Source organism: Phalacrocorax carbo, chromosome 2, assembly GCF_963921805.1.
Source record: "Phalacrocorax carbo chromosome 2, bPhaCar2.1, whole genome shotgun sequence".
Taxonomy (NCBI): Eukaryota; Metazoa; Chordata; class Aves; order Suliformes; family Phalacrocoracidae; genus Phalacrocorax; species Phalacrocorax carbo.
Genome location: NC_087514.1, coordinates 34,652,326 through 34,796,504, shown reverse-complemented (window position 1 = coordinate 34,796,504; position 144,179 = coordinate 34,652,326). Strand labels below are relative to the sequence as shown.

General features: G+C 38.7%; 1 protein-coding gene across 3 annotated transcripts; it reads left to right on the top strand.

Moving 5' to 3' along the window:
- The first annotated feature begins 54,856 nt into the window (after positions 1-54,856).
- HNF4G (hepatocyte nuclear factor 4 gamma) lies at positions 54,857-118,651 on the top strand. Of its 3 annotated transcripts, XM_064442516.1 has the most exons (11): positions 54,858-55,064; positions 81,869-81,974; positions 99,331-99,499; positions 101,095-101,189; positions 104,800-104,906; positions 108,948-109,103; positions 111,295-111,382; positions 114,037-114,189; positions 114,371-114,607; positions 115,084-115,206; positions 115,602-118,651. In XM_064442516.1, the coding sequence occupies exons 3-11, from the start codon at positions 99,354-99,356 to the stop codon at positions 115,718-115,720; spliced, it is 1,224 nt and encodes a 407-aa protein (XP_064298586.1). In that variant the 5' UTR covers positions 54,858-55,064; positions 81,869-81,974; positions 99,331-99,353; the 3' UTR covers positions 115,721-118,651. The 3 variants fall into 3 exon arrangements, with proteins under 3 accessions (XP_064298587.1, XP_064298586.1, XP_009500887.2); XM_064442517.1 differs by lacking the exon at positions 81,869-81,974 and having other exon boundaries at positions 54,857-55,064; XM_009502592.2 differs by lacking the exons at positions 54,858-55,064; positions 81,869-81,974 and adding an exon at positions 96,179-96,350.
- Positions 118,652-144,179: the final 25,528 nt, after the last annotated feature.

Here is a 144,179-nt window from a genome sequence, read left to right as displayed (position 1 = left end):
TGCTGCCCATCAGTTTTACAAAGGGGAATGGTAGATAAGAGTTCAAAAGTGACTGGAAATGCCAAGGTGTCAGTAAAATTTTCATATGTAGAAAGATACAAACTCATTCTCCTCTCATTCCATTTAGCATATCTGTGCAACTTCTTTGGGGAGTCTGTCATATTCAATAGACAGAAATGTTAGAGATAATTGTGACATTCAGCTCTACATCACTTTTTCATTCAGTAAGCTAACTTTGTACTTACTGTCATCCAATAAAACAAATTGCAATAAACTACCCCTCTACAGCTGTCTGGGAACCTAAGAGGGATTAGTGCTGTGACTAGGAACAGCTGGCTGAAGAAACTTGGGCACAATAAAAGCCATATTGATAGGCAGAGGAAAACATTTTGGACAAGTAACCAACACTATAATAAAACTTTTGCTTGAGGTATGGCTCCTCATATTTCTCATTTCTTAAGATGGCAGACAGCCTCAGCATCTTTCTGCATTTCTCATTACACCATATGACAAAAACAGCCAAAAACGTCTTTAATTTATGGCTAGCCATGAGATTGTACCTTTTCCTCACAGAATCTGACCTGGCCACAGTTACTAAAACTTCTGTGGCTCGGTTTGCGATGACTTGAATTTGAATTCACTGCACTGAAGCGAAGGTGCTGGGCCTCGGACAGTAGCATTATCCACAAGAAAAGATCTGTATGAAATCACAGCGACCCACAGATTTAGAATCATGGAATCACAGAATCATTCATGTGGGAAAACATCTTTGAGATCATCAAGTCCAACTGTTAACCTAACACTGCCAAGTCCACCACTAAACCATGTCCCTCAGCACCACATCCACAAATCTCTTAAATACCTACATGGATGGTGACTCAACCACCTCCCTGGGCAGCCTGTTCCAATGCTTGATAACCCTTTTGGTGAAGAAATTCTTCCTAAGATCCAATCTAAACCTCCCCTGGTGCAACTTGAGGCCATTTCATCTCATCCTATCGCTTGTTTCTGGGGAGGAGAGACCAACACCCACATCGCTACAACCTCCTTTCAGGTAGTTAGAGAGAGCAAGAAGGTCTCCCCTCAGCCTCCTTTACCCCAAGATAAACAACCCCAGCTCCCTCAGCCACCTCTCATATGACTTGCACCCTCGACCATTCACCAGTTTCGTTGCCCTTCTTTGGACATGCTTCAGCACCTCGATGTTTTTCTTGTAGTGAGGGGCCCAAAAATGAACACACTATTCGAAGTGCAGCCTCACCGGTGCCGAGTACAGGGGCACGATCACTGCCCTGCTCCTGCTGGCCACACTATTCCCCACACAAGCCCGGATGCTGTTGGCCTTCTTGGCCACCTGGGCGCACTGCTGGCTCCTATTCAGCTGGCTGTCAGCCAACACCACCAGGTCCTTCTCTGCCAGGTAGCTTTCCAGATACTCTTCTTCAAGCCTGCAGCACTGCATGGGGTTGTCATGAGCCAAGTGCAGGACCCAACATTTAGTCTCATACAGTTGGACTCAGCCCATCAGTCCAACCTGTCCAGATCCCTCTGGAGAGCCTCTCTACCCTCCAGCACATCAACACTCCTGCCCAGTTTAGTTTCATCTGCAAATATACTGAGGGTACACTTGGTCCCCTCCTCCAGATCATTGATAAAAGAATCTGCCAACTGGATTATAACTCCATTCACCACAACTCTTTGGGCCCACCATCCAGCTAGCTTTTTGTCAATGAAGGGTTTGCCTGTCCAAGCCATGAGCAGCCAGTTTCTCCAGGAGAAGGCTGTAGGAAATGGTGTCAAAGGCTTTATTAGAGTCCCGGTAGACAACACCCACAGCTTTTCCCTCATCCACTGAGTGGGTCACCTTGTCATAGAAAGAGATCGGGTTAGTCCAGCAGGACCTGCCTTTCATAAATCCATGCTGTCTGGGCTTGAGCCCCTGGTTGTCCTGTACATGTCACGTGATGACACTCAGGATGATCTGCTCCATCACCTTTCCCAGCACCGAGGTCAGCTTGACAGGCCTGTAGTTCCTTGGATCCTCCTTCCAGCCTTTCTTGTAGATGGCTGTCACATTTGCTAACTTCCAGTCAACGGGGACCTCTCTGGTTAGCCAGGACTGCTGATGAAGGATTGAAAGTGGCTTGGTGAGCACTTCTGCCAGCTTCCTCAATAGTACCCTTGGGTGGATCCCATCCAGCCCCATAGAGCTGTGTATGTCTGAGTGATGTAACAGGTCACCCACCATTTCCCCTTGGATTATGGGGGCTGTATTCTGCTTGCCATCCCCACCTTCCAGCTCAGGGGGCTGGGTACCTGGACAACAATTGGTCACACTATTAAAGGCTGAGGCAAAGAAGGCTTTAAAGACCTCCGCCTTTTCCTCAGCCTTTGTCATATGTTTCCCCCTGTACCCAATGTGTGATGGAGATTCTCCTTAAACACACCTCCGCCCCCTTTTTTGCTAATGTATTTACAGAAACATTTTTTATTGTCTTTTATGACAGTAGCCCTCCTAATTTTCTCCCTTCATAACCTGTGTATTGCTGTAAATGCATTTCATTTGGGCTATTGATTCTACCACCTTTATGGGAGGTAAGCCCTAACTCTTACACGACAACTCACGGCACTTCTGTGGTTTCTAACAAATCAAAAACCTTGTGTTTTTGCTGCCACATGGATCTCCATCCCTTACCTCCACTGATATGGCAGACTGAAGGACCTCACTAGCACACTATCCCTCAAACATTGGCATCCTGTCCCCAGGCTTACCTCTAGTGAGCCTGGTTTTGTGTCATTCCCCCATAAATCTAGTTTAAAGCCCTTTTAATGAGCCCTGCTAAGTCCTGTGCAAAGATTTTTTTCTCCCTTTGAGACACCATCTGTCATCACCAGGCCTGTTGTTTAGTAGACTGACTCATGATCAAAAAACCCAAAATTCTGCTGCTGACACCAGAAGCCTGGAACTCACTGAGACCAATCAGTGTTTTTTTTGTTTCATGAAACTGTGCCAATGCTTTTTCATCCCATCACAACCTTTAGCATCCATATAATGCCTTATGGCAAGGAGTTACACAGTTTAAACAAGTTTTATCTGAAGAAGTCTTACCATTTTACTTTTTTTGTACGTCTTGTATTGTATATTTTTATGCTCCTAATTTTTGTACTGTAAGACAGTGATCTGTCACCCTCTATTCACTTTTTCAATGCCCTTCATGATTTTACAGAACTTCATGAGTTCTCCCTCTTGTCTTTTCAGGCTGGAGAGGTGAGGTATGTTTGTTGACCTTTTTTATGAAAATCATTACACAATTTTGATTATCCTTGTTACCTGTTTTCTGTACCTGTTCCAGTTCTACTATACTCTTTTTGCAACGGGTTGACCAGAATTATACCTGTTATTCAAGACGGGAGCTCCCAATGGATTTGTAGAGTGTTTCAATAATGTTCTCTGTTTTATTCTGTATTCCTTCTCTAATAATTTTCCACACTCAATTTGCTTCTTCACAGCTTCTTAGCACTGAACTGATGTTTTCCTAGAAATATCTATTATAACCACAAGGTCTCTTTCCTAAATGGTAATGATCAGTGAAGAGCATATCAAAGGAATTTCTTTTATTTCAGTGAACTAAAGTTTTTATTCCATATTTTACATACTGAGAACAGCTGGGCTGGTGATATTCATTTTTAAATTCTATTTTTCAAGTGAAAATATCTTTGGCTTTGATTTAGTGGAAATACCCAAGATTTCCAAACCTCCTTTAAAAAAATCAACAATCATTCATGGTCAAATATAAAAAATGAAAGCATGCAAGAGCTGCGAATGCAATTTCTTCTTAGTTCAGTGGCTGTATTTCAGAATAGTAGACACAAGGACAGTGGATTTCCAACCACCCATAGAGACAATCTAAGTGTGTAGGTTGGGTGGGTCATAACAGCTCTCCAGCCTTTCCTTGCTGTTTCTTGTGAAGCCTACATTATAAAAAAGAAGTAGAAGAAGAAACAGAAGTTCAGTAGATCAAGTCTTAGCATCTACCACTGACCTGCTCTTTAGAAGTAAAACTTGACCAATCTCTAAACAAAACCTCTGACTTTGGCACCACAAGACTTTCTTGAAGGAAGAGAGGCCATCTCATTAACTCACAGAGATTTTCTCCTACTTTCAGCACTCTATTCACAGAAAGTGTCATTAATCAGCTTTCCATTAATATGGGCGGCTGTATCTTGGCAGCAACATTCAAATTACTCAGGGCTTACAATTTAGAAATATCCTTACCAGTATATTGAATGGTGATTTATCATTACTGCAAGGAGATGTTAATTAGTGCAGAACTATAGGTCTCACAATATAATCATATTTTAATGGGTTTTTAAATCCTTCTAAAAATATTTCCAAAAAATGATTGGTGACAGACTGATGTAATTAAACTGATGCTTCAGTTTTTTAAACTTTGAAAGGTAGCCATTTAAAGCAATGTTTCAAACCCAAATCTTATTTTATAACACTACATACCGTAATTATGGATGAATAATGGAAATCAATACAAAGGCAGGAACAGAAGCTGTAGAAAATTATTCTGGTTAAATCATTCATTAGTATAATCTTTTATGTAGAATGCAAAAATGAGCAACAGCTAAGATTTCTTTTGCCCATATTTTCTTAAAACCTTTAATGAAGCTGCAACCAGGAACGTATTTTCATAACTGTGACCTGAGATATTGTATTTCTTTAAGTACATATCAATTTCAAACCCAAGCCTGCTCAGCAGGATGAATAGAGCTCTCCTAATAAATCATCCATCCTTTCCACTCATGCATGAAATCATTGTAACATGCATGACAAAAGATAACAGATTATTACACCAAATCAAAAAAGAATAACGTATGCCTATATTTTTCAGGAAATATGTTCAAGTAGGATTGCTGTGTCTGCTTAACTCTTCTGCTTCGTGCCTGATGCTGAAAGTTTTATGGAACAAAATACAGTTTGAGTGAAAGGAAAATCTTAGTTGTGTTAACATGGCATTTGCTCTGACATCATAGCTGGCATAGAGAAAATGCCATGCTTGCCAGGTTGCTTGACTACCAAATTCTGAAAATTAAAAAGGGGGGAAATGGAAAAAGGAAAATAGTTTTTGTAAAAAATACCATACTTACATTAGAAAGGAAAGGGAACACATGTTAAAGTTTTTTTTTTCTACTGATGCAGTCGTCACTGCGTCACCTAATTGCTATCTGTGGCACTACGCTGACACCTAGTGGTGCTCGTCGGGCTGCAGTGGTACCCTTGGGTGGACCACTAGGTGCTGGTTATGTCCCCAGGAAGCCAGCAGCTATATTTCTTTGAAGACTCTGCTTCAAAAGCTGCATGAAATACTCTTGGGATGGATGCGGTCACCACCTCCAGTCACCCACTGGCTTGTTTTCATGCAGAACACGAGGATACATTTGCATATTGAGGAAAATACTCCTGGAACTGAAGAGAGCTGAGGAAGCTCACCTGGAGAGATGCAGCAATGCAGAAGGGACTACAAGCCAACAAGGAAGGCCATCAGTAAAACACAAAATGTCCTCTTTCAGAAGGGAACTTATTTACGCATGCAGAGCAAATAGCCTGAGCTCATCACCCTAGGACAAAATTCAGCTTCTCCCCATGGTTGCTACAGCATAGTCCAATGTTATGTCTAATGAAATTAAGGAAAAACTCCTGACCCAACCCACATATATCTAATCTAATTTGAGAACACTCTCAGATACTTCAGTGTGGTCAATGCAAATAAATTACGACTCTTCAGTTTTACAAGGCTGCAGAACTTTTTACAGTGAAATGTATCCAGAGGTTTAAATCTGGAGGCTTTAGTGACAGATGCATTACATTCAGGACTGCTATGTATGAAAAGTTTAATAGTGTCAGCCTTTAATCAGTTTCAAATATTGAAAAAATTACTCTAACCTGTTTTCTTCTTTACCATTAAGTCTTGTCTAGAGAATCAATTACTTTACTTGGCATTTTCTGACACAACTTATTGGATGAATAGCATTTGGTGAAATTGATAAGTATGGATTATGGATGAAATCCAGCACTCAGTGAATTCAAAGGGTATTTTGCCTTTGAGTTAAATAGGGTCAAACCTGAGCTTTAATCTAGTTATCTGACAGAAGTAATGTAATGATGCTATCTCAAATACTTCCACATGAAACACACAGGCTCTGATTTTTTTCTCATTGATTATTACATATTCATCGAATCACATGGAAGTATTGCATTATATATGCTGGAAAGGATGAGATCAGATCCGACTCTACTTGATAAGAGCAACCAAAGGACAGATAACCTAGTTAGAAAATTAGGTTTGGAGAAAGTCATTTACATATCACCATTGTTCATAGATCTACATCCTTATGTGATGAACTCTACAATTACAGTATCATTATCTCCATGTTATTCAGAATACTATATAAACTCATCAGGCAGCTCCTATTCAGACAGGACATTTTTAAGCAGACCCCCCTTGGCATCATACGCCAAGGTTATGAACTCTGTGTTACTATTAAGCATGCTGACAAAGGAAAGGGGATTTATAGGAGCGTTGTATCTCTGAATCAAGTCTGGCTGGATATATATCATGTCCTTGTGAGAGCTTCTGAACACATTTAGTAATCTCTACCAATTTTATAGGAGGACAAGATTGCCAAAAACATTTATTTCAAATAAATTGTCTGAAAATTAGAAATTTTTGGTGCTTCTTCCTGCTTCTCCCAAGGGAAAATGGCTGGCTCCAAAAGCCACCATGCAGGCTGGCCAGCAAAATGTATGTAAGTAGGGATGTGAGGAGAGGCGGAGGCAGAACAGAGACCAAGAGAAACTTCTGGGATTAGAGAGAAGCAGGCTGGAGAGAGTTGCAGGAGAAGTTCAAAGGTCTTGAGGAAAAGATCTGTAAATCTTTTGGTTTGTACCTACAGGTTTTAGGAGGCCTGTTCATTTCTGGAGAAACGTTTTTCTGTTTGCAACTTCAGATACAGATTTTTTGCACACACACAAAAAAAAAAAAAAAAGAAAAAGAAAGAGAGAGAGAGAAAAGAGTTTGATCCACATTTTAACCTCTGCAGGTTAACAGTGACAAATGTAAGTGATGGAACTGTTGGTGACAAGAACAGTTGATTTTTCATGGTCTAAAGGACTACTGGATAGAGCATAGGATTAGATGGGAAATTTGGGGGAGAAACCTTGCTTTTGCTCTAACTGTAAAATACCCATAGATTTTAATGTCCTGGGATCATGCCTTACAAAGCAAAGCTTCAGATGTTGAGATATTTACTACACTATATAAAGTTTATTGCTCAAGTATCTTATGTGAAAAGATAGGCATTTTACATTTAGTCACCGAGAAATGGATCTCTCTAACAAGACAGGCTCTTAGGGCTGATCAAATGTACTGTGACCTTGCTGGTTTAAACTGATGAGAGCACAGTACTTACAGAACTATTTTGAAAATATGAAATGCCATATAAAGTTGGGGGTGTTTTTTTCTTTTAAAACAAAAATATAATTTTAGGAGAAAAATCACTTCTAGCAGTAAAGACAAAAAATTATCTCTAGCTGTTGGAAGGTTATAAAAGAAATAACAGGGAAAAGTGTGTTTTTGAGGTAACAGAGGCCACATCTTATCAGAAATAACAATGGAGTACAAACTGAAAGGTTTTGATGTGAAGTTAGGACCCCTTCCTAAGCAATTTCCCATCCTACGTTGGGTTTGGGGAAGATTCATAGATGCTCTGGGGGCGGGGAAAACTGAAGAAAGCATTTTTCTCTTGGTTTGTCAACATTGAAAATGCTTACACCTATATTTTAGCAGTTTGAACAATGTTAATAACATCTGACTATGTGAATGATTTTGCAGATCTGTAGAATACATTTTTATAACTATTTGACCTTCTACTTGAATAACACTTATTTTTACAAATGCTGCTTTCCTCTTCTTTTTTTTTTTTTCAAAGTAAATTTAGCAGTTAATGAAAAAGTTACAGCTGTCACTTAGGCAGAGAAGGACAACTAAAAGTAACTGTGCTTTTCTTTTGATGATTTCTCTTTTGTTATTGGTCTCTTTAGAAGTGCATGAGGTGACTCACCTTCTCCCGCCTTCTTTTGACGAACCTTCACAAAATCTTCCAAAACACTAAAGAAGCAAATGTATTGCTTTATTCATGTACAATACAGACCTAATACTCACTGAGATCAGTTGAAAAACTCAGCATTGTATCTACCAAGACAGACTGACTCACAGGTTTTTCTGAGATATACAGAATGCATCACCTCCCTGTACTGTTTCATTGTTCCCGCCAAGGTCATTTCTGCAGTAATACCGTGATACATGGTCCTGGGATATTTCACTTCTGAAAGCACTTTTAGATTACATGTAAAATAGCAGTCCTGAAGGCCCTAATATCACTCCAAATACCCTAATACTTTTCTCTGAGCTAGGATAATTTTGTAGATCCAGCATGATGTTCTACTAATACCCCTCCTGGTGCAGAGTGGGGAACAACTGGCATAATTTGTTCAGACAAGCAGACCGAAGGCCAGATCTGGAAGCTGTCCTTCTGCAGACATAGTACAGTGCAGACTCTGTTTTGATTTCAGCTGAATATACCAGGGTTCAGCTACTGTGGTTCTAGGGTTTTGGGGTTTGGGGTGGTTTTTTTTTGGAGGGGGATGTCTGTGGGTTTTTTACATATCAGCTTTCCTTTTTGTCCCTTTTTTACCAGTTACTTGGAACTTTGGCTGAAGATATTGGTGTGAATACATAGAATAGCAATGACACTCAGTGATCTGTTAAAAAAAAAAAGATTTCTGATGGTATGGATATTCCTCATTTTCTTCCCATTTTCTCTCTATTACCTGCTAAATCCTGAGAATATCTGTTTCAGGCTGCCATTAAGCAGCACTCAGCTGGCCTCCTACTGTGTTCTGTGGATTTTTCTCCCAGGAAAAACTCTGGCCATTGTGCAAGGGACACTGGCATCCAAATATGTCATATCTCTGCAGGTAGTCTATGCCAAAATGATTGAAAGTTATGCTTTAATTAAGGAATAAATAAACATTTTGGATTTTCTTTCAGCAACCTGGTTCCTAAAGCTGAAAAACACTTTCCAAAGAAGCATTTGTAATTGATTGTGACAACAAGCTGTGGAAACAGTCCCTCTTATGTTTCTATGAATATTTGCATTTTCAATTTTTTCTGCTTCAACTCCTTTCCTAACCTTACTGTGGTCACTGTTCAGCAGTACCCTAGCGTGTGGATTTACTGGTAGGAACGCTGATGAAAACAGGTACTTTACAATACACAGTCATAGGTACTGCTATACTGAGAGAGTGATTAAAAAAATCATGTGTAGAGACTATTCAGAATCTTTGAGCTAATGTTCTACAGGGGACAACAAAAAGTTTTAAAAGTAAAATAAAATTCTAGAAAAAAATTATTGAGCTGGATCTATGAAAAAGTGAATATCACATTGCAACAATGCAGTTCTTCAGCGATGATATAATGCTGGGTCTTGGTGCCAGGCTTTTTATGCTGATATTTATATTAAATGGACATAAATACTTGTGGTTCTGTGTCTCTAGAAGCCTTTTTTTCCCCAGTCTCGTCAGGTTCATGCTGTCTCAGACACATGACTCATAACATCTGGCATGTAGAAGTCTACCCAAGTGCTTTCCAGGAGCTTCAGTCTCCTTCCATAGAGTGACTCCACAGGAACGGGTGTTCCTCTCCCTGTCCTTAACCACATTTGAAGGTATCTTTACATAACTTCATTTAAAACCTGAAAAGGAAGATCAGATTTTTCCTGGGCTTCCTATAGGCGCAAGTTTGACCTTTTAATCTCTATATTTAACTTAAATATTTATGTGGCAAAAATAAACCCTGACTATTTTTATGCTGTTTTCTGGAAATTTGGAATATTAGGTTTGCATTTTCCTTGATTTTCTTTTCTTCTTATTATGACATGAGGTAGCTGGGAATATTCTCTACGGATATGCTGCTTGGTTGGAAACAAAATATTTTTATGAAAATGTGAAAACCTTTTGTTTTTACAAGATAACAAAATTTAAATTTTTTTTTCATTCATTAAAAAAGCCTTTCAATTTTACTGAAGGGAAGTCTGCAGTGTAGTTTTCAATTGTTTTAGAAAGAATATATTTAACCAAAATTCTCCCCTTTTTCATTCTAACCCAGAATGAACAAATTTGAAAACTGGAAGATTATGTAGAAAACTGAGAATACAGTTTTGACCTAACTCAGGAAGAGAGGAAGAGCAAGAAGATTAATCACATGCAGTTTTTAATGTGGTTTTTTTTTTCTCATACTGTTTTATTTTCATTCATTAATGATCCAGTATAAATCAGCAGAACTTCTCTATAAAAGCCAAAATTATTTCTTTTATTTTCTACGTGGGAAAATCAAGGAAGAAAAAAATTAGGTACAGAATTTGCATAAAGGATCTCATCAGTGTCGGATGCTTCATATTTGGAATGCTCTGTATCCTCTTAAGATCTGTAGTTCTGAGGCCTTTTCAAAAGGCCAACTTGAATTACTAACTCAAACTTTAACAGCAAGGGAGAAATCGTGGGTCTTTTGAAGTTAATAGCAAAACTTTCAAGGTTTTCAAGGCAGCTAGGTTTTCATCACGAATCTGTCTAATGTAATAAAATCTAGATCATCTAATCCCTAGTCCTGGAATTTAAGTGCTGGACTTCCTTTTTACATTTACCACTGAATAGTTCAGAATCATAAAGAGAATATTTTTTCCCCTATTGATGTAACATCTCAGGGATCGGCAAATCTAGGTGGTCCTACCACCCCTAAGAGAACTGAAATTTTTAATGGAAATTGGAGCATAGATGAATGAGCTAACAGCAGGGTTCAATTTTAATGACAGCAACAAGGAATTCTGTAATTAAGCACATTAAGGCAGAACAACCTCTTTGAATTTCAGAACATCTCTAGTTCATGCTCTAACATCTGTTTTTCTTACACTGCTTTAATCTGCATCCTCCCTTCAGGCGTCTTACACTAAGGGCTTGACAGACTTTCCTAGCTGACAGTAGCTGGCATCTTTTTAATTGACAAGGGAGACCACTGTTGAAAGAGATTGGGAAGAGTATTCTCTCTTCCCTCAGGGTCTAAATGCTTTGCTTTTGCAGATCTCCTGCAGGACCTGCTACCTACAAACTCGACCTGAAGATACACTTTTCGCAGAATTCAAGGAAGAGCTCACCTGAGCTTCCCATATGCTCTTGTTCTTCTACTTTGGATTTTTACCCATGCCTCAAGGGGAAGAGGCCTTGCATTTTATTCTCCATATACCTGTTATTTTAGCAGAAAGTGGGATAATCTTCGTTTTCACAAAGCACTGAAACATATGCTTATGCCCTATTGAAATCAGATGCAAATGAGAGTTTATCTAAAATTCTTCTTTTGTATACGGTTATGAGATGTAAGCATACATCCATATTTTCTGCTGCATCAGGCCCATTGAATGTACCTTAGAGAAGCATAAACCTGATATAAGTAAGTGTTACACGTTGAAAATCATACACAATCACAAGAACATAATTTACACCACATTATACCAAAAGTGTTCATAAATTTGCCATCCAGTTGTGCTAGTTTTTTTGGACTAACCCCCACCGTGTGCATAAAAACTGTTTAGATTGTATACTTCTGGGCAAGAAACCTTGCCTTTGTGATAGTATTTAATGCACCTGGTGCCACATAAGTAAGAATAGTGGTTTTAATCACTTGTTCTCCCATTTCTGTAATCCCAGTTATTTTGCTTGGTCTGCTGCTATTGTTTATCATTCCTGATTGCGTTCAACTTGTTGAATAGCCTCTACCTGGTGATCTGTTCAGATTTACAGTACAGATTCTTTCCAAGTACTGTTTGATGTGTATTGTCAAAGCGTTATATTTTTTGTGATCTGTCCTCGTAACCAATATTCATAGTTAGGTGCTGCTGACTGAAACATCAGTTATATTCATACATAGCTTTCAAGAAAGAGTGAACTCCAACTCATCAGGACTATTGCAATGATGGTGGAATGATTATGATTAAAACTAAGCTGATATTTCCACTTCTTCAGCCAGTGTTCCTGGTTTTACTATTTTAGTCTTCCAAAGAATGAAAATGGATTATCCAGAAGATTTTTCCTTTTTCTTTTCCTTTTTTTTTTTTTTTTTTTAAGAAAACAATGCTCTAGATCCATTAATCTAGTCTTTCTTCACTTCTAAAACACACTAGTTCCTCTGGGTAAAATTCTAGACAAAGTAATGTGGTTAAAAAAGCAAACTGGTAAAGACATACGACATACATTGAGCCTTGTTATTAACAGACTTCTGAAAACAGAAGCCTTGCTGAGATGTTCAGAAGCCATTAATGGTACATTGTTTCTCACTGTTGGCTCAACTCCGTATCCTATTTGCTAGTCATTTTAACTTCAAATACCTCGCTCAATCCAGTGTGGGTGTTGAGCTCATTACAGATTGAAAATGTAAAACAGAGAAACTTCTGAAACAGCAGTAATTATTGTTAGGTGCAATCATAGCTTTGGTTTACTTCCCTGCTGTACCTGTTGGCTTTGTTTGCTGAAAATACAAAAGCAGACCACACGTTCCAAAAAAAGGTATTTTTCATTAGAAAGATATGCTCTCAGGGTCTATATTCCATTAGGAAGTGGAAGCCTTAGGCTTAATACCATAGATAAATACACACAGTGTAGTGACAAAAACTAAATAAATGTTACAAATCACTTTCAAGATGAGATGCACCTACCCAGGAAGAACCGGCTCAAAGGGAAGTGATTTCCTCTAGCAGTTTATTCCAGCACTCTTAACCTGGACCCTGCGGTGTCCAGCACATGCCTGACATACTGTCCCCCGGCAGAGGACTCCCCAGCACCGACAGATGCTCTGCACTACATCCCTCCCACCCACCTGCCCCTAGGGCAACATTTGTTTCATTAACCTATAGTAAGCCAAATGCATAGATAAACCTCACTATTTTGCACACCTCTGTTTTGAAGACCTGTTCAGGATAAGTAGTGTTGGCCAGTGTTGTGAGAGTCTCTAATTTTATTTTTTTTCACTCAGAAACCACATGCAAACTAGTTGGCCCTTGCTGTCTCTTGTCATCTGATGTTACAAAGCAATCTACGCTGTCTGCGAGCTTCAGAACACATACTGACAAAAGAAGTAGTTTCCCTGGTAACAAGGACTATATGAAAGCTCTCAGAACCTATCCTCCCCAGGAGTTAATTTGTTTCAGATGGGAAAGGTGATTACTTATAAGAAAAAAGGGAAAACAGCTGAGCTATTTAAGGATGAAATAGTAAAGAATAAGCAGTGTTATTTGTTCCACTTCCACTGTTTGCATTTATATGCACATGATATATATATTTATATATAAAAATATATATGGTTTTGTATAAAGTATCATTGCGTAAGTGCTAATAAAAGCGTGTAATGGACTTGGCAGTAGAGAACTTCTCTGAGGGCTTCATTACATCACCAAAAAATGAAAAACCATTTCTCAAATGAAAAGCTTGACTATTTCACAAAGATTCCAAGGATACAAAAAGATGAAAACATTACAGGACACATGAATACAGGTCTAGCCAAAAGATTAGGAAATGCAATATGATTGGATTGCCAAAATTAAAGAAATAAAAAGCAGAATAAATAGTGGCAAAAGTCATAATAACTTTTAAAAATAAAGTTACATATCTGGGTATAATGTTCACATGCTCTTTTAGGAAAAGTTAACTCTTCTTCCTCTAGAATAACTGGAAGTATTATGATGTGATTGATCTAAACGGTCTTAAAGATGTGGAATGTGGGGTACTAATCTTTTATGGCTGAGTGGATTTTTTCAAACAAATGCTCTGTGACTGTGATTGAAGGGGAAAGTTGTCTGTGTGTTCATGAGCCGGAGAGTAAATGGTGCCCATGACCAGGTGTGGCAGAGATAAGGGATGTTGCACAAGTCATGTTGTTAAATGTGGTCAGTGCAATGATAGCTGATTCAAGAATGGGTATGTCTTGAACTGTTAAATCATTATATCCATGTCATAACACTTCACAGTGAATAAGGCTACATGTATGCTTTACCAAGATTCATTTCTTTGAAAATAAACCAAATGAAAGGCCAAGACATCACTGGAAAGAGGAAGAGCAAATGAATCAAAAATCTTTAAGATGAGAACTTTGACTTCCTAGATGTGATTCTTGAAACCCAGGGTTTTCTTTGCTGGAACTTCAGAGTTTTCATCAGCTTGGTTTTTTCTGTGGTGTTTGTTGGGTTGGGTTTTTTTCCTTTTGTTCATCAGTTGATTTTCTTTGTTTGGGTTTTACAGACCTGTGGGGAAAACCAGTGAAAAAAATACAGATTTGCCTTGGCCTTTATGGAACACTAAAACTATTAAAGTTGAGGTAGGGGACATTAGAAAGGTCTAGGTCTTTATATGCTTGTCATAACTGTGATTATTTAGCTGACATTTTTCCAAGACACTATGGCCGTAGTAATTCCTTCATACAGTTAAATCTTTTTCTTTTTTCTGTTAGTTCTTAACAGCATTAATTCATTCAAGTTTTCAAAGACAATGTAATTTTTTCCTTTCAGCTAAAGAACATATGAAAATTAATACCCGGTTAAGAAAGATACAAATAAGCAATTAATGATAATGGATATATTCCAAACCACTTCATTGAAAAAAAATTTAAAAAGAGACACGACAGTGTCTCTTTAATGTCTCTGTTCCCAAAAGAGAAGACATGAGTTAACTGTTCCTACAATTCAGTCATATATTTAAAATGTATGAAGGAATTCTTATAAATCTTACTTTTTGCAGCGTGCCACACCTCAAATTATTTGGAAACCTGAGCTTAGCTCTGGCAGGAGTCTGTGATTTTCTTGCTGAAGAGTTCTGCTTTCGGGGAGTATGTGTATTCCAGAATTTCCTCTTGCTCTCAAAGTGTTTCTGGTTACAAACCAAGATATTGTTTTTGTTTTTAAAAGACATGACTGACTTAGAGCAAAACTTTGAGGAATGTCTAAGTACCTTCTAGGTTAAGTCTCAGTTTTAAAAGTGATTTAGGCACACTACCTGGAGACAGATAGGTTCACCAGAAGATTTCCAGTGTGTCTAAGAAGCTAAATGCTTGCTGTGGGATGTCCTCTTACTGTATGGACCTGTTCTCCAGATGACCTGTTCCATAATCTAACTCTCCAAGATCCTAAAGTGAGTGATGAGATGTGTCAAACTTTCCCATCAACTCCTCTGTCAAACTCTTTCTATCTGCTCATGCTGATGATGTCTCGCCCACCTGTGACTGGGTTTGCCTTTACATTAACCATTGGAGATCATTTGAAAGTTAAAAATATTTCTTTATTCCTTTATCTTGTTTGTTTGTTTGTTTTCTTTAGCACAACCACTCTAATCTTAGATATTACAAGTATTTAGAAAGTGTATTTGCTAAAGTACGCAAAACAAGAGACCTGATTTCTATCTCTTCCTCAGAGTCTTTCTAACTATTAAAAGACCTTGGATTCTGTCAGTATTTTCTAGGGAAGATAAAATCTCCCACATGTTTATCTTCCCACTTTAGAGTCTTTGCCAGTACTAGAAGGCTGAGGAGCTGTGGGCTGAGGAGCCCAGTCTCCTTCAAGGAAGACAAAATCACTCATACCCACATTTTTTACTGCTATGCTTTCTGTTTCTGAAGGGCTGCCCCCTTGTAGAGATGACCTTTCTCTCCTAAACTAATTTGTGACACCTTTTTAATTTCTGTTTCTTGGCTGGTAATTTCCATTCCATAGCCACTTTTTCTCTCTCTCCCCCATTACTTTTGGACAAAGACTTGTTAAAAGTCAATGACGCAGTTAGCAGCAACCTCATTGCCCTGCCATTTATCTCCTTCCTGTCTTCTTTGAGCTTTCTTTTTTTGCTACAAAGTGGACATTCTAAAATATAGATGACACCAGCATAAAGGAAGATGGCAAATTTAAAAAAGAAAATAATTGAATACTGACTCCCAATATTAGTATAGAAATATATTTTACTCTCATACTAAATATTAATTATTATTCTTGCTTTTGAGGATTTATTCTGTCCTACTTATGTATCTTTGGGGATTGTAATATAGTCAAAAAAGAACCAAGACATACTATTGAATTAAAAAGTTAATTCATACTCTGATATGAAGTAATGAAACCTCATAGTGAAGAAAATCCTCTATGATAATATCTAAACCTAGCATTCTTTTTTTTTCAAAATTGGTTCAAGATGCATTTTATCCAATATTTCCAAGGGGCAGAACAAGAATATATGCCAGCAGAATAGCTGTTGATACCATAAAGCCATCAAATAAAGAACATAATTTCAAACTAAACACTGGAATCCTGTCACAAACTAAACACTCCATCTGGTGCCATTTAACTGAAATAACTTCTTCAAGGCACCACTCCCATGAAACATACAAACTTCAAACAACATTATTTTACTACAAATGTGGGCTATAAAACTTGATAGAAAAAAAGGAAACCATAAAGTCCTCAAGTTCCCTCTGAGCCTGAGCTAGAATCCAGATCTTCCTGAATTAAGTCACTTTCAACATGTTGCAACAGATCTTCAGACGACTGAGGGTCCCAGTAGATACAAGTTTTGTTTTCATAATTCATCCTCAGCTTGGCTGGGAACAAAGTAGCCACCTCCACATTTTTGGCAAGATCACTTTCTTTACTGGAATAAAGGTCTGCCTCTTCAATGGGGTGTTTGGCGAGAGATCAGGAAAAAATAATATCTGATTTCCTTTACACTTGACTTCCTTTTTTTTTTTTTCTTTCAAGCTTTAGTAAGAACTCTCTCTTCATCCTTCAAATCCTCCAGCCAAAATATAATTGCTTTGTTAGCTCCTTTTTGATCCACTCACATACCCAATCTTTTATATCTGCTTTACAAATACTGTATTTTTAATGACACTGAAACCTGTGAGCTTTGGAAATAATTTTTTTTTGCTTCAACTTCACAGTTTACTAGAATCTGAAATTCTTTTACCCACAGGAAGATTATTGTGCCAACATCATAAACCTGCTTTTTATTTTCCATCATAACAATCAGTTTTCTTTTACAAGACTTTAAACATTCATCAAGGGCCTGTGCACAGTATATAACTCTTGTCCCTACAATGTCTTTTCCTTGGGTATTTTTCTACTCTAATTATATAACAATCTATGCTGTGGACCCTCTCTTCCTGCTAACCAAATTTAACGTCACCAGAGCCAGCATGATATTCCTTCCATAGTAGGCTCCCACATATTTATTAGCATTATAAAGAAATGTGAGGGGATTGCTACAATAATTCAGCCTTCATAAACTAAGCGTGAGTGCTGTTCCTGCATTAAATTGAAAGAAAGCACTAGAGACATTTGGTGCTGGTTCAAAACTGTAAAAATTATTCTGTGCAAATTTGTTCTTACACTAGCCTGAGCAAAAATGAGAAATACTTAACTACTCAGATAGCAAAACTCACAGCTGAAGAACATGGGATCTCTGTAGACTTCTACAGAACACCATAAACATGTTGCTATCTACAACAAATTTCCCCTGACACGGATCATCTGCCTCGTTTCCCTCTGAAACCGAAACTGCACAAAATCCTGATGGAAATTCTCTGGCTTAGGAGACTTAACTAGGGAGTTTATGGGCTGTTTGGAGCTTGAAAGAAGCCACATTTTACCTGAAAGCCATGAAAGACAGTGGACTTGAACAGGAAGAATTTATATGCTGTGCTGGAAAACTGCATGCTTTGGAGCTGAAAGAGAACAAGTAGCTGCAACTTTCAAAAAGGTCTGTTATCCATGACATTAAAGCTAGGATGGGTAACAAAAATTCTATTAAATATGATACAGACCAGGGTGAAAATTTAAGCAAAACCAACAGCAACAAATAAAAAACTTCTTAAAAATTTGCAACCAGCTGAACAGAGAGTTTTACATTACATTACTGTTCTCAACTTTATCCCATACAACCTATAATAGAGAAGAGTAAATTTGTTATTAAGCAACTCCATGGTGCTACAGGGGAATTACATACAATAAAAAACTAATAGAAATTTTAATAGTCATGATGTACCAGGGCCAATTTTAAAATGCTTATAACTGTATTTTAAATTCCATAGTACTTGCAGGAATATATCTAAGGTTTTAACAGAATGAGATGCTGAGGGAAGCTCTCGAGGGTCCCTGGAAGCAACTCGTTAAAATTCTGTCACCAAATTGAAGGGAAATTGAGGATAATTTTAAAGCCTCTAATGCAATTCCTACTTTCTCTGGGTAGAAAAAACCATCCCCACTAGAAATGATTGGTCCCTGGTAGTCACGAAAACAACCAACAGAGAGTAATTTATTTTGCTTTTGGAATGCACAGCACTGGTCCCAACTGCGTTATCAAAAATGTCTTGGGGATAATATAACCCAAGCACCTACAAGGTCTTTATGCCCACCCCCTTTTCAATTACACGAGCTGAATCTTATGCATTTGTATCACTAGACTTCATATGGTTTTGCTTCTTTGGTCAAAGGAAGGATTGTGGGGTTTCTTTGGTTTTGTGGGTAAACATATCGATAGATTTCTGGTCTAGCTGCCTTCTTGAAGTGTGAAGATGGTGGGTAACTTTAACACAAACTATAGGAGAAAATGTATGTTGGTGTCTGATGACAGTAGATTAAGAGAATTAATGCATTATAGTATTGACCCCATGATGCACCTGAATATGCAGTGTCTTGCATATGATCTTAAAGACATTGTGATTGACTTTGAATCAACTTTATGCTTTCATTCCATTTCACTGTGTATTCTGTTGTGCCTTTTACCAAGACAGGAGGAGCTCTTGTGGGAAAATTTAGGCTCCAGTCCTGTAAGCACAGAGGCACTTAAGCAGTTGCACAGTCTTGTATCTTTCTGGGGGACCACTCGTATTTGAAGTGAAACATTCACATCTGCATTTGCAAGAAAGGCGTTCAATGAAAGTATTATGGTCAATGTGGATTAACATTATAAATTAATTTCTGTTCCAGCAAAAACAACTAATTCCTACCCCTTCCATAGAAGTAGTATGAAAGCAGAACTTAAAGTTTGCTTGCTGTTTTTTCTTAGTAGCCATATAACTAGTCCTAGCTATTGACAGACCTTATTCAAAGCTCAAAATCTTAAAAATCAGTGTTACTTTTACAGGTTCCGTCAATATGTAAACTGTAGTGGAGAAATAATTTTTTTTCCAACTAATGCAATTTTTCTGTATCTTTTGTTTTGGGCTAAGGCAAAGTGTGAATATTAAAAAAAATGTTTAAAACACAAGCAAGAGAGAACAGTTTGGGGGAATGCACTACTAAGCCAAGATAATAAAATACCTTTAAGAGATTATATTCTAATAAAATCATAGATGTTAAATACTTGCTCTTTGTATAAAACTCACAAAAAGTACCCTGAAGTTACTCATCACACAATGTTTATATTTTTAAGTTGCCCTGTAATATTGCGAGAAATTTAAAAGGCCAGTACATCAGAGGATAATAAATATTCACCTTAAAACTATAGAAATCTATGTGACCTTGGTCACCAAAACTGTTCTGGTAAAATTAGGTAGTCAAAACACAAAATGTGCATTCACCTAATGTATTCCTAAAGTATTTCCTAATGTGGTCTCTGGTATGCCTTTTTAAGATGCATATGACACAACTTATTATCTACAACAGAAGCAAAGCAATCTGTTTGAGTAAACACTTTAATATTAAACTATGATATTTCTCTGTAAGAAACATACAGAAATATTTCACAGAATTTTGGTCGTGGCCTATTCCAATACTTGCACATTGTGAAGGAACGCTTTATCTCGATTTGGGTAATTTGCACAAAGATGTAGTAAGTGTTCAGATTTGCTGGCTGTACCCACCTTAAATATCAATAATGATTTTGCCATTGGCTTTAATAGCTGCAAATCGTGCCATGTTACAGTTTATACAAATGAACATACAGCAGCTGATAGAACGGGAGTTTAGTCAGAATACTCAGTCAGTCTTAATGCTGCCTTCTTAACTGTCTGCATTAAAATATGTTTTTAAGTACATGATTGCATACTACTATTTTTATTAATCAAATAACATTAAAACAGACAATGTATTTTTTGAGAACTTGCACCTTTAGGTTGAATATAAGCATGAAAGATTTTAGTCCAAAAGGCAAATGAAAATAAGAATAAATAAGAAAACACTTTTATCAGGGTTATTCCTTTGCCACACCACAATTAGAGGTTGACCATGTTTAACTGATCATATTGCGGTACTAGTGCTGCCTGCTACATATATAATATACTAGAAATGTAAAATCGTTGCATTTTTTCAATTGAATTGAACAATTGTATGTAAAACAGGAGTTTCCAAAGCCTGGGTCTAAGTTTGTGGCCATTAAAATTAGTAAGACCTCTGTAATAGAGTTAACTGGAGGATGTTATGCACTTTTTAACTATCCCAAGTTTAATTCTGTAAATATTTCAGTTGCATGACTGGTGCATTGTATTTCAATCAATCTACATTTCTTTTAAGGGCTCCTTAATTCTTGAAAGCATTGGCATCATTGTCTCGAAATAGATCAATGTGTAGAGGGGAGTAAAATTATAGGAACTTCCGTTAAACTACGGTTTCAGCTGACAACACTGTGCCATGTATCACCACAATGTCTCTCTGTTTCTCCTGGTTTAAGGAAGGTTCAACTATGTAAAGACAGAGTTCAGATGGTCACCATATGTAAAAAAACCTTCAAAGTAAATGATGTAGGGCAATGGTCAGTCCCAAAGAGAACACAATCTGTAAACATCCATTGGACAGACCAAGTTTTTATTTTACTGGTTAAAGTAGCTATGACAAGAGAAACACAAGACAGTGTTTTCTGTGCAAGTTTTTCAGAGGCGTCAAAATCATCAAACAAAACATTATAATCTTGAAGCCATACTTCTGACAGACATTCAGAGGAATTCTTACCCTTAGCTGAAAAAATGCCAGTCATAAATCAACTGACCCATGTGATCTTTTCTTCTGCAAGTTACAATTCAACCTTTCACCAACATCTTTGTATATCTTCACATTTTCCTCCACGACAGGCAACAAACTTAATACTCATCTTAAGGAAATGTCACATATGTGGTCAGTCAAATGCCGGCTAGAACTGATGGACCAATATAGATGGTTTTAACAGCAGTTAATAAACATTATTATATATCTTGGTACAAGCTACAGCTAAGAGCAGCTTTTTAACTAGCATCTGAGATCAGTCGACCACAGATCACAACAAGAAACATGGTTTATGGCAAAAAAAGATGTACAATATAAGCATCCTGAGTCCAGAAACAGGGGGAGTAGACTACTGGTGAAACAGTTCCTCAGACCTAACAAAGGGGAATTGGTCACCTCAAATCTTAACAACTGTCAATCAGAAAAATGAAAATCAACTAATCAAAGGAAGATATCAACTATCCTAGCATCCTGTGGTTCAAAACTCTTTGAAAGAATATAGACATTTCAAATATATTCATGCATGCATTTATACATGTTTGCAAAATATGCAAAGCCAGGCTGTGATATTCATACAACAAATACAGCAAACCTGGTATAGCTCCTTTGATGTTGCTCAGTCCAGAAAACATGCCTGTTTCATCCTAATATAACTGATAAAATTTCCTTAGTCTGAGAATTTAAGGCTGTTCTGCAGTTGAAGTTGTCCAACAACTAGAAAGGAGCCTCTGAAATTGGGGTTACAAATCTTGTATATGGATGGAACTGTAGAATTTTAGAATTAATGCCATTCTCCATTGCATTTAAAATTTTTGTCTTCACCCAATTGAGATGTATTATTAGAATTAGTCCTTTGACAAATCAAAGCCCTGACAAAAGAACTGAGAGACTGAAGGTGAGCTGCTTTGGGCTTTAAATTTGGCAAAATGTTCTTAAGATCACCCTTAGGAACACATGTGGTGGTGTTACTCCACGTGGTCCCAAGCGACCACTGAGAGATTTGTTATTTCACTTTATGCTATCTTTTCTTTTCTGGAGATCAAATTTTAGAGATGAAAACATTATCGTTTAAGGACAAAAGTTCAACCTGAACATCCAGTTTCCCTGTGGGTTTCACTGAAATTGTTTTTGTGATCTTGTGCCTAAAAATGAATTGAATGTAACACAGCAGGCATTGGGTAACACAATACTGACATTCAAAAACAATTAAAGTGGCCCCAGCTTTATTAATAGCCAGGGAATATTCTGTTTTCTAAAACAGATGCTTTAGTTATACCACAGAAATTTAATACATGACAGTTGTTACAGAATCAAGCCATATAGTTTTTAACACTAAGAGTTATTGATTATTGTCTTAATTGGCTTTATTTGACCATTCATCCATAGCCTTTCAAAGGCTATATTAATTATTTAAGCCTGAGATATCTGATAATAGCTACTTACTCATTAATATAAGTCAGTGGAACAGATTTTTTAATTGGAAGTGTAGCTTTTATCTCACGTAGCAAAGTGAGAAATGAATTTAAAGTAGACTAAGCCACAACTGTTCAAAGCATTTGGGGGCAGAAGACATCACAAACCAGCAGAAATTTATGTAGTGGAAGTCAATAAGAAGAAATAAAGCAAGACAAAATTTCTTCCCTTTTTAAAATATTTTTAAGCAAGATTGTGGTTGGAAGTTGGAATTCCTGGCAGGTTTCCCCAGATACATTCTGTAAATTCTTCAAACTTTGTTGAAAGCACATTTCACCTACTAACATATCCACAACTACATCCTATTCTGCTGTCATGCTTCCTTAGATAAGCTGGTATTTTCAAGAGACAAGCAAAACGTACTGGAAATTTGGCTAGCATTTAATTTAAAATGTTGTATGTCAGGCTATGCAATCTTCTATTTGCACAAGATCTGTATCACTCTCCCCTCCAACTCTCTTCCTTGACTTTTTTGTCTTTCACATCAGGCCTGAATTTCTGTCCTTGGCCTTCAACTTGTCCTTCTTTATCATCACATTATAACCTGTCTCAGCCTCTGGGTTACTTTACATAGCATCTATGTACCTAGCTGGCCCCATGTGCCATTTATGTTACTTAAAATAACTTTTTTTAATTAACTTATTCTGACCACTAATGCTAATTAATGTCAGCAAAGATGTTATCTACTCCATTGAAAACACTGCAACACACTCCTGTAGATCTCCCCCGTGGATCTTCCTATACATTTTGGGATGGATTTATCTGATCTGCATATTTAGACTGTAAAATCCTCATGGCAGGAGTTATGTCTCCATCTCTTCCTGATTCTGTGAAGCAGCACAATGCTGGCACCTAGCAAATAATTTGTAATAAGAATAATAAGCTGTGTTTTGCCAGGCATGATGTAATGGTGTCCTTTCTAAGGTTATATGGCAAGTATAAGAGACACAAGGTACTTTTTTCTTGAATGGGGATGGTTTCTCAGAAATATTAGCATCTTAAATGGTAAAAATGCAATCTTTTTTTTTTTTTTTCGTTTAACCAAACTCTTCTTTTTCAGACTAAAGCTGTTTAAACAATACAGCTGACCTGATTCTCACCTCAGATAACTGGCAAAAGAGGCACTTTCAAATCTGGGACTTCAAAGAGTTCCAGAAAAATCTCACATGGATTTCTGCTCACATCTAAAGGTAAATGAGATCATTAAAAAGGACACAAATGAGCTCTAAACACAGGGAATTCAGAGCTTAAAGTTAAAATAGCGATAATTATATCGTTATAATAATAGTAAAATTCTTCCTCCTTGATTCTCAGGCTTTGCAGTCCTTGGCTGCCTGGGACTGTTCAAGGTAATAAAGTTAAGTACATCCATAAGTATTTCAAAAACTTCAGCTCAATTTTATGTTGTGTTTTACATGTGGTGGGGTTTTTTTCAGTGTTGAGTTATATTTTTCCTCCCCTGAACGCAAACTCTCTATGTGTACTTAAATATTAAAAAATATTAATTATTTTCCCTAGTTCAGTATTGATATATGGTATAATCCAAACTTGTTAAAGTTTGTCCTGAAAAATATTCCACATATCAATGCTGGAGACACACAATACCTGAGGAAAGGCTGCTCGTCAAGCGTTCTTGCTTTCCTTTTGATAGTAAGACTTTGCTGGTTTCCTCTGCCCCTCCATGGCAGCCAGAAATCTTCCACACAGCAAAGCCCTGCCGTGCCAGCCAGAGAAACCATGCGCTGGGAGAGTTTCCATGTGTGTGATAACATTTGCTAGAAAAGGTTACACGGCCGATAGGAAAAGCAGAGGAAAACTCAAATGCTGCTTTGTTTGGCCAAGGATTTTGTCAACCATCATACCAGTTGCAACAGCTTTTGTATTGTTTATAGGCAGCTAATGACAGCGCCATTGGTACGTTCATTTGTACACAACGCCTGCATATAAATCAGTATCAGGTAAATACTTTAACACTAGACATGGGGACTGTCAAGACAAATAATAGTTTTACTTTTGCTTTTTAAAAATTGCTGGGTCAGTGAAACAGCATGTTAAAAATCCCTTTCTAAATATTGTATACTATTGCTTCAGAAGATAGTAACAGTCGTAGAAAGCCTAAAGCTACCAACCACCATTATCATCTCAGCATTTTAGCTAGTTTCACAATGACTGATTTAATAAAACCAAGACTGTCAGAAGTATTTTTAAGGAAAACATTGGCCAGACATATGTTTTCAGGTAACGCTTCCCATCCACATACAAACTGTTCCTTCATCATGAAAGGATTTTTTATATAGCTAGCTATTTGTATATATTTTAGCTTTCATACATATGTATGTATATGTATATATATTATAGATTTTAAACATAGCCTAAGAAATATTTCTACATATCAAGGAAGGCACACATTTTGTACCAGAAGCTGTGAAGAAATAAATAAAACACTCAGATAGGTGAGCCTGGGCTCACTCACAAATATGTGAAGGATAAGCCTGATCCTGGAACTTATGTGAAGCTTACTGAAGGCAATGAAAAGTCTTCCATTTATTTTTCAGTGTGCTTTTCACAAGGCTTTTAACTACTCAAGTATGTTGTCCTTAGGCCCATAATGAAATAATTATGGTGCTAAGCATACCTTGGGTTTTGCTCTGAATTTATAGTTGAGATGAAGAAGGCAAGAGAGAAAATTATTCAGAATGGTTTAATAAACACAGCTAAGCTGTGATAGTTTTTTCTACTTATATCCCAAATTGTATACCTCTAGTTATAAATGTTCCCAGTAAATTCCAGTGTCAGGATCTGATTATGAATATTAAGTTCATCCAATAGATTTTGCGTGTCCCAAAAGCCAAATCAATATTTGGAGCAGTCATACACATGCAACAGATCTTCTTTTTAGTTAACCAGTGATATCTCACATCAACTGAAATTATGATTAATTACAATTTTTTATATTAATATGCTGAATACCTGTCCAGAAAACATCCACATTACCGTGGTTTGCTTGAACTTTTACCTGGACTGTTTCAGAGATAACAGGGTTACAGAATAGCTAACAACCAACCATTTTCTGACTGAATTCTTCAAGGGCAGTTGTAGCAAAAGGAGCCTGTGAAGTGTTACAACTGGAAACAACAGCAAATGCCCGTGGTTGGTGTCAATAAAGAAAACAAGCAAGAATGCAAAACTGTAGAGTGCAGCTTTCCCCAGCTCCTGGCCCTGGTCACCGGGGCTCCTCCACAGCAGCCCCTGCAGATTTCTTTTTTGTTGGACATAAAAAGAAATTATGCAGGAAATTCCCAAGAGTGTCCTTTGTGAAGGTTGTGTTGCCTGGTTTCTCTGGTTCTCGAAACCACCAGTTACCCAAAGACTTCTGACACCCAACTCAAGAACCCAAAATGTGAGTGAGGGGTAAAATTATTTGGGCTGCCATGCACAGATTGGACCAGCCAACCTCCTCATCTGTCTGTCCTCAACTTACATAGACATCTTTAAAGCTGAAGCTGTACTGTCTTGTGCCTGAACGCTTCAAAGAGAGGGCAGGGTTTATACAGAGAAAAAGCAAGAGCTCCTGGATGGAAATATTTTAGTTTTGCAAGCATTATTAATTACAATGGACATCTTATATAGGTGGAGATAGATAAGGCCTTGAATTAGGCAGATGAAATAACAAGAAATGACAGCATAAAATGAATGGAGACAGCAGAAAGAAAAGACCATGGAAAACTAAATGAGTAGAGAAAGCTACCCTAAGGAAAAGCATCGTTTGCAAAGCACTATTTTTTAAAAAATTATATTCAATAAGAACAGGTTAAAAGTGGACAAAGGACTGATAAAAATGAGTTTTTAGAAGAGACTTGATGTTGTAGGAGGTTGAATGACTCCCAAAAGGAGATATGACCTCTGCTTAGTAGGAGGCAGCACAAGCCGAGGATAATATGAGAGGGCTAAGGGGTAGACAACAGAATACAAATCATTAAAAAAAGAGAGTAACACAAAGGAGGGATGAAAGCCTGGCTGTGACAGCTTGAACTCTGTGTATGAGGACAGGGAGCCACTAGAGTGCCTGCTGAAGGGAGAAGGTGGGCATCCAATGCAGCGAAAATGATTTATAGGAAAGTGGTTTGCATAAAAGGAAGAGACAAATACCCAGAGATGAAGATAAAAAGGAAATGAAAGGCAGTATTTTTTAGAAATTTAACGTCTCAAAATGTAGCTCAAAATTTTGCATACAATATACATTTTTTTCTCAGATATTTAGTGAGAAGGGCTGTTCTACATAAACTGGGCATATCACAAAACTAGTTTCTCTCACAATATATCTCTCAAGGTTGCTTAACTAGAGACTTTTTCCATGTTTTACAACATATAGATAAAAATTAAGGTTGTCCAAGCAAGAGGTATTTCAGGATTTACAAGTGACCTCCAAAAATGGAAGACTTTTTAAAGAGAGAGTTCACAATATAATAAACCCAGAAAACAGTCAGTTTTGTAACTTTAAAAAATAAAATATTCTCTAATTACAGTGAATTGTTTTTCTAAGAAAATCTTCCTTTAAAACAATGAAAATAAAGTCCCTTCTTTATGTCTTTATAAATGTAAGGGAAATATGACTTCCTCATATTGCTAGTTTTAAGAATATTACCTAAGCTAATAACTCACATTATTAATTAGAAATGTTTTTTATAATTCAAGAAAGTCAAGTGTTTGTCCACAGTTTTAAAAATGGGAATAAATTTAGTCATGTTTGGAATGTAACTTGTGAGCACCAAATAAAACATATTATCACTGTCGCAGACTTTTATCATACTTTCCCTGTCTAAAATAAGGCTAGATTGATTTGGCCTCCTTCCTCTCTCTCTGCTACTCAACTTGCAAGTTCCCTGAAGAAGGGAGTCCATCTTGATGTTTCTCTATGGAGTGCCAAGCAGAGTGAGGATTTAGCCTCACCTGGAGCTTCTAAAATAAGTAAAAATTATTGAAAAGAAAATGATAAAGCTAATGTTCAAAGCCCTCCACATATGCCATATTTAAAAGAGCTGTGAATAACAAGTATTTGCTCAGTGTATTCCAGATAAATCAGAAGAAACCTATTGTGCTATGTGACATTAGGATCAAAAAAAACCTTCTACTGTGGGTGGGTCCACAGTAAGACATAAGGATCCATTATTTTTCTTCACTGTCATAATCTGGAATCACTCCTAATCCCAAATCATAAACTTTTATTATTGTCATGCTTTCAGCTATTAGCTACCTCAGCATATTTTCAACATAATTATGAGTTGTGAGATTGGTATTTTAACACGCAGTATATCTGTATAATTGCAATCTATACCTCAGAGCTCACTTTTCAACTCCTAAATTGAACTACAAGCCTCTGCAGTATTGTTTATGGAAAATTCCATATGCTTTTTAGGACTTTTGACCTAGATTCCTTAATGTTTTCTGAACAAGAATTTCCCAGACTTTATCAAGAGACTTGTTAGGGGAAAAAAATAGAGGAAATAAAAGAAATACATTTCACTTTTGGTTTCTGAAGTTAAAGATCTCATAATACAGAAGAAAATTCAATTCTGCAAAGACATTGCCACTGTACAGAACAGCCGTCTGTAAGGTAATAGGTGCCAGTATCCTGTTGTTATAAAAGTAACAAACAAACTCAAATGAATAGTGATTGTGGCTAAAGGAAATTAGGAAGTTATTGATAAATGAATTGAGTTTTATGAATAATTTTATATACAGGTGTCAGTAAAGAAGTGCAATCACAAGGAAGACTTAATAGTTTATAGAAATTCTTTTCTTTATTTTGTTGAAATCCTCAAGATTATTCTTCTGTGAAAGACAAAGGCAAAGATAAAACCAGGGTCGTAGTATAAGAAATCCATATTAATTTATAATGCATTGCTTAATGGTTTCAGCCATTGGTAACAGCAGGGCTTAGAGCCTTGTGAATTATTATCAAAAAAGGTTAGCTTTTCTGCTGAACATGTACATGAATATGCAGTAGTACAAAGCTAAAGAAAAATCTGGAAGTCTCTGATCTCAGGTTACTGGAATTCTTTTCTTTAAAGACTTACTTGACCTTACGATGGCATGTCAGCAAATTAGATTCAGGTAATGCTGTTCCCAAGAGCTCTAATTATGGCTCATATGTATATTCTGCAATTCATTAAAAAAACATGGATTATAACAGCCTTACTGTATACTAATTTGCATACACATCAAAATAGAATCTGAATAACCAGAATTTACAGAATGGCTTTAATTTTTCTGAAGCATTTAGATGTTTCATAAATAGTCGTAACTGTTATTCATTGTTGACATGCATTTCTTGAACTGTCTGAGCAAGGATAATTTACATTTGTTTTTTGGAAGTGGCCAGCACAGATAACTGGTCTGTTCAAGAACAGGTACTCATATGAAATATAATCCTTTAAAAAAAAGGAACTGAACAGATTGCCCTGGGAGTGACATCTATGGAGGACAATGAGAATACAGTAATGACAATGGCTTATGTTTGCTATTCCTCATTCATACTGAAAACTTGTCATAAAAATGGATTACCGGCAGTTCTGTACTGTTTGCAATTCTTGTCTTGTAATAAGACATCAAAAGTTTAATGTTTAATATACCCTGTGAAATACAGTAGCATATAAAGATGTGTGGATATAAAAATATTTGCTACCTCAACCTCTTCCCTCTGGCTGCGTATCTACCAGGATGACAAATCAACGTCACTTGTGATGCTGCCTACTGCTTTCTAGTTTCTGGGAAAAACATTACATGCTTGCGAGTATCACAGACACATGGTCCTTGATACATGAAAAAATACCCTCAGAAGGTGATAAACATTTTGGGTTGCTGGCAACCCCCAGACCTGGGATTACGTAGCTGATTTTGGTGATATGTTGTTGTATTAGTAGCCTACCTGCCTCCACCCTTATTAACTCAGGAGGAAAATCTGCAAGCTGCTGAGTGTCTCTCGCAATGTGATGTCAGTTCCTGGTTTCTGGTGACCACAAGGAGACACCCAGCATCGGTCAAGACGACTTTGTATTCGGTTCATTTATTTATTAAGAGGAGTTCAGTATTCAGGACTGAATGCAATCAAACCAAGGAATTTGAGGATACAAACTAAAAATATTCAGGAGAGATGCTGTGCCATTACAGCTTAAGTCATATGGAATTAGACTTGATTTGCCATGTCTTAATAGGTACTTCAAAGCTGATGGAAAGGACCAAAGGGCTTTTAAGACAAGAATAAGTGGCTGTGGAGGAAAGCCCTATATCTCTAAAGATATGGACCTGTTGGAGTGGGTCTAGAGGAGGGCAAAAAAAATGATCAGAAGGATAGAACAACCCTCCTATGAGAAAAGACTGTGAAAGTTGGGGTTGTTTTGCCTGGAGAAGAGAAGGCTTCAGGGAGACCTTTTTTGCAGCCTCTCAATAATTACAGGGGGCTTATAAGAAAGATGGGGATAGTAGGGCCTGTAATGATAAAATCACAGAATCATAAAGGTTGGAAAAGACCTCTAGGATCACCAAGTCCAACTGTCAACCCAACACCACCATGTCTCCTAAACCATGCCCTAAAGTGCCATGTCTACACATTTTTTGAACACCTCCAGGGATGGTGACTCCACCACCTCTCTAGGCAGACTGTTCCAATGACTGAGACAAAGGGTAATGATTTTAAACTAAAAGAGGCTAGGTTCAGGTCAGATATAAGGAAGACGTTTTTTACAATGAGGGTGGTGAAACACTGGAACAGGTTGCCCAGAGAGGTGGTGGATGCCCTGTCCCTGGAAAAATTCAAGGTCAGGTTGGATGGGGCTCTGAGCAACCTGATCTAGTTGAAGATGTCCCTGCTCATTGCAGGGGGGTTGTACTAGATGACCTCTAAAGGTCTCTTCCAACCCAAACTATTCTATGAATCTGTGATTCTATGATCTGTTGTCTATCTATAGGTGTGCCTTATCAAAGCTTGCAAGTTAGTGCTAAGTCTTCTCTCACCTTTAGTGCATTGCCTGTGGGTGTCCTACTACAGACAATTCTGTTTATGGACTGACACTGCATTTGCTTGAAAGAGTGTTGAATTAATGTTGTAAGAGTGGGACTGATCCCTTAACTATCAAGGTCTACATTTTGTATGTCTTCAAAAGCCTTATAGGTACTGAGTTTTCTGACATCCTCAGTTCAAATGTAACCTGCCTGAATAACATCAAAATTTAAAAAAAAAAAAAAGAAAAAGAAAAAAAGACATGAAAGTAAGGCCAAAAAACAGTCAGGCAAAAAGGAGCTTTTCTGTGGCAGTTAAACAAAAGCAATGAAATTTATGTTAATAATAGAAAAAGTGCCACAACCTTATCCTATAGAACCATTGCCCTAATGTAAGTGTGTGTAATCCTTCTGAAAATGTCATTAGAAGAGAATTTGTCACTCCAAACTGTAGTTACATTTACAGTAGGATATTTGTACAAGCTGTTTGCTGAAATACGTCTGTTTTGATTCCTCAGTAAAGAGAGGAAAGGCAAGAAGCTCTATCCTGTATTTACCATGGCACAGACTCAAGATAAGCCTTAAAATTACTTTTTGGTGTCCAAACAGTGTGGTTTCCCCATCAAAAGGTTATTTGTTATAAAAGAGCTTTATTTGGCAAAACACTGGGAACATTCACTTTTTAATTAGAGCAGCAAACTTCTGAGCAGTCTGAGGCCAGAGTTATGGCATTTTATGATGCTTCTTTTCCTGATTATAAAAGAAACAACAAGTGCAGCAGAATCTATTTCATCCCCTGGGAATTCCCTATAGGTCAGTTACACTATGAAAAAAATATACCAGAAACTGTAACACTGAATACACTTTCTTAACATCTTGAAGACTTGTTTAAAACCTGTGGAGCTTAGCTCCTGGTGTTTTTTCTTTGTTTACCCTCATAGTGCTAGAAATTTTAAAAACACATTTCATTAATTTCCTTTTCCTATGTATGCATATCCTTATTTTTAACTCCATTTTTATTTGGAGTGGTTTTGCATTTAATTTTATTAGTTACGGACAAGCGGGTCAAATGTCAGCTTGTCTTTTTTGTTCTGTCCTCAAAAGAATGTTTTACTGGATATTTTTAATAATTCTTGCTGCTCCCAACTGGATATTGTGTTGAGTGATTGCAAGTCTTTAAGTAAAATGAATTCAGATCTAGTTGATTGTGAAAATTATATCCAAACCTCCCCAAAATAATACATGATCAAATGAAATAGTTGACATTTTTGAAAAAAAAATAATGCTAGATTAAACTAGATTTACTCTTTCTAAAAAAAATGAGGTGAAACTACCTTCAGGTTTTAGAGTTACATTCTCCTTGTCATTTCATGTGATAAGACCCAATAAGCCCATTAATTAAAACAGCCACAGAGCATCTGCAGGAGTTTGAATTGAGTGCAAGGTCGAAATTGTCTGTCTTTATGGATTAGTATTTTTGTGAGAAGGTTGAGGGGCCCATTACCTGCCCCAAAATCCTCCACAGCTTGAGAATTTCCTCTCTTGGAGTGGGATTAGATGCAACGGTGGTTGTCCAGACTGTGTTTATTTTTAGGTATCTAGAGTAATAAATGTTCTGCTTTAAACATCCCCCATGCCTGAGAGTGTAACATTTTGCAAACCATGTAAGGGAGGTTCAATTGTAATGCTTCAACGTTTGAGAGGCACATCTATCTAAAAACTACCATAGATCACTGCAGGCTGGGCTGCTAGGGAAGATTTGTTTGCCTGGAAGCAGCGTGGCTAAGAATTAGAAGGCCTTCATACTGAGGCAAAAGAATCTTTATCTTAGCTTTAGTTTTACCATCTTTCTAAGAGATATCTGTAGCTCTGGGCATTTCTGGAATAAAATACAGTAAAACTACCAAAAAGCTGATTTGTTTTGCGGTATAAAAAAAACACTGAAGTTGCTTGAAATTCATTTTAGGTAACGTGAAAGAAATTAAAAGACAAATCCTGTGATAAACCTTCCATACTGATTTTCTGGAATAACTGGAATAGAAATAATTTTAAAAGAAGGGTTTTAAAATAATAAGATAGATTGACCAATTCCTACAGAATCATCCATCATGCCTAAGCAGTTTGGCTTATCAAACTGAAAGTGAGTTTTGGAAGAGGCACAAATTGAGCAGAGATAATAGAATTAATCAAGGTGGTTTTCACAGGAATAAACCTGAAACACTACTCAAGGGAAAAATAGATCTGAGCATTCTTCAGCTGATGAGAGTTTTAAGGCTTCCTTATCAGGAAAGATGTGTAACTGAACTCTTCATCAACCCTTAAAAACAGAAATATAATGAACGATATTCTTATACCATGGTTTAGGTCTGCATTGGACTAATATCTTGAACAGGAGGTCTGCTGTGAACAGGTTTTAGCAGAACTAGAAAAACTAGAAAGAAAAGGTAATCAGTATCGTGGATCAGCTGAACAGAAATGATGTAAACTAGGACTCTGCAGCTGGGAAAAGGCAGTTGAGGAAGGCTGCGATAGACATCCATAAAAATGAATGATGACTAAAACTTTTACAGGCAAAGAGGAAGCAGCACGCAAAGAAATTATTTTACAAACAAAAGGAAATGCTTGCATAAAGGAGAGAATTAAACCATGGAACTCAATAGCACAGGATGTTGTGGAGGCCAAAATTGTAAATGCCCTCAAAAAAGGACCGGATGACTTTCTTGAAGGATAGGTCCATTGGTAAATATTAAGTGTGCTGCTCTGTGCCCACCCTGTGACACAGGATGTCTTTAAAATACTGACTGCCAGGAGCTCCGAGACAACGGTAAGTGAGGGACCATTTTAGAAAGACTGAAGAAGCAATGCATGGAAAAACAGGTCAGCTGAGGTCATAAATACAAAATCAGGATATTGTATGGCAACATCAAAGGCTCAAATGCTTCCTATTGGCCTGTAAAGGCAGTTAAGAACATATGAGCATCCAAGGCAGTAGAAATGCAGTCATATCCTGCTACTCATCATGGATGCATTCCTGCAAACTGTGACAGTGATATGAGAGGGCAAAGCAAATGTTACATCAAAAAAAAAAAAAATTAAATATGCAGAGAACGTCCACTGCAACATCAGATCTTTCCCACTCACTTTCTTCAAACCTGTTCTTATGAGGATTATGACATTTTTCAGAAATGCTCAAAACAGCCGTGCTTTCCTGTAAAAGCCTCTTCTTTCTCCACAACAGGACTCACAATCTCTGTCTGCCTCAAGTCCACAGGCACTTAGCCCTTTCTTTTCTGGTGAGCTGACACACTGGCATATTCTTACTCAGTCCTTCAGTCCTGGCCTACAGCAAACTTCTCATTTGTTCCATGCCAAAGCTTTTTTGCTATGTAATTTGCTTTGACAACAACAACATGTCGCATGTCTAGGGGGTAGAGATCATGCCCTAGGAGAAGACATTCTTCCCTTCAGGTAGATACAATAGCATCCTTCTAACACGTACAAGGAGATCATCAAGAAGATAGTGCAAGGCCATTTCCAGCGGTGCTCAACTGGAGCATGAGAGATAATGGGAACAAGCTGAAACAGGAGTTGCTCAGACTGGGCATGAGGAAAAAAATTCACTGTGTGGACAGTCAAGGTGTGAAGCAGGCATCCCACTGAAGTTGTGCAGTCTCCATCTCTGGGGGTTTTCAAGACCCAGCTGGTTAAAGCCCTGACCTGATCTCACAACTGACCCTGCTTTGATCTGGAGACTGGACTAGATGCCTCCTGAGATTCCTTTCAGCTTGAACTTTCTAGGATCCTGTATTTGGCACTCATGTATTTGGTCCACACTCATAATGCATAACAATTAGTGTAACAAAGGCAGGAAGAACACAAGATTTAAAACCAACACAGTTTAAATATTCTGAGATAGTATATTGCTTGTTGGGCATACTTCAGAATGACTAGGTGGCTCAGGGATGTTTTCAACTGTAGATGGTTTACAGGAGGTAAAGGATGAAAAAAATAAATAATTGAGGAGGAAACAGAAAAACCAGTACGACAAGAGGAAGAGTGTGATGTTACTGCAGTACTTCTTATCCAGTCTTAGGGACTGTAAAGGAATTTTTTGTTAAAATCTTCTCAATAGATACAGTGGAAATTGTTACTGAAAACAGTTTGTATGTTCTGAGATTCTGCTAGGAAACTGGCAGCTCAGCGTTGTCCGAGACACCGCCTCTGTGAATGTAAAAGAGCTGCTTTAACATACCAGAGTCCTTGTAAGCAGTGGAAGAAGGTCTGCATCAGTGTTTTCTGTGTGCTGCGGAGAGGGTACAACATCATGGTCTATGTACCTATCGTCTGAAGATAGTGGTGCTCATGTTTCTTAGTGTGAGGTCTTTTTCTTAAAGAGTATTATTTGCTTCACACACAGTTTAACCTATAATACCATGCATATTTTATAAGGCCCTTGAGCTAAGTATGTTCAAGCACTCCAGCATGTGTTATTACAGGAGATGGATACTTTAAAAGCTGTCATCCCCTTTTCCTTTGTCTTTGGCTACTTTTTCCTACCCTGCATCTCAGTGTGTCATATCCATTATGCCCACAGAATTGTTCATGAGGCTACTTTGTGAATTGGATCAATAAAATTATTTAGATTAAAAATCCTGCTCCAAAAACCAGTTTTATTTTAGTCTGATAGGAGGTAGATTGACATTTTATTCCAAATGTTTGAATATCTGGTAAATTCCATAACAATACTCCTTTCCAGTGCTGCTTTGTTCCATATTTTGTAGCTATATACTTCCTCCTAGAAATGGCTAGGTGTGAGCTTACATTGCTATATGATCATGGTCTGTTGGACATTAGTTTGCCACAGACATTGTAAAGAAGAGTTGCTATTTTTTTTCCTTGGGAAAATTTGGAGTTTCTAGTTTCTAAATGCCTATAACTGGCAAACATTATGACCTCTAAACAAATAACAAGGTAAAGGTCTGTATTTTTGAAGTTGAACATTACAAGCAGCAATAGCCCATAACACTAACTAATTTCAATGCTAAGCGTTGAACAGGGAAATATAATCTGGATGCAGAGGTTTTCCACACTGATATGATAAAATATGATTCAATACATAGAAGAAAACTCTGTCTTTTATTGTTTATGGTATTTTATAATCTTTAGATGCATAAAAAATGACAACATATTGTCTTTCAGTACTTGCAGCAGCTAGCAGGTAACATGCAACTAAAAACAAGTAATAGTATACCAGCTCTGCCCGCAGGGTACTTCTCTGGGACAACGATGCACAACACGGCGCATATCTGCAGATGACTCTTGGACTGTGCAGCAGGAAAATCTTATTTACTTCTGAGATTTTAAGGCACATAGACAGTAATCAGCAAAGGAAAGCAGACAGTCTAGTAAGATCTCTGAACTAGTTTGAGAGTTAATTTGATAAAGATTGACTATTTAACTGGGAAAGCCAAGTCAAATCATACCTCAAAAAACTCAGAATATTAAGAATTACATGAACTTATATAACAGTTTGGACACATATTAAGTAAAAAGAAGTATCTTAACCTCTTTACTAATATGAAACTTATGGCTGGATCCTCTCAGGCTGTATGATCACATTAATATGGGCTTGCCACACTGGTTTGTTCGAAACTGTCACCATCAGTTCAGGCAACACTGAGGCAGATGATTTTTTGTATTTGAGTAAAACTTAATTTCCTCAGGATGATTTACCATTTAAAACAATTTTTTGTACAGCAAAAGTGAAATAACCACATACAAACACAAAAGGCAGTGGGAAAGTAGATATGTTGTACTATATCAGTTTGCATCAGAAGAATGTAAACCAAACTGGGATTGATTTCTGAAGCAAGAGGTTTATTTCCCTGCCTTCACATGGCAGTGTGGAATTCTTACCTTTCTATTTTTGTATGGAGGATGATGTTTGTTTAGTCTTTAACCTATTAGCTTTGAATCAGTACTGAAGTAATACAATGTTTATTAGAAATATCCATAAGATGTTTTGTGTGCCCAGTGATTCTGAGCTATGTGGTTATAACATAGATCATTGATAATAGTGGAACATTTCTGGAGTCCATCAGCTGGGATAGGAAAATAAATCTGTCACAATGGATCCTGAAGTGGAATATGGACCATATGGCGAGATACAAAAAAAGTTTAAAAAATTGCAAACGTGAGGTGTCAGTGATCACGAAAACATTGATTTCCTGGTGTTTCAGAAAACTTAACTGGGTAGAAGACTGTCACTTCAGGACGAGTATACACATTCTACCACCACTAAGTGCCACCTGCACTACAGAGCAGTTACACAAATAAAGCGCAAACTCAGAAAATCTGCCCAAGTAAACCATTTTATGGCGTTAAATATGATTGTGCTTATAACGTTTGACATCCATGCAGGGAGCACCTGCAAGACATTCGATGTGGAATCAATGGCTACGACACTGTGAGTTTGTTAAACCATCCTGCTACAATGTCAGCGTTTTGTAAAACCCCCATTGTACACACAATATGGAAATATCAGCGTGCTGAAGAAAAAGTACGTTTACGGGCCTCTCCAGTAAAAACAATACCTGGTTATTTCAATGACAACCAAATAACATTTTAGGTTAGCACCTGGAAAGTGTGCTATAATTTTACTGTATATTGTGTGTTGCTCTATGCATGACCTGTTTTCTACTCTCCCCTGGTCCAACTTCTAGCCCATGGGGCTAGAAAGTCTTCCATTCTACACCCAACCTGACTGTTATTAGAGGAGGCTCTATTCAATGATTTACTGCAAAGCTGGTGCCAAAAGCTAACATTTCTGTCAGCTTGCACATTCTGATTACTAGGTAAGAGGCAAATGCAGACATCACCAGAAAACTTATTTTGACACCAGTTTCTTTTGAAGACTTGTGTTAGGCTTCATTTCCTTCCTGTAGGTCACCAAAAAGAGGAGTCTGAGCCAAAGAGTAACCAGTCTTACCCAAAGTACTCAAAACTTGCTGGTAAACATGGAAACACGACATTGCAAAGGTCACCAACTCTGCAAAGTCAGCATAACCTTCCACCTATTGATTCTCAATGAGCTCAAAAGCTGCTGCAAGTAAATCCAAATCCTATAAATATCAGGAACATGAAGGTTCCAGTAAATAATTCCTGTCAAAGTCAAGTCTATAAACAACTTGTTAAAACATGTCAAACTGTCAGACATCCTTTATATTTTCAGTACCCTTTCCAGTATAGGAGATAAAACAAGGACTTGCTGATATTACCCTACAGATGGCTGCTGGGCATGCTGGTGCCTTTCCAAAGGTCCTTAAGAACTTTGGAAGGCTCTGACAAATTTCTTTACAAATACTCATCTCTCTGGCAAGCCACCCAAAGAATATTAAGTTGGAAAAGTTATGATCTTTTAAGCAAGCAAGGAGTCAATTCTACTATCGAGCAATTGATATATTGGACTGTATAGTGCTTGCCACCGCTTGTTAGAGGGCTTCCTCTTCAAGCAACATAAACCAGTCTTGGAAACAGCTGTCCTAGCAGATCAAGCAGAGATCAGGTTTAGCAACAATAACTCTGGTAAGGTTCTAGCATTGTCCACCTTTACTGAAGTCAACTACTGAAAGAAATTTAAGGAACAGTTGCTTTTGTTATGCTCAGTGGGCAGCATTAGCAGAGAGAAATGTCTGTGGTTTAAGCTTATTTCTATGTTATCAAACATCTTTAACTTCCACACAGCTCTTACACTGTTGAACAAAGTGCCCAGCAGTAGAAAATCCACACACTTAATCAAATTTCTGAATGAAGGACTCCCCCAAGACCCACTACTTCTCAGTCAGTGATACCCTACCACTAACTCCTGCAAGTTTATGTCTGCAAATGACTTTGCACTTGCAACCGAGTCTGTTGCCTGCTCTGATGTCAGAAGACATTTCACTGTGTTCCTCAGAGCATGAGAATATACCTATCCTAACAGATAAATTAAACCAGGGAAGCTCATCCCTGAAGAGAAGTCACATCGACCGGCTCACATCTCCGTGGAAAATCCTCTTTCCCTGTGGGTACAGGATGGCTACATCTATACTACCTTTTGCAAATGGCCTATTGGGAACAGTCACCTTGTGCAAGAATATCCAGGCATGTGTCTGGTAGCTGTCAGGCAAATCCCTAGCTGCGCGAATGGGTATACTAAAAGTTAAATAGCAAGAACAGTTGTGATCCAGTGCTAAACTCTGTGCTCCAGCCCTGTTTTGTTCCACAGCATAAATATAGGCTTACAGACCAACTTCATAGTTTAGAAACTAAATCCACCTTAATTTCTGCTTTCTCCCGGAACAGGCAGAAAATCACAGATAGTTAAAAGAGGTAGGAACTGGTAGGAAGTTATAAAAAGTCTCAAAAGGTTTGGTTGGGAATGCAAATTAAATTTGTGAATCAGAGAATAATTCAGGTTAGAAGGGAATTCAGGAGGCCATCTAGGCCAGCCTCCTGCTGTCAGGAGGGTCAGCGCTGAACATGGACCAGGTTAGGATTGCCTGCTGAGCTGTGTTGGCATCTGACTGAAATCTGCTCACAACTGCCAAATACATTTTGAGAACAAGTGAAATACAAGAGTCCAGATCTACCCATTAGAAGGTAATGTGAACTACCTGAGGTAACAGTGTACGTGCCCTGAAGATTTTAACATGGATTCATCCTATCTACAGCAAAGGACTGCTCATCTGTTTGATATAACAGTCTTCATACATAGTTGATCCCCCCTGAAATAAATAGCTCTTTGAGAGTAATAAGCAGTGCATTAAACTCAAATCCAATTCCTTGGCTTTCAATACTATTGAGCATTCTGCCATCCAAATATTAAACATGAAGCAGCTGCACTATAAGAGTGCCAGAAATTTATGGTCAATAAAGATCTGCCACTCGAGGCTAACATAAGAAGAACAAGTCATCTGCCTAAAATCCAGAAAACTGCTTTAAATATACACCTCAAATCTTTGGGCAGAACATAAAGGTCTAACATTTTAATGGTATTTAGTATAGGTATCCAGTAGTATCCTAAGTAAGAAATGCATTTGTAATCCCACACAGTAATGCCAGGATTTACCTTACTTCGGCAATAAAGTTTCATCTAAACTAAGTTGCAGCCAAAGAAGTCACTGCATAATCAGGGATAACTTTTTGAAGAGAATTTCAGAGAACTTAATAATTTACATTATTAAACAACTCTGGAATGTGCAGTGATGTAGGGAACGTCAAAGAAATTCATCAGGTCATCCCAGAGTCTACAGTAGGTTTTCTGTGAATGCATAGTGTGTTGCTCCTGTTTTTTGAATGCCTATTGTAAGAGAGAAAGAGAGTGTTGATACATAATTCTATAGATAAATGTTATTTTATAACTTATCAGGTATTTCCAATTCATATATAAGGCATCTTTTATAATTTCTGCACTTAAGTGCTAGGAGTTCTGTGGGCAATGGATCTACCACTTCCATAAAGGCTGCCTCTTACTATAAAATGAACAAAAAACAGATGATGGAAAATGACTGTCCTTTCTATCAGAGATAATGAAGGCATGGGAAGAAAAAAGAATCTGTAAGAACTATATTCAACCTGTGGAAGTCAAAGGCCCTGTTAAAAAGTTAAAACCAGAAGGACAAGCATTCTTTTTTGTTACTAAGAACTTTTGGAACAATATTGCTTTTTTAATGAAAAAATACTTTAACACTTCTACAGAAATGTGAGGATAATTATTTCCATCAAGTCCTTTTTAATGATTCAGGGTTTACAAACAAATCTTAAGAAGTTATAGTTGCAGAAAGAAAGGGTATGCATTGCAAGAACAATAAAGCAAACCTCATCTTAGAACAGGCCTGAGGATGCTGAACTCTTTTGTTGAACGCGATTTTCTTTCTCAAAGATGCCTGTGCTTTGGGAATGCAAATTATCCATAGTATTCAGATCTTCTTATACACTCATATCTATGAAATGCCTCTTAGTTTAGGGATTAGCAATATATAGATATGTGAACATTCACCCACAACATGAAGCAGTCTTCCTTCATGAAAATAAGCTATGTTACAACACCAGAATGTACCTTGAAAGGTTATTTGGAACTGTTATGAGAGGTTTTTCATTTCTTCATAAAAAGATTTTTTAAAAAAAGTTATTTTTTACTATATGTCATATAGCAGACAGTATGTAGCTATCAGGTACTATATACAATTGTCTAATTGTGACCCCACTGCAATCAGTTTAAAATGGGCTAAATTTTCTAGAGAAATTCCCTAATTTGATATTATTTGCAGTCATCAAGAACACCACGGGGGCTTTTTCGTAATGAAGTTTTACCAGGGAAGAAGAAAAAGGCCACATGGCCATCTAGTGTTTACTGTGAGAAATGCAAGTGATCAACTCAAAACATTACTCCCCATTTGACAGTGACTTCACAGCTCTCCTTTAACAGTGAAAACGCTTTCGGGGTGCACGCTTGCTGCAAATCTGAAACCTGAAATTGCGGCTGTAATACTGAAAACTGTAGTAAACAGGCTTATTTTGCAGCTCCAGTTATTCCTGTTAACTGTATCCTTGTGCCTAAACTTTCACAGCACACTGATCAGTATGGAGCAGAGATATTGGGGCACTCAGCAAGGATTTTCAAAGGCTCTCTCAGGCACTGAGTCAATATATTGAATTTTGGTAGCAGTCAAGTGCCTAATTCCATGTGCTTATGCAAGTAATACCAGCTGATATGCTGGTACCCCGAATTACTACTCAAAGCCAGATGAAGATTTCTTGCCTTCTCATGTGCACAGGCTCTCTGCGGCCCACGACTGCATCCAGACTGCTCTGAAAGAGGGTTACGCCGAGCAGCCTGGCAGCTCTCCACCACGCAAACACACCAGGCACACCCTGGCATGTGGGGTCCCAGAATGTGCTAAAAGTCTCAGGTTTGGTCTTGCTCTGAGGATAGATTCAAACCCACAGCAAAAAAGATAAAGACAGATGTAATAGGATTCTTTGGCTGCAGTATGACCTGGTCCTGAACCAGAGCAAGTATTTACAGAAGATCCGTAAATCAAAGAATGCTTATGGCTGTCAGTACGTGTCAGGGTGGAGTTACGATAAACAATTGTTACAATTGTATGGTAATGTTTGCCTGTACATTCTACAATGTATTCAGTGCAAAAAAAGTTCCCATTCTGCCACACACAAAAGTTGTTTTGTTTCCCTTGAAGGCAAGAGGAATTTTACCATTGACTTTGGCAGCATTACATGTTTTATGAAATTACCTCATTTTTGTTCATAAAGATTTATCGGATTAGTTGTCCACCACAGAAGTGCAGAAATGATCATAGATTCATATAGTATGTTAGGTTGGAAAAGACGTCCAGAGGTCATCTCTTCCAAACCCCATGACAAGCTGGACAGAAGGGAGGAGTTCTTCTGCCACCAGGGTACTTCCTGACAACATCACTCAGAAAGTCAGGCGGAACCTTTTTTGCAAAATGACAATATTTTCAACAGACACTTTCTACTTCAGCATGCTCTGCCTGTCACTGTGTAGTTCCACGTAAAAAGCAAAGGCACTCAACGAAATCCTTCAGGAAAATTGACAACCCTTCCTGGGAAGATAAATCTCTCATGAAAGCTACTTTTAATGCATCTGAAGATGCAAGAGACACAGCTAAACATCTCATCAGTACATGTTCATTAGGAATGGCCCTTTTGTGCATAGTGAGTTTTAATTAGCACTACCTTTGTCCCTGCAGGGGGGTATTCCCAATGACAGCTGAGTTCAGTAGTTTGCTGCCACTGGGTAAATGCTGCGCTGTCTGCCACCAACATGGATTTCTTCTGCACTCCTAAATCTGGGTTCTTGTCCTACCTCTGCCTCATTTGTTAATTATGGCCACTGAGAATTATGCCATGAAGCTTTATTTGAAGGTACTTCCAGCATAAAGATGGAAGAAATTAAATGACATTATAGCTAATGAGGGACCACCTGAGCCCTATAGCAATTTCTACAGGCATATGGGATCTGGTGGGCTATTTGAGAAGGTAGAAGAAATATCTGAGATGATTTAATTCATTAAATAATTCCCTAGATTCTCACTAAGTACTATACACACACAGGTCACAGTGTTCTCCTTTTCTTTTTTCCAGTGTACAATTAATGAGATGGCACACTGAGGAGTGGTTGGATTTAAATGTAAGAAGAGATGCCACATATGCAAATGTCCTGAAGGAAACCCAGACGAGCATTCCGCAAGAAAAACATCAGTGTAACCTGGCATGACAGCAATCTGCAATCTAGGTAACTGAATTTATCTCAGATAAGAGAATATTAAACTAAGCCAAAGAGGAAATCTTTTAAAAACTATCTCAGGTGTTGGAAACACATCCTTTAATACATTTAGTGGAAGATACATTTAAGTCCCTGTAATGTTTTAAAAAAAAATCTCATCATCTTATGATCCTATCATCCAAATACTTATTTCTGTCACATTTGAAAAGACCAGATTCTGTCCTACAAAAGCTGCAAAGAACAGTTCACTGTAAAGGAAATAGTAGGACTTAAACAGGATGGAAGTACTACAAGCACTCCGACTATGTGCAGTATGTCCAATATACCCTCTAGCTCTTGTCACTTCAGTGTCTAGATAAGGGATGGTGTAGAAAGCACAGATAGCACTGTAGCTCATTTCCAGCCTAACCTTTCAGCTTTCCTTCACATAAAATCACAGGAAAAGAGGCAGGACTGTTGACTCCTGTCTTACCCAGATCCCTTAGCATAGATATATACCAAGGGCCTAAACTTGCCTCTGCTAAAAACTGCATTGGTTGTACCTTTTTGGTTTTGAGGTTGTTGTTTTTTTTTTCCCCAGAAAAGACTGAAATGAGAGACAAAATCCCTTCCTTCACCAAAAAGTAGAGGACAGTGTTTATGGCAAAAGTCTTTGTTTGGGGCAGAAAGCAGAGGTTGCAATAGTTGCAACCCTTTGCTGGTCTCAAATACGTCACTGACTAATGGAGGACAAAAGAGCAGTTTGGTGCAGTCTGCTATGGTTTTAGGACTGCATGGTCACATCGCATGTGTATTGGCATCCAAGATCATGCCAGCTGACAATCCTACATGTGTCCATACATCTACACTTAAAAGGCAGTGCAATGCAGATCTCTGTACCAACACCCCAAATTGCCTCACTGCTGCTGACAAAATTCCCTGCATACAGTAAATCCAAACTCCTGGGGATCCTCACGTCCACGCTGCAAGTAGAGCACAGGGGATGGTGGCCTTGCAGGACACCTCTACTGAGAAGGAAATCACTTTGAAATTGTCCCTGATGCACTAGAGTATGTACACATCAACCCAAGTACAGAGAGAAGACAAGTTCTCACCCAAACAAGAACCCCTCCAACACGCAAGATCACTATTGTAGATGCAGCTCTGGTTCTTCTTTTCTCTTCCTTTGGATTTTGATGAGAATAGCTCCATGTTCACAAGGAAATACAGAAGTACACCTACAAAAATGTCAGAGACAGGTGCCATTTTAAGTAATTGCTCTTCAAACATTTCCCTGCAGCCACATCTGAGGAAAAAAAGACCCTTCAGCAATTAAAGGGTGAATCCTGGCACAGTCTTACCTCAGCTTCACACCTGAGTCCTTTATTGCCACTGTGTCAGAACAGTCCATAATCTCTCTGCATTTGTCTGTACCCTATACCACTTGGAGATAGGGAATTATTTGCGTATTTTCCTTACAGACAAGACAGAGGTACAGAGACATTCCTTTGTTTGGTAGAGGTCTGTGGCAGAGGGGACACTGAATGAAAATCTCCGCAGTCAGCAGGCCCAGAGTGTGCCTTGTTATGTATGCTATAATAGTCGTTTTTTGATTGAAAACACACGCTAGTCATCATACTATAATGAGCCTGTTACCTTTCAGACTTCTCATATATACATACAGACTTGATTGGTACTATACTATGGTGTAGAATTTGTACATTAAAATACACTTTTCAGAGTAACGAAATTATCTTCCACTTGCATATTTACAGAATTTTCTCCTTTTCCCCCAGTAAGCATAAAGCTTTCAAAATCTTACTACTGGCTTGACAGAACCTTAGTATATTGCATTTAACCTTCTTAGTTGTTTCAAGGATTTCCTGATGTCTTTTGAACTGCTATTTGATGCCATTTAGCAAACGACACAGCTTAGGGGATTGGTAACAGGATACAGGGTCTTCACTTGCGGGTCTGTGGTGGCCAGCTACCTTCAGTCAATACTGATTAGAGCAATGTGTGGTTGCTTGCAGAAAATGAATTGGAATTCCAACTCTGCTTGCTAATGGACAGCAACTGCATCAGAAACTACCCTGACAACTGACATCTCAGTTGTGATGCCTCAATGAAATGGGTGAAAGAAGAGGTACCAGACTCCATCCTTATCCTTCTGGGACAAGGTTGGATCACTAGATAATTTGTGGAATTACGTACTACGCATACAGTACCTAGTCAATGACCAAATAAGGAACTTCACTTTACAGGATTGTCAATCTATCACCTTTCAGGAGCATTAAGTTCACTTAAAAAAATTAACTTTAACAGAAAAGGATGTTATTGCTTTTACTGAGGTCACTGAAAGGGTAATACCATTCTCAGTGATGCTAATGTGAAGGTACAGGGGTGACACGAGTTAATTGCACAGTTACCACTCTATTATTGATTTATACTCTCCTGACATTCACAGAGAAATAAAATAGTTTACATTTTACATGCTCTCACAAAATATAAGCCACAGCAACTACTATAGAGAGTCGGACTTCAAATTGTTAAACTTGTTACATGCAATGGAATAAAATTAAGAAAAGGCATAATTTCTTCTCTAAGTTTCCTCCCTTGAAGCATTAAAACTACAGTTAGGGGTTTTGAATGAAAGCAGGGAAAGGGGATTCATCCACTGAAAAAGTTTACACTTGCAATAGCTGTGCACGGATAGAAATTTTCTGCCTCTGTAACTACCACAATTGTCATAATTAAGGCCCACAAGGGGGCTGCATAAATGTATTTTAGCTACATGTTTTACTCTACATATATTCAAGTGTCAAAAAATAAGACAAAATATGCATATAACTGAATTGGTGAAATTTACCTGTTCAAACTCTAGAGCATGTGAACAGCCTTTCTTCTCTTGAAAGAGGTTTTTTTGCCAGCCTATTCAGTCTGGTAACTTGGTTTGGTCACTTTTGTTCTTTCACAAGTCAGGCTAAGAAACTTTTTGAAAGCAAGATTTCTCAAGAAGCTTCATCTGAAATTTTCTTCAGTTGTAGGGCTCATTTAAGACACGTTTCTGAATTCCCTTCCCTGTTTCATACAACACTTTATGATGAAGGGTATCAGGAAGAGATGCTCCAGCAGAGACGCACGTCTGAAATTCACTTCATAGTACATATCACCAGCCTTGAGGCTCAAACACAATAATAGAAGATTAATCTGGTGCACACCAATAGTTCAGATGCAACTCAGGTCCTGGAAAATTCGGTTCCAGCGCACATGGTTCGTATCAAGCACCTGAAAAATATATCATAGGACTACTTACACACATGTTCTGTATACTTCTCTGAATTCCTGTGGTAGACTTGTGGAGCATGCAGCTTCATCTTTAGGGAGTCTGGGGCCTCCCTCCCTTATTGTGTGAGTCTGGCCTTCTCCCGAGAACTTCTAATTGCCCCAACATGAAGAATGTCCCATTATACCAGACACGTGAATCAGGAACTGGAACACAGAGAGCCTAAGAAACTTGGCAAAATATCACACAGTGTGTCTACTGAGAAAGCAGAGGAAGTAGTACATCTGTACAAATGTATAAATACATACATAGATAAACTCTCAAAGACAAATCAGCTGTTCCATGATGATGGCAGCATAGACAATAGAGAAGCAACTGTTCCCCAAGGGCATCTTTCTTGGAGGATCCAATGTATTCCACACCAGGGAGAGAATTTCCTTTCAATACATTCTTTCCCAGCATGCCTCTTTTGGTTTACATCTTTTGTATTATGAAGGCAAACCAATAAGTCTTAAAACAGCTATTTTGTAATGAGTTTGATGCATTCCATTTCTTCTAACCAACGCATCATCCTGACTTAAATGGTCTTTTTGTTTCCTTTCCTCAGGGAAAGGTGGACACTCTCAAATTCACTCATGTTAGCATACCATTAAACTACACATACAAACTTTCTAGGAAAAAACAATCTGAATACTTCACTAAAACATCCTACTGTCAGGCTGGCAAAAACATGCATAGATCTTTCCTTTCCTTGGACAAAAAAACATGTTTGTATAAATCAGTATGAGAAAATACACTGAAAGTTAGCAAGCATTAATTTATATAGTGTGATATGATTTATGGAGTGCAGTTATTTTTATGGTGACCTCAACATATTTCCTGGGGTTAGTGACTGAATTTTACAAATTATTTAATAGGTAAATACATTGTCTTTCAGCAATCTTAACTGATGTTTGCTTTTACACTTTTTTAATTAAGTTTTTAGTTTTACGTAAAATATTTAAATAAATGACAACTTTAGGTTCATCATCTAGAAAATAAAAATGCCATACTGTAATTAGGCTATAGGTTAGACTTAAGAGAGACTTCTTACTGAAAATGTAGATGTGAAGTTTTAGATCTATAGCTATGTTAAGTAGCAGTGTTAAGACAAATTTATAAAAATGCCATTCTTCTCCATTTATGTATTACCTTAGAAAATAAAATTGACTTATATTTTTAACATAAATATGAACATAGTAGTGTTTGTTCTTGTGTTCTGAATGCTGCTGTGCTCTATAGAGAGCATGAGGAATACACAAGAATCACAGACGTAGCTGGGTTCTAAATAACTTTGGTAATTATATGAGCACATACAAGGCTGAGGTCCATCTTCTGGATCTGGTGTCTTCAGAACCTGAAGATAGAGGGAGGTTCTCCCCTTCACAGTTGCTTGAAGTTATACCTCCGAATTCTCCAACACTGTAGTTAACCCAGAATACAGCCACTCGCCTGCTGCAAGCTGCCTGTCCTCTTTTGATCTGTATTTTGGAGATTACATCCCCCCTCAGATCTCCTGTCATAACTGCATGCATGCCCAGTACTGTTGGAGTCATCTGATTAAAAAGCAAACAAGTTGACATAATTTTTAAGTTAAGCTGGATAATTTTGACATGGTCACATCAGGAGTGGTTGACAGCACAGCTCAGGAACTGGCAGCTTTCAGCTGGCGGTGGCTGAAGAGCCACAGAAGTGGTTGGAGCAAGGGTGGGACTGCCGGGCTCTTCAGCACTCACCTGGCTCAGCCCTGTCAGCCTCAGCTGCTACGGCCAACACTCAGGCCTTCTTCTGCACTAAAGACCTGAGCTATGTGTTTCTGAGTGGACTGTGTTGAAGCAGTTGAAGTGCAACACGTTCAACTGAAACCAGCCATGAGGCGTTGGCATCCACTTTCCTAAAGCAGCACTTTCCAGCCGGTGATCTGTGAATCACTGTGGCATGTGTAGTTTAAGGAGAACGTGACAAATAACGTAAATAAAAACATGAGTATTGCCATGAGCCTGTACCTCCACTGAAAAGAAAAGGTGGGGATCTACAATAGAATAAGTTAAAAAAACATTCCTTTAAACAATTTAACACCCAAAATGGGCTCTAAAGTTATTCTGTAATTCTTTAAATCCAGTGCCAAGCACAATGCATTCTGGGATGCTATAAAAATAGCTGGTAAACTTTAAGATTTAAACAAAGTTGAATTGTCACATCTCTGCATCTACATAAGAGTAAAAATAGACCAGACAAACCACTTAGTTTTAACCATCATTATTAACCCAGACAAATGGAATTTGTTTAAAGAATTCATTAGACTTCTAGGGTGCTCTTTTTGCTGTGGAGCCCAACTGCAAACATTGCAGAAGTTTCCATTAGTTGATGTCATGGAGATTGAATTATTCCCCATTCTCAGCAAAAGATGATTTTCATATGCTATGTCTACACTGTCAATATCAATGTATACACACTGTTTATCAGTATACACAGTGTGAATGATACTCACTTATTATTTGTTTTTGCCCTGCCTACATTTTGAATTCAATCATTCCTAACTGAATCAACGAGGTGGAACTACTTTGTGTACAAATTCTGTATCAGATGCGCGCTTATCCTGATAATGTCTGCTCTAGCCTGTTTCAGTTTTGCTCTGTTCTCATATTGGTACTGTTTAAATCTCTTTCAACAGCAATGTCCTCTGCTTACCTATCCTACAGTTTCCAAGGTGTCTCCCAAGACCTGTACCTCCTGGGAGGCAGTCTAGGGCGACCACTGCATAATCAAACATAGAGGGAGAAGTCTCCACTTGAGTAAGGATCATTTCAGAATAGCCCATATAGGGCAGAGCACATAGACTAGAAGATATGTATCCATGCTGAAATTGCCATGCATATAAACACTTTTGATCAGCTTTATGGATAAGCATGAGGTATATTTTAAATCATGTTAAAGGCATCAAATAATGACAGAACAATACACTTCACCAAGCAACAAATCCTTAGAAAGCTGATCTTCTATGACCATTGCTTTTAGATATGGTATGCTGAAGTACTTAAAATAACTATAAGATATTTTTCATTTCAGTATTTGTTCATGCATGCATCTCTTGACTGTATTTTGGGAGGAAAATAAATTAATCACAATTTGCATAAAGCTTACCACGAACATGGCCTGGATTGAGCAACAAGGTCAAAATAATATCTCCAAATACACAGTTACCATCTTCATCTGGGGGATCGTTTTCATTATATTTGGTCTCATTACACAGTAACTGCATTTGTGCTTCTGAGCCCTTTTTCCTGCTTTAGCCTGGCAGGATTTCTAATCAGAAAAACAAACACGGTGAACATGATTTGTACTTTTACACATTCACTACCGTTATGTTAATGCCAGTGTCCTAGATGATGATGTGCCCCCCCACCCTCTATTTGCATGATGAGGGGATGTGCTTTTTCCAGGGAGGGCATTGATGGGATCGCTGACATGGGTCAGGTGGAACGAACAGGACGGAGACCGTGGCTCTTATACTCTATTTATCAATCTATCTACATGGTGAATCTTCGTGGGGTGAAAGGGTCAAGAAGGGAGGCGGGGATGGGGGGGGCGGCGGAGTGAAAGAAGCATTCAAGCAGCGTGAAACCTTTCGGCTGCCGATCGTTTCCTTTTCCCACGCAGTACGTGGGACGCCTCGCGTGTAGCCTTTTGACAGGCCGGCGGGATTTAGCTCACTTTCTCACTTCAAGGCAGTCGCTACGGCTGGGGCGCTAGCTCTGCCCTCGCCCCAGCTGCGGGCAGCCTCACTGTGCCCGCTGGCGGAGGCAGCGGGGGCACCGGGGGTGGCGGGGGAGCGGCGGGCAGGGCCGGGCAGGGCCGGGCAGGGCCGGGCAGGGCCGGGCAGGGCCGGGCAGCGCGGCCCGGCGCCGCTAGGTGGCACGGCTGGGTCTTGCACGGCGCCCGCGCCCCGCCGCCGCCCGCGGTACCTGCGGCGCTGCCCTGCCCACCCCTGCCCATCCCTGCCCTGCCCACCCCTGCCCATCCCTGCCCTGCCCACCCCTGCCCACCCCTGCCCATCCCGGCCCTGCCCGGACCGGACCGGCGCACCCCGCCGCCTCCGCACAGCCGCAGCCCCCCCCCGCCCCCATTCCCGTTATCTAGAGAGGGGCACCAGGACCCTCCTCGCCCCCCTCCTTACACCGCTGCTAATGAGGGGAACTGCCGGGGGGAGGAGGGGGGCGCAAATCATCTTAAAAGAGAGGCGGAAAATTACCATGGGCAACCGCCACGAGGCTGGTTTTGTTTCTCGGCTCTCGCAGTAAACTCTTGTAATCTGCAGTCATTAGCATAATCTTCAAAGATCTTTAGGGGGATAATCTTTAAAATGCCTAGGGTGCTCGCTTGTGAGGCTCCTAAATAGGATATCATTGGAGGACGGTCAATACCCTTTGAGGTGCCTTTCTGCGGATTCGAGGGGTTCCTCTCCGCCTTCTGCTGCGGCGGACAATAATGCAATCTCCGCCTTGACGGGGGTCAGAAGAGCATTGCAGCTCTGGATACTCAAACCTGCTCTCTCTCTCGCGGGCTTTTAATTTACGAGGGGGAGAAGGCATGTATTTCCCCCTCGAAGTTTACTTTTCGTGAAGGGTAATTATCTCACTTGCATTTGAACTCTTCGGGGGACTAGAACGAGTTTCCAATCGTTCGATTCCTCCGTCTGAAATCTATAGCTCTTTTGTGTGAACCTTCCGAGCTCTGGAAATGAACAACCCAACCCGCGGTTTGCAGAAATGTTCATTGCAGCGAAGGGCGTGTTCGGAGAATACAAACAGCACCCACAGATAGTTGCCAAGGGCACCTAATACATCTTTGCATTACACCTTGAACCAGTCTGCCCGTATCTCCGAGTTTTTATTGCACGGATCATAAATGATTGTAAAGTCTGCAAATCTCTCATGAAACCCTGGCAATTAACAGTTTAGCCAGGGAACCTTTAAAGAAAAGAGTCGCTAATGCAGCCCTTGAAATCGGTTCATAGCCGCGTGGTGCCGGCGTAATCTCGCGATTCAGAGTTTTAAGAGGTTTACAGCTTTTCTTTTTCTGTCGAACAATGCACTTTCTCTCTCACTCTGTTTTTCAAGGCAGGAAAACCCAGGAACATTAGTTAGTACCAGAATGCCAGGTGCTGTCTGATCAGGAGGAGGGGGAAAGGGCTCTGCAGAAGCCAGCCTGAACGCTCGACACCAGAACCTGTAAAATCAGACCGCGCTTCCCATTTATGGTTTCAGGTAACCACATAACACTAGCTGTTTCTTTAAACCGGTTTGGTCCTGATCGTTTCCTGTGCTGCGCTTTTAAAGCCAGGAGCACCCCGTGACCCTAAGTGACTGTAGTTCCCGGCAGCCGTTTGCATGGTTTTCGAAGGCACGTTGGGGTCCTTTATCAACTCTTCGTGCTAACAAAGAAAAGGCGCTTGCCTGAAGATGGGAAAGTTTTTCATGGGAAGCTCCTGCGAGGAGAGAAGTGCCCAGTTTCCCATAAATGATTTACAAGGGATGGATCAGTGACAGGGAAAAAGCAGCCTAGGGGCGGGAGAGAGGGCACGCAAACAGTCGCTTCACCCGCAGGTTAATGATACCGGAACGAAGCGAGCGGGGAGCGGGCGGGTGGCCGCGACGGGCGGCCGCCCCCTCCCCCCCGCCCCCCGCCCCGAGCCTGCCCCCAGCCCCAGCCCTTGCCCCGCCGCCCGCAGAGGCAGCTCCGGCAGCTCCCTTGTTTTCTCCCCAGATAAACTGCCTGGTGAGGGGTAGCCAAACGCTGCTCCGAAGGAGACGCTGGCAGAGGTGGCCGGCAGCGTCCTGCGGGATCGCGCCGGGGCGCGGGTCCCTCGCCCGGCGGGGACGACGGAGCTGAGCCGGCGGCCGCAACCCGGCCAGCAGCCGCCCGGCGGGTGTCTTAGAGGGGCTTCTGTAAATTGGCACGGAAACTCTACTGTCTGGGACTTCCCCCGCGAGGTCAACGCCTAGAAATATTCGTTGTCTCCGCTGCAAAGGGCTACCTGGATTTCCTCCCCTCCCTCACCCTCAGTACCGTCTCCCAGCCCTGCCTCCCGGGATGTAGTTAGGGGATAGAGGTGGTCAGCAAAGGGGCATCTCCTGCCCGCGATGGCCCAGCTGGTGCTTTCAGGGGTCTCGGGCACAGGGTCCCCGCCGTTGCCCTAGTGCTCAATCCTCAACGGGGTGGGGGTCGGGGGGGGGGCAGGACTGGAGGTGGCGGGAGCCCCCACCCTTGGGGGAAGCGGGAAGGTCCCCCGGCCAGGGGCGCCGGGGCAATTCACAGCTATTGCGGCTCTTTGGGCGGTCGCATGATTTCATCGTGGAGGTGACACGTGAAAATGCTGCTTCAGAGGTAGCACTGGCGGCGAGGTGACCGTCAAGGGACTCTATGCTGCCCCCCACCCTGCCTCAAAAACGTTGTTGATAACTAAAAGAGGCAACCACTTCATAAAAACCCTTTAAGGAAAGGCTGAACTCGAAATGAAAACCACTAGTTACATTAAGGTTAAATCAAACGTGGCCTTATGTGATGAGAAATAGGCGCGAATATTCCCCGCACAGGAAAGAAATTCCATTTGCTATTCTGCAAGCTATTTGCTTTTGGCACGAAGCCGTACCTTTCCTGCAGAAAGAATAATAATAACGTTTGTACAGGCTGAAGTGACTGGAATCAAAACGTCCTGAGCCCCCTCTCGCCATCAAATCCGCCCGCATCTGTGTTTACGATCCAGATGCAAGTGTGGCAATATAGTCGCTACAGATGCCCACATGGCTTTAGTATGTTAACTTTACTGTAATTAAGACAGCGGAGAAAGGAGGACCAATCCTCTTTATTCCTATAAGGAAACTGGTTATTAGCCCAGGACATATGGCTGAGATTCTCAGGAGAAACGTGAAAAACAACCCTCATGTAAGTGACAGTCACTTTTCAAACCGGCTATTTGCGCCTGCGGACTGCTCCGAAGCGCGCTGCAGCCGGCAGCAGTAACGTTTATTTCATTGTCAGTGCTGCCCTTGCCTGCAGTATTTTATCTGCGGCAGGAGATGGGCAAGAACTCCTCAGGAACAAGTCTTCCTCGGCGACTTTTATTGGCCTTTTAAAAACCACCTTTGAAATAACACCGGAGGACTTGGGATGTATTTACACCTTCCTTGTGGCTATCTGGGCAATTATTTCCAGTGATTATTAATGTTTCGTAATGGGGGGGAATTGTCAAGCAAAATTCCTTTTGTCCCCTCCAAGGGACAATCGAAAGCCCCTAGAAATTGGATCCAGAGTTTCCACGGGCAGACTCTGGAAATGAGGAATTGGCCATCTTAACGAGATACAGCAGCATGGCAAGGTACCACCGGTAAGAAAGTAGAGGAAACTCGCTGATCTCCTCGCTGGGGAAACCAATCAATCACCGGCCGCTTTCAGAGGCTGGAGGAAGAGAACATTTTTCATATTTTTTTTTTCCCCAGCCTCCTTCCTGTGCAGAGCCCGCGCAGCCCCTCTCCTGCGCGAGTGTCGTTAAATCACTGACACGGGTGTGCAGTTATGGGAGTCAGGCGTGTTCACGCATCCACGGCAAGGCGACCCCTTTCCTGCGGGGACTTTCTTCTGTCTTGCACGGGAACTTCTGCCAAATATCCTCCTGTCACGCCGCCAAGGAGGCCCCCTCCGACGGTATTTAGAGTGACAAGACACCACCTTCCCTGCCTTGAATTATTTCCTTTCTTCCTGATGCCTCTGAGGGTGTGAGCTGGTGGTATCATAGGCAAGGCGTTAATTATTGTTTCGTGCCTGTGAACGTTCAATGTCGGCGGGCAATGACAATTATTATTTTATAAATACTTCCTTGTGTCACCTCCTTCCCGACGGTAAGAGGCCGACGAGGGGTCTCTAGTGCAGGGAACCCACAGTTTGCAGCGGATCCCCGTATTTCGTCCCGTTTCTTTATATAACCAGGCGCCTAACTAAAAAGAGGGGGAGCTTCCTCGCCCCCCACCCCCTTCGTGACAGCTTCAGTGGAGCAAAGGGAGCGACACCCGCCGGGGAACCCTTGAGGTCTGGGCTCCCGCAAATCTGTGGCTACCAAAGACGGCGGAGAGCTGAGGACTGCGGGCCGGGGGAGCAGCCCAGCGGCAGGGGGTCACCGCTCGCTCGGGCCCTGCGGAGGGGCTGGGCTGGCCGCCGGGGGCAGAGGGGGGTTATTCCGCCCCTCCCCGCCCGGCGGCAGGGGAGCAGCCCGGCGTGGGGCGGCCGGCGCGGCGCAGCCGAGGAAGCGGGGGACCGGCCGCTGCCTGGCCCGGCGGCCGGGGGCGCTGCCGCGGAGCCAGCAGGGGGGCACCGCCGCGCAAAGCCCCGCCGCCACACCGCGGCTGCCGCCCGCCGCGGCCCAGCGGGGCCGGGCCCAGGCGAGCCGGGCCGGGGCGGGAGCTCCGGGCCCGCCCGGCGGCGGGGCGCGGGCGGCGCGCAGGGCCAGCCGCGCTCGGCGGCTGCAGCAGCTTTCAGTTTTCATTGAGGCTGCTGGTTACTGTTTAACATCCCCACCCACGTTTCAGTTTGTTTAGTAAATCGATCTGATGCTTGGGCTGAGGCTGCTGCCCTGTCGCCATTGAGCAAAGTTAATCCCCCCCCTCCCGCTCCACACACTCTCCTCCTCCTCCTGCCGCCGCCACAGCATATGGTAACGGCGGTGCCAGCCACACCAAACAAGTCACGCAGCCGGGACGCCCGCGGGGAGCCGGGGGGTGCGGGGGAGGCCGGCGGCCCGGGGGATGCCGCCGCCCTGAGCCGCGACCGCGCCGCCGGAGGCCGAGGGACGGGGCGGCCCCGCCGGTAAGTTCCCGGGGGGTGGCGGCGCCGGCGGCCGCCCTGTGACAGAGCCCCGCTCACCCCGCCGTGACGGCCTCGACGTGCACCGCGGGGGAAGCTGACCCGGCTCCCGGCAAAACGGGCGGCAGCCGGTCTGGGGCGGGGGGCGAGGGGGTGTATTTCAGTTTATACATTTTTTTGGGGGGGGTGGAGGGGGATAGCCTGGTCACGTGCCCCTGCTGTCGGCCCCCGGGGCGCTGCGGAGGAATGCGCGGCGCAGGGCGCAACCCCGGGCCCCTGGGGAGGGGTGCGGGGGGGGTGCGGGGGTGCCTTGGCCGCAGGACGGGGCAGCGGGAGCCCGGGGCAGCCCAGCCCCCCCCCTGCGCCCTCCTGAGCCCCCGCCGGACGGTCGCGCAGCTGCCTGGGGCTGTGCTGGCATGTGTGAGTCCTTAGCAGTCGAAGTCCCGGCTTTGCGTCCGGTTTAGGAAGATTTTCTACAGGCTTTTGGTTTTGCCTCCCTTATTTATTTCTCCGCCCCCGCCCTCATGATCACCTGTACAGCAGGTGGATTTGTTGTTGTAGGGCTGCTCCTAGCAATAGCACTTGGCCATTGCTTGGATGCCTTGGTGGAGAATCCCAAAATACCCCCTTTAGGGGAAAAATAAAAGAGGAAACTTCAAAATTCATGTTTGCACAGGCAAAGCAAGCAGTTTTGTTTTGCAAGCAGTTCCAGCAGTGTTTCCAGTGCTTTTACAGTGTTGCACGTGCACTGTTTACAGGGTACCTTTGATGAAAGCCAACTTTCAGATGTCACACCTGTGAGTTGAACATCTGTTCCTGTACACTGAAATGGGAGAAATAGTCAAGCATTTTGCAAAATAGACAGTAGGCTGCAATAACAGTATTTTAAAGCGTCTTTTCACGTTTGCCATAGTGAACACTATGCCACAGTAAGCTATGGTTATGTTAAATTGGACCTTCCTTTGTGTAGGCCTGTTCTGTACAGTGCTGCACATACTTTGATTTAATGTGATTTCTCATCCATATTACAAAGACAGTAGAGTAGTTTAAGGTGACATCTCCTTTGTTACGGGTGCTGAGTTTGTTAAAACTGAGTTAGTGAATAAGGCTGATTATGCTACACAGTTTTCAAAGGCCCTGAGTCTCTTATGTGCTGAGAAAATTACAAAGTGCTATGTAATTCCCCATATCCCTTAACAACAGAAGTTCTTACAACGTATATAAGAGTTATATGAAACATTTATATACATGCAGGTGATTTTCAAATATTATGAACGCTATTTTGGTAATTTCTTTCTTTTCCCTTTTCCTTTTTCTAGTAATATAAGGGGGAAAGGAACAAAATTCTTAAAATGCTCTGTTGTAACTCAGTTCACACTTCTCATTATCCTTCAGTCTCTGAAGTGTTGAGAGGAAATAATAATTTTAAAAGTGGTATTTCCATTGCCCTGTACTCAGCTCCCTGACCCTATCTCTCTTACTGAAGTGCACCAGGCTGCCTAAGGCTCACGTCATACATGTATTTTAAAAAATAAAAAATCAGGTGTAGGGTACGACCAGGATGCTGTTATCTTGTTCATGACATTATCTTTGATTTTAGCAGCTCACGCATTTGGAGCCATTTCCCAGAGCACAAAATTTTGTGTTTCCTTAACACAAAGCATAACTTTCTCTGCACCCTATCTCACATAACTAGAGGAATGTCCCTATTCCAAAATTTTGTACTCAGTAACAGTAGTGTAAAACCAGAGCAATGCAGAGGTCCAGTTTGCATTTCCAAGATGGTTATTGTAAGTATCCTTTGGCAGCGTATTGGGAAAAGCTTCAGGTGTCACTGAGCTACCAGTTCCCTCTGTCCTGCCTCCCACCAGGGAAGAACATGGCAGGTACAGGCAAGGAAAATGGGATTCCTGTGGCCTGGCTGTAATAGCCAGTTCTTTGGATGGCCAAGTGATGTTTACTGCTAATTTGTGCACATCATTAAATCGTCACTGGGCCAATTTTCTGCCCTGGTTTTAGCTGGGGTAGAGTTAATTTTCTTTCTAGTAGCTGATACAGTGCTGTGTTTTGCATTTAGGATGAGAATAATGCTGATCACACACTGATGTTTTAGTCACTGCTGAGCAGTGCTCACACAGAGTCAAGGCCTTTTCTGCATCTACCCCAGCCCACCAGCGAGGAGGCTGGGGGTGCACAAGAAATTGGGAGGGGACTGACCGAAGGGATATTCCACACCATACGACATCATGCTCAGTAGCTAGCCGGGGGTCTGCTGCTCAGGAACTGGCTGAGCATCGATCAGTGGTGAGGAATTGCATTGTGCGTCACTTCTTTTGTATATTCTTTTATCATTATTATTGTTATTATTCTTTTCCCTTTCTTCTCAGTCCTATTAAATTGTCTTTATCTCATCCCATGAGTTTTACCTTTTTTTTACCTCCCACTGAGGGGGAGTGAGCAAATGGCTGTGTGGTGTTCAGCTGCCTGCTGGGTTAAACCACAACACTCCCTAACAAAAGTGTTCTAGTATAAACACATTTCTGCTACTCCTGTTCCTCAAGATATGGCCTAGTATTGCTTTGCCAAATTTGAATCTCTGAATCAAATCCTATTTAATTCCTCTGAGTTTACCAAACAACCACAGTAGTGCAAGAACAGAACTTGGTTGTTATGCTTGACATGGCTCCTGATTCAAACTTTGTGGCAGAATTTATATAATGTGCATATGGACTCAATACTATGAGAGGTTGGTCCCTGTTGTCTCTTCAAGCTCTTTATGGCTGGGGTGGAAAGATAGGCTCCATCACATGTCATCAGTGTTACCTGCAAATCTGTATCATGTACATAAATGTCCACTGGCTACAAGAAACAAAATATCACTTTAAACCACACTAATTCTTCTTAGCAGGTCATTAATTGAAAGAGGCCTCCTGAAAAAAATTCCAAACTAGTAATATGGTAACCCCCATGATGGAAAAAAACATCAAGTTTTTGTTTGTTCTTGTTTATTTGGGAATTGAGTCTATTATAACAAAATAATGATTTACAAGTGATTTCAGACTGCATCGTTGGTATAATGTGGTTCTGAGCTGAGGAGGTTGTGCTTTTACATCTGTCAAGTAGTAGGGGCAATGTACTCCATTTATTAATTGATAAACGGACTCTTTCAATGCGGGGATCTCTCTGCCTCACTTCTCAACGATTTCAAAGTTCTGTCTCTTGCTTGTGAGCTTTGAAATATTCTCTGATTTATTTATTTTCATTTTTTATTTAACAAAGTGGTTCAGCTTTTCGGAAGTCTTTCTTTTGCTCTCTTTCTGCACTTAAAAATGGATGAAACAATCTACACTGTTTAATATCAAGCCTGAAAATTAGTTTGATTTGCCTATGTTGTGTCATGTTGATATGAGAGATGAAATATTAGATAATTGCATTATTCTGGTAATACAGACTGGTTTAAAATATAAAGAAAGGCTTTATTTCTGTGGCGAATACTTACCTCTTGTGTATGTTAATATGTTTTGTGGTAGAATTTAAATTCTCTGCGAAATTATTGCTGCAACATAAAATAACATAAGGTTGCAGGAAGGTGTGGCTCTTAGGTTTTAACGTGTTTTAATGAATGATGCATTATATAACACACCGTGATGAGAAAATACGGAAAAATGCATTTCTAATGGATTAAGATGTTTTAATGTCTTGCAACAGCTTTGATTGAATCAAATATTTTTCTTTTCAAATTTTCAATTTTAAAACAGCACACCCTAAAAACCAGGTCAGAATGCTGTGTGTAATGCCAGAGCTGAGATCTATCAAACTGAAAGGCTCCAACAACATTTTCAAACCTTTCTCAATTGTCAATTTAAGTTAATTGAAATTGAAAGGTCTCGCTTTCAGGATTGGGCCATTTAAATAGAAGCCTGCTGCTTTCATTTTGTAGAAAGGCAATCTCCCTCCACATACGTGTTTTTAAAAGGTTCATTCATAATTCTCCCTTCACACTTCTATTGGAAATGACAGAATTCATTATTTTGAGTTCTTGGACTATTTTTCTGCAACTTGGGTGATGAATTGTATGAGATCTAGCTCGTAACGTGGCATGGCAACCCACAAGATTTAACATTCTCAAGACTCGATCTGTCTCTTTCTGGCATTTGGCTGGCACAGGTGCAGGAAGCCTCCATGTGCATCTTCTGCCTCTTACGGAGGAGTAGGTTGGGATTTTTTTATTTAATACTGAGTAGGAAAAAGACTTGCACCCTTGCTCAGTAATTCACTAGAGGTATCCAGGCAACAAGGACATACATTACAGTCAGCAGTATACAAAGTGCTGTGTGAATTTTCCTTGCCTCCTGTTTATCTAGGAATCCAACTGCAATAGACCTATACAAATAGCGCACTGCTTCCGCTATCTATTCCCAGCATGGTAAAGTTTGTGCCTAGGCTTCTTTTTTTTTTTTTAACTTGAATTTAGTTCTCTGATGGAAGAGGATTTCTTGGTGTATGTGTATGACAGTACCTGCCCAAACCTGGTGATTAGGCTCAGGTGGGAGTGAGGGATCGAGCCTCCGTGAAATGGCAAATGCGGTTCAGCTTGCTATTGACAGTGCATCTATGGCAATGGTGCAATGAGAATCCCCTTTTTGAGAATCATTTTTGTATGGGGTTGCTAGGCTACACCAGCCTGGTTTGTACTTGTCTTAGACAATAGCAATGTCCATCAGTAACCAGCTACTTGCTAACCAAAATAGGCCTCCCTGGCAGAAAGTTATGCAGATTGAATTTCCCTTTTTCTTTGTTAAACAAGATGTTTTTTCATTAACTGCTGACATGTGAAGTATCAACACTGGGCACTTGGCGGGACCAGTTTATATGCTCAGAGCTGGTCCAGATGCTTGATGATTGCTCACCACACTGATCGTGTTGCCTCATGTCTCTCAGGCACTTTTTGTGTCTCCCACAGCTGCGCAGTTTCTTTTTTTTTTTTTAAATTTATAACCGTGATGAGAAAGATGGTTCATTTCGAAACCACTTATTTCAGAATCACACCTCAAACTGTCTTGCAGACAGTGTCTTTTGCTATATCCTTGAGGATAATAATATTTATTCCTTTTGCATGGAAATGTCAGACATTAGTGGATGAAATTCCCTCAGTAGAGGTCTGGACACTACTCAGAGAAGTGAGATAGTGACCACGCTGTGATTGCGTATTAATACACACTGACTGACCGCTCTCTGCACCTGATAGGTATAGTCAGGTGTTGGCTTGTACCTGCTGTTATAGTTCCAAGGTTAAATTATGATTTTGGAAACGCGTAGGATTTTGTTCACCAAACTGCTAAATACTTCACCTGTTTGCTACTCCCCTGCTCCCAACTGCTCAACAAGTTGAAACCAGTCTTTTCTGCTGGACCGTGTGGTAGCCACGCACTGACCCTGTTAGGCGGGATAGCGATCCCGTACGTTGTTGGCTGCGTGTGTAGTTTTATATGGTTTCTGGGTGGTTACCCTTCAATCCATATTTCTTCTTTTGTCCTCACAAAAATAGAAGTAGGCTTTTTACTTACGAACAATGAAAACAATGCATAGCTTTTGCTGCTAGTTCTGATTTGGGTTGTAGACGCTGTCTACATAATAGGTATGTATTGTTCTTATTTAATACCCTTCTTGCCTTTTGGGAGAACAGTGATATTCCTGGCTTTAATGTCCAAATCCAAAACATTTCAAAAAGATTTACATTTTTAAAGAGGCTTTAATGTCTTCCGAGCCTCTTGTCTCAGTTCACGTTTTACAGTGTCTTACCCGATATTATTGCTTTTACCTTTCTTTTTTTTTCCTTTTATCTGACTCTCTGAGCGTCAGTGACTTTTTATATTAATATTAAACAAGTAATTTTAACGAGCAGTGTAGGGAGACTTAGAGACAATGCTTTTTAATTTATTTCAGTTTTGAAGTGCCAGAACTTGGTCTGACATAAGATTAAGGCAGAAATTTAGATTTGATCATAGCAATATGAATAACTTTGGCCATGATACTAAGAGGGAAAAAAATACAAAGAAAGGCATTCAGTTTTAATATGAAATTTATCTTTCTGTGTTTCATTTCAGAATCTTCTAGATAAATTACAGGAATACAAACTAGTCCATTTACGAGTTTGGTGTTGACACTGAAGCTTCCATGGAAAATTGCATCATTGTATCAAAGACAAAACACTATCTGCAAAAATAGGAAAAAAAAAATAAAAGGAAGCCTCACTGGAATTTCCCGAAAGAGCAAAAAGTAGCCTTTGGATTAGGGGGAAGAAGTTTTACTTGTAAAAATGTAAAATGCATTAAGCTAATTGCAGGTGTGTTAGGTTAACTTTGTGAGTGGTTTTTGTTTGTTTGTTGGTTATGGCTTTTTTTTTGTTTAAAGCGAGTCAAGATGAAAAGAACTTATCTCAGATAAAAAGTACTTTATAGGGTCTGTATCTCCTTAACTGCTGTTATAAAGCATTGAGAGTAAAACACAAATGGGATGAACCAGAGCCCCAGCTCCCACGAACTGAAAATCCATACTACATTTAAAAATGTAGGTGCATTCTATACTTCACAGAACAGAAGTCTGGTCTGAGCTTTTGGGTTGATCTGGGATCCATCTCCTCAGCCAAATTTTTCAGGCTTCATTCAGATGCCCCTGTTTGCAGATAAGTAAGAGCAGAGAAGAAACAGTACAAGTTCCCTGAAGCAGGCTGGTGCATTTCACTTCCATTTTCCGGCTCAGCCAAAACAACTGAGGCAGCTTAAAGCGCTGGCACCGCTTGCTTGTCCACTTCAACTCCCACCTCTCCTGAAGGTCATTGTCCCCATAACAAGGGTGCCAGGATAAATACATATCCTTGTCCGCAGTTGAGATAGTTGCTTAAATTGCTGGGTACAGGGATGTTTGCGTTGGCCTAGTGGATGTTGAACTTCCATGGCTGAGGTCCAGGCGCATACCTACCTCTGCTGTCCCCATTGAAAGGAATGGTCAGCTCTGAAGAGAGCCACTGAGGCTGAAGTTCTAGAATATTGCAGCCAGACCTCAACAAATTGTTCTGTCAACAAAATCAGTCATTTTATTTCTTGCCAGAAAGAGTAAGCTGACTGCTGGGTATATAATGGTAGGGGTATTTGCCTGCTCGAAAATTGACAGAGGGCAACTCATTTCTCATTTTTAACATCATGTTGATGAGTGGTAAAAAGGAGAGCAAGCAACTCCACTATAGTAATCTTTCCAATAGCAAGTCTATAAAGACCTTTTTATAATGGAGCAAGACCAGGAAACTTTAAATGAATAGGCTTACATTTCAAGTGCAAGGAAATGTTTAGCAGTTTGCAGGCTCTGCCTGAGAAAGGGATTAAAATTTTAACAGAAATTTTACCATTAATTTTGTTAGTAAAAAACTTAATAGTGAAGTTTTTATCTTATTTTAGTCCAATAGGCCAAGTAATTTATTTCCCAAGACGTATTTGAAGCTGAAAGAGGGCAGAAAATGAAAAACACTCCCAATGATCATTCCCAAGTTTCTGTGGTACCAGAGAGCATAAATGAGCATTCTGAAATTAAGATACATGTATGAATTGCAAAAACCTCGGCAGGTAGAAAATGAGCACAGCTTTGAATGGCCTGAAGAAATATCTGTGAGATTGCAACAAACTTCTTAACCCTTTATGATCTCCTTTTGCATCTGTCAGCCTTGAATTTGCAAGGCTGGTCTCTTGCTTTCCATTAGAAGATGAAAAGCAGCGTTGTAGAGCAGTTAAAGCCAACAAGATGCTTGTTAAACCTCAGCTGTATAAGGAAGGTCGCAAAGGAAAAACTCTCCTGGTGCAGAAGTATTTCATTAGTTGGGCAAGGTAACATAGTTAAATAGTTGTAGGGAACCTGCTGTTTAAAACTAAACACATTATCAAACCCAGAAAGACAGTAGGAAGTCACTATGAAAACAGCTTCTTTGTCTGCCTTGTCTGGTATGTTTAGGTGGTCAGAGTAATAGATTTCTATTTTTCAGCTTAAGAGCTCTATTCTACCTCACATCAATACAACTGGAAGTAGAAACTTTGAGGAGCCCTGGCATCAACCCACTAATAGTTTAGAAATTGTAAAACAGATTGTGTCGTGCAATTGTCTGCAAAGGATCCATCTGCCCACCACAAGTGCAGCTTGTGATCCCGGAAAACTGAAGATGATCCTTTGCTCTTAGCTAAATTTAGAATTCAACGTGTCCTGTAATCCTTGATAAGTCAAGATATATTTTTTCAGATATCAAGAAAAATCTGTGGCTTGCTAGTGGTTGCTGTTTGCAGGAACCCCTTTCTTTTGGCTGAGGTGCTTTCCATATACAGTTTGGATTAGGTGTGCCATAGAACACAAAGATCCTCATCTTTGCCCTTCTGCATCCCAATCCTAATGCCACTGAATTCAAAATTCTAACTCATTTTGGGTCAGACCCAATGTTGGTTATTTGAGATGACCCTGACCATAGAGTTGGTATAGTTATATTAGAATTGCAAGAAGAGCTTGTGTACGTACAAGGGTATCTTCCAGCTGGGAACACTGGGAACTACTTATTATATATATATATATATATATATATATATATATATATATATCTCAAGGTTTAGATACAACATTTGGATGAATGTGTATTTTCTATGGCTGGGGAGTAAATCCATGAATCATATGAGTCTGCATCTTGCTTACCTTCTTGCCCTGATACAAAACATTTAATGCTGTTGTTAGTATGTGACATAGTTAGATTCCTGTTGAAAATCAATAAACTTCCCATAAAGCAAGCTTTACATCCTTCCCTAAATTAATTTTAAATCATTTTGTATGCCTCATTAGCCTTGTAATTTAAGAAAGAATAAAAGAAAAAGAAAACAAACCAGCCACCTATTATTAAACAGTGTGTAATTTAATTTTTCCAACCAAAGGGTATGTTTATGACACTAAATATATCTGATAGTCTATAAATACCTGTGTTTATAGTTGAACAAAGCAATGACTCTCAAACTGTGGCCTGTCAAACACTTAGTGATGATACACAGTGTGCTGTAGGTAGTATGATGCCACTGCTACCTTTCTTCCCTCTTTCATTTGCTACATTGCTTTCATGGGAACGAAATGTACCACATTAAATGCATTCCTAAAGATTCTGTGCAACTGCCCATTAGAAGTCAGATGGTCACTGTGAATAGATACAGACATTGTGTTATGTACAGGACCTATACTGAAGCACAGTCAACACTTAAAGCAAAAGATATTGAGTTCCTGAGAGGAAAGACACTATATGACATAGAAGAATGTTGTTGACTTTTATATAATACTTCCAGTGAGTGTTTTGGAAGTTCTTTGAGCAGATTACAGTGTGAGAAAGGGTCACTTACTTTTATGCATAGTTGGCAACCTTATATGATACTGAACCTCTAAAATTCCTTGCAGTAACCCTGTGGGAATTATGCCAAATGAACTAAATGGGATGGGGTTGATGATGACCTACAGAAAAAACTGAAGATAGGCTTTATTTGAGTTAGAACGATATTGAATGTCATATGTAATGAATGTGTGAAGAAATTATTTGCTATGCTTATAAGAACAGTGACACCTACTCTTTCGTGTAGTAAAATGTGCAGCAATACCAAAGCAGATGCAGGTATACTAGACTTAGTTGTAAGAAAAAGCAAAGCCTTTAATAGCTGCTTTATTAAACAGATCTTACTTTTTATAATTATTTTTCACTACCTTTATATTTATTTCCAACATACAGTCAATGTTTAGGAATTTTAAATTAAGCAAACTCATTGCTTATTTAAATTTATTTTTTAAGAATAATCTCCACCAAAATAATGCTAAAAGCAATAAATATTTCAGTGGTTTTTTACATAGATCCATAAAATAATATTTAAAATGAAAACATACAATATAAAATAAAATTGAAATAACTGAGTAGTCTAGGTCTTGGCCAACATATTTTTCAGTTTCTAGGAATGTCAGTTAGAACACCCTAGAATGATGTCCCACATGTAAGGACCTTTCTGTAGACTGGTCTTTAAATAAAAAATTAAGATTTAGTAAGCTATGTTAAGAAATTACTTTGGTTGCAATGAAGGAAAGAATCCCAAACATTTTAAATTCCTTAAGCAATTTCTTGATGCCCATTGTCCAAGCAGCTCATTTCAAACTTTCTTCATGTGTCTCTAAAGAGGAACAACTGTGCACATTTTTATTTAAGCAAAATTGCAAATTGTTTAACCCATATGAAGGTAAAACTTGTCTTTTCCTGTTTTCTCTCAGTTTTAGTACATCTCTCTGGCTCTGACAGAATTGCCTTTCCCTAGCTGAATGAACATGAGTGCGTGCAAGTTATTTATAGACTTGAGTACTCATAAACAAGAATAGTGTGCAAAGATAATTTTTTCTGTACAAATGCTGATCAAATATGCCTGGGGTTTTTGTGTATGTGCATTTGGGAGTCTGTGTGGCTTGTTTGTTTGTTTGTTTTCTTTTGGTTTTGTTTGACTTTTGAGTACTCCAAGTTTTGCTAAAGACACAAGAAGAACAGCCAGCTGTATATTAGATGTGGCTGGTTGGTGGGCAGCTGCAGTATGATAAAATGTGGCATACCACGTTCTTGTTTCATCACTGTAAATTTCTTCCAATCAAATACTTTGGAGAGGGAGAGGGTTATTCTTGGAGGAAATTTATTCTTTTTTTATAACTTACTCTTGGGCGAGGAGCAGGAGCATCATTCTGTGTGTGAGAGGATGGATTACAGTCTGTACATCTGTAGGGCTGGAGAGCTTGGCTTTAGGGCAGAAGGAGATGTAGCTGAATTGAAAACAGATGAAAGTCAAGATGAGGAATTTGGTGAAGATGTGTGTAGGGCATATATCCAAAGGCTCTGCTCTCCCACCTAGTGTTTAGAAGGGATGAAATGAAGTGACTGGCCTCCAGCACCTGGAATCAGTATGGCCAGGAAGATCACAATTCAGACACCATTTGTAGTAACTACTGAACAGGGTTGGACTTCTAGGTGGAGGTATCTTTGAAAAGGGACAACGTCTGCAAAACATTCCATTTCTAGGTCTGGAATTTTGACCAAACTGTTGCCCTCGCTCTTTTTTTCAGGAAAAAAGCACACTCCGGCTGTGTGCCAAGGAAATTTTTATATACAGAGAGTGTTTCAGGAATCAGCAGGCAGTTTGTGAGCAGATGAGATGCAGGAGGAGGAGAACCAGATTGATGCTGAAATTATTAAATATGGAAGCCTTTGAGAAGGAGCAGAGGGAAGGAGTAAATAATGAAAGAGATGCTTTGTTTGGGCTTTGGTGGTGTAAGCCTAGAACTTACTTGAACAGCAGGGACAAAGGAGAAGGAGATATGTTAACAGGCATTAAAGTGTCTACAGATAAGCATCACTGAAGCTGGTGTGGTGGTTAAGATTATAGGTGACTGATGACCTCAGGTTGGATGCTTAGGAAGTAGTAAGGTGATGACCTGGGAGGGAACAGAAAAGCGGGCTCAGAACTGAGCCTGCAGGAGTCCACACAGGAAAGATTCTTTGCTTAGAAGAAAAAAAAAAAAGGTTGAGACATGAAAAATGAACATTTTCCAGATAAAGTAGCAGCAATAGATTGATGTTACAAAACAGCAATGGGAAGTTGAAAGAATTAGAGAAACGTGTATGTATTACAAGGTGTGTATACATATGCACATTAGAGGCTTACTTTAATATATTGCAGCTTGTCGAGTCCATTAATGTCTCAGTCTATACCATATGCACACTTACAGAATCACACCAGGCTAGACCTGATAAGAAATAGGAACTACCCTGAAAAGTCACGGAGAAACGGTAGCAATTTTTCACTGCAACCTAACTTTTTAAAAGTGCATCTGAAGGAGTAAAAAATAACTTTATTAATAACATTTCCTATTTGCAGCTGAATAAAGAATTCTAAGTACAGCTTTTCAGCAAAATGAAACTGTTTTAATAGTCACGGACATTCAAGGAATATCAGCATCAATATGCTATTATTAGTATGTCACTGCTATCATGTGGCATGTGGGAATATTCACACCAGTTCTGCACACTCTCTCTGATTCCTCCGCTGACCGAACTTCACTTAATTGACTTACACCAGTTTAAAAACACTGTGATAGCGGCAGAAGTTAGTGTCGACATTTTCATTAAAATGCACTATCACTGTGTGAAACTAATTTTTTAATTCACTGCTAACTTCCTTTTCATGTACTTCCGCTAAAGCAATTGTATGGGCTTGCCTGGCTTGTACCTCAGCAATGGCGCAATATGGATACAGACCATTACTAATTCTTGTTTGCAAGATTACTTACAGCCATCATTATATAACAAAATATTTTCTAACTGTAAAAAACCTTAATAGATTCTTTGCTCAGTCCTTTTAACTCTCAGGTTCACATTCCAGCATTTATAAGTGTTTGCTATGTAAATGCTTTAGTTTTGGTGTTTTCCAGATTTTAATTTGAAGGAAAAGCTTCATAACCCAGTGCTATGAGTTACAGTTATTTGCTTTCTTGGAGAGGCTTTAGCAGGTGGGGTTCTGTACAAGTTATTAATATAGCTATTCATACAGGGAAAAAAAAATGCATGCAGAGGGTTGAAGACAGTAATTACAAAACTTTGAAAAGGCGGTATAAGAAAGTGCAATAAATGTCCTAAATTTTGAAACAAAAAGAAATTTGTCCCTATCTAAAAGTTCTGTAAACTGTGAGATTCTCTGCAGCTCAGTGCTTTGCGCAGAGGTACAGATGGCATGAATGTAAAGGTTTTTCTTGTCTTCCTGGTTATTAGGGCTGTTGCATATCTTAGAGAAGACTCAGATGAGCACAAAGGATTTCTAGGTGTTACCATTACAGTAAATAATTACTGTTTATAACAATCATAGTTTAGCAGCAGTAATTCCACCAGATGTGTGACAGTCTGCATCCCCATTTATTTAAACAATAACATTTCAGCTGTTTGTATTTCATGTGGAAATCACTTTTAAGATCAAGAAGTGCATTTCAGCCAAATCAGGGATTAACATTGACACTTCAATGTCCCTGGAAGGAGGTCTTGTTTTTATTAACACTTTCTCATTCAGCAACGAGAGAGGTGATAGCAGCTTCCCATAGTTCAGGTTTACTTGATGAAGCAAAATAACTTGCAGACCTTGTGAGAATGGGACCCATAGGATTGGTTGTGGTCCACTTTCTCATTTGTGATTTTCTCTTTTTCATTTTGTTTGAGATTGAATTTGAGAGAGAGCTTTGTTCCGGACAGTAGTTTATGGCAGTGGACTGAAGAGATGAGATTTCACTGAATCATAGAACTAATACACAAAGAGAAAATATGTGAAAATTGAAATGACAAGGTAGAGTAGCTTGGTTGTTGAAGTAGATAAAATAACTAGGTTCTCAGGGAAATGAGGTTGGGATTTTCTTCCTGAACTAGATTTAGTTTGAATGAGAACAGTGGAGATGGAAAACCTAGACACTATAAAAACCTGATAAAAACAGAAAAAATATTTGTCCCACTTTTTCTTGTAACTTTGTGTTGAAGGGTCTGTAATGGTATGATCCCACAGCCCAAAGAAAGCAAACCAGGGCCCATCTTTGTCAATGTAACACAGCTAAAGGAATCATAAATAGATTTGATTAGAGTGGATTTCTTTTTACTTTCTTTACTATGCAGCATTGCTGTCAGAGTACCTTGAGATATTGGAATGCACAGGAAAATCAGTAACACTCAAATCTGTGTGTTCTGCCAGTTGGTTGTGTTTTTTTTTTTTTTAATCTAGAATTATAGTATATTTATTTTTCTTCCTTTTTCCTTTAGAATAACTGGGGCAAGTTGTGACTGATCTAAGACATGTGAAGTACCCCTTTGTGGACGGAAGAATAAATTCAGCTTGATGCAATCGTGCTGCAGCACTGACAGAGATGGACTGTTTTGAGCTAAAAAAGCCAGGAGTGCTGCCAGGGCTCTCCAATTTCCAAATAATTGTCCTTTCTTCTCTCATGTGTCTGGAGGAGAGAGGATTATTTTGCTTTTGATTAATAAGGAGTTAATTTCAGTAAAGCTTCCTTTAACTCTTCTACAAACGCTCAGGGAGACAGCAGAGCGCAGAAGCCTTGGTGGCACACAAGGGAGTGTGCGGCGCCCTAGGGAACGCGGAGCTTTGTAGCAAGTGGAACAAGCTTGGGCTGAGCCAGGCAGAACAGTACTTCCAGCTTTTTTACCTTCTTGCTTTTAGTACCTGGAAAAAAGGTCCATTACAGTCAAATCTCATTGACTTTGAACTTACGAGGACTGTAACAAATTTGTCAGGTTTTGTCAGTATGCTAAGGTTTTCTGCAGAAGTGTGCTTTTTCATATCTGTTTGTTTGCTTTTAAATGTCTCTGTTACTTCCACTAGATTCCCATGCAGTGCTGTTTACTACTACCCTAGATAATTTTTTTCACTCTACCAAAATTATCAATCTGGCACAAAATAACTGCATTCTCGTCTTGGGACTTTCAGCTACCAATTACTTCACCAGTGAGGAACACTTGACCTAATGTGGTCTCTTACTTCCTCCCATAAGCAAGTGGTGACAATTTACACTATAGTATCACTCTTCTTTTTTGCTGCTGGAGTCTTATGTTGACAGCTATCTTAATTTAGAAGTATCTATGGAACTATACAAAAATATATGATGGGAAAGTTCAAAAGCCAGTAATTTAATTTGCTGACTTCTAACTTACCCTACATCTGAGGTTCAGAGAAGACCCCAAACTGGTCTGAACCATTTCTATGTTTTTCATATATTACAGTGATGCTTGTTGGCCTCATGAGGCTGAATGCTGTTTGCTGCCATAATAAAAAGGTAGCCTTTGCTCTAGGATCTTTAGTGCTTGCTAAAGTATTATCAGTAAAGTTAATATTTCTACTGCAGACCTGACTTTCACAGCCCCTTCCTTTCTTTATTTGCCAAAATAAATCAAATTAGCCTCATTTTCCATCTGCGGAGTTTTCTAGCAAAACTGGGTTAGATTTTGAAAAACAGAGTTTACTCAATCTGCGTGTTTGCCAGGGTGACAATTTGCAAAAGAGGGACAACTTTTAACTTTTTGAAAGTATTGTAATTTATTATTGTTTGCAACATACCACAGTCTTTTTCTTGTGTGTGTGTGTATGTGTGTGTAAAATTAATTAGCTTGTCCTCTTTTGAAAGCACCAGTGCCTCTGTTTTGGGAGAGCTGATGGCTGGATGTTTGGAAGTGTTAAGCAAATGTACTACAGGAGGCTAATGCATAAATTTGATGACCCATATGATATAATCAAGACCTTCAATGTCCACTGTAACCATCACAGTCTCTATAATAAATTGACCGAACATTGCAAAATAATGTAGAAGTCATATTTTTTTATTTGATGATGACATTTTATCAATCCTGCCCCCCCACGCTTCTTGCTGCCACCTGCTGAGGTGGATTTTGTTTGATGTTTATACCTGGCCCAAAGAAACTTTGCTGGGAGCGACTCCTTTGAGTCCTCTGGGGACAGCTGGTTATTTGTTAAACAACTGAGCAGGACTGCCAGGTTCCTTCCTTAAAAACCATGAAGTTAATTAGTCACCACAGTTAGAGCAAGAGGGTGATGAGGCATATTTAATATGAGTGAGAAGAATGATTGTGATAAGAGATAGGTAAGTTGACTAGGGTAGTATCTTCATTAAGTTCACTTTCTCATTCTTATGCAGTACAAACATCGTAGATACAAACAGCTCTGGTAACTCCCCTGTCTTCCTGCCTTTATGAGAACACTGCTGTAGTTCAGGTTGCACTGCAGAGGCTAGAAGTATCTCTCTCAAGTACCTTGAGAGACAGACCATATATGATCACTGGGAGGTACTGATGAAGAAGCATGACACTCCTGGCGAAGCTGCTCTTGTTTTCGCCCCAGATAGTAGGTAATAAACCAGACCAGAATGGTATTTTGAGGCCTCATCCGCTCGTTTCATATCAACTATTTTTTGTTAAGTACCTTTTGTTGTGTTTGACAATTAAACCTTTTGAAAGTAGATTTTTACTCCTTGGTTCAATAAGATGTCTCTCCAATATTTTAACTTAATTTTATATGTATATATACACACATACAAGTATACATTTGCATAGACCTGTATTTCATGTATGCATGGATGTAAATTTTACTTATATATATACACATTTCAGTAGGATTGAAGATGCAGTGGACATTGTCCAGTAATGGAGAAGGACACAGCCCTTGCCCACAAAACATTGGTGAATGTTTTCAACTGACTTTAAAAAATGAAGTTGTTTTCTACAGTTAGCTTGTCTTTATTCTTATCAAAACTGTGGGGCTTTCCAATGTCAGGACACTTGGTGGGTGGATACTTCTCAGAAGAATAGAGGACTTATCAGTGTTTGCTTTGGATCTATTGCATTCTCAGCCATAAAAGTAGCTATGCTGTCTATAGCTCTCATAAATCTTCACCTAGTCAAGGCTACTGTCTTTAAATGCAAGTTTGCATTTAAAAAAATGAGCATAAACCAATTGCATGAAGTAATTATAATCTCAAAACGCCTAACTTCATTGCTGATTCTGAAAAGTGGTACCATAATTCAGTTTGCAAAATTGTCCAAATTATCTATCATCCCTGCCACAAAAATCTCTCTTTACCCTTATAATGAAAGTGTATTGCTTGGGCACATACTCACCAGAGGGCACTGTTACACATATTCTTGCAGATAATTTTTCTTTTGGTGAAAATAATGTCTGGCCTTGGAAGAAATGGTGTGTTGGTGTTAGATTTTGATGCACGCTTTTCTTAGGGGATTTGTTGTTAATAAGATAGTTTGAAATGTTTTATTCTCTTTATCTAGATAAAGTGTTGAGAAGTGGCCCGTGCTACCAAAGCTGACATTTCAGTAGAGGGCCCATCTTTATGCATGTAATTTAAGTAACTTATGTCAAACTCCATGCAATTTATAAAAAGTGAGTCTAAAAAGCCTTGAATCTTTAGTTTTCCACTGAAACAGTAGCAGAAGGGCAAAGACGTTTCTGTTGTTCCTATTTATTTTTGTTGAAGAGAATGGACACTTAATATCAAGTAAAACCAGTAATTCAGCTTTATAGAATTGTCTGCTGTTTATCAATTAAAAGCATATACTTCAGCAATATGATTACACAAGAGGTCTCTGCGTCTACAAAGTTACACAGATTTGTATTATTAAGTGAATCAAGAGAGTTGAGCAAACTAAATAACGGTAACATTTATGCTTTAGGCTATATTTCATTGTGGAAATAAGCCAGTTTTGCCAGATATCTTAAGCCAAAACTTACTCCAATGTCTTTTCTGCCTGATTATGTGTTTCCTGAATTTTTATTTATATTTTTTTTTCATAACAGAAGGTGTTTCAGGTTCTCTGGTATCTGTATGGGCTTTTGCATGTGTGTTTTTACTTCACTTTGGTTTAGTATTTCCCAAGCATCCCCAAACCACAAAAATGAAATAACATGCACCATATAAAAAATGGACCTTCAACCACAAATGAATGCAGACATTTGTTAATGATCAGACGTGTTTCTACTGTCTGTGCTCCAGCATCTACTATTTATGGACTCCTATGGCTTTTTGATCACAGAGTGGATTTTTTGCTTTTAGGTGAGTCCATTATCACTGGTCTGTTTGGCAGTGGCTGCAGTGAAAGAGCTGCCATCTAGGGCCCAAGGAGGGTGGGCTGAATTGGGGTGACCAGCAGCGAGGTGATGGTTTCATGTGGCGGTGTGGGAACCATCTGCAGTGTGGCAGGAGACAGGGAACCAGGCTTCTTCTTGATCTACCTTTAATGGTTTCTGTCTCACGTGTTCAACTTTTCCATATGAGGTTCTTGCACATAGTACCGGTAAAACAGGCATTACTTTCACACTGTTCACAAGTGGAAAGGTATTTGAAAGTATTATTGCTTCAACTATCTTGTTACAGAACAATTCATATTTACTAATTTGTCTCACTAGTTTGTGTCTGTTATGTCACGCTATACCCCTGTATCAAAAGACCAGAATGTCATGGAAAAAGGTAAATGCCATGCAATGTTTTTTTAAAGCGCTGCAGATGAGATCTAAGGAAGTACAGTGTAGGCTCAATGCACAAAAAAAATTAAATCTCTAATACAAAGAATTTTTGCAGCAGGAGTGAACGCTGCATAGGCCTGCAGTTCTTTCAAGGAATCACTAGGTATGGGGAAAAGTATATGTATTGACTTAGGTGTGCTTGAATGGACCTCCTGGTGTTGTGTGCTCTCTGTGTCCTGCCTGGTCCCTGATTGTCCTGTCCTGAGAGAGCAAGAAAATGCCATAGTTCCTCTCCTGCTGATGAGGCCAGTGAGAGTGAAGCAAGGGAGCTGGTGCCCTTCCAGACCTCATCCCAATTCAATATGTAGAAAAGCTGGGGTATGTCATGCTTAGGAGCTTTGAAGTGCTTTCTGGCTATGTTTTTAGATGTTGCTACAGTATAGGTAATTTTCCAAAAACCCTTTGGCAAATTTCTTTGAAAAGGTACTTAAAGAAACAAAACTATCATGGGTTAAGATGGAAGGATTTTTCCTGGATTAATGATTGTTTAATAGATAGAAAACAAAGGGTAGGGCTAGGATTAGGTTTAAGGTTAGCTTTCGTAATGAAAGGAAATTGCTAACGAAGTCACACATAGACCTGTCCAGATAAACAGTTATTCCTGGACTTCTGTTGTTCAATGTTTTCATCAGGGCTTCTTGAAAAGAGTTGCTTCATGAGGTTGCAAAGTTTGTTGATGCTGCAGAACTACAGCCACGGGGTACGTCTAGTGTGCATGCATATCTTGAATATTGGATGTGGACCTGGTAACCCACTTAAGAAGATGAAAGAGAGTTTTGCAAAGATACCCTTTACATGTTTTAGTGTCAGTCAAGATAGCAGCCATCAAAGTGATAGTGGACAGGTTTTTGTAACTATTCCAACAGTTTTGGGTAAGCAGTAGGGTACTAGTGAGCATTGACATTTTAATTCTTTTCTCTACCAAATCTGCTCTGGAAATCCTAGTAAAACAGATGTGCTAAAACAGTTGAACAGCACTGAGTTCATGGGAGTTCTAAGCATGTCACTTTATTAAGTGTTTTGTAATTTCTGCTGATTTTTCTGCAAGCCCATTTGATTATACTTAGGCAAGCCTTGATGCAGCGTGCTTGAATTGCTGTATCGGTGAGATTTGCTAAAATAAGTCACACATGAATTGTAGGCCATTATCTATCATTAAGTCATCTAGAATTTCATGGAGAACTAAGTGCTATGTGTAATGTGTTTCTCAATTGCTACTGGCTGTGTTGTCTTAGCATAGAATGTGGCTGATAGTACAGTCCCATGCAGTTCAGATACATGGAAACAAATTTTTGGGGAAAATGGGTTTTGTTAATATTTGCAATTATTTTAAATTATTTCAGTTAGTTCAATTAATTTAGAGGCATTGAAATTAAAATTTATTTTGTATTTATTTTAGACTTGTTGCATACACTGCCAATGAAATAATCTGCATCCATGCAGAATAAAAAAAAAAAAAACAAAAAAACCCAAATGGGCTCTTTTTCCAGGATAAGTCTACTACAAAAAAAGACATATTCAAGTTAATCGGTTGATGTTCATAATCTCCAAGACTTTGTTTCATAAAACAGATTTCATGTTCACCTGGACCTGAACTCTAAGAATTGGCTGCTAGCGTTTATGATCGCCTTAATCATTTACAGTTAATTGACAACTGATGAGCTCAACACAAAAAAAGGTCTAGCAAATACAAACTCTTATCATCACACTTCTCTAGGGAATACTTAGGACTCGGGTTACATTTTCAAAGGGTTTCGTGCATCAAAAGATGCAAGTAGACATCTAGTAAAATACAGCCTACCTATCCTATGCATTGTCTGTAAACTCATTATCTTGTCTGCCACCAAAAAGGAAGAGGGCAATCAAAACCATCAGGAATAGCTGCAGTTGCTGGTTCTCTTTCTTGTTGAGAATGGTGGTACAGTGAATACTGTGGCTGTGCGTGTTTGTGTGTGAGAGAAGGGAATCCTCGTTGGTTTGGACAAGTCTCTGTACAAGATACCTGCTCTTACTCAGCCTATTCTGGATGCCAGTGATCCTGTCCTTCCCTCTTTTACTCTTTCAGTGGAGAATCTTGCTTTTCAGCATGCTGGTTCCCAACAGGATGAAGCCAGCCATTACCAAAAGCCGTGGGTTCTCTTACAGTGTGTGTTTGCCTCTTAAGGTGCCTGAATACTTCTGAAAAATCTCTGCAGTTCCTTTTTGTGGGGGGACTTGATCTTCTGCTGGTCTGTCGTTTGTGTGTGCTTCTCATTTCAGTTTGTCCGCTGATGTTTTGTTGAGGAGCTGTAAGCAGGTCTAAGATCTCTCTGCTTACTGCCTTCTTCAGTGTTCATAACCGGTGGGGACAGAACATTCTTTATCAAAAGAACATCAGTAGGCTGGTATATCTTGCTGTTACTTCTTATTTCTTTTTATTTTATCTCATCTCATCTCATCTCATAGTTTTATTTTATTTCCTGGAGACTACCTACTGCTTTGCACAATGTTTTCTATACCATGTGTTCCAATAATTAATGGAATGCTTCAACCAAAATCAATGGCAGCCCCTAAATGCATTAGTAAATATTTTTATGGCATAGAACAATTGCAGAGTTTCCCTTTTATGGCATAAAACAAGTGTAAAATTTATTTTCTTCATCTGACTATAATTTGATAATCTTTTATCAGACTTGCCATCAAGCCATCATCTGATTCTATTTCTAGATTTACTACTATTTCTAGCCTCAAATATCTCTTCCAGTTCTACATATTACTAAAAGTTTTAGATAGCTTTCCTCACAGGCTTGTTTGGAGGAAATAACCTGAATAATATACCTTTTTTTAAGACAAATTGATTGTGTCCTTTGTCCCCTAGTGCCCTCTAGGAGAAAGTGCATGTTGCTATTGTTTCAGATGTAGTGCTGCTTTGTAATAATTTGCACATTTTGTGTGTGAATTTGGTTACTAAGTGGTATACTTTATGACTACATTCAGTTAAATATTGGGAGTTTATTGTGTGTTAATATTTGTTTAGCTTAATGCAGATATGTTGAAAAATCAAGAGGAGTGGCTTGATAAAGGAACAATCTACTAACACTTCTGGTACAATTAATATAATTTGCCTCCGATGAGCAATGGTTTCACTGATGAACTTGTGAGACTGAGTGGTAAAAGTCTATGTTTATTAACATAGGAAAATAAAAGGCTAATAAGACTGAAGAGGGTAGGGAACAAGAGGACTGATATGAAAGGGTAACAGAATGAAAAATTTCAGGGCTATCAATGACTTGTAAGGTGAGACATGACTAATCTCATCCAGAGGCTGTAAAAAAGCTGGTTGATCATTCTACTCCTCACTGGTCATAAGTTCCCAAAGAGAAAAAAATTAATCTTGTTGGATAGCTGGGCAGGTGGACTGCACTGTGCTGCAACTCTGGGCCTAATATTTTATTTTGTAAAGAGGTAAAGAATTGACAGAAAGGGATATAAACACGAACCTGTGTTCAGTGTTGCATCTAACTGTTGTTAGAGGTAGGTAGAAAATTTTTTAATTTGCAAAAGTTTTAAAGGACTTTTTAAAACTCCAATTAAGAATTTTTCCTATTTGGATTAACCAACATTTTGTTGAATTCGAAAACCAGCTTGCTCCTTCTTTTTTTCATTTTTCAGTGCCATTATTTTGTGGATGATTTTTCAGAAAAAAATGTGTATATTAACCAAATTTTTGTCTTAGCCTAGTAGTTATCGTTCCTGTCAGGCATCTTTGATGATGTAACTCTAATGACCAAAGAATTAGTATGGTCAATGTCTATGGAATTCTGGAAGTTTTATTCTTAGAGAAACCAGACTTAAAACTGTTATATTTATATAAATGCATATTTCTCAACTCATTTACTGTTTATTGTTTAACTTATCAGCACATTTCCTTAGAGATAATCATATTGCATTTAAACATGACTCTGTCATAAAATTGTGCCCAAGCAGAACAGCATAGCCTTCCCTTTCTATCTATTTATATATACAAACCCACACTATATATGTGTGATGAAAATATAATTTTAATATAAATCTGTAGACATTATTTTTTCCATATATTTTCTACAGTCTCCGGGTAAATTGGCATTGACTTTCATTCTGGAAACTAAAATTGTAACTATTAATGTGAATATATTTGCTTATCCAAGACTTCAGTGCCAGCTTTTGCTATTAAGATTAGGTAAAGTACATGTTGGCCACATTTTAACTATGAGTTCTTACAATAGCTTAAACATGTAAGTAAACAAGCCGCAGTATATATAGGGGGTGTGATTTTTTTAAAAAGGTCATGTGTGTAAGTTAGCTACAGATCATTTCATTGCCAGTCAAGTCTTTTTGCCACTATTTGTTATGAAAGTTCTATTTAAATTTATTAAACATGTTTTCAGGTTTTTTATTGCTAGATGATTCAGACCCCATTATTGACAATGTTTCCTGATTTATTTTTAGTTTCCTTATTCAGAAAAGTCTTCTAAATTTAGGGAGGCATAAAGTTGACAAAAAGCTGCATATGTTTCTCCAACCCTCTTTCAATTGCCCGACACTCTGTCAAGAGGGTAAAATTATGTAGCAGAGAGTAAAATATGGATTAAACAAAATTCAGTCATCCTGAAAGGGGCACTGTTTTGTTTTGGTTTTCTCCCATGATTTTCTTCATAGTTTTTTTTCCCTCTATCTGTCCATGTTTTGTTCTCCCCTGCTTTTAAGCAAAATGATGTGATTTATACACAGTGCTTTACTTTGGATCCTGGCTCAGTGAAATAATTCAACACATAGCTCTTTTTTATTGTGTTTTTATTTCAGAAAGCCATTCTTTGCACAATACCATACTGTTCGGACACTAGAAAATTCAAATTAAAAGGGGATTTTTTCCTCAGGGTAGTTTTTGACCAACTTTTTCACTTACAGCATGCTATTTGAAGAATGTTGCCAAGCTATATGTTTTCTATATATCGTGTGCACTTGCTTGTGCAAACACAACCTGTTGTATGTTTTGCTTACAATATTAATGCAACATATGACAAGTTATCTGGGCCACGTAATTTATTTGTTCTGAGTAGTTGCTAGTTTATGGCTGGGCTTCCACATTTGTGCAGCTCACCCCAATTTGAAGGAGGATGGGTTCCCAGAGCTTACAGAACAGGAACAAACTACTGCTGAAATCTGTAGTAAAAATAATCTCTCTGACAAAAGGCTAAGTAAGAAAGGGAATATCTCTGGAAAAGTCTAGGGAAGATGGAGCGAGCAAGAGAAGAACAAGCAATGCAACAGGTGTATCATACAGCAGGGGAAATGCAGTTTAACACCCTCCTCCCCACACACCAATTATTTAAGAGAAAACTCCAGATCTTTCTATCAGACTAAAAGGGAAGGGAGTCAAAGACCAATTCTTTTCAAGTTACCACAGAAATGCGTAACAGCGCTCACAGACATTTTATAAACGTATCTTACGAAGGTTTTAAAGGAGAAAAAGCAAAATCGGCTGACATTTTAGTACAATGTAATTGTAATACGAAATCCAACTGCAGCTTCTTCCAGGATCAGAAATGTTATGATTTTTTGATCTGAAAAATGGTTCCATGAAAGAATTTGTGTAATTTCAATAGTAGTCTAAAGACACACTTGCTTAACAATATATATTTTTTTATTATGTGGAAGTTATTTTTATACATAGGAATCTAGTAAAACAAAATGGCAAAATCAAAAAGAGGAGACTGACTGAAAAGGAGCCAGTGGGACAGGAAAAAAAGAAAGAGAGAAATGTTGGGAAGGAAAGACTGGAACATACACAGCACAGGGGTGAGGTGAAAGTAAAGTGACTCTGCAGACATTTTACATGACATAAAGAGACAACCCTAAAAAACCAATATTTATTAATTTTCACAAATAGGAAAAATCAGCCAGCCAACCAGGGATGTTTGAAAGGTGAACCTAGAAATACTCAAATTGAAAGTAAGTTACTGTGTTTTGGCTCTGACCTGTGTTTTGGTCTGTGACTGGTCCCTAGGTTTTTTCAGTAGATTGTTATTGGTAATTTTTAAATCAGAATGGGTTCTTCTGAAGGACAGGCATGCGTTCTTGGGCCCCATTAGGAATAACTGGATCAAAATGCACTTTTCCGTGTTATTCAGAAGGTTATCAGAGTGTCCCTGTATGGGAATTATGTTTCTTAAATCTTCTTAGAGGATAATATAAATGGTGAAGTAAAGATAGAGGAAACTCAAATAGTTAATAGATAACTATAGCTCTTTAAATTGAAGAGATATGGTATTTTAAAGGAACAGATTTTAGATCGACATAGAAGTGATTGTAAAAATAATCACAATATGCTATAGTTAGTACAGCTTAATGTTGACTGCTTGTAAAGTATTTAGAGGAGAGGAAAGTCTGATTTGCCATCAGATTCACAAGTACATAGTTAGATTTTAAATGCCTTTCTAACCACTAAGGATATGCCTACAGTCTAATATTAAACAACAGCCATGAAGCACTGTTTGGTGTTTCATCTGTTTTATGTACCTGATTTAGACAGTGCACTCAAAGGCTAAGGCACACATCAACAGGTTTGAGCACAACCTCAGCCATGCAAATTTTGCATTGCATCTAATTCACATCCAGCTGGGTCAGAGTATGGGCAGCAGAAGTGCAGCCTGTACCCATGTGATAAGGCAGACCTGATGTCCACTTCTTCCACCTTTCTGTCTCCCCTAGCTCAACTCTTTTGGTATTGCTCTAAAATAAAATGGATTTGGGCTGTATTTGTAAAGATTTTTGTTTTAATAAAACTAATCTTTATTTCTATGAGGGTTTTTTTTTTTTTTGCACAGTTTGTGTGAAGGGGGCTTTAAAACATTAGGCATAAGTCTGAGAGTAATGATAACCAGGGATTTGAGACAGAGGAGAATTAGTAGCAGCTTCACATATCACTGGGTACGAAGGTCTCTGCCATTAAGGACCACGACTAAATAAACATGCTGGGATATGATTGCTTTATTGCTCTTTGCTCATTTTATGTCATTTTATTGCCTTACTAACGGCTATAGGATTAGGTGTGTAAGGGAGTTCTGAAAATGTAGAACTGAAAGAGGTATGTAAAAAAGTGTGTGCTTCCCATAGAGAGTCAAACTTTTCCTCATCATGGATGATGGAGAGACTAATTTACCTTGCATAGATAAACGAAGGTAGGGAGAGAGGCACAGAGGGACGTAAGGAACAGATCCATTTCGAGGCTTCATCCTCACTTTAGTACAGCTGATGATTTTTATCTGCCTTTATAGTGGCCCCAGTGGGAAAGGCTGTGTCATTACAAGCAGTGCTTTTTTCCTCCACAATTAGCCAAAAGTTATGTTTCTGATCCAGGGTCTACATGTGAAAAGATGCAGATAAAAAATTAATTTTATAGATGTTTAACTATTAAATAGAACACTTCCATTTCTGATATTGCCAGAATCAATCTGGTATACTGGTGTAGCAGTATCACTTCTGAGGACAGAAAGTACTGATCGGCTAATAATTTTACTGCTTTCTATTTTGCATGCACTGCAGTTTACAAGATCAATAAAGAATGTAGTGCCTCAGCAGACCTACAATTTAGACTATAAGAATCTCTGTTCTTGACTAAAGTCCTGTTGTATCTAAATAAGGGGAGCTAGTTTCATCCCTGGTGTCTAGAAGTGATTTTCTGTGTTGTCAGTTTCTTCCAAGGGAAAGAATGATGTATGACCCATAAGGTTTCTAGTAAAGAAAAAAGCAGAGCAAAGAATTCTGTCTTAGCTGAAGCCAGTGTTTTGGTTTTTTTTAATAGGAAAATCTAAAAATGACATGCTCATGTTTGGATCTTAATAGCAGGGAGTTAGATTTGGGATGCAGGAAAAAAATTGTCTTTCAGAACTTTTTGAGTGGCTAGTGTATATTTTGTCTGTGCTTACAAATGTACAGACTACACATGTATAAGGATGTATAGAATTAATAGGTAGCATTGACTTAAATATGCACAAACAAAAAAAAGACAGTGACTGCCCAGCAAAAGCTTAGCATTTAAATGTGCAGTTGACCCAAGAAAAGTCAGTGAGGCTGACTGCAAGAGTTGTAAAGTAGTTCTCAAGGTTACTACAAAATGTCCCTTTGTTTCCTTCATGCCTTTATCCTCTTGAAACCCTCTTCACATACTCAAATTAAACTTATTTTTCTTTCAGGCTTTTCTACTACAAATCCTGTTTTATTATGTAGTTTACCCAGTACCTAAACATTAGAGTCATCCAAAGAGCAGGGAATCTTTTATTCATATGCTTCTATGTCAACAGTTCCACAGTCTTAAAAACCATTTTGTCTCTTATTCCCTCTATGTAATCCTTCCAGATAGTATTTCAAGGCATTGTATAAATTCTATGCTTTTTTATTCTACAAGTGGAAGAAAATCTGGCATCAACATTGTCTGACGACTTAAGCATTTTCTTGAAGTTTCTTTAATCTTCAGAAATGCCTTTGTACCTTGAATGAAAGCACTGTATTCTCAACCTTTATAATCCAAATAAGAATTTTCTTTAGGAGCATAGTTGGTTTGCATTGCAGGTAGCTTAGCATTTATTTTACTCTTATTGGCTGCAGGTATTACCTAGAAGTGAGGATGGAAATTCAGCCTAGGAAATCATCCTTCCTTCATCTGTATTCGGAGATCTGAGGCTTCTATACTCTGCTGGTTTCTTTTTTGAATGTAAGTAAAGTTTTGCTGCATGCTTCAATAACCTCCCTCCTTGCTAGAGACTATGTCATTAGCTGTCCTATTTCAACATACTGCTCTCAGAAAATGATGACCTTTTGGAGACGCATCTGTTGGAAAGGTCCAGCGTTTCATGTGCTCCTGAAAGCCACATAAATACCTATGAAATTGGAGAAATTGCTGGTAGGTTGGTGGAAGGTGTGAGCACCCTAAAGATTTTTGCCAAACGGTGTCATTATGTTGTTCACCCAAGGCCATGTGTGCTCCTTATAAGGCAACTGCTCCCTTATCATATCTTATTACTTTCTCCAGTTGTCCAAATTTTCCAGTAACTTTCTGGGAAAGATGAACAGAACACCTGTGAACCACTAGTTTCTTCTTCCTTTTTCTGATTGGTGTGTGTTAATCAGCTCAGCTAATTAAGGACTTTGCAACTCCAACATATATTGACCTTGAAGACCCAGTCCTTGAAATGTGATGATTTTTTCTACTGATTTCATTAGGCTTTGAATGATCAGATATTCTTCAGTTCTGTCCTTTAAATATACCACACTCCAAAAAATATTATTCCCCTTTCCACCTTTTGAAGTGAATTGTACTGTGAACATTTCCTTCTGTCTCCAGTGAACTCCATGATTCCTGTTTCTTCCCACTCAGCAGCAACTCACGTGTTTTGAATTCAGTCCCACTTGGTTCATCAAGATGATTTTTTGCACATTTTCCCTGTTTAATTATATAAGCCACTTTGGCTCAATTTGTGCAAACATCCTTTGGACTTGTTACAATTTGATTTTCTGTCAAAGGTAGTTCCAAAGAAAAGAAAATGATGGGCAGAGGAAATGATGCTGGTGTACATCTTATTTGCAATTCTAATAACAGCTTTGTGAATTTGAACACGTTAGTAAAGAGCACTTCACTGAAGTGCACATTACCGCAGAACTTGGTAAACATGCTGAAGAATAATGTTACTCCAATCTGTGCAAATTAGATGGATAACATCATTTGCAGCAGTTGTTAATTATGTATCAGCTGCAGTCACAGCAAAATTCCGTTAATTGCTTATCACACTAAGGTTAACTTTCTGTCATTTATATTTGTTTAATTCATAATTAGAACAGCACACTTGATATTGTTCATTGACCACTTAAAAAAATATTCATGTTGCAAATGTTCAGCAGCATAAGACTAGAAGAGATCTCCTGAGTCATCAACTTGGCTGATATCACAAACTGATATAATACCTTTCATAAATTTCTCTCCATGTCTTAAAACCAGTTATGTTCCTTGCCTCTGCTACCTATATGGTGGTTTGTTACAGTGCCCTAACCCTGCCATGTTTAGAAGCTTTCTATTTGCCAGCTTCAAATTTATGCCATTGTTCTTATGGGAGCACTGTTTTAGTGTCTAAAAAATTTTCCCCCTATGATGTTTACGGTGCACGATTTATTTCAGAGGGATTAGTAGTCCCGCTCACTTTTCACTTCCCTGAGATGGGCAAACCCAACTCCTTTTAGTCTCCTTCTGTAAGATGTACATTCTCATGCCCTGAACACGGCTGGCAAGCCATTAGTGCTCCTTAATTCCAGCTGTAATGGCAGCTTTTAACCCCCTCCTTGTGCAGATAGAAGCAGAAATGCCATTGACTGTCAGATGAAAGACAGATAGCAGGAGGTATAGATGAGTTCCGCAAAGTGTGTCCAGAAGTACTGGTGGAAGTGACTCGCTGACTTCTTATTCTGGCTAAGTGAACAGATATGGGAGCATTTTAATTAAAACTACTTGACACAGCTAAGTCAATCTTTTCAAAACAATTCCATCATGGTAACTTAATTTATGTATACATCTAAAAAATAGAGAATGCTCTAGTAATTTAGCCAGGGGAGGCTACAAAGGTGGTGTGATTCTTAGAGAATAAAAATTCAATTGAGAATTGAGAAACTGGGGGACACTTGGGTAACAACCCTGTGGTGGGGGGAGAATTAGTGGACTGGCTGGAGAGAAGCTCTGCTGAGAAGAACCAAGGGGTCTTGGTAGACAGTGAGAGATCATGAGCCAGCAGTGTGTCCTGGGAGCAGAGGACCAACAGCATCCTGGGCTGTATTAGCAGGGTGGAGGGAACGGATTATCTCCCTTTGCTCAGCAGTTGTTAGAAAGCATCTAAACTAGTGCATCCAGTTTTGCCTCCTCCCTTCCCCACTACCCCACCCCTTTTTTCCTTCCATGAAAGACATGGATAAACTGGAGGAAGATTGGTGGAGGACCACCAAGGTGGTCAGGGGCTGGAACACCTGCCTGGCTGAGGAGAAGCTGAGAGATCAGAGTTGTTTCAGCCTGGAAATGAGATAGCTTTGGCGGAGGGGACCTCAGAACAGCCTCTGGTACCTCAAGGCAGTTTGTGAGAAGACGGAGCCAAGCTTTTCACTGTGGTGCAGGTGGGAGGAGAGGAGACTATGGATGTAAATTGAAACATCAGACTGGATGTAAGGAGAAAAATCCCCCTGTTGAGAGTCAGGGTGGCCAGGTCCAGCAGAGGAACAGGTGCCCAGAGAGGTCAGGCAGTCTCCATCCATCAAAGTATTTCAAGATATAACTGGATAAAGACCTTAGCAACCTGGTCTGACCTGCATTGAGAGGAAAGTTGAACTAGATGATCTCCTGAGGTCCTTGAAATTAAGGATTAAGAATGTATTCAGGGTTCCTCATGTCCACAGTGGTATTTCATATAGTTCCTCCTTTTTGGCTCATACAACTCATTATCAGGTGTTATACAAATGCCCAGCCTTTTAGTTCACTTGTGTACCTCTTCTTTCTTGAATGAATTTTATATTCAGGTCCCCTTCAGGAAATAACATCAAGACAGCATTTTTTTAAAATTACTTTTTATTATTTTTATTTATATTCCATCTTCTCTTCAAAACAACATAGCACAGCAATCTGCTACAGTACTACTTAAGTCATTTTAATTCTCTTCAGTCTCAGAAATTAGCAAAGAACCCTGTTTCCTGCTTCAGGTCTGAGTCTTCTCTCCTAACAAATGAAACATGTTACTGCTTATATCAAACATGAAACTGCTTATATCAAACATGAAACTGCTTATATCAAACATGAAACATGAAACTGCTTATATCAAAGACTGTGTCATCATTTCTTTTTAAGATTCAATAATTCTGAAGACTTTAGGGTCCCAAAGTATTCATTTCTGCCACACTTCCTAGGAATGGTTGGATTTCAGGTTTTTTTTAACTGTTCCTTCCAACACAACAGTAGAAAACAGTGCTGTAGTTTTCTTTCTTTTTTTTTTTTTTCCCCAAGAATGCTATGCAGATCAAATGAAACATCAGATCAACCTTCAGTTAGAAAGTATTTATCATGTTTCCTATCCCTAACATTTATTATATGTCAGGAAAAAAAAAGTGTAACAAAGAAGCTTCAGTGTTTTAGTCATGCTTATTCAAATGCCCAGGCAAGGCTAAGTTTTAGAAAGAAGTTGAATTTTTGTTAGACCAAGCAGGACACCCACTTCAAACAGCCAACTTTGATACTCTCTTTAGTGCAGCGATTGTGTTGTCGCTGTAGGTGTAACAGTTGGCCTACAGCAACAGCACCTCCAACCCTTGACGTTACATCACCTAAAAAAGAAAATCCTGTTACCCCTATTTTCTCCACTACGAAAGTTTGCAAATTACTATTTTGATGTATCTGTAATAAATCCTTAACATAAATGGTTAGGATACACCCACCAGTGACATTTTCATCACCTAAGTGAAGTCATCTTTGTTTCCTTGCACACCACCACTACTGACTCAGTCTTCCTGATTCCTTGACAAATTTGTTCTGCAGTTCTTTCTGATTAGGACATTCTTTTCTACCATGATTTTGTTTCTTTTTGGAAGGTGAAAGGCTAACTTTTCACAAGAAGTTACTTTTGCCATTCTCACAAATCTTCTAAGGGTATTCAAATACTAATGTGTTTTAAATGCTGATTTATTTACAGAACTTACTGATCAAAAGTGGGCTGTCACCTTAGATATTTTCTCACATGTCTAATTAAAGCAATGTTATCTGGAAGACGAATCAGTTTTAGGTGTTTTCAGGGAATTTAATCAGTAGAGAGTACAGTTTACAACTGCTTTTTCTCCTTAATCAGATGAAAAAGTGTATATCTTCACTGCATTGTTTTGAAAAATCACCAAAACCTTGGAGTGCAACAACTTTTGTGTGTCCTCTGAGATAAATTTAGCAGATTAGTCCTAATTTCTCCTTTTGCCCCACATAGAGTGTAGCTTTGATAAGGCAGTCTAACTTCAAGTGGAAAGCTGTTCATGTGGCTGTATCTACACTGTGGGATAAGTGCATCACAGTCTTGGCCCCAGGGTATGCACTTGAATAGCGTCTCAGCAGGGTGGGGAAGTGGCCTGTGTCCACCACGTGCCTTGTATTTCTGGTTCCCCAGGCGACAGGGGGTATCAGCTAGGCTCTAAGCCTGTGTGCATTCTTGGTGTACCTTCCAGAAGAAATTGTAGAGGCCTGTCCTCCAGGGTTTTTGGGTACATATTCACAAACTGGGACTGCAGGCAAGACCATGCAGGACAGCTGTCCTATGTTTAGATACGATAACTTAATATTTGCTTTGTCACTTTCTGTTACGAGGAATGTTCTTCACCTAGCTTATTTTTCAGTTGTATTACATTTTCAATTATAATACATTTTTAACAAATGCAGAGATACTTCATTAACAGAATCAGACCCTTACTTGGTATAGTGTCCATCATTTTATGATTGCACACATATTAGGTTGGCTGACTCTTTTTCTGAAGCTCAGGCCCTCTGAAATGTGTCTTAAGCTGGAGCAAACATCCATTATGTGAACTAGGAGTATAACAATATTTTGAATTTGTTTTAAAGTGTGATAAAGGATGGTTGTTTTTTCTGAAATTCATAATCTGTAACAGGTGGGTTGTATGATATACTTTCAGTTTTGAGAAAGTGCTCAGGTGGATAGTGCAGGAAGGTCATCTCCATCTAGGGTCTCCACTTTGAGCTCTCATCTCTGATTTTGGGGAGTCATTTCCACAGATTCACTCTGCCTAATTCTAGGGGTCTGTTGTATTTGTGTGAGCACTTTGGTTAGACAACCAGTGGGAAGAAATGAGTGTTTAGAGAGGTGATTCAGTTCAACATACTATCAACGGTAGGTTTGATGAATCTGTTTAGAAATGCCTGTTTCTAATCATGGCATACAAAGGGAGTCAGGCATCTAGTTTGCATGCAGATGACTATGTTGTAGACATGTGGACTCGTGTCATAAACACTATCTTTAGTTGTCCTTTGCCTCAGTTCTCTGTTCATAAAAAGAGAAATATAGTTTGGCCCTCTCTTACAAGTATGGAGATAATGTTACTAACTGCAAGGTTCTCAGATAAAATGATGGAGCCTACCTACATGAATACATTAAAACCAAGGACTATAGTCACATGAATAGTGCTGATGTTCAGAAAACCCACCCAGACACAGCTGTTATGTATAATATTTAAGGTAGAACTGATCATGTAACCTACATTATTGCAGCTACACATAACTTTTCTGATTGGATCTTGATGATTTGCATTGTGTTTTTTACTCATATCTGCACATATAACCATTTCCCAAAGTTTCTTCTTAGTGCCTCTTAAAACAGAGACTAAGTACATCTTTTGCAGGACTGCTTCTCTCATAGTTTCCATGCCAGTGATTTTTTTTTCCTGCTTAGCATGATCGGTGTTTTCTTGATCATCTTGATCAGCTTTATTAATCAGAGAGATGCAGCCCACTTTATTTTTTCTAATCTTTATCATCAACTTTTAAAAGGGACTTTTACTGATTTTGAGCTTATTAAAATCACCGTTGAAAATCCGTTGGGAGCAGATATATCTTTATTTCTTGGAAGTTGCAGTAGTTAATGTTTTATTCCTGAGAACACACCTAGCATGTGTTAAAATTCAGAGATAACCACTGGCCAATAGCAGAGCAGATCCGTATGTGTACAGCAAAGAATAGACTTAAGCTCCTTCTCCAGAAGATTCTGATTTATATGCACTGAGATCTGAACTGACTGCACTTACAATGCAGATGCCTCTGCCCATAAAGATATCAGGTGTCAGGACCTCCGCAGTTCTTAGGACAGCCCTGTTGTTTGCATTTTCAAGGAGATACTGTTGTCATTTCATGTTTGCTGAAACCAAGAATGACTTTGTTCTCTTAATGAAAATAATGTGAGAATTTTAACGTGAAATTTCTTGGTTTATGACCTAGTATAATGGTTTCCTTGGCCCAATTTAGTATTTTTAGAAGCTTTGGCTTGTTGGTTTTGATACGCTTTACAAGCTAGATTTTCATCAGTACTCAGTCCCATCATATATTATTGTTCTCAGAGGGAAAAGTATCCCTTTGAAAACCACGGTATTTTACATGCATGCTTCCCCAGGAGATGAGTTGTTCTAAAAATCTGCACATTTATTTGATGCATAAAATTGAGTTATTTTGATACCTTAAAAAGCTGATCCAAAATACCATTGAAAGAGAATATATAGCTTTATGCTTTCATATTGTTCCTTTATTTGGGTGGTAGTTTGAATTTTCTGTCCCTTTGCCATCCTTTTACTTTAAAGTCATAGTCTTTAACATGCTCCAAAATTCTCATTGATTTTTATAACAATAAAAATGAGAGAAGTTGTCAAGCTAAGCATAACCATGCCAGTGTCTTGGAAGAGTTAAGCCAAGTGTGTTGACACAACGTTCTTTCTGCAGGAATGTGATGAGTCAGTTCAGACTCTAGTTAAAAATTTTAATTTTAGACAGACTAACTGAAAGTAATGGGACTTGTCTGTCAATTCAGTTATTTAATTAGCCTTTTACGTAGGACCAAGAGTTATATAGTCACTAGCATGGGCGGAAGTGTACTGAGTTTGTTTTGAAACATTATGTAGAATATATAACTCATTTAGCAAGGGATAGAATATAGAAAGTAGAAGACTTGCTGCAATTAATTAATCATGCAGAAAAGAAAGATTCTAGGCAAGCTGAAAAAAAAATCCCAAACAAACCTTGCCTTGGTACTGGTTAACCTTTTTTTGAACTCTTTTATGGTGTGTGACAAAGGCAAGGGTGTTTATCTGTGAAAAAAAAAAAAACAAACCAAACCTCATTATATGGTATTTCTCAAGATAAATGTGGATAAAATGTAAGTAAAATTTATCTAACTGGCTATATAAAACATTGTTTATGAGCAAGTTTGCATAAAAACCTGCCAAGGAGGCTTATTAAGAAATACTAATCACCTGGGCATGACTGAACAAGAGTGTTTAGCTTTGCTTATCAATATCGCGATGACTTGGTTTTATCTTACACCTGAACTTTTTCCTCTTTTCTTCTCATTTCATTCTGCTCTCCAGGACAAGTCTCTGATTAATTTTCCTGTGTGTATCAGAAAATAATAAGTTAACCAATTTAAGCAAATAATTAACAAGTGACTCCAGTCATTTAACTGTAACTCAGCAAATCTCGCCACAAAACCACGCTACAGAAATCCTTTAAGCCCTCTAAACTGGCAACACTTCACTGCTATTGTGAGTTTTCAAGAATAAAATGAAGAATATTAAGTTAAAATATAAATATTAAATACTGAAGTCGACCTAATAGTAATTCTCATACCTAACAGTAAACCTTATCTGTTGCTATGTAAAAAGCAAAAGTATCCTATTTTTATCCTTCCTCCCCATGAAAATACACAATTTTCTAATAGTGCCTGCTAACCCCTGATAGGGTTGGCAAATTTACTGTTAATCTGGATACAAAGCAAGCACAGGAATGTATTGAAGTGGCAAAACACAGATTTACTACTAGCTCATGGAGACAATCTTCACATGGACAATACAACATCAAGAATTACTCGGATCCAGTACGTTGGAGGGAGAGCTTCCCCCTGTCAAATCCCTTTTTGTAATGGTAATTCAGGAGGCAAATCCAGCTGTCACAAAAACACTGAAAATAAATTCCTACATGTACATATATACACATATACATACGTATGTATATACAAGCCAGATTTTAAATCTGTGTAACATTTGATATCTACATATGTTTCAGTCTGCTGTGAACAGCAGACAGAACAGTCACAGGAATGTAACTGTTCTGTGTCCTCAGTCTTTACCTCCTAACCCCTGTACCTGGCATACTGTGTTCTGACTGTCATCAGGCTTTCACGTCACCATTAGAAATGTGCTGCTTCAACAGACATCATCATGGCCTTGACTCTTCCATCACCCAGACACGCTGCTCTCCATCAGAGCAGTTGCACAGCTACTAGTTGACGTTTCATGGTGGCCTATATGCAGTGGTCCCTATGTGAGCTCTTGGCCATGAGGTGGCTTTTCCTGGACTATTTCCTACTCTTCAGCAGTAGTATTATTTTGTGAAAGACTGTCCAAACCCCTATGCTAAGTTGAAGGCTGAGAAATCTCAGAAGAAAGTTTTTAAGTATTAGCTGCTGACATACAACTATTATAGGTGTAATCCAGCTCTCCTCAGTTAAGAAATTCACTGCAACATGAGAATAATAAAGAAGCAAAATAATAACAATAGCAAAAATCTTTCTCATTTTTCTTCTCCTGGAAGATCACCTTCTGATCTAGGTGATCAAGGGCTGGAGAGTGCAGCTGCAGGACCACCACACACAGATGCACCTCTGGTTTCACAGAACCGTTGACAGAAAGTAGCACAGCACATCTGGAAAACTGAGAAGATACTACCTTAATAATTTTGATCTGTGTGAGTGAATGCAATATGAGAATCACCCTCAAAACACACCTTTCTGTTAAAGAGAGAGAGGAACTAAGTGTTTGTGAACTAGAATGTGTCTTGGACTTTGTGAGATGCTGCCCAAGGCACTCACTGATGTATGTGCGCATGCGTAAGTGATAAATAAAATCAGACAAATCAGATAGCTTTGTTTACCTTGACCTTAAGTAGTGGATGTAGCGTCTTCCATTTGCATATGGCACCATTATATTACTGTTGCTATGCTAATAGCATACCCCCTTAATGACTGTGTGGTATATACAATGAATAAGTCATCCATTTAGAATAAGCTGCATGGAATGATATTTGGAATAAGGAGGGAGGATCTGAAAGTGGGCTATATCCTCAGCCATTGTAAATTATTTTCAAAATTGTCCTGCAGCAACTATTCTTCAGGTTCAAAATATTTTAGAGCTTTCATATTCTTCTCAAGTACAGACAGGGCAAAGACCCTAGTGGATATGAGATTAAAATTGTAAATTGCACTTCATAGAATTTGGAGTGTTAAATCTCCTACTCATCTTTGAAACTCTGATGTAGCCTAGACATTGACATCTTCATAACTATTTTGGCAATATTTACAGCTTGCAGAACATGCTAAATAGGGTGGGTCCATAGAGTTTGACAAGTCAGAAGCCAGGCATGTTCTTTATTTTCTGTGTTTATTCATATTCATGGCTGTTGAAGTTGTAGCCTGATGTTTCACAAAGCAGATACTTTCTGAAGCCAAAAGCATAAATTCAAAGACAATTCAGAGCTCACAGTAATGGTCTGTTCCCTGTTACACCAAAATGAAAAAAAAAAAAACCAAACCAACCCTCATCATAACTTATTAAAGAAAGCTATGTATTTTTGCCGTATGATACAGTGGAGCTCAACATAATGAATCACCAATTCAAATGAAAAAAGAGGCAGATTCAATATGTGCAAGGATCTAGTTTTTATAGAATGCCTGGGGTGGTCTAAGTGCCTAAAAATGTGTGTAATGGAAACAGGCTTAGCCTAGATTTCCCACAAAGATTTGTACATATGTTTCACCTGGCATGATTTGTTGCAGCTAATCTTACCACCTTGCTTAATAAGTGTGCCGTGAAAACCGGTTATTTAGTTCTGGTACTGGCTTTGCTTTTCTAGTGTTTTATTTAACCACTATATTTTTAGGACAAAGTCAAAAGGAAGATGCCAAATGAAAAGGCACAGAAGTATCTAAGTGCCATAAATTTACTTGGTAAAGCTGAGAGTTGATGCTGGATTTGAGAAGTGTGTGTGAGATGGTGCCTTTGATCATCTTACTGGAAGCAGTTGTGCTGTGCGTTTACTCTCATGATTCACAAATTGTTCTGAAAAATCCTTTAACATTAACCAGCTCAAAGGCAACTTTGTCCTTGTTTGGCTCTGAACTGTTTTTTTTTTTTTTTTCCTGGGGAGGGAGGCATGACAATGTTAAGAGCCTTGCTGTAATGTTTTAGAGTTGTAAAGGACTGTAGCTATATTTCCATCATGGTATTTAGGTCTTAAGCACAAAAGGCTATTTATTTTCTAAGAAGTCTAAGAAGTTTGGTAATACACATTTCAACCAACCTTAACATTTTTATGTAAAAAATAAAAAGCCAGCAACCTCTATCAAATAAAGTAATACTATCGTGCTAGAAATCTTTTTGGTTCAAACACGTCATAATTTTATAAGTTTTAGAATACAAGCAAAGGTTTCTCAGTTGTTACTCATGGACCATTTATGAAATACTTGGAGGTGGGTGGCAGTGTTCTTCCAGGCGCTGCGGATGTGTTACAGGAGAGGGGCACTCAGTCTCTGGTATTACATGGGCGTGTGCCTTTGTAAGCCAGAGATGAAATTCCCTGCTGGCATGCGGAAATTTGCACACCGCTTCCTGGGTAGCAAGCTTTTGACAAGTAAACTCTCTAACTTGGAGATCTTTGGCTGAATTTACTGTAGTAAGGTGACTTTATGGCTCAGCTCATATGGTTGCATTAGGCTTGGTTAGTACAGGCTCCCTGCATACCCTGTCTCACAAGTGTGCCAGCAAATGGGAGGAGAGACATATCAAAATGTGTGTTTTATCAACATACTGGATAAATATGCCAGCTTATTGACAAAAATAGGATGCCTTCCAAGTGTGTCCACCACAATTCACTGTACTTGCAAAACAAGAAATACCGTGAAGCTATACTCCTTACATAGAACACATGGGAAACATACACACACACAAAAAAACCAAAACCAAAACCCAAAACCTTTTAATAAAGACTTTCTTATACGGACCTACATTTCTTACTAAGCTCAAACAAGAAAAGAACATGCTGCTACTTATGAAAAAAAAAAAAACCAAAACAACAACCCAAAACCAGAAAAACTCAACAACAACAACAAAACCCAAAACAAAACTGTTTTCAGTAGTGATAGTTGTTTAAGATTTGTTTTTATTTTCAGGAAGACTTTTATGGAAAGAACCTTGATTTTATTAGCTTGTGTTCTATTTTATACCACACTAAGAAAGAATGATTACATTTAATATGGAGAGCTGAGCAATTAACAGAGTTAATAGTCTTAAAGATAAGATAGGAATGTTTTCTGTATGTGATTGTGAGACCATCAGATTTAAAGAAAAAATCTTAACTAAACCACATGAACAAAACCATTATTGTGTAGCCTTCCCTTCACAATTACTGCAAAATTTATTTTGAAAAATCAAATTTACAGTATCACTTATCTGAAAGGAGTGTTTTGCTGTTTGACTAATTATACAATTTTAAAACTTCTGCTTACCTAAGGCTAATATTTCTTGGCTGTCAGTAGTGGATGACTTGACTTAGAATTTGAATGAACATCTCATACTACAAGCTGCAAGGTCATTTAGAATTTGAAAAACAGTGCAGGTATCCAATATGAAGAGAAATCTGCTGTGTGTGGGTCTGAATACTAGTGAACATTTTAAAGCTTGGGCTGACAAAGGACCAAAAGCTGTTCATCATTAGCTTCTTTTCTCAGCTGCTCTACTTTCAGGACTGCATTCTGATCTACCTAAGGCAGAAAGAAAACATATTAATATTTTACAGTAGTTATTTAGTGTACATTAATTGTTCATCATTTACTTCAAGATGCCAAAAATTCCCCAGAAAGCAGATTTTTATGAATGCATGCTTTGACTGTAAGAAGTTTCCTTAGCAAAACATGAAAAAATAGTATAAAAAATGGCTTTCCTATAGTACATTTTTCCATATTTAAAAATCAATTGAAATGAGTTTTCATATGACAGAAGTATGAAGGGTCAATTCATTCCCTCTCTTTAGTAGTCACTGAGGGGCCTGTGTTGGCAGCACTGAAGAAGTTCCGTTAACAGCGGTGGGAATAGCAGGATTTGATCATGTCATACATGATATCTTCTATCTTACTTTCATTCCCTTATTTTAAAGTTGCTCATATGCCAGAGTGTTTTGGGGACAGGATTTTTGAAATAAAACTCAGCTAGTCTTAGATATGTTTGTATTTGTGCAGCATACAATTTTGGTACGAAAAAGCCAGAGATTATTTATAGAAAATCTTACCAATACTTATGGACTAAGGAACAAAAGATAGATCTACTTAATATGTAAACCATTGTATATTATTTTAAATAGCATATTTAATGCAATGAGTCATTTGTCATGTAACTAGTAACTGGTTTTGTAGCACACACTATACAAATACAACAAATTGTTGTAGCAAATACAACAAATTCTGCTACTGAAGAAACTTTTCAAAATGAACCATCAGAGAGTATAAAATGATTCCATCTTGTGATGAAACTACTATGTTTTCCTAAACAAATACAGGCTTTCAACAAATAGCTTTTCATAGTCTTAATTTGCAAAGATACTTAGTGCGCTTCTTCAAGAAAAAGAAAAAAATATTAGCTATGGTGAAAGACGATGAAGCTTTGTACTCTTCCAGCACTGTGTAATGATACTTTGCGTAGAATTTCTTCCATTATTACATGCATGAAATATTCTGACATTTCAGTCATAATTAGGCTGTTGGACTTCACTGGGGCCAGGAGAACTGGCCTGAGACTGCATCCATGTGTCCACAAGGAGACTGGATGATTTGTGCATCTCAGGTAGTCCTGGGGACTTGGAAATTAGAAGGATGAATTCTGAAATGTTTTTTTTTCTAGTTTTTTTCCTGTAAATTTTCCTTTTTCACGAGTAGCTTGTCTGTCACCAATTGCTTTTCTTTTTCTTTTTTTTTATCAAGGAGTTTTTTTATGGTGCCATTTTGCACCTACTTTTACTGAACGGCAACTGCAGGCACTCTTTCCATTCAAATAAGCATTTCAGTGGTATATATACAGTTATTGGCTCTTGTTAATTAATTGCAAATTGGACAGTTTTCCTATACATGTGTAATCTTTAATGTAACTGTTGGTCAGCAGTGTGAAGAGTAGTCTTCTGTAAAGAATTTTTTGAGAAGTAATAACATTTGAAATTCTGCTATCCAGCATTTAAAAACACCTGATTAGCAAGTGAAAATCAGCTATCTTTTGCACAGATTCAAGTGGCTTTACAGGAAGGTTTTTAACGGAGTTTGTACAAGCCATGTGTACCAACCGATGAGCAGTGGACCTACCCAGAGATTCTTGTTTTCAGAAAGGGTGAATTATTATTTTTCCCCCTGCATTTGAATGGTGATTGAAAACAACATGCTGCCATCACATCTTGTGTGAAGAGTTGGAGGAGGAAGCCATCTTCTGAGAGTGTGCAAGGTCTACTGCCTGGAGCCATCATAGCAACACAGTATGTGATGGAGGAGATCTATAAATTGGCCTTTCCTGCTGCAGAGCTTGTGTTGCTTGAGGCCTTGGTTAAGCACACCTACGCAGGCAGCTCATTGCCGCTGTTAAAGAACACTAAGAGTTGTAAAAATGGAGGTTTTTCAGCTGTCTTTTAAAATATGTTGATGGATGTTTTGGGTATGAGGATAGTCCATAACCGTATCACACTTCCTTATAGTTCTGAAGAGAGAGCAAAATGGCATATGAACCTACAGTCTCTTTACACAGAACAACCAGAGTGGTTTGTTTAGGACAGTTTATACTATACATTGAGAACAAAATGCATGGCAGGGCATAGGAGGTAGGAAGCTTCCTGCATGTCCTTGGGTTCACTCAAGAACTGGAACCAGTATAACTCCTGATAAGGTTATTCCATAAAGCATTCCAAGATTATCGGAAGGGTTGCACTGTATCATAAAAGAAAAAAAAAAAGACCGGGTAGAATATAGCATGCAGAAGCAGTTTTCCAGCTCCTCCCATTGCATCACGTAAGTGACACAGTTATAGTTAACTTTGGATTATCAATCACTGTGAAACAGAATGAGGAGGTTGTGCATTTGAGCAGCTTTTTCACTGGTTTTGAATTCAATGATGAGGCTCTCGGAACCAATATTAGACATGGAAATGGCAAACTACAGTGAAGTTTTAGATCCGATGTATACAGCGCTGGAGTTTGAAACTATGCAGATTCTATATAATGGCAATGGTGAGTTCTGTTCTGTGGTGCAAAATCAAGCCGGTTAACAGAAGAAGTGAAGTTTAGTAATGCTATAAGGTGTTAGCTAAATGTTTTATAAATGGAGCATTTGGGGGTTGTTTTCAAACTACAAATCTGCTCTTTTACACTTCATCACTAACTCTAAGTTAATAACATTATAATTCTTTAACATTAAGGAAAATAAAAGAGAGGTTATATGTAATAAAGTAACTGAACCGTACTGTCATCAGTCAGTTAATCAAAGGAAGAAAATGGTGTATTCAGCAGTTGTTTTATTTACTGTAAGACAAATGAATAACTAGTATTGACAGTTTGGACATGAAAGTATATTTTGTATATAACATTCAGAAAGACAGGACAAAATTATCCAGAGGCTTGTGAAAAAAATTAGCTACTGTCTCTTGATGCCAAGTTTCTAATTGTTGGACTAATATTTCATTTATTTAAATGTTAATCTAGTCTTTCTAGGTATTTGTATACATGAACTAGAGTGATTTTTCTTAAAAATCACATTGGCTTTCTAGAAGCTAATATTTAGGTGAGGAAAAACTATTTGCGCTTGGCTAATGTAACACACTAACTTTAGGTGGAAATTCTAATGCAATAAATTTTTGAGAAATTGGATCAATAAATTATACTTGAAATGAGAAGCACACCGTTTCATTCCACCACCATTGACTACTGACCAAAAAAACCAAAAAGGAAATGTCAGTCTGTTAAAGTGAAGAAAAGAATCAGGCAAATTAAACTACTCTAAAATGGCTTTCCAAATCTTCTCATATACTTAGAATTTGTTTTACTCTATCTTAAAGTATAATTCATAGATCTATTGTAGTATGTACTTTTAAAAGACAGAACAAATATTTAGTGATTTGCAGGAAAAATACTTAGCACCTGCGTTTCCACATGTTCCTGCCATATAGAACCTAAGCTGGTTTTTATTGTTGGGCTTGAAGTTTTATCTGAATTTCTGATGTTACTTTACAGCAAGCTTAGTAAACAGAAAGGTAAATCTCGTTATTGATTTAGGAAGAAAAAACAGACCTTTATGCCCTAAGTGATTTTGAAGCTATCAACAATGATTAGGTAACTTTTAGATGATTTCTCTGCTTTTTGTTCTGATATGGGTGATTTCATTGGTCATTTGTTTTTTGCTGAATAGCACCTTTGAAGATCTGTTAATGTTACATAAAATGGGAAAGCAGAATAAGGAGGTTATGCTGCATTGCATTATGTGTTGGTGATAGAGCTTGTTATATAATTCACTGCAAGTTATTAGTTCACTAATTATTTGTTATTAGATGTAACCTTTTTCTGTTTAGCGTTTGCTTTGAGTTTAGGCTAAGTATTTTTTTATAGAATTTATAAAAACATTTTCTTGTAGCTACAGTACTAGTCTGGAACTGAAAGCTGCCTCATATGAAACTTCCCATGTGTCTTTTCTAGCTGTCTGAATTAATTAGAAACATTCAGAGAAGTTTAACAAGCCATATTCAGGCAGATCGTGCACTTCTGTTGAAATCAAAGAATTTTGCAAAATCAGGTCAATTTCTCAGACATTTTGTTTCAGAAAAATACCAAGGGAAATATATTCTTGCACACATACACAACTTATATTGCTGTGAAATAGTTGACCATTAAATTTAAATATTGTATTTTTAACTATTTTGCCATATCATTATGATGCAAAATTACAAAACTCCAAAAGAAAGGTTTTATATTTTTCTAGCTAAAGTAATTCTGCAACTTTAAAAAAATATTTTTCCAGGCATGGCAAACTTAGCTTTAAAATAAATTCTTTACAAAACTGAATTCTTTACTACCTTTAAGATTTCATTTTTATTTAATTGATTTTAAATATAACTCCTATCAATTATGTCTCTGCAAAACAGAAAAAAAAATGCTGCTTCTTCTCTATTTGTCTGAAGAACTCTGTTTAAGCTGTAAGCTCTTTGGGACACAATGAAAATTTTGTAAGATATTTGTGTAATACATTTCAGTTGGATCTACTACAATATGTGTTGTACATACAGGTGAACAGTACAAATAATATGAATCAATATTAACAGTTTTACTTTTTGATGGGTCCACTGTTCATGAACTCACGCACTTGACTTCTGAATGCATGTTTGAAAAACTAATTAATGTGACACTCTTTCCTCTCCCTGACTGAACAACTGCGGATGTTTAGGGCATATTGCAAACAGTTTTCCTTTCGTAAAACCAGAAGCATAACAGAAAAAGCTTTTTGCTTATTTCTTTTAACATGGCTGTTAAACACTGTGACTCAAAGAAGAATAAATATGTCTGGTTTGATTTCACGTGAATTTCCTCAGTATTGTTTACCATAATCAGTGACTAACTGTTAATCACATAGCTAGTATTCTCTTGTGCAAGTGAAGTCTGTACCAATGTTCCTTTGGAAAAATGAGTTCAAGGAAATAACACTTAGACAGTCTTCTTAGCGTGCACCTTTTTTTCCATTAAGTATTATGCAAAAACGGTCTTTTTTTTTTTTTTTTTTTTAATGTCACATATGCAGTTGTATCTTTGTATGATAGTTGCCAGTTATTGCCAGCTCCTATGAGAACTGGCATACAAAATCTTTGTCAGCTAACTAGGCAGCACTGCTTTGTGCCAAAGTTCTTCTTCATGTTAGTAAGGCTGTATATGTAATTATGCATGCAGAGTTACACATTAGTTTTTAACCCCTTTCAGCCGGAAAGAGTTTAGAATAAACCTATTTGTTGTTGCAAGCTTCATAAATTCTGTTAACATCTCTATAACTTTGAAAACGCTCATCTGAATAAGAACCAGATGTAAACAGATACTCTGTCCTATATAAATAGTAAGTGGCAATTAAAAGAGAAAAGGCCAGAAAAAGCCTCCATTTAAGTACAAATTGTTTGTGAGGTGGTTCTTGGGAGTCTTGTCCATAACTACGTATGTTGTTCTTGCCTCTCCTCAGACAGTTCAGGAGAAGCTGTCAACATGAATGCTGCTGACAACGGGGTCAGTAGTCTCTGTGCAATATGTGGAGACCGAGCGACCGGAAAACATTATGGCGCTTCCAGCTGTGATGGATGCAAGGGATTCTTTAGACGCAGTATACGGAAAAATCATGTCTATACCTGCAGGTATTTCAAAAGTTTGTCTAGAGGGACTAAATGAATGAATTTAAGAAAAAATACATACAGACCTTTTGAGACTTTTCAGGTATTTTCAGCTATTTCTTAAGGAATCCTAACCAGCATTTTTGATGAACATGTGGTTCATTGCATATTATGATTGGAAAAAATGTCTTTTGTTCAAGACTACTTGATATTACACATGCAGATGCCACATTCCAGATGTCTGTTGATACTGTTGATATCATCACATCATTTAAGAGCTGTTTCACTTTTTTATTTATGATTACAAAGGTCATCTCCTGAAAAAAATAAAATAAAAGAAAAATCATCATATTGTCACTGGCAATGTGAAAAGTGTAATTCTTAACTGTTTTCTAAAAATTCTTTTCAATTTTTTTTCTTATGAAGGCAGTTTCTGAATAAAAAGTCTAAGATTTACAAGTCTTGTTTTAAGGGCTGTACAAGCATGTTTGCACATCTTCCCACTTTGTGTGACACATTGCTCTTTTGAGTGACCATTTCCCCCCCGTCAGTCTGAATGGCAATCTGCTAATTTCCAGACGTCTGGCTGCCCAAATTATCACACTGCAGGTCTGTACACCATGTCTGATGAATTGCTCTGTGCATGCACGAGTCCATAAAATGTCAGTTTCAAGCCGTGCACAGAATATATGGAAACCTCTGTGAGTTTAGACAAATCACTAATGGAAAAAACTTTTTATAAGAATGGCTTGTTGCTGGGAATGTTGTTTGCTTTTCTCTTCCTTGGTTCCTTAATGCTCTTATATGGAAATCGGTCCCTTATAGACATACCACAGTGATATAGCATAGACATATCCCTAAAGTGGTGTAACAAGAGCTGATATAAGTTATTTCAAGAAGAGCTCTGCAAAGCATAGATCTATTTATCTAACAAATACATGCACAGCAAAAAGGCAGAAGCACACAATGAGAGGAGGGAATGGCTCATACACATTCCTCTTAGGCACATCTGTAGAAGTGCATGGGAGCTTGAGTAAGTCTTCTTGGAGTGTCATGATCTGTGTGTTTCCTTATGTCTTTATTTCATTATATTAGAAAATTTTCCTCCCCTTTCCTGTTTAGGTTGTCATCTGTAATGATACAACATGTAGCTTGTTCATTGATATCCCCAGGAGTAAACTTTGCCAGCCAGGGGTACTGGTTTTGCAGCTAAGGGCTCCTCCATGCCATTGACACTTGGCATTTTCCTTGATTGTCCTTTCCTTTTTCTGTTTGTGGCTTTTTTGCTTTTTTTCCCACACCACCATTTGTTGCAGCCAGTTACTGACATCTCACAAATAAACTGAGGTATAAATGATGCATATAACTCCAAAATTTTCTACACTTGCCCATTCCAATGCATATATGTGCCTGTAGACACACATGTATTCCTGGAAACCAAGCAGGTATGAAACACCTCTCGAGACTGATTAACAAAAAAGAAAAAAAAATCCAACAGGAGAAAGTCTGTGGTTATAGGCATTGTTCTGACAGGCCAGATTAGCTGTGATTTTTGTCTTCATAATCAGGGTACCACTTTATTAATGCTTTATACATTTACCTTTTCTTGTCTCTGATAGATTCAACCGGCAATGTATTGTTGACAAGGACAAAAGAAATCAATGCAGATATTGTCGTTTAAAAAAGTGTTTTCGAGCAGGAATGAAAAAAGAAGGTGAGAGAATCATTTATTATTTGATATACAAAGATAAAGAATCTGAATTAGATTTAAAATGTAATAAAAATTCTAAAAAAGCCCAGCAGAATAATTTAATGGGAAAGATGCTATAATGCCTTCATGATAGAGAAATGCTTTTATACTGAGGTGAAATATGCATCATCTAATTTTCAGGTAGGTAAGCGGTTCTAACTCTTTGAGCATTAGGAAATCTATGGGCTCCAGGTGAATTTACAGCTGTTTAATCCATGAATCCTGACACCAAAATTCATTGCTTTTTAAGTGTTGAGCCATATCCTGGAAAAGTTCAGTGTGAGATTTTAATTTCAATTTTTACCAAATTTGAGTGATAAAATCTCTGTCTGGGATTTTGTTTCTACTCTACCCAAGTAATGGCAGTGCCAATTTACTGGTTCTTCCCTTAAATGTTTGAAGGATTTAAGCCAGAGGACGGAGTGTGAAGATAACCAAAAAAGTAGTGGCAAGAACAGTAGTGGTAGCTGTCAGCGGAGTGTCCACCTTAATTGAAAAAAATTCTAATTTCATTAGGGCTTAATAAGGAAAGATTGTTACTTATGCATCTCACTGACAGATATGAAGAAACATGGGTGTCACAGTGATCCTCCTGTCAAGGTGGAAGGACTGGACGATCACAAGAGCAGAGCAATAGCAAAAGAAAGGCAGTGGGAATGTAAGAGGTTTTTTGTATCGGGTTGTTGGGACTGTTGCTTCACTGGAAATTATGATGTAGAGGCAAAAGGCGTCCTGATCTGGTTCAAATAGGCACTTAAAAAATGTTCTTTCATCACAAACTTTGCCACCTGTTTTGTTGGGAGCATGGTGTATCTGCCTGAAGGCCAGTCTGCAATGTGAGGTGCACAGTTCTCCTGTATGGTAACCAGTGTATAATATTTTTAGTCTACACATAGCTTTCCTAAGATAAAGGAAGCTGTTTCTTTATGCTGTTATATATCTGTACTATAGTACTGCTTTGCTAGTGATCAAGTTTTGGTAAGAGGTAAAATGAATTTTCTCCCTGAAGCTGGATAGGGATATTCTAAACAGCATTATCACTGTGTATGTATAAAATAGGTTTGCTAGTCCTCGTGGATCTCCTTGAACACAGTTTAGTGTTTTGGAATTTGAGCCATTAAAATCAGTAACTTACTGTATATATATTATCAATCTGACATGAATAAAAGTGAAGACCTGTGTGTCAACAGCAGCCCTAAAAGTATTGCAAAAAACAGAGCCTCACAGACTTTCAAAACCTGGAATTAAAGAACAGTTTAGCTCAGAAGGACATCTGGAAGTCATCTAGTCCAGGCCCCCATTTAGAGCAAGGCTAACTTCTAGGTTCAGTCAGGTTGGTTGGGACCCCGTCCAGCCAGGTTTATACAGTCCCTGAAAGGGGAGATTCCACAACCTCTCTCAGCAACTTCTTCCAGTACTTGACCACCCTCATTGTGAAGGGTTCTTTCCTCATATCTAATTGGAATGTGTCTTAACTGCAGTTAGGGTAGTGACCTTGTCCTACCCCTGTGCAACTGAAGAATTTGGCTCTGTTTTCTGTAAACTACAGAAAGTAAGATCCCCACCTCTGCTTTGTTTGTCTCTTTTCCACATAAACAAACGTGCCTCTCTCTGTTTTACCTTGTGTATCTTGTCGGTTACATCTCCGCAGCCCTCCGCTGGACGCTGCCCAGTTTTCCAGCATCTTTCATGTACTGGGGAGCCTAAACCAGAAATAATCACTTCCATCAATGTGCTGATGCAGCCAGGGGCATGGCTAGCTGACATGGCCACAAGGCACACTGCTGACTCGTGTTTATGAAGTGAAGACATATCCTGCACAAAACTTTTAATCTAATTTACACTACTCTGCCTGCTCTGGTCCCACTACCTATAAAATTTCCATTTTTCATTGCGGCCAAGCCATGTTTATTCAAGGCTTCCCAGTGCTAAAATAATTCAAAACACTGAACTGTAAATTTCACTGTTTGTGTGTTGTTATATACCTCTCTACACTGTCAGGGGATGTCTCATAGTGTAAGTGCAGCATGGTCCACATGATAGTTTCTCAGCTTGTTTCTAGCAAATCGCTTTCTTGAAGTCGAAGGTGAGAAGGGCTTTAGCTGGTACAAGCTGTACAAGCCCTCTTTGAGCAAATATTACCCCTTCCTCATGGAGTCTCTTTTTAAGGCAATTTTAGTCTGAACTGACAAAAAGGCTTTAGCGAGACAGACAAGCCAGTCTAATAATCCAAAATTATGCATATGCAGGAGAAAATTGAAGCATTTTCCTGTGATACTCAAAGCGCTCCACCAGAGACTTTCAGTAGTGATTGTCTGAATAGCTTACTATTTTTCTAATACTAATCAGTGCTGACCTTATTTTAATTATCTATGTAGCACTTAAGCTTCTGAGATTCAGTGAATGTTTTTTTCTTCATTCTTTTAAAAAAGCTCATATTTTTTCTTCTGTCTACATGAACATTTAGCACTTTGTGTTTATCACTGCACAACATTTCTTACTGTGACCTTAATAAAAGGCCCATCAGTAAGTGTCCTTGGCAAAAAGTTAGTACACCTCTGGAATAAACTATGTGCATTGTTCAGATAAACCCTGAAAACTATTCAGTGTATAGAATATTTTTTTTTTTTATTGAAGCCTTTGGTACTACTCCTAAATTCTGTAATGCAGATTGTTTCCCACAAAATAGCAAACATATCTTTGGAAATAAAGCTGCTGCTCTTAAAAGATGATGAGATTCCTTGTGCAATAAAAAGATTTTGATCAGCACAATTCCTTTTTTTTTTTTTCTTTTCTCCTTGGCCTAACCTTGGACATGGTCTAGGTTTTAGAAAAGTCTGATTGATAGTTTTATTTTTTCTTCTTCTTTCAATTCAAAAATAAACCTTGTTGCTTCATAAGCTTTACATGTCTGAATAAGGACTCCTTATCCAAAGCCCATTCAACTGCCTTTTTTTGGACCCCATGAGACAAAACTTTCTGGGCTGAAACTTTTTTGGTGCTTTTTTTTTACTCAATGTTCTGTAAACTGGCTAGGAATGCAGTGTCACTGAGGAGGAGCATGAGATTTAAGTTACAAAATTGTCTTGCTAGTGAATTAAGTTAATGATTCATTCCTGTTTCAGGGTTTCTCACAAGAGAGGAGGAGTAGGGCTTTCACACTTCCTCTGCCTGAGAAATTTTGTCAGTGGTGGTCCTTTACCTCTTCACCTGCTCAGTCCATTTCTACCATTATCATAATGCCTCACTTATTAAATTGGTTAAAATAACAAAACTACAGCATTTGTTCAAGTTCAAATGAAGAAAGATGTTTTACTGTAATAAAGCCAGTCACAAAAGTGCTGATAATTCAGTATCTATCCACAAGTAGTTATACATAGTTTTTACAGGCAAACAGTACACAGATAAGGACCATAAACATGTGTTGTCATTCTTCCTCATTACTCAGAGCTAAAAGCACAAGGTCTTTTTTGAATGTCATACCTTTTGATTCTTATAGGTGTCTAGTACTTCTGAAATTATATTGTGTGGCAATGTCTACAAGTCAATAAATGAGACGATTATTCTTTTCCAGCTGTACAAAATGAACGGGACAGGATAAGTACGAGAAGAAACACTTTTGATGGCTGCAACATTCCCTCTATTAGCACATTGTCACAAGCTGAGACACTCTCCCGTCAGGTACTGAGATCTACCACAAAATTATTTGATGACTTGAAGACGTTTTTTCTAAAGTTAAATACTTTTCAGTTTCTCATTGTATTAAATTATTGAGATTACTTCTTTCTGCTTCCAAAATGCCTCCAGCGTCCTCTTCCCAACCAAAGAATGAGTAATAGAATACATTCTTAAAGCAAAGTCAATAAAAAAAATTCTACTTTGTCCAGGACAATAAGTCCTAGGCACCTTTCTTAATAAAGCTTTATGGTTCTTACTGCTTTTAAATCAGTTGCTGTCTCAGGCAGCTTGTGGCACCTATCTATCCTTGAGGCTGGCTTTCCCATGAAACATTAGGGAAAAAATTGTCCAAAGACATTGCATTCAAAGGGGTGTGGACAGTCATTTCCTTACATTCTTTTGAAAATGCCATTTTTAATATCCTTAGACATTATAAATAAGGCAAACAGAAGTGTTCCAACTGCAGAGTCTATTCACATCTCGCTTTTAAATTTTCTTTGTCTCATCTGAACTTCATTTTCTTTTTTTTTCCCTCCTATCCAATCAATTGCTGAATGGAACAGTCTCTGGTCCTTTTCTGCACCTCAGATAAATCACGGTCATTGATTCTGCATTCTTGCACCTCTTACTAACTTACTTAGAATTTAACTGCCACCTTTATGATTTCATGCTGACTGATTTATACATCCCCAAATGTTTTGTAATCTCATCCTTTATCAGCATCTCTCTAGTGTGGAACTGTCTGTAAAGAATTGATGTAGGAATTACTGGGTGATAGTCTTTGGCACATATTGCATGTCTGGGCAGACTAGATGAACATAATGGACCTTCTTAACTTTCATACCTATACAGTATGAAAAATATACCTATTTTTACCTTCTTAGTAATTCTTTGAACTTGCTTATTGTGCTTTTTTGTGTTACTCCCTTAATCATTTCCAACTGGTATATGCAATTCAGAAATAAGAGCTGTCTTAAACAGAATCACATCCTCAGACTTTTCTGCCACAAAGTTCTTTTCAGTGGTAGATTCCTGGCCTAAAACATCACCTTGTGTGTACACACAGATTTATTCTACTTATTTTTTGGTATATTGTAGTAGGAGAGAATTGCTCCCACTATGTCAAGCATATGTGAAGATACACTCTTGGCCTTAAAGACCAAGAGGTCACATTAACATGATGGAAAAGTAGCCTTAGAAGTCCTTGTTTTTCTCTTAAATAAATGGGTCTCTAGGAAGGGTTCAGTCCTGAGGAGAGACTTGAAGGAGATGGCAGTGTCAGAAATCATTGGCCAAGTCCTTCAGCTCTGAAATGAGAGAGAAGGTGGCATTCATTCCATTTAAAATTTTCATATTAAAATAGGAAAATGAATTATTTTGTCCCTGAAGAGCCCTCACAGGGGAAAATTGTCCAAGTATAATGTTTCTCCTACAGACCCAGAGAGGCTTCCTGGATTGTGTAAATATGAAAGGGGCATAGTGGACTCTCACAGAAGTAAAGGCATGTGTCTCTGATGGTTCTCAGGATCATAGGGATATAGACTCATGTTCATCAAGTCATTAATGGGTACAAGTTTCATTTTGATATAAGAAAGACATTTTTTACAGTGAGAACAATCAGTTACTGGAACAACCTTTCCAGGGACAGGGTGGAGGTTTTCAAGATGCTATTGGACAGGGTGCTAGATAATCTCATCTAGGCTCCCTTTCCCACAAAGTGTTGGATGATACGATCTTTTGAGGCCCCTTCCAACATGGTCTGGTCTATGATTCTATGAAGTCAGTGACTGAGGTGTTACACCCCAGAAATGAGAGGTGGGTTAAAGCAATAGAGAAACAGAAAGAGGAAAGTTCACAGCTTCATATCTTTGTGAAGAGATGCAACCCTAGAGGTTCATAATGAACTCCATGGGAGTCATCCCATGAATCCCCAGCAGAAACTCACCAAGCGGTTTCAGCACAGAGCCTATAGTTTGTCCTATAAAATGTAATTTATAAAGATGCATAGCTTTGATTAAAATATATTAAAGGAAGGATTAAGCATTAAGTTCACAAGTCAGTAAGTCTAATGGTTAAACAATCTGCCTGTTCTCTGCCATCTTGTATTAACTTCTATTAGTGGTATCTTTTTCTGGTAGGTCAGAGTGCCTCCTGCTATCAGAACTCTCTTTGTGTAGGCACTTGTGAATCATGATCAAAACTCCTCTTCTGGAAAAATGAAATAAATTTAATTTCTTTGCTCTCTCTCTGTACTGAAGGTTTTCTAGACTGAATCATTCTGGTAGCTTTCGCTGGATGATATTCAGTATTTTCAACTTAGATTTTGTAGAATAGATGCCAGAAATGGACTCATGATTACATCTGTAGACAGATCACAAATACTCTGTCTGCAAAGAGGCAATATGTCTAACCTTTTTCCTACCTAATAGCCTTTGACTTATGTGTCTCAGGATTTTTTCACCTGACTAGCTGTTGTATTTCCCCAAAAGCTAATGTTCAGCTGGTTAACTGCCATAAATATCTGATCTGTTTTCAGTGTTTTAGGCTACTGCATTATGTAGGAAGCACTGAGCTTCAATTCAGAACTGCAGCTCCTTTTGATGACCCAAGGATAATAGGGTTTCACCACAGATCTCACTGGGGGATTTAACGTGCTACAATGTCAACCTAAATAGCACCCACCATCCTGAAATTTGTAGGTACACAGTATTGGAATAACAAATAATTTTATTTTTGGGTGGGGAAAATAATAAAACTACATAATTTCCTGAGTATGCTTTCTGTGATAAAACATAAGGTGAAAGTCAGTTTCCACCTCAATATGAGAGAAAAACTTCTTTCCTGTGAGGGTGACAGAGCAGCGGAAGCTGCTGCCCAGGGATGTTGTGGAGTCTCCTTCCCTGGGGACATTCAAAACCTGCCCAGATGCGTTCCTGTGCCCCCTGCTCTGGGTGTGCCTGCTCAAGCACGGGGGGTGGGACAAGATGATCTCCAGAGGTCCCTTCCAATCCCTGCCATTCTGGGATTCTGTGATTCTGTGATTCATAGGCCTTGTACAGCGGTGGGATTTTGTTGTTGTTGTGGGGGGATCTTTCCCCTCCTTTTTTTATTTTTCCTTTTCCTTTTTCTGTTCCTTTTCCTTTTTTTTCCTTTTTCTTCTTTCCTTTTTCTTTTTTTTTTCTTATTTTTCTTATTTTTCTTTTTTTAATTTTTCTTCTTTTTTCCTTTTTCTTTTTTTTTTTTTCTTCTCTGGTATGATAGCAGCCGTAAACTGACCCTGTCTTCTCAGGCTTGGTTTTATCTTAAGTTGTCTTTCCTGCCTGGCTTAAGAGCAAGCCTGGTTTTGTTCCTCTCCTTGGAAAATCATTAAGAATTTCAGGATTTGGCTCAGTGATTATGTGAAAAGTGCCCCAGGTCCAGGCCCAGAAGGATATTGCTCTCTTCTTATTTCACAGAACACTGTTCACTGCAGGTGGTCTAATGCACACTCATATCCTTTACATTTGCTCTGAAACATCTCAGGCCTCCGCCTAAACTGCTGCTTCATCATTACAAACCATTCTCCTCCAGGCACTAAAAAACCCCTGTTTTACCTTCTAAAGTTAATGATACTTATCTTTTCACTAGAAGAACATGCTAGCCCTTTATCTCTCTCTTTCTTTGCCCTTAATGTTACTGCATGCCCCTATGAGCTCTTTTTTCTTCTGAAATGAAGTAAATGTCAACCATTTTAAAGGAATAAAAAAACCCACCTCCTCCCTACAAATGATAGCGGCTCTGGTGTATTTAAATATAGTATTTTGGAATGAGGAGATATGTATCATAATATGAATAGTGTAATTTTTAACATACTGTAATACATGCTGGTAATAATAAGAAATACAATTTTATAATTTATATGCAGACTAATGGTCCGTATGGTCAAGGAATTTCTCAAGAGTATGCATGATTACTGCTGCGATTTTTTCTTAAATATTCTGTTACCAGTGCAAATGCAATTATATGAAATTTAACATTGTTAATTTTTTCTCTCATTATGGCCAGATCTCAGTCTCCAGTCCTGGTGCTAGCACTGACATAAACGTTAAGAAAATTGCTGGTATTAGTGATGTCTGTGAATCTATGAAGCAACAACTCTTGGTCCTGGTGGAATGGGCTAAATATATTCCAGGCTTCTGTGAATTACCACTGGATGACCAGGTATAAGAGGAGACCAAAAAGACAACTTTAATTACTGTCCTGTTATTTCTGTGATACTTAAATGTTATGATTAAACACTAATTTTTTGTCTGATCAAATAGAGCTGGTTGCTAGACTCACCATCTTAAAATTTTGTAAAGATTTGAAATGGCACCACCACAAAAATACCCAAAGGAAATTGATAAGGCTCTAGCATGTTAACAAAAAGAAGCAGCAAACCAGTATGTCTTTCAGTGTTTTGTGCTTTCTGTAGTCTTTTGGAAGCAGAAATGCCAAGCTGCATGAAAAATGAAAACAATAATGTAAAAAAATGTCATGGTTTTTTTCTGACCTTGGAAAGTCTTTATTTCATGTTCACCTTTCATTATAATATGTTTTAAGACACCAAGGTATTTAATTTGAAGCAGGTGTTCTCTATTTGCAAAAAATAAAAGCCATTAGAATCTCAAACAAATGCCAAACATACTGATATCAATCCACAGTAAATAATCTTTCATATAATACAATGTACTAAAATTATATTTTATATAATAAGTGTGGAGGAAGAAGGCATCAAACCTTGAAAATTCTTAAGGGTTTTTATGACAGAGGTCTGGTCTATCGTCACATCTGTAATATATCCTAATATATCACTAGGTTTCAGAGTAAGTTGTGCTGGCACACTCAGAACCAGTGTCTCCATGTTGCGGTAAGCAGTTTTCTCACCGGCCGCCTGGGCAGGAGGTTAATTCACGGCTCAGGATCTCTTGATTCCAGTCCACCAAAATCTGATTCAGCTTGAAAATGAATCTGTGTAGTGGAATTGAGTAATTCCTCCTTTTTGCCTTTTCAATCTTTGTTTTTAACAAAATCCTGCAAGGAGGGTTTAGATCAACCTTGGGTTTGAGATTCAAACTGAGCTCATTTCCTCTATTACTTTTCCTCAGGAATAGGGAGGTGTTTCAGGCCACAGGACACCCCCCAAAATAGGAGCTTAATGATGTCTTTGCAGACCCACAGAATATATGTGCACAAACACAATATACTGTAATAAGTTAAAAGTCTGTTCATGTGAAAGAATTTTAAATGCATTTGTTACACAAGGGCAACAAAAGCAAACAAAATTATTGCTGTTGTTATTGTTAAGGTGGCATGAAGGAAAAGACAAGAGATCAGACCCCATTAAAGAGTTCCTGTCTGTATTTAAAAACAAAAAATCAGCTCAGAAAGATAGGCTGAAAACACCTCTGCAGTGCTTGAAGAGACTAAGGAACCTTAAGTGTATTAGAAAAGTAGGGACAAAGGTATTGGGAGTTAAACAAATGACATTTGCATTTGTGATAGCCTCTTTCCAAGGGCCGTTGTGCATTTAGTTATAAAACAGACCATCTGTTTTTGAACAAATGTTTCTTGATCTGGGAATCAGCCTGATTTACAGACCATGGAGCAGGCCAGAGCAGATAAGTTAACTCTACTGAGAACCTGAGAAGTCTTAATATATTAAATATTCCTATGTGCTCTGTATCTTTACGTCATTCATAAAGCGTTGGCTTGGATTCTTAAGAAAATAATTACTTGCTAAGAGAGGAGTTCCTTGAGGAAATAGAAGCCAGCGCTGAAATTTCAAGCAGACATTAAAAACAAAGGAAAGTAAATAAGTAACAAAGAGCAAACTAACAACCACGTCTTTAAGTGCCTTCCTTGTATGAATCAGGTTTCCTCTTTGTTGACAGTAGTAGATATTTTAGCATATCTGGCTTTGTTGGGGAAAAAGCTTTTTAAAGTGTCACATAAATTTTTGGTTCAAGGTGAGAAAAATGAAACACTGATAGTGCCAAATTTACTGTAACAGTTCATTCCAGCCCGCTGGAGTCTTTATTGTCAACTTAAAATTCCAGAGACAACTCTGTTAGGGAATAGGTACTAGGACATAAATGCAAGTATTGTATATTTTGAGAAGTATTTTGCATAGTCGTATGTTTAAAATCTAGATCACATGCCAGAAGTGATAGAGGATGACAATTTCATTATAGTGTGCCATTAGTGCAGTGTTAAGGTTTTTACATTCACTTTACATCTTAAATTAGAATCTTAAGTGTCTTAAACATACTTTTAGTTGAATACACTCATGGTAATATGCATCCTCATTTCTTTTGCCCTTATTGGAACTTACTGCTTTATTTTCTAATGAATCTCCTGTTTTTTTCCTGAGGTTGCCTTGCTAAGAGCACATGCTGGGGAACACCTGTTGCTTGGAGCAGCAAAACGGTCCATGGCGTATAAGGACATTTTACTTTTAGGTAAATATTGGTTTTGTTTTAATTAATAATTATGATATTATAGTACATTAGCAACCATGTAATCACTTAAGAGGGACAACTGTTCTGGCACAGTCAAAGCAATGCTTTCTGTGAATGCTAAATAGCTATTAATGACAATGTCATGTGCCCTGTTCCAGCAAAAGGTGGACAGTTTCCTATGAGTTAATAAAGCTAAAGATTTATTGGATACCAGAAATCACAAAGGGAGTTCCTGGCATTTTTGTCTCCTTACATTCGCATCCTTTCTGCACCTTTGTCCCATAAAACCACAAAACAACAACAACAAAAAAACATTAAAAACCTTCACTTAAGAGAGGAGCAGCCAACATGTGGCCTATGGACTAATTTCAGTCTTCATGAAAATAATTTATCTGGAGCTTTCCCAAGAGCCCTTTAGACGTAGTCAGAGAAAACCCTACAGGCTAGAAAATCGGATAAACTGTTCCCTGCAACTCATTTTCCCAAGAACCCTCTCACAGCTGCGTTGACAGTCGCCATGTGGCCATCATGCAAACAGCATGCCTGTTGTCCCCTGCCATGTGAAAGATGGGTGCATCCATGACACAGTGAGGAGTCACTCCTGTGTAAGCATATTCTTGATCCCTTGAAATGACTCCTTCACTAGGTTATATGAAGAAAGCATGGCTGTTAGGGAAGGGGACATCATCACATGGTGGAAGCGTGCCTTCCCTTCATTCACACAACAGAGAGGCACAGTAATACAATGAGATGCGTGTCTGTGTGTATAGTGATACGATGAGGCATTTGTTTGACACAGTACTCTGTCAGTCTGTCATGGTTTAACCCCAGTTGGCACAGCTGCTCGCTCACTCCCCTCCAGCGGGTGGGGGAGAGAATTGGAAGAGTAAAAATGAAAAAAAAATATAAATTGTGGGCTGAGATAAAGACAGTTTAATAGGGAAAGCAAAAGCTGCATATGCAAGCAAAACAAAACAAGGAGTTTGCTCATACTTCCCATGGGCAGGCAGGTGTTCAGCCATCTCCAGGAAAGAAGGGCTCCATCTCGTGTAGTGGTGACTTGGGAAGACAAAATGCCATAACTGAAAACATCCCCCACTTCCCTCTTTCCCTGGCTTTATGTGCTGAGCATGATGTCATATGGTGTGGAATATTGCTTTGGTCAGTTGGGGTCACTGTCCCAGCTGTGTCCCCTCCCAGCTCTTGTGCACCCCCAGCCCACTCTCTGGTGGGGTGGGATGAGAAGCAGAAAAGGCCTTGACTGTGCAAGCACTGCTCAGCAGTAATGAAAACATCCCTGTATTATCAGCACTGTTTCCAGCACAAATCCAAAACACAGCCCCATACTAGCTACTATGAAGAAAATTAGCTCTATCCCAGCCAAAACCAGCACACAGTCTGAAGCGCATCCTGCCAAAAATGGTCTCATTAAACACGTGCAGCACTTGGGCCGTTTTGTGAGAAGATGTGTAAGTCTACTTGGACAAGACTTTTGATGTGAGGCAAGACTATGTGGAGTATGGACACAAACTAGTCTCTTCTAGTACATCTAGTACCACTGGTGATGTGGTACAAGGGGGTTTTCTGCTACTTGTTCTTCCTCTTTGGGCCTGCCTTTTCATAGCTCTTATTCAGCTCATAACATTAAAGGGACAGGAAGGACTTGCTCTGGAGATACTACTCTAACTAGCAATCCTTTCAAATTGAAAACTATACAAATTACCTTCTTAACCTATTTCTTTCTCTAGATAAAGTTCTACTGTCAAAATTAACAGAAATAAAAAGGAAATATTTGCAGTTTTTATTGGAATTAGTAGTTAATAAGGACAAATAAGAAAATAATAAGCAGAAAATTATAGTCATCATCACCAACATCAGCATATATACTGAATGAATAAACAATTTCAGGCTCTGGTATTTGGTGGTAGATATCTGTATGTCTTATGAATTATTTTGTCATGGATCTCTTGTGATATAATCATCAACTTTTATTTCAAAAACTTCTTGGTGGCTTCTGGAAGCTCTGTGGCTTTCCCACTGCTCTCATCACTTATGTTAGATGATTTCTGGACAGAAGGTGAATTAAGATGCCAGGATGGAGACTTCCCCAAAATGAAAATTTGAAATTAAAAGAGCAGGGAAAAGGCACTCTTTACGGAAAATTTTAAGATGCTTCTAAATTTTATTAGGAGTAGCAGGAACATCTGTTAGAAACATTCCTGATGCCTCCTCTGGAAGAAGGCTTCTTTGATGGACAAATCCTGATCATTCAGCTCGGGATGTATTGTTTTAAGGGGTGAAGATGAAATTTTAAGATCAGTACCATTATATTTATCTATTATGTAAAGATAAAGGCATACTTGCTCCATGTTTGGGTGTTCAAATATGGACCTCAGTCTTGTGGACTGATCAGTAACTGTACATGTTGGCATATTTACATGCACAGATTATTGACAGGGTGACAGCTGTATTTTGCACATATACTCTTCTTGCAAAGAACAGTTTTGTAGGATACAAAGGAGAGTTATCGATTAAAAAAAAATTAAACAGTTTGATTAAGCAAAATGAAGGGTGCTTTTGAAAATGGGCTTCATCTACTATGTTACATCAAAGTCTTTATATCAATCCATATGTTGGTATTCTTTCTCTCCAAGGCAACAATTACATAATCCATCGCAACAGTACTGAAGTAGAGATCAGCCGAGTGGCAAATCGGATTCTAGATGAACTTGTTCGACCCTTCCAGGAAATTCAAATAGATGACAATGAGTATGCTTGCTTGAAAGCGATTGTGTTTTTTGATCCAGGTACCTTGTCAAAAATATGTCTCAGAATTATTGTGCATGTGATTATATTGAAAGTAATTCTTGTTGATGTAGCATCTGCTCATGTTATTTAGTTGAATGGAAGAGAATCAAGTGAAAAAAAGTAAGATGTTCCTCCCAAATAGTGATCTGCCTTGACTTGAAGTTTTTGTCATTTTTTAAGATGCAAAGGGCCTGAGTAATCCAATGAAGATTAAGAACATGCGGTTCCAAGTCCAAATCAGTCTAGAGGATTATATTAATGACCGTCAGTATGACTCCCGAGGAAGATTTGGAGAACTTTTACTTCTACTGCCTACACTCCAGAGCATCACTTGGCAAATGATTGAGCAAATACAATTGGTTAAACTATTTGGAATTGTTAAAATTGACAGTTTGCTTCAGGAAATGTTATTGGGAGGTAAGCTAACAAATTTTTAAATTTACCATGTTGTATTATGTTGAATTTAGCGTACTGTTGAAGGAATCATGAAGTAAGCAAGCACTTTGACCACTGCCTTGCTGTCTGAGCTTTGAGTCATGTGATTGTTAGCTAAAGCCTTCTTGTCTTGGCTGCTCACCTTGTTACAGTCCTACAACCTCAGATTGTGCTGTGTACTTCTCAGTCATTGCTGGGTATATAGACATAAAACTCCCTAGGCAGATGGAAGAAACCTTACAAATATTTCATGAAATCCACAGTTAATGCAGTCAAAACAGTGAAAAAGAACGCAGTGCTTAATATGGTTGAAGTCTGGTTGTTTAATGAATATCCAGAGGCAATTATTCAAATTGCCAATCAAAATATTTGCTCTATGGAAATGTAATTATTGCAGTATAAGTCTCCAGCAACAACATGCTCTTTTGAATTGATTTGTGCTCATGTTATTTTTGCAGGTACTTCTAATGATGCCAGTCATCTGCATCATCCAGTACATCCTCACTTAGCCCAAGATCCATTAACTGGCCAAACTATCCTCATAAGTTCAATGTCTGGTCCTGTACATACAGAACAGATTTGTAAGTAATTGCAGGTTAGCGTTCCGTCATAGCATTTCACCATTACAGTTAAAAATATTAATTAGAAAGGTGGCCTGTCAGTGCTCATAGAGTTATTGCATCATCATTCTCAAATTAAAATAATTGTGCATTAAAAACGTATGTATATAAACAGTGTTAAGTGAGAGAGTTTGACCTGAATTTAATCTAACTTTAAAAATTCAGCACTATTCTGATGTATCATTTGTTTCACATGCACAATTTTTAATAAACTAAAAATTCTGATAAATAAAATATACTATTTACCTAGCATGCCAAATGTAATAGAACTTCTTTTGGGGACAGTGGTAGGTATATGTGCATGCAGAGTAGGCCAGAATATAAAAATAGATAATTCTTTCTTTATTCTTTTTCAGCAACTCCAGAAACTCCGTTACCTTCCCCTCCTCAAGGATCTGGGCAAGAATACAAAATGTCTACAAATCAGGCTTCAGTCATTGCACAGCAATCTATTTTGAAACAAAAATCATTGTGATAATGTTTCTCTGTCTGTCTTGCTCTTCCTTCCTTCCTTCCTTCCTTCCTTCCTTCCTTCCTTCCCTCCTTCCCTCCTTCCTTCCTCCCTTCCCCCCTTCCTTCCTCCCTTCCCTCCTTCCTCCCTCCTTCCCTCCCTCCCTCCTTTCCCTCCTTCCTTCCCTCCTTCCTTCCCTCCTTCCTTTTTATGCACTAGATAAATTGGTGGGACACTTGCACATTTAAAATCTCAGGATGATAAAGGAAATTGTTTCCTCAGCAGCCACTACTGTGGGTGTTTCTTAAAACGCCTAATGATTTGGAAAGTAACACTATTCTGACTGCCATGTACAACTGTAACTGTGGACACTGCAGTCTCACAAGTACGTGTAAAGGTTGATATTATTTTTAGATCTTTTAACTGCACAGATTAATTTTTTATTTCCTGTTTTAGTTGTCTTAATATTATTGTTTTAGGTGTGTATATAATTTTTTCATTGTGATGGAACTGGTTAGTGCTTGTTTAGGCTTGTTTAGCTGTGAATTGTAGACATGCAAAAGCAGGTTAATCAAACAGAAGCCAAGATTCCTTGAATAATAAAACAGTAGGATACCAAAGAAAGCACATGTATTAAATAAAAAGGAGAAAATAATGAGCAGAAATATCCAATTAATTAAAAAACCATCCTGATTTGAAAGAACCATCTCTTTCCAGTAAAAATTCAACAGAAGAGTTGAATCCTCCCTGCTTACCTATTTGTATGAATCAGAGGGTGTGCCACGTGCAAATATGTTTGAGGACTTTTAAAATCTGCATACGCAGTGATGTCTGTATTAGTCAATTGGACGGTGCCGAGGCATGGGTGCAGGCGTTTATACTGCTAAATTGTTAGAACAGCGACTGGTATGCTTTTTTGGTAAGGACTAACCAGTACTCTTCTGACAATTTCTGGCCTCATCTTGGGAATTAAGCCAGTCTAGGACACTCTTCACTAGGTGCTTTGGATCCTGCCACTTTGCTTTAGGGGCACCAAGAGTATAACTAGAATATGGCCAGACCATGCCACTTGACCTCAGGTTTGGAATATAGACTTTGTACTGTTTGATTTACTAGTGTAAATGTAGCCAGTGTGTTTATTTGCCTAACTGCTGATGAATGCATGTTTCAGCAATCGCTCTAAACTTCACCTACAGAGTAGTGGTAGTTATGTAGTAGCTCTGTGTCTGGAGAGGTATGGCTTACTAACTCAAGCAGCAGATGTGCCTGAGTCCAGCTCCAGGTCTTCCTGGTTTTAGCCATGGTATTTCAAGCCGGAAGATAGCCAGTGCACCAAATACTCATTCTCCAGATTTTTAAGAGTTTTCAGAAGCTTGGGATGAATTACTGTGACGAGCTCCCTTCTGCTCTTCTTCCTCTTCCCCTTCCAGTCTGGGGGGATCCAACATTGACTAAGCTTTTTGTCTGGAGTCTATAATAACCCATCTGGATTTGGACCCTCTGCGGATTGCCACAAAGGGGACCTTATGACACATGCTGACTTGGGCATATACTCACTCAGTTACAATTTGTGAAAATGATCTATAATGATATATGAAGTGATATGTTGTTCATACAATACTGACGTCATAAGAAAATCACCACTTTGCACATTTTATTTATTCCAGACAGCAATGATTTTCCTTTAGTACTTTAAAGCAGACTTTCTTCCCAGAAGTTACGTGAGAGAGAAGCAGAGGAAAAAGAGAGAATAAAATACTGCAGTTTGCTGAACTATTGTAAGGAGAAAACATAGTGGAGTCCGAAATTCTGCAAGGTGAGGTGTTGATCATCCTGAACCAGACACCTACATTAATCCCAACATCAGAAGATGGTGTAGTTAAACCACTGGCTTTTAAAAGTTGCTCAAACAAACTGAGATGATTCTTCAGATACATTTTTGCAGGCAGGAAATGTAACGCAGGAAATGTAACACAGTAAATGCTGAGCTGACCTGAACATTCAAAAGGCTTTAATGAGAATACACTTACCACCAAGTAGGTGCTGTGTTTCTTTATGTTATTTTAAAGTAGTTGGTTTTGTAAAGTCTGCATACGCTAGCTCTTAATGTTTACCTTTTTCCTTTTCGAGTGTTTTTCTTTTTGCTGGTTACTGTTTATTTCTTATCAATGCATTGCTCTTTTTACAAGTCCCTTTTAATATGAGTTTTTATGACAGAATAAAGTACTGAAGTTTTGCCATTAAATTTAGGGGGATGCAGACTGTGTTATTTTTACAAGTCGGCCACACAAAGGTAAAGCATGCGTGAGAGATACTGAGCAGCCCAGAAGTTGAATGATGGGGGTCACTTTTATGTACTTGTCATAGAAAGAGTGTTTTTCTCAAGTTGGATCTGCATGACTTTACTGGGTCAGATTAATTAAGTCAGTTGCATAAGCATGGCAGTATTGGTCTGACTAAAAACATTTAACTGGAAATAAAAAGTAGTCCCCAAGTTGGCCATGCTTGCCTTATATAAGCAATGTTCATAATAGCTTAATGGGCTTAGTTTTCACACTGTACTTTAGATATCAAGCGTACAATAAAATGTTTTCACACACTGCCAAAATGTACTGGATGAAAAATATACTTTAGTATTTTATCTGACAAAAAGTTGTTATCTATTTTGTATGATATATTACATTTTTTGAATAAGAAGAGCACCACTGTAATTTATTGGGAAAAGCTGATTTATTTTATAAATGTAACATTATTTTTGTAAACTTAATTATGAAAAATCAGAAATGATTAGCTTTGTTAAATATTAAATTATAATGAGATGTAACTTTATATGTTTGAACTCTGATACCAAGTTTTTGTGTTGAGCATTTGGAATTGAAATGGTTGCTGGAAATATTTCAAATGGACTGTTTTTCATCAAAGCTCAATAAAGAAAAGTGAATGATCCAAATGACACACTTGCCTTTTGGTAATTTTGTGACTATTTACATAAACAATGACAATGCTTTATATTGCTTATGTTATGAATAAGTATAAAACTGAAACATGCTTTCATCTCTACAGTATTCACAGCATCACAGAGTGGCTGAGGTTGGACGGGACCTCTGGAGGTCATCTTGTCCAACCCCCCTGCTTAAGCAGGATATTGAAATCATATGAAAGAATATGATGGCAACATTTTAGTTGATTCTACTGTAACATGGCAAAGTATTTCATAGCTATGGTTTTCAATTTTTAGTTCTGACTCAGAAAAGAATTGAAGCACATGCTTAATTCCATCTGTGTTTAAAATGAAGCATATGTTCAACAGCCCCTTTTTTTTTTTCCTGGACAGGGATAACTTAACAAATCACTCCCTTTCATTGCTTAGCGCAGTGCTATTTAAGTTAATTTAGTTGCAGCTAAACATTTATTTTGTAGATAAAGACTTTTAAAACTTCAGAAATATTCTTTAAGATACATTTTTTTTAGCTAACCAGTATCTCCTCAGTCTTGGAATGCATGTTCAGTTGCATGTCTTCTTTGAGTAGATTTTGAATAGATGTGCCATTTTGTTTTTGATTGGGGGGTGGTAATAACACAATGAATTGGGCTGTTTGCTCTTGCTCACATGTGCTCTACTCTGGAGTGCAGAGCTGCAGGGCACAGCTGCCATGGGAGGAAGAAGAGGCTTCACTTCTGAATGCTGGAGATCAGGTGCCTTTGAGAAACTTGGGACTGTGGCTGATTACTCTAGGTGAAGGATTTCTCTGCCCTTTACTTGTAAATGCTGACTTGGATGAAGGAAGCTAATGATTTTAGGAAACAGAAGAGATTTTTTTGTCAGCGACAGTGAAGAAAACATGGAAAACCCCCTCCATCTTCAATGCCATGAAGTGCTGACAGACTCTTCTTAAGGATTTCCATGAATCAACTTTACAAACAGCTCCAATAGGTGAATCAGGAGTGTGTATTTTAGAGAGAGAGATGGATACATTAGCTTTCATTTCTAATCATTGTACAAAACTCCTCCCAACTAAGGAATTCTGAATGTGGGTGAGGGTATTTATTGAGTTCCAGGAACCTTCTGCAACAGAAAATTTAATATTCTCAGAATATAAGCAGAAAATCTGTTATAGCTCTTGGTTAATATTTGTATACTTGGCAGTTCTGTTTTCACCTGAAGGATGTCTGTCAGTCTGTGACTGACTAAGATTGTTTATGTGTTTCCAACAGACTATTTCTTGTTGTGCACCTCCAATATTTGTGTTACGTATGTGAAAATATAAAGAAAGAAAATATTTAACCCCACATTTTCCAGTAAGTCATAAATCTTCTGTATTGTTTTGCAAATTTCTACATTTTTCATGTTGTCCCTGTGTAGAGCCATTAGCTTTCTTCTTGCCCTTTATTCTCCCTAGGAACAAAAAAAACCCCAAACCACCACCAACAATAAACCACCCCAAATTTAAAGTCGTTAAGTCATTGCATTAACAGGTTTCTTCTTCTTCTGTCGGTTTTGTATTAGAAAAAGAAAGGGAACATAGTTGCAATCAAGGCTGGCATTGATCACTTCTTCCTTCTGGTTCCTTATTGTCTTGTGGCAAATCCAAATATTTTCATTAATTGGAAAGTTTATTTGTAAATAAAAAGCCATTTATGAAATAAAAAATATAAATTTGATTCTAGAGAAGAGTAAAAGTGCTGAACTGCAGGAAATATATTTTCAAAAATCTCTTCAATAAAAATTAAATGCATGCCTGATTTCTAATCAGAATGATAAATATTACTATGAAAGGGTAAAAAACTTAAAGATAGAAATGAAATATAAAGACATATATAGTGAAAGAGAACTTCCATCTTCTATCACAAGACAGAAAGAGGCAACTCATTCATATTGAATGCCAGAATACCTAAAGACCCTTTAAACAAGATGGGAAAAATCTCATCAAGATGGGGGAGCAAGCATCTTACACCTAAAAAATGTTCTTGTGACAATGACTTCTATTCCTTAATGTTGTGGTGGAGCTACGATCGCTACTAACATTATCTGGTAGTTCATGTGAGTTAAGTGTGAGTCAAAGGTGCCATACCAACACTTGACTTACTGGTGGGGCTGAGAGGGTTGTCACCTCCTCACTAACAGTGCCTGATGTGACAGCTGCTCCAGGTCACACAATGGTGGTACAGCTTTGCCCCAGAACAGAGCTATTAATTGCAACTGCTGCTGAGTCTGGGCCTGACACCACTTTTCCCTTTTGCAAGGGTGAATGCCACTGATGTTTAATGTGATGAGGTGTGCTTCATGGGGTGAACAGCAGCAAGCGTTGAAGATTTTCCTTTAGCCAATCTGATCAAGAGGTGGTTTCATCTGAAGCTTAGACACTGTGCTCTGAGATTAGAGAAGAAAGCCTAGAAAGCCACCTGTTTAAAATTTCTTTGACATGGTTCTAAAGAGCACTGGCTGGTCTCTTTGGCTTTTACTGTAGCAAGAGGGCACTTTGAATGGCTGAGAACCTCGTGTCTGATTAGGCTCAGGGCTTTTGTAGGGTTTGGCCTCCAATGTAACCTCTTCTCCCATTTTGTTAGTAAGTTCACCAAACAGAGCAGTTGCCGTTTCATTTTTAGAATCCTGAATGTCTTCAAGGAAATATAGCAACAAAGATTGCTCTGGGAGTTAAATTACCTTAAGAAGTTAAAGGAGATAGCGTTAGGAGATAGGTTAGAGAAAAATATTTTAATAGCGGATATGACAAGGTGTACTGCAGTCTTCCAAGGGAGTTTAGTGAATGGAGGAAGGAAAGGAGGCCTGCACAAATGTGATAACAGTATATCACTTGTACATTGCAAACATCAGATTAAGTTAGAACAGCTGATTCATTTACAGTTTTTCCTGAGCAGTTCATTAAATGTATCCAAGCAGCTTAGCATGCCCTCAGGTACCCACAGACAGTTTGTTGGCTCTCCACAGGGCTGCAGTGCAGGGAGACCTGGGCATAATCTGCATCACTGTTCAAAGTCCCTTCCTTTAAGTGTTATTCAAACATACCCCTTAACAATGGGCAGTAATGCCATGGGACTGAAACGGGACCCATGTCGGCCATGGTAGTGCTTACTGTCGCCAGTCCCCTTTTACCATCACATCTTATTGCATGTGGCACAGCTGAACCTGCTGGTAGCATCACCTGCACTACCTGTGCACATGCAACTTTTCTTGGACCCCCATTCTGGGAACACTGTAAGACAGCAAGCACCCAGTTGATGCTATGATGCCACCAGTCAGAGTCAGCTTGCAAAGTAATCCTGGTAGCAGCTGATCCATTATGGTAAGTCATACTTTATTTCATACTTCTCACAGGCCAGCTGAGATGAGATAAAAACTTGGTCAAGTTTTTAGTTGTGTACAGAGGCAAAGTTTCGATTTGATACAACTTAGGAGAAAAGAACAGCTTTGGGGCTGGTGATGTTCTCATCTGTCGCCTTCACAAGTACCATCAGCCAGAGTGCTTGTGTCACCTATTATAATGGTCCTTATTTCCTGTCTTTTTGAAATAAAACAACTAAATAGATTGAGTTACAACTTCTACCTAGCTAAAAGTATGCCAAATTCATAGAAACACAGTTCTGAGATTATATAAAACTTCCTTTCTTTTCTACTCTATGTATTTTGCTGCTTAAATAAAATGGTGCCGCTTATGTTACATTTTGATCAGCAAGCAGTTTTTTCCCCCGTGTTTTTGACCCCCCTCACAATTGAATGAATTTTCATGAATATGACTGCCCAACAAAGCATCCCGTTTTTCAGATGCCTGCCTTTTGTAATTTAAATAATGCAAGCATATGAACATAGAGATTTTGCATTAAGAGGCAGAAGGCAATCTCACCAAAAGAGTTTATTCAATATATTTCCAACATCATCTATTCCAAGATATAATTAAGATTATCATGGCCCAAGACTAATTTACTGTGGTTTCCAAAAAGTGGAGCAGATAGCAATTGTAATAGAGGACAAGAATTTTCCATATAAAATTTTTCATTGTCATATTAGATTTTTTAATGAGCATTAGTCTTGATCAGAAATGTAATAAAATGGAACAATACTCTAAAATATGCAGACAGATGTATTAGAAAATAACCAACTTTATATATTTAATTTATGTACTGTGAAGTACACTTTTCTTTTGCAACATGAACATTAATATCCATTTTTTATCTCAACAGCAAAATCACAATTTAACTGTAGCATGATCTGTCCTCTATTTTAATGCGGGTTTTTTTGCAGGTTGATTAAAATTGCATCGTGTGATTAAATACATAGAGGCAGATACTCCCTCCCTGTGACACTGTGCCTGTTCAGAGATTGACAGCCTGAGGTGCTGCTCATTAACCAACAAATAATTTGAAAATGAAAATAGGGATGGAGTCCTTCTGGAGGGCAGGAGAGGAATCCACACCTCCCTGATCATGAGAAAGGCACTGTTGGATCTTTCAGCTTTTGACTTACAGAAGGAAACACCTGCTTAAGGAGAATTTTGTACTTTGAAGATAATGGGAAAATAATGGGAAAAAAAATCCCTTAAAAAAGTAAAGTGTTGTTAGTCTCAAGGGTATCCAGTCAGAGAGGATAGATTCAAGTAGGCTCGATGAGCACAGAAGAGCAGTCAGCCAAGAAGCTAACACAGCAGTATTGCCTTTTGCACAGCACTATTGCCTTTTGCAATGTCTCAGCAATGGAAGTATATGAGTATGTGAAATGGAATTTTTTTTTGTCATGGTCAGAGCAAGCTTCAAGGCATCATGGTTAACATGATGGTTAACAGAGAACCTCCTAAACAATGACATTTATATTCAGAAAAATCAGAAGGATTATTATTTTGGTTTGGAAATAATTCAGCTTATTGAATTTTTTTATACAAGTCAATCTTTCTGGTATTGTGAGTGCTGTTTTCAGATTTTAAATGCTTGGAATTGACCATGCTATCTCTGATATCGTCTTCATGTGCTGTCTGATGAGGGGGAGTTGGGGCAGTGGATGAAGATATTAAAAGGCCAAAAAAAGGCCAAAGCAGTGGAACTCTCAGACCCAAAGAATACACCTCCATCAGCACACTAAATAGACTCATGGGACCTACTTCAGCTAAAGCATGTGAATAAAACTATTTGCTCAAATTACTGTCTTCAACCCTAATAATATCATTTGCTGGTGATAAAGGTTCTTTAGTGTAATAACCATTAATTGCATTGCTCTATCCTCTCTCTCACCTGAATCTTATCTTTCCCAGAGTAAGAGTCCTTATTTATTTACAGCTTAATTTATATTGAATCCTGTGCCTGAGAATCCTTGAACCCATCAAGCTTACAGCGCTGGTGTTGTCACACTGCTAGCCCCGCTTCACGTGAGCTCAGGCTGAGATTTCTGGGGCAAAAAAAAAAATAATGCACCCACTAGAAAAACTAGAAAGGGCAAAAGAAAACAGCAGCAGATTTAGAAGGATGCAGAGCATCCTGTCATTTCTGTTACTCACTGCTGCTGAACTCAGTACCTACTGTTTATGACCTCTGAACGTGTTAGCGACTGCACGGTAGTTCCTCATGTCACAGGGAGACATATGGTGACACAAAGGTCTGTATGCTGCCCCTCATTTTCTCTGTGCAATCTACGTCTGCATTGCTTTGGGGAGTGTTTGGAAGGATGTAAGCAGCACAGTTATTTCATCCCATCTTTTTTGTTTAAAAAACATAAATGCATGAGTCATCCTTTGCCTATTTGCACTTTATTTCATTCATAAATGCTGATTCTGAAGTATTAGTAAAAAAGTGGTATTTGGACCAGACCTAGACTGATGCGTTTCACTTTCTCTACCACTCACCTTACTAAAATCAGTGTTCAGCAGTGTTAATTTTCGAATACCACTCAATTTTATTGCAAGGTAGTTTAAGATTTTAATCTAAGTTTATGACGTGACTATGGTGTGGTAATGAGGAATACCAGTATTTCTGTAAATGAGGTATCATTGCAGTCAGAGTGCATGCTACAATGCTCTAAAGCTGCTCTTCTCTGAAGTTCTGTAATTTGGGTGCAATGTGTGTTACAGGTTAATCCCCAGTACACACAAGCCATTTCACCAATTTAAACCTCATTATTTCCTGTCACTTTGCTTTAAACTACAACCAGCACAGGAGACAAAGGTGTGCCTATTGTCCACTGTCATTTGCTTTATATATGGAGACACTGAGAGTTATTTGTTGACCTTTGAAGTAGTGTGTCAAGCTCCTTTAATATTCTTTCATTTCAGATGACGAGGAATACAACGGAGAGTGCTTGGTCAGTCCCACGTGACTCATGTCCTCGGTGGTAATGAGGCTAAGTGCTGAAGATGACCCCTAATGTAAGAGGGGAGCAGCGGAATGCCTGCTCTGGCATGTCTGTAGGGCTACATCACCCTGTCACTGGAAGGGAGTTACTTTCAGCTTCTTTTTCTATGGAATAAAGACAGTTCAGCCTCCACCGAAGCTGCTACTCCATTGCAATGATTCTTATTCATGCATTAGGCATTTTGCTTCTTTATATGAAAAAATATTACAGTGCAATATTATGACACAATACAAAACATTATTATTGGAAGAAAAACTTTGCTAAAAAGCATAGCAAGCCTACCTAGGAGTTTGATCAAACGCCGTTGTATAAGTAAACAAACTTGAGGAAAGCTAGCAGGGGTCCTATTACCTCTGTTTATACAGAAATTAGGAGTATCTGGGTATCACCCACTGATGTAGTCTAATGTACATGAGTAAACCGCTGCCCCCAGGTCATGAGGTAGAGCTCTTCCAGCTGCTAAGACATTTGAGATACAAACTGAAAAAATGTGTAGCACTCTGACATGATCCAACAGAGCACTTAAACAACGCTTAACTTCAGAGTCATGGCTGACTTCATTGGAGCTGTTTATAGGCTTAAAGGCGAGCGCAGCCTGGCATGCTGTGCTGTGCAGGGACAGGCGGCATGCCACTGCATGCCACCCTGCGGAACGGAAAACAGTGCAGTGCTGCAGCCCGTCATACAAATTATTGCTGCTTCAGCCACAGTGTTATAAAAAACACAACCACTTTCAGCAGAACAGCTGCGCTCTCCTATCCAAAGGAAACAATATAAGAAGGCAAGATGCAGACTGAGCTAAGTGTCCTGTATAAATGGCAAAGGCTCCTCCACCTCCTCATAATTTTGAATTAAAAATTTATCACAGAAGGAAAATTCTGATTTTTATCCCTGGACATTGGTGAGAGTTCTGAATGGAATGACTAGTTCTCTCCAGCTGCGTATAAACTGCGGGTGGAACTGAGTGCTCAGCTGTCAGCTGGGTAGAAACTTTTGTACTATTACAAATCTATGCTTGCAAGCAGAGTTACACTCACATCTGTACAGCAAGGTCCATGACTGAATGGACTATGATGGTCTGCACTATGTTCTAACACCTTTGGACACAGTGCCTCTCAAAATGAATCTAGTATTGGGAACTTTGCACTGTAGCTAATACATGAATCTAAACTTTGGCACCCACCTTCAAAGATATTCTGGCACCTAACTACTACTGAAATCAATGGAAGTTGGGTACCTAAATAGTAATTAAGTGACCATGTATCTCTGAGGATCTGTGCCTTTGATCTCAAAATCTGTCAGTCCAGCTCATTACAAGCTCTACATTTACTTCAAAAAATATATGAGGTATGAATTAAGGATAAGATTAATTAATAGTGGCATTAACTGTAGCAAAGCAAAGAGATAGATTGCACTGACAGAGAAACTAGAAAGGATAATGGATTTAATGGCATGTGTTCTAATGGAAAAAAATAACCTACTGCATGAGACTGTCATATCTGAAAAAAATGTGGCTACCATTTACAGTTCATATAGGGACAAAAAGGTTTATACACTAGCAGTATATAAATCACTGAAAAGAGTAAGCTGAGATCTTTATAGTAGCACTGATGTATTTTCCCTTGTGGAAGCCCTAGCCCAGTTTTGTATCTACAGAATCTCTCACTGGCTCAAGGTACTGACCTGTCTCAAACGCCCAGCGCTGGGGAGGGATGCATCCTGAGTGGAGACACTCAAGTCTCTCTGAGCAAACACCCATTGAGGAACAAGCATGAAACCTCTTGTCTTCATTTACTACTGTATAACACAGGGAACTAATCATTTAGCCTACTAGCTGCCATGGTTATAATTTAAAGTATGTCCCCAAGCAGGATAAGGGCAGAGCCCCTAAATCAAGACTGAGAATTTGAACAGTGGGCAGTGAGCCAGAAAGTTAAAGATTCATAGTCCAGATATCTCTGCATGGGAATTTGCATGTGTGCTAACCACTGAGCTAGCTACTAAAAAGCAGAGCAGGACATTGCCTCCTTCTTCATCCCTTTTCTTGACCAGGCTGTGGATCTCCGTAAGGAAACTTGATCGGGTTCAGAGCTATTGAGGCTAAGATGCTTCTGGCTGTGTATGCAAGTAAAAAATTAGGAGCCGTTTTACAGGACCTTTGTGTTAGGCAGAGAAGAATTTTGAGGGTGGCAGCTGGGACCTCAGCCCTTCCTTGGTCCTATGCGTCAATGATGCAGGATGATACTGCGACCTCCGAGCCACCTCTGGGCTCTCACTGGCATCCCAGCTGTCATACTGCAAGCATTATACCTGTGTCAGTACAACATTAAGCTCAAAGATATAATGCACTGAACTGCCTTCAGATCCAGGCTAGCATTTCTAGGGATGTCTGTGCTAACTTGGTATTCTTCACCTATCCTGCACTGTGCAGGGCAGGCATGTATTTCTGTTGGATCCCTTTGTAGACCTAGTTTTCAATGCTTTCGTCAGAGGGTTCTTTGCCACTTCTCTGAGTCTGACTTCTTAACTGATACAGATAATTACATCTACAGATGCAGACATGGTGGAGGAAGTAAGTAAATTTAAAAATTAAATATAAGTTAATATGGATAACTGTTATACTGGTTTATAGTCAAGCTGATATAGAATGCAATTGATGGCAGCAATAATTGTACCTGGAAATGATGTGAAATCTGTGAGACTTAAGGGGGGATGGGGTTTCATCTTAAATGCTTGGAAGTAGGAAGTAGGTGCCTAAGTCTGGTGGCTCCAATTGGCCTCAGTTTGCTCTTAACATCCCAACTGCACTTGTTCTTCCACTTCAAAAGTTGTGAGGGAAATAAAAGATAAAAAAAAAGAAAGCCTTTGGAATGATATTAAAATGAATGGCTTTAGTTTCCTGTTCCCATCGCATTCGATTTAAGCAGCTGGATAGTGAAGAAGTGGCTAAGGAGCAAAGTGCTGATACATGGGCCAGATCTCCAGGTATGATGGCCAAGTGCACAGTCCAATTTGGGGAGGGAGGGAGGGAATGCACAGGAAGAGGAACTCTTACCGAAGCCCTCCTCTTGTCCTGGGGCTGCTGTGCGCAGGGCCAGCCCTCAGGCACAGGTTAGGGCCGCCCTGAGGCTACCTTGCTAAGTAGACAGATCCCTTTGCAAGCACAAGATTACTCCCATAACAAAGTTATCGACATTGTTCAGTGTTCAAACATCGAATGCGTTCAATCTAGTTTTAAATGATTCATGTACTAATTGGGTTTCTACTACTTACCAGCTGAAATATCATTTGACCTCCCCATTAGGGAATACAGACTTGTTCCAGTGTCCTGACAATTGCCATTGTGTAACTGACCACCACCACCAAAAAATAAACAAGTGGCTGCAGAATGAATTCTGCTGATTGAATTTGATGTGTGAGAGTGATCAGGTAAATATAGTGCTGCAGCTGATTTTTTCAAGCAACAAAACTATGAAATGCTTCAGGGCACCAATGTAAATAGGCAGAAACCTGAACCTAGGAAAAACTGGTAACAACAGTCCCCAGTGAATTACTTGTTCAAACGCCCTAGCTCATGCTAGTAATAGAAAAAAATAGCGGACAACAGTATATGGTCATCTTCATAATCATTTATTAAATCCCAGAAATCTTGAAAGATGAGGTTACAAAGGAAAAATAAAGTGATTGAAAGGGTTCCTGCTAGAATGACTCTGACTGGTGGGCCTGTCATTCCAGTAAGTATATATTGACTGAAAGAATTCCTTCCTTCCTTCCTTCCATTCATTTTTTTTTGGTAATAGTTAATGCATCTTAAAACACTTCTTTTATTTGGGCACTGCATCTTTACAAGCATTCATCTGTGCCACAAAATATTTGGACAGATCCTTTTCTTTCCAGTAGTTATTTATCTTTTCCTACAGGATAGGTTTGCATTGGTGCCCTAAATGGTGAGAAAGTATGGTACAACTAAACTAGCCTTCTGTAAAACATCAGATTCCAGGGAGGTAGCCACAGCGGCACCCAGTGAGTGTCCAGAAGAACTAAGGGGACGCTTGTTGAAGTAACTAGACAGAAGGCCTCAAGGGACTAACTAGAAACACATTTCTGTAATAGCCTGGCATCCTCCCCTACTCTCTCTTCAGAAAGGAAGGTCAATTTTTATCCTTGAAGAAAGGACTGACTGGATATGTGAAAACCTATTCAAGACCTGACCTGAAGCTTCATGAACACCGAGAAATTCCGGACTTAGCTTTGAGATGGATGAGGGTTTGTTTTGGTTTTTTAACTCCTTTAAAATACAAAGAGTAGTCAGGGTAGCTGGTATGACTTATATGGGCCAAAAATTGTCCATGAAAACTCTGAAAAAGCAAGTGCCCAGTGAAAGTAGAGCATCGTTGTGACTCTGTCACTTCTGTCCATATAGATGCATGAGGAGAGGCAGTTATCTGGAGCCAGTTTATCTCCAGGGCTGGTACACTGCAAACCAGTACCACCTTAGTACCAATAACTGGTTTACTCTAATCTCCTAAGCCTTACAGGTTTGGCCAGATTCTCTATTCCTGGGAAACATTTTTATTTCCAGCCAGTCCTTCAAGGACCAGTGCAATAGAGCTAGATATATGTGATACTGTATTTGGCCTCATGCATTCTTCCAGCTTCAATGCGACCTTCAGCGTGAGCCTCTGGGTTTCAGTGTGGGACTGCGTACCAGATCTTGGCCTCTCTTTCCCAATGGAAGAGTCCATCTGACCTTCCAGGGCTCACAGGAGCTGGACATGCCATGGGGAACAGCATAGGCCACAGGTCGCTCATGAATCCTCTAGAGGATAGAGATCTGGAGATCATCTGGCCATAAATGCTAAAAACTGCACAACTCTAGTCTGTATGAATTGCTCAGAGAGGTGATCAAGGCAAAATGTGGGTTATACAAACTGAAAGATAGACACATTGAGGTCAATCAGCTTTACTGACATGCAGATACTTGACCTATAACGAAGAGAACCTGTTGTTCTTTGTATTACATCTTACACAACCAACAGAGACAATATAGGTCTTTCTCCTGAATAAACTGTATAAAATTATATTGAGACTTACAGGTATATTAATCTTATCAGGTACAGTGAAGAAAAAAAAATCACAGAAATTCAATGCACAATTTTGAACCAGTTCAATGGTCCCTTCATTTTATTATAACCCACATCACTTTCATAAAAGAAAATCACATCTTGAAGAACTGACTCAGTAGAACACCCACCTAATTGTGTGTTTCAAAAAGATTTAAACCTGGGATTAAGTGATCTGATGAATCAGAGCTTTATATACCAGAGTTCTCCCGAGCATACTAACAAAATAGTAGAAAAGGAAAGTAGAAATATATTTGGTCTTCAAAAAAACCTTTTTAGTCTATTAAGTAACTTAAAAGTTATAAGGGTGAAGGTAATAAACAGTCTTTCTCTCAGTAAGAGAAAAAAAGAGAAAAAGGAATGAACAAATAAATTTCAGCACAGTGGAAAGGAGAAGTAAGAAAACACTGCTCATGTTTCTGGGTGATGTGAAAACAGGAGCAGAGGAGAGGAAGAAAACTGTCATTATTCTCTTTGGAACCTATGGCAGTAAAACTAAAAAAAGTTTTCCTTGAGGAAGAAGAGGAACTGTCCATGACAGCAGGATATTTTTTCTGTAAAAGTATTTGCCTCCCATGTCACCTCCATGTGATGGCCACTTTTCATCTCTAGGCCTCAGTATGCTCCTTAGTCGCCAGCCTTGCTGGCCAGCAGCTATGGGGGTCCCACAGCTAGGAGGGGGCAGTGCTCTTGCAGTGCAGTGGCCAAGGAGTGTCAGACCATGCTGGAGCCCAGCACGCAGAGGAGCCCTAATATAAGGCAGAGTCTTCCATACTTGAAACTTTGTTCAATATATTCCTAAAAATTGCATGCAATTGAAATAATTAGGGAAGTCCAAGTCCTGCAGGATGCAGAGCCCCTGTCTCTATTCCTGCAGCATTCTGTCTCTGACTTCGCTCATTAGGTCAGTGTCACCTTTGACAGACCCTATCTTTTTTTCATAGTATCTTTCTGACCAAAGATAAAATGGAGATTTTTAAATTTGCTGTTTTTGATCTTTGACTTATTCATGAAAAGTTGTCAGAAGGATATTAATAACCTAGGTTTTTAGGTTACAACCCAACTGTTTCATAAGAACTCCACAGGCCAAAGATTTGTATAGGAGATGAATAAGAAATCGAGATGCCATATTTCTAGCATAGTCCTCAGCACACGAAATAACCCACAGCTCCAATTCATTTTAGTGAGACAAAAGCAATCTAAAAGAAAAATAAAAAACCCTTCAAGAATTGAACTCTGATGTGTATTGTTGTTCAGAACCTTCAGATTTATATTTTTTGATAGAAAGGGTTCTATTGCAATATTTTTGACATTATTTTAAATATGTATATTTGTGAGTTTATTTAAATAAGTTATATGTATTATGGTTCATATAGATATGAATTATATTTGTATATATTTTTATATTACATTGAACAACTGTCATATTCACATAAAGACTGGAACAATGTTTTAGAAATTCTTAGCAGATTCAACTTCTTGGTTCTCTGTCAGTTATGCAAGAAACATTGAAATATTACAGCTGCTTCAGCATCTTTAGGAAGAAACTGGTCCTTGCATGGATCACTATTATTTTACATCCTATGTATAAATTTAGATTAGATATAAGGAAGAAGTTCTTTACTGTGAGGCTGGTGAGGCACTGGAACAGGCTGCCTAGAGAAGTAGTGGATGCCCCATCCCTGGAAGTGTTCAAGGCCAGGTTGGATGGGGCTTTGAGCAACCTGGTCTAGTGGAAGGTGTCCATGACCGTGGCAGGGGGGTTGGACTAGATGACCTTTAAGGTCCCTTCTGACACAAACCATTCTATGATTGTAAGATTCCATGATTTTGTGATTCTGTACCCAAACTTAGATATCCAGAGTAAGATAAATGTGTCTTCTTTCTTCCATGGAATCTCCAGCTTACCACCTGAAGACACTGGGGTTTTTTTCCCTCATAATCATAAAAGTTTAGCACATTATATCACGCTAATTTACACACTAAACTAGACTTAAATTTGTAAGGATGATCCTAAAGTTACTCAGGAGGCAATACACAGAAAGTTATTTCTGACCTAGTCATTTTGCAATAAGAGATCTTCCCTTTCTATAACACTGTTCAGTGTAGACACAGTGAAGACACATTGTACATTCTTGGTATTCGGGGGGGTATATTAAAATACAAAAAGTCCTCTATTGCTTATTAGATCTTTCACACTATAATACAATAGTCACAGTAACTCTAAAGATCTAAGTGACCATATTACACCGGTGAACCTGAATAAAAAAAAAATATAAAGAGTATTAAAATGGTAGGCACAAAGCTCATTGAGAATTGTTTTATTGTATCATTGAGCTTCATGCACAGTTTCCACACCTTAGGTTTTGGGGAGAAATCTGAACATTTAAGGCACAAAGAGAAAGGGTAAGATTTGATATCTCAAGGAAGAAAAAGCTGATACAGAGTACAAATATTGCAAGATTCAAAAATGACCTTCAGAAAAAGTGCTAAAAAATAAACTTAGGGATTATCAAAATATAAAATCCCAAAGGAAACCAGTTCCTATAGATTTGTGTCAGAACTGAATTCCTGGAGGTATTCTCAGGGTTGGGGGTTATTTTTGTTTGTTTCCGTATCTTCTGAGATACTGAGGTACTGGTACTTCTTGTGATAGTTTTGCCCATCCCAGTGAAAGCAGCAGGTACTCAGAAGGTCTGAATAACAAAAGCCATCTGATTTCAAAAGGGAAACATACACATTGAAGCAAGTAGAACATGCCATGCCAGGAAATGGGTGATTTTACAATAAAATGAAATAGTAATACAATTATATAACACATCACATTCAAACACTGAAACAAATGATGCTTGAACAGTAAATTTATAAAAGTTTATACTTTAGGAAATCAATCTCAGTTCTATTATAAGCCAGTATTTATCATAATAGATATGGCACAGGTTTACATAGTCAAACAATTGCTGCTGATATAAACCAGGTCCAACATGCTTTACATGCTGTTCATTGTCTTGGCAGATACTGTAGACTCCACAATCCCCAGAATCTTTGATATGCATTCAGTACCACTATGTGAACCAAGTGCTATCCTCTTAAACTAGCAGAATCAAGTCTAAATGAAGAAGGTTTTAATGCAGTGTTTCTTCTTCTAATGTTGGAACTTAGCCCATGAACTACGATCAACTCATTCTTCTTCTGTATAAATTATTTGAAAAATGGTGTTATTTTTCCATGAAAGCAGGGCATGTGCACAAGATCACAGTATCCCGGATATAAGCTACAAGGAAGCTCTTTAGACTGTTTCACCACTTACTTCTCTAAAGAAGCATGTAACACTTGCAGCTTGTCAGTGCTACTTCTGGACTAATAGGAAGGGATGAAGTTTTATTTCAGTGAGGCTCCAAGGACTGATCAGACAACAACCAAGCAGCCTCATGGCTATGCAGAGAACGGTTTGTTGCAGTGAGCCCACCTGTCAAGATAAAATTTCTCTGATTCTAGCATGCTCATTTTATATTCTCTTTTACTTTCCCCAATCCCAACATTATGAGGGGAAAAAGCAATTTAGGAATGGACAAGGAAGCATGGACCTTTTCTTTTTTAAGTCTGAGATTGCCTCTGAAACTGGCCTCCACTGTCATCAAACTTCATGAGGTCAAGGTGCTGCTTTTTGTGTAATACATATATATTATCTCTGTGCAGTTCTTCTTCCAAAACTAGTATTTCTGACCTCTAAAATAATCTGCCCAACTCCTAAAACTCAGGTATTCACATTCGAAAGCCACTGATATACAACTGGCCTTAACTGGAATACTTTTGGGCAGGCTCAGTAAGAGACAAAAACTGAAAGGATGTCAGACTTATTTGCAAAAGCAGTCAGAGACATGCAGACAGGGCCATTGTATGGTCAAAATTTTATGCTTTACTTCTGTACATTAAAAAGGCTTCAATCTTTGGTACATTTCATGAAGAGTAGCTGGCTTTATTTTTTTTTTTTCTTTCTTCCTTTTTTTTTTTTGGTATTATTTAAATAAGAGCACCAGAAGAAATGTTTTCTGCTGTCCTAGCTCTGGAGAACTTTTCTTATGGTTTGGATAAATATACTCACATTCAAGAGTGGTTAGTATTTTTCACAGAATCACAGAATCACAGGTTGGAAGGGACCTCAGGGATCATCTAGTCCAACCTTTCTAGGAAAAGCACAGTTCAGACAAGATGGCCCAGCGCCCTGTCCAGCCGAATCTTAAAAGTGTCCAATGTGGCCGAGTCAATCACTTCCCTGGGGAGAATATTCCAGTGGTTGACTGTTGTCACTGTGAAAAATTTCCTTCTCGCGTCCAATCTGAATCTTCCCAAGAGCAACTTGTGTCCATTCCCCCTTGTCCTCTCCATGGGACTCCTTGTAAAGTGAGTCTCCATCTTCATTGTAGCTACACCTGAAGTACTGAATTTAAACTTTAACTTGGGCTCTTCTGTCTGTACAATGTGATTAATTTAAATTAAAGAATGACCCAAACAGCACTTGAGACTAAACTGAACTATTTTATAGAATATGTATATTGATTTTAACCAAATGCAAGACTTTTAGATAAAAATACTCTTTGATCCATATTCAGTACACCAAAAACTAACCTTCCTGACTTTGATCATACAAAGACATAGAGAAGATCTTGACAAAGATGAAATACAGAAGTGAAAAGAGGTGAAAAATGAATTAAGTGACATAATACAGGTTGAGCTTTGTTGTCCTTGCTGTACTATACTAGAACAAGCACTTCTTGCTAATATGATGGAACAGCTCAACAATTTTCAGGCACAAAGACTACTTGAGGGAAAATTCAATAAGTAAGTTAAGAATACCAAACTGTAATCAGGCCTTGGGGAAGAAGCAGTATTGAAACACAACTTTTTTTGACAGTTTTGAATGTAGCTCTGGTGGTCTGTTTCAAAAACTGTCAAAATGATGATAAGTGGTCTTAGGAGTCTAGTTTGACTCTTAAACCAAATAATCTGGCTGCCTTCTTGGTATTAGTGCCGTTAGCAATTTAAAAAGTCTGCTTTTTGAAGGAGAAGAGATGTTAAAATAGAAAAATGACTACGCTGAATGTAGAGTAATTACTTTTCATGACATCCCCATCGAAATCAATACAATTGACTAATTAAGACATCTAAGCTGAAATCAATAGGATCTGACATCTAACACCTCCCTGTAGCAATAAGCCAGCATAAACAATTTTGCATCTATACTGATGTGAAAATTAGCCAAGCCTATTCCTACTGCTATTCAGTAATTAACATTTTCCCTAACAACAAAGCCATTTTGTGCCTAGTATACTCCCCACATTCCAAAATAAAAGCTGATGAAACAGATATGCCTGATGTCTTGGAGTGCACATTTGCAGTTTGTTACAGAAGAGCTTTGATAGCCCTGATGTTTGGGTACTCTTTCCTAAGATGCCAGTGGACTACAACAGGCAATTAAAATGCTTGTCATGGCCAGGAGCATCAAATGCAGAGCCAGCAGCCCAGAATGGGCAAAAACCCTACAACCAATACCTGCATTTTGTTTTATTCTTTCATTAATGAGGCTTTAATGGGAAAGCCTATGGGTGTACAGTTTCCTGCCAGTTCTTCCACTGAGTCTCTGCCTTCCTGCAAGTTTTCATTCTTCCCCCAGTGGATTTCTGCACATCTATGCAAAGTTCATGCTACATTACTCCTGAACCAATCCTCAGTGCACAGTAGAACAGGTACACAGAAATCATGCCACCTTGAGGCTTTCTTGAGTTGGAAAGGGGAGAGACACAAGGAAAGAATCACAGTACAACTTATGCTATCCAACAGACTTGCAGTCCGAGGTTTCTTTTTCTGCTGGTTAGATTCTGAATCTGATTGGAGTTTTTGTTCAATCTGAATTTCTATGCAGAAGTAATAGCAACAACATTTTCTATCTTTAGTTTGCAGTGAGGCTGTAACTCTTCCTCAAACAATGCTGATGAGCATGATAGCCTTCATTAAACCAAGTGCGATCCTTTTGACACTACACATAAGTGACCTTGAAGACAGATCAGGAAATTCAAGAAGAGCAGAACTCATCAGAAATGTCTTCTGAATTATCCTGTTGTCCCTAGAATTCACATCTGTTCCTTTCCTGATACTTTTTTTTTCCCCTTCCAATTGCTGTTGGGGTTTTGCACAATTTATTTTGCTATTTAATTCATGGCCAAATGAGTATTATTGGTTTTGATAGAGTTGTCAGTAGCAGACTAGAACCGTGTCTTTCAACAACTAAAGGTCACAGTAAACAGCCATTTGAGGACACGTTAACTGCTCATGGTGGACCATATGTTTGTCTTCTCTTTCTCTCAGGTATAGGCACATTTATTTGGAGGTCGAGTATGAATTTAAGCATGCCTATGTGGGGACCACATACTTTGATTCATGAATTTTCAAGCTAAAGCTCAGAAATTTTTAAGAATCCAAAGTAACAGCTTATTCTGTCCCAATTATAAAATACAAATCAATACAAAATGTATTAGAAATCACAATCTCTTATACCAAATTCTCTCTGTAATTTGTAAGCCAAAGTGCTTCCATAATTTCCTGTCCCCCAAAGGATTTTGCAGATGCCTGGATATGAACAAAAAAGTTTTTATGATTAATATTGGAGAAGAACTGAAGTCTAGATGCCCTAAACAAGCAGTAAATCTTAATATTGGACATATTCAAAATCTACTGTTGGCACAACTTTCCTTCCAAGAAATTTCTTTGTATCTGCATGCAGTATTTGATTTGAGAAGAATTGAGCATGAGTTTAAATTTGAGCATGTGTAGAACCATTTATCTTGAACTGGGCTGGCATGAAAATCCTTGACAGCAGGTGTTTTTCTTATTTATGTAATATCTGTCCCAGCTTTGTTCAAGCCAATGGAGTTTTTCTATTGGATCAGGCCCCAGAGATTTTAATCACCTCTGCTAATCTCACCTGCAGTAACATGGCTTAGAATGTGAGGGTGACATTCAAGTAGAAAGTTCCAGCTCACTTAGGAAATCACGCTGAACCTGTTTCAATGGCCTCTGAACTGCCCTTCTTTACAAGTACCACTGCTAAAACAACCACTTCACTATGTTGTTCAATTACATTTCTTCATTTTGAAGAAAATTGCATTTTCTTCAAAACTGTATCTACGAAGGAGATCACATTACCTAGCAAATGTGAAAAGATGGTAGAACACCAAAGTTCTGAAGCGGCATGAGACAAATTGCACTGTGACCAATCAGAGGACATGCCATAACATGCTCTCCCTTTTCCCATTTTGGTAAGAGAAGGCCTATACATAGGCTATGGACCTATGGGTTCAGTTTCTCTATTTTTCTCTTGTCTGTTCTTGGCAAATCTCTTGGCTCAGGTACGTCTTAGCTTCCTCAAAATAGGCTTTAAATAGTTCTTGAGCACTATCCCCAGTATCACTGTCTAAGGTTGCATAGGAGAATATGGACAGCGCTGCATAAGAACCAACACTTCCCCCAAACAGACACATTTCTTAGAATGAGAGCTAATGAAGCACGCATCTGAAAAAAGGTATTTCTTGAACAGTATTTTTAACTTATGTGTCCAAAATAAGAGTGAGCAATTGCTAAGATCTCTTCCCTTGGGAGTGGAGAAAAATGGATTCAGATCCCTGTTCTGCTTTCTTCTTGGCAGTGAGCTAACACAAGACCTTCCATGTGATAGATGAAAACTTCTGGATTAAAGAGACACTCCCTTTTTCCTTGCTAAATCCAATAAGATAAATTTACACTTCACTAGACAACTAAGTATTTTATGATTACGGTACTCACATGGAAACTGGCAGGGCTATGCTGAAAATTCTTGGTCTAGCTCCAGCAGAAGCAGAACTTAAATGCAGGTCTCCTAACTCTGTGTGAGTGCTTTAGGCTTCAGCTTACTCTGTGCTATTTCTGTCATTTTCTTCACAAAAGGGAGGATACCATTAGGTGATGGCTTAAATTTTGCAGTATAGCATCTTGTTACTTTTAAGAGGCCAATACTTTAAGTTTCTCCCTGTCTCTTTTTCCTTGACCATGAAAATGGAATATTGGTGCTTCTCACGTCATACAAGTGTAATTATAAAATTGTAAGCACAAGGTTAATGGGACCGTGTAAGTTCTGCGCATGGATATCTAATAACAAAATAGTGCATGAAGCTGGTGAGCCGGTGATTCACAAAGGCTGAAATGAGAAACTAATTAAGAAGTAACACCTCTGGGTTACAGACTCTGCTAGGTATTTCTTTTCTAGAGGTTCCAGGTGTTCAGCATAAGATGAACCGTAACAGAGGAACTACAGGAAAGTAATTTCCATGCCTGAAGAGGGAAAGGTTTTTTTGTAACAATGAAGCCTATAACGTGAGTTTTGTAATGATAAGGCTACTGCTAATCTCTTCTTCCATCTGTGTGATATCAAGGAAGGAGCTTCATACTTTAAATATAGTATAAATACTATAAATAAGGTAAAAAATATTTTTACATCAGCATTCCCATGAAGTATTTTCATCAATTCAGTCAAATAAGAGTATATAAGCAAAGCATTACATAGATTAAAAAGCAAGGTGCAGGTGCCCTGGTTTAAGCCTGCAGAGCTCTGTACTTCTCAGGAGAATATCTTCCATTTTAACTGTATTATATTCATTATTCCTTTCCTCCCCGTCCTTTCTTCTTACATTTTAATTCATTTTGCAGCTTCCTCTTCATCACATGGGCTTTTATTTTCAAAATAAGCCATTTGTGCGGTATCTTTTCAAATGCCTTTGGAAAATTTAAATATATAATGCAGCTACATTCCCTTTATCTGTCATGCTAGCAATATCTTCAAAAAGTCTAGTGTATTTGTAAAGCAAGAGCAGCTCTCCTAGCATTCTTACTGCATCTTGTTAACTAATCCCCTCGTCACCACCTCACTTTCACTTTCTTCTGTCACAAATTAATCCATCAACAATCTTGTAATTCGAATGATCTGGTTTCCTTCTTTTTCCGTGAAGTGACATTAACTCGTATTTGAGTTGTAAGAAGGCTGCATAGTTCTCACTGAACAACATATAATCAAATCTTACTTCTTTTAAATGCTATTCAAGGGCTTTGCTAGTTACCATGCAATGCTGTCAAGGATATTTAATAACCTAGGCAGAGGTAAAATGCAGATTTGTTAAGATGTGGGATCCAGACCCTGCTGGAGCCAGTGTAAAGCTTCCCATTGACTTTACTGCCATAGCACTAACACATCCTCCTTTGCTGGGAGCAAGCAACTTGATTTTCCCATATCCTGGGGAGGCGAAAGTAGAGCTCCTTGACCACCCTGTTAAACTGAGGGGAGAGAACCAAGGCTGATATTATCCCATAACAACTCATCAGAAATAAAACCTCCCCAGTGCAACAGAATTGAGCATGCATTGGTAATGAAAATAAGACATATGGGATTGTGGAGTCACCTGTAATTAGGCTTTTAGGTTTTCTGGACTGCTACAAACTGGAATGTGCTACTGGCAGGCAGAACCAGTTTAAGTACAAATTAAAGCCATAGGCAGATGCTACTGACTTGTTTCAAATAGGAAACAAAGGAGTGTGGAAGCAATAATGCAAGAAAGTATAGTTTTAACAGGCAATCCCATTTTCTGGCTGACTAGAGCCACTTGACCTTTGTCCTTGCTTTTTACTCTGTGTCCAAAATAAACAGAAGTTCCGTGCAATGCACACCTTGCCAGGGGCTTTTGCAGACAGAGATAGGGGACTGGTTCCCTATTGTATTGAACTTCATTTAGCTGTTTATACCAGTGCAAAATAATTGTAAATATTTTCCAACTCAACAGCACTTTATGTCCCTCTTGCTTTTTATGATGAAGCACATTTGACAATAAGAGGTAAAAGACAATTGAGAACAAAGCCGTAGGAATTAGCCCCAAACAGCAGTTTAATACCTTTTCCCTGACCGCCCTACACAAAACTTCCAAACAGCCTTTAAGATGTTTAATTTCTTTAATGTCTTTCACCTCTTCAAGACTTTTGAAATTAGTAACTCCAAAGTCACTAGTGTCACATACAAATTACATCTTAAAACTTTGTGGAAGGCCTAAACTACATCTTTTGGAAAGGAGATTTATATTAAGGAAAAAATTACTATCATGATCTCACATGAGACTGGTGAATCTCATTAAGTATAGCATCCTTTGTCATCTTCTGTAAGGTAAAATGGAAGATTCATTAGTGTGAACGTTTTATGCATTTTAGGCTTTTTAAAACTGCAACACGCCACACCACCCCAGTATGACCAATATATAATTTTAAAAGGCTAACAAATTTTTTTTAAAAAATGTGCAGTTTGGGGAATAATATATATGCTGTTCCTTACTTATGCCAAAATTCAGCTTTTATTGAGAACTAACTTGTTTCCAAACCTCTTCAACATTTAGATTTACAGGACTTTTTTTCCTGTTTATGTGTCTTTCTGCTAACACTTGGGAATAGCTGGAAAACTTCTACAGCCTAAATAATTTCATTTTATGAAGAACCTACACTCAGGTGATTTCAGCCGACAAAACAGGTACCTCAGGAAGTTATGAAGATCTGAATTTGATATGATGGACATGAAAAGGGTTGTAACTGATGCCGTATTGTAATGGAGTCTGTACCAACAGTCTCCCATGCTGAGAAGGAAGACTCATGTTTTATACATCTGATTCATATGATGGCAGGAAAGACACCCTCTTGAAGACAGAGATGTGTTACAGTCATGTAGCTGAGGGTGGGGGATGCATAGGAATTTCTCTAGGAGTAAAGAACAGTATCTGGAGCTAGGAGTTAAAAGATATAGAAATAACTCTTGTTTCTAGTCAGCACTCCCACGTTTTCACTGCTTTGGCTGTAGAGTCCATGTTATGTGAAAGCCCATATTATATGACACAGCTAACGGTGGGGTCAAACGGCAGGGAAGGGTGAGGACACTCAGCTGTAGATAGGGATTGTGCAAAACCTCACAGTTTGCAAGGGGCAGCCCTTCGCCCACCAGAGCCAAGGGGCACTCTGCCTCCTTGCCCGGAAAGTGCTGTGGCGTGATTCTTCCTGCTTTATGGCAGAAAACCCTCCTATGAACTTCACATTTTGAGATAGGGACTTGGTTGGTCACTAGAGAGAGGGCTTGAAGATAGTCCACTGTTAAAAAGGCTCCCGCAGCAGCTTTTCCTTCCTGCCACTGGGTCCCCATGGGCCCATATGCAAATTCTGCCTTCTGTAAGCCTCGGTTTCCCCATTTGCAAACCGAGAACACCTCATCCATGCCATTTCCAAGGCCCTTGGAGATCCCTGAATATAAGCAACAGTTGAGTGCAGACGTCTACTAAATATTACTGCTGTTAGAAGCAGGTTATAAAAACTATGTGGACCAGCTCCATAAATGTATGTGGGCACAGGCAGAGATTTGCAGAGGCAGAACAGGCACAGAGAAAGCAGTCACACACAGTGGGACCCAACTCTTCATTATTATTTTTCATGTTATTTTTCTGCTTTTATAGCTTTGTTTTTTATTTTGAGCACTAGCCATTGGATGCAAAGGCAATTATTGCCCCTGCATGAAAGTTGTGCTTTTTCATTTCCATCTCTTTTATTATGGCAATTGAATTCTCATCACTGACCCATATTCCTCCTTATCCCTATAGGATATAGACTTTTTCAGTTCTTCTCTCCATTGCTCCACTGTATTGATCAAGCAATTTGCAACCTGTCCTTCCTTTAATGTCATTTCCAAACTTTCATCTATCTAGCCTCCTATCTCTCCCAGGCAAATATTTGGTGGATGCAATCTTCTCCAATATAGCATGGCATTATTTCTGTATTTAAATGCCACATTATATACATAAATGGATGCATGGTATGCAGAAATTCATGAAGAATCTCCCTGTAGGTGTCAAGTAAACCCTATTGTTATTATGAAGGCGAGTGAGATTGAAGGATGGCTTAAAAATAGACAAATAAACAAATAAAAATGATAAACAGAGAGATTTATAGAGGACAGTCCTAGTAATTGTCTCCTTCAGCAGTCAGAACAACAACAAAAAAGCCCAAGGAAAGAAATAATCTGCCCCTCTGTAGGAGGACACACATTTATTCCATTTCTGAAAAAGCTTGAATGGCCAAATTTGGATCAGTTTTGTACTGATGTAACACAAGCAGTTTCAGCAGGGTTATTTTCAGCCTGTGTCAGTGATATAAAACCAGATCCATAGAGCAATACAGGTGCTTTCACTTTCATTTTAATGCAACTGTTCTTTAAGACATTTTCTCCATCATGTACAAGCTGGATCTTAAAACCTAAGCCTTCTGATAATGGCCTGGTTTTATATAGAAAGAATTTTTATGTCACAGGAAGACAATTTCCAATTTTGTTGCAAAGTAAGAATTTTGGTTTGCAACGTAGAGTGGATCGGACTCTCAAAGAAGAATGCCTGCTTAGTCCTTTAAAAAGGAAATAAGGTTTTGAGAAGACCTTCCTAATGAAAGGAAATAAATGAAGGCTTTTAAAAGCTTTATCACATTTTCTGTTGTCTAGAATATATATGAATTTATAAGTACTTATATATATATAAAAGTACTTAATTTTTTTTAATGCAGAACTCCCGCTTTAGAAACCAAATCAGTGTTTGAACTGTTCTTGCTGTGCTGTTCATCTTTCCATAGGTGTCTGCGTTCCTGAAGTTGGCATGGACTGCAAAGGGCCCCTCACAGAGGCTTAACTGCAGGATTGGGACCTTGATGTGTATAGTACATGAGAGCTCTTGTAAGAGAGCTTCGCAACCCTCTAGTGTGTTTCCTAGCATTGAATTTAAAGATTCTGCATGAAGCGTTGAAATAAAATCCATTCCTAGCCTTTGATAGCAAGCCTTTTCACACAAATTTGCACTCAGTATCTCCCTAAGTTTGCATAGGAGCCAGAGTGTTGAAAGCAGATGAAGAGTAGCTCTGTGCTCCCATCTGATGTTGGTTCAGATCACTGGAAGGATGTTCTTATAAATAAAGAGCTGCAGGCCATGTCAGAGCCTCTTTCCTCCTCCTAATCCACAGCTCAGTTAAGAAATAACACATTTTTCTTCATTCAGGCCTCCTTTTATCTTTTCTCCTTCTCATGTGTCTGTGGGGTGTTTTTTTCTCCTCTTTGCTATCGCACCGCTGCTGAATGTTGATGAGAGACTACTTAGGCCAATCTTAGAGTGATTTTGTGTTATTGGGGTTTTTTTCTTCAGGTCTGGCAATACCTGATCCCTGCATTTAAGAATACCAGGTGGCTTAGATTGCCTGAATACTGGATGTTGTCCTACAATGACACCTTTCCTCACCTCTCCTGAAGAAAGGAGATGCATTAGAAGACAAGGCAGAAATGTTTCTCTCAGTGAATCCCGCAAAAGAACAAAACTACTTTGTTTTCTGTGCTGTGTGAGCAAAAATCGCAGGATGGAGCTGTATTGGACAAGAGAGAAAACAAAGGTTCAGCGCTGGTGTTCTGGGTCAGTAGGTTCCAAATGTACACTTACTTTTACATCTGTTGCACTGATTTATATACAAGGTGGAGGTTAACTGTTTTCTGTTTTCCTTTTGCTACGACTTCCTCTGAGCTTAGACCATATGCTTTCTTGATATTATTCCAAAAGAACCTTTTTTGGCGAGTGGGGTTATTTGACTAGACCTGCTGAAGGGTTCCATTTTAAAATTGTACTCTCTATGCTTGTTAAAAATGTACAGCGATCATTTCCACTTTGCTCTGTTTGCTAGGATCTAGCTGTATTTTTAGCAGCAGTGGTTAGTAGAAAAATACATGCCCCAAACTCTTTCTTCCCGATGTTGCTGTGACTTCTGGGGGGGTGCTTGATGGTTGATAGTTTTCTGTGCTGGTTTGTGCTGGAGAGGTGAAAATATTAAAGCCAGCTCTGTCAAATGGAAAGCAAACGAGGTATAGCTTGACAAA

Coding starts and splice junctions, on each gene's coding strand:
- HNF4G (XM_009502592.2), top strand. CDS start 96,233: ATGATGAGGCTCTCGGAACCAATATTAGACATGGAAATGGCAAACTAC. Junction 109,104..111,294: donor AATTACCACTGGATGACCAG/GTATAAGAGGAG, acceptor TTTTTTCCTGAG/GTTGCCTTGCTAAGAGCACA. Junction 115,207..115,601: donor TGTACATACAGAACAGATTT/GTAAGTAATTGC, acceptor ATTCTTTTTCAG/CAACTCCAGAAACTCCGTTA.